The sequence below is a fragment of the Patella vulgata genome, chromosome 5, assembly GCF_932274485.2.
Source record: "Patella vulgata chromosome 5, xgPatVulg1.2, whole genome shotgun sequence".
NCBI lineage: Eukaryota > Metazoa > Mollusca > Gastropoda > Patellidae > Patella > Patella vulgata.
In genome coordinates this window covers 22018113-22162291 of record NC_065883.2, presented here as the reverse complement: position 1 = coordinate 22162291, position 144179 = coordinate 22018113, and the positions used below count along the sequence as shown (strand labels likewise).

The 144179-nt window shown below is 34.9% G+C and overlaps 3 protein-coding genes and 1 long non-coding RNA gene across 5 annotated transcripts; 2 read left to right on the top strand and 2 right to left on the bottom strand.

The window, feature by feature from the left end:
* Positions 1-25326: 25326 nt before the first annotated feature.
* Positions 25327-34675, top strand: LOC126820955 (uncharacterized). Its single transcript, XR_007680207.2, has 4 exons — positions 25327-25570; positions 26750-26917; positions 28113-28257; positions 34349-34675. It is a non-coding gene; the product is annotated as an uncharacterized LOC126820955 (long non-coding RNA).
* Positions 34676-62020: 27345 nt separating this feature from the next.
* Positions 62021-72275, top strand: LOC126820350 (3-hydroxybutyryl-CoA dehydrogenase). The gene is made up of 9 exons (XM_050548246.2): positions 62021-62149; positions 63085-63306; positions 64187-64323; positions 65065-65170; positions 66583-66677; positions 67023-67119; positions 68322-68420; positions 68596-68703; positions 69572-72275. The coding sequence occupies exons 2-9, from the start codon at positions 63255-63257 to the stop codon at positions 69757-69759; spliced, it is 882 nt and encodes a 293-aa protein (XP_050404203.1). The 5' UTR covers positions 62021-62149; positions 63085-63254; the 3' UTR covers positions 69760-72275.
* A 901-nt stretch (positions 72276-73176) lies between these two features.
* Positions 73177-122312, bottom strand: LOC126820349 (uncharacterized). 2 transcript variants are annotated; one of them, XM_050548244.2, is made up of 7 exons: positions 121361-122312; positions 99444-99599; positions 85666-85700; positions 84843-84962; positions 83528-83548; positions 80095-80239; positions 73177-79177 (listed from the first exon to the last, which is right to left on the bottom strand). In XM_050548244.2, exons 1-7 carry the CDS (start codon positions 121518-121520, stop codon positions 76986-76988), a joined length of 2829 nt encoding a protein of 942 aa, XP_050404201.1. In that variant the 5' UTR covers positions 121521-122312; the 3' UTR covers positions 73177-76985. The 2 variants fall into 2 exon arrangements, with proteins under 2 accessions (XP_050404201.1, XP_050404202.1); XM_050548245.2 differs by lacking the exon at positions 83528-83548.
* A 5539-nt stretch (positions 122313-127851) lies between these two features.
* LOC130012882 (myb-like protein X) lies at positions 127852-136621 on the bottom strand. Its single transcript, XM_056100950.1, has 6 exons — positions 135860-136621; positions 135718-135766; positions 135027-135317; positions 131177-131880; positions 128276-128332; positions 127852-128004 (listed from the first exon to the last, which is right to left on the bottom strand). The coding sequence occupies exons 1-6, from the start codon at positions 136619-136621 to the stop codon at positions 127852-127854; spliced, it is 2016 nt and encodes a 671-aa protein (XP_055956925.1).
* Positions 136622-144179: the final 7558 nt, after the last annotated feature.

Here is a 144179-nt window from a genome sequence, read left to right as displayed (position 1 = left end):
TAACGTCAACCTGTCTGTCTGATGGAACTTGGTCTATACCTGTTGTAACATGTAGATGTGAGTAGGACTAATAAATATGATTGTAGATCAATGATAGATTAATTCATTACCGTGGGTTAAATTTAGACCATTGCTTGAATTCAACTCATTTCGGTCGAATTGTTCGTGGTTGGTGGTTTTTCGGGTAAGAGGGCTCGGGCGTAGCGGGCTAAGTGGGATTATTAGATATACCGTTGTTAAAAAAAAATTGTGGTATATAAGCACTGGTGGTAGGTATTTAGTGTTCCCCCTTATTTTTCGAAAAAAAGCAGTAAACTATTGAAACTGGTATATCCGTTCGTCTGTATATTTATTTTGCGATTGAACCGACGACACGAGCCTTATTCCATCTAACCGCTTATCTAATTACAGATGTAGAAAACTGTGTGGATATCAAGAAATGTAACTCTAGTTTTTCAACAGATGGAGAGTATTGGGTGTATCCTTCGGCAGTTGACAATAAACCAGTTAAAGTTTATTGTCATGGAATGTCCACTACAACTCCCACGGAATTCATCACACTGGTTTATGAGAATAAAGCAGTTTATGCGGATAAGGAACAGCTAAACGGCCTCGAAGGAAAGTGTACCGTTTTCCTACCAAGAACAGAATATTCGGGAATTAGCACATATCAAAAGATTAAAATTAGAACTTTGGTATGTAAATATGATTTCTTTAATAAAGTTTTGATTATACGATCTCAAACTGGTCGAATTGACCTAGTCCTGGTTATAAACTAAACAGGCCATTTTGTTGACTCGAAATGCACGTATTCAGATGTGACCTGGAATGTAGAGACTATAGCAACTTCGGAGGCTAAACTCCGAACTTCGACAGCAAAACTGACACAGTTATATGGGACAACAATCACTGGTTTATTATACACAAGCACGACGTTTCGATAAGTGTTCTCTTATCGTTATCAAGCACAATGACATTTAGTAAACTTGAGGGTCTATATATACTGAGCGCCATGGAAAACGCATCACTTTTTTCCCCCAAATATTTTATTACTAGGTGGTTTTATATGTATAATATTATGCAATACTATGAACTGTTGTTTCACACAATGCTCCCAAACTCAAAAAATATCGGCCCGTGTGCACAAAAAAAAATTGCACGAGATCCACACGAAAAACCCAATATTCACGTGCAGCATTGTGTTTGAGCCCTTTAAAAGCATGTTTTCAACTTAATGTGCAGTACATGAACTGTGAAACGTCAATCTGTCGTAATTTGTTGTTGGACGTGTGAAGGAATCGAGCTAGAGATGTCGAGACTTACTGAAAATCAACGGAATGAAGCCTTGGGAATGTCCAGGGCTGGCATGTCTACACATGCTATTGCCAGACACTTCAATTGTCATAAGTCCACTATTGTAAGGTTAGTGGAACATGTTCGAGTTACTGGATCAACACGTGCCCGTCAACGTCCTGGTCCACAACGCGTTACAACCCAGACTCAAGACCGCTACATCCGGGTCACTCATCTGCGTGACAGATTCCGCCCAGCGACTCGAACAGGTGCAGCAGTCGTCGGAAGACAAGGACCAGTGCCAACACCGTAAGACGTCGTCTAAGAGAAGTAGGACTCCGTGCACGACGACCTTATGTTAGAGCTATCCCCAGGGATCATCACCGTCAGCGGCGTTTGATATGGGCTCAAGGACACCAGACATGGAGAAGAGTAGACTGGCAAAGTGTGCTCTTCAGTGATAAGAGTCGCTTTCATCTTTATCACGCTGATGGCCGTCAACGTGTGTGGAGACGTCTTGGGAACGTCTTGCAGACTGCTGCGTCTTCGAAACGAATCGATGGGGTGGGGGAAGTGTAATGGTGTGGGGAGGCTTCACATTTCATCACCGCACCGCCCTACACATTTGCAGGGGTCGCGTTAATGCTGTAGCCTACCGTGATGATGGCCCATGGAGGACACACGCGCTACTGACATCTGTGTCGTACTTTTGGTTTTGACCCCTCTGACTTTGTACCCTTGATTACAGATTAAACATCCATAAGTGTACAAATGTGTTGTTATTGATGTGTTCCCATTTGAATATTGTTCACAATAAGAAGCAAAATAAATAAGATATGTTTACAGGATCATTTTGTTATACGAAAAACTAAGTGATGCGTTTTCCATGGCGCTCAGTCCATTCTTATTACTAATGATTAGAAGAGTTCAAACAATTAATGATTAGACAAACTATATTTAACAGATATGAGCTTATAAACACAAGGTGTTGTAAATGAAAATAAAACCACATTCACAAAATGTTATGAAAACAAAGCATAATAGCACTAAGATAACACAATAAACTGATCCAAGGGTTTGAAAGGTCAAATAAAGGCTAATAATAATAATTGTACGAAGTAATAGTAATCACGATTCAAGGTGTTGTAAGTTCAGAGAATATATGTTATTAAAAGTTAATAACTGGGGGGAATCAAAAATATATATTATTAGAAGTTAATAACTGGGGGGAATCATACATTAGATACTATTGTTAAATGCAACTAAAGGAGTACGACAGCAAGCCAAAATGAGAGGTCGCTAATATTGCAGTGTGTAAATTTTATAATTTCTACTTTTCGAGCTGCAGTTTTGCTTGGTGTATGTGTTGGCGACTTCTTACTGACATGGATAAATAAGAAAATACCCAAAAATATAACCAAGCAAAAATGCAACTCGAAAAGTAGAAAAACAAGGGGCTCAAAAATAGCCAGTTTTCGAGTCGACCTTTGCTTTGTTGTGACTTAATACTTTTCGACTTCATTGAAATTACTTTATTTTGGGCTGTTTGAAGTTTTGACAAGATGTGGCAAATATTACCGAAGCAACGTTACTTGTTAACCGAGACATTATAAATTAAATCATTAAATATTGTTTATTACCGTAGCAACGTTACTTGTTAATCGAGACTTGTGAATAACATTTGAAGCTAAAATAAAAACCTGCAATAGGCATATTTAGCTCTTGAATAATGCATCTTTAACCAAAGCTGTATATTATTAGAATAAAATACGTATTTGTGACAATCTGGACTAAAATAGCCCTAGCTGTTCGAAAGCGCGCGGTACTTCGGTAAAAACGATGACATACTACTGCAGTATAACGTTATCAAAACAAACACTTGTTTTTTCGGTAGTCTGGGGGTCGGGTGTTCGATCCCTGCATTAGCCGAGAAAGTTCATCCAGATTTTCCGGCGTGGTTTCCCCTTGTCAGTGATGCAGGACGGAGGGCCTGACAAGGACAGCTGTCTAATCGTTCGAATGAGACGAAAAACCAAGGTCCCGTGTACATATTGGTGTGCACGTAAAAGATCCCTTGACAGTTGGAATTCGATATAAGAGTAGAGCCAGTGTCCGGGCAAAATTTCCCTCATAGCCAGCTAATGGCGTCGGCTCTCCTTCAATAGACGTTTGATACATAACCTTAAAGGAGCTAAATCGCTAACATTTGGGACCTAGAAATTGACAAAAGTGGGTCGCAACGCATATAATACTGTAATATGAATGTATATAAACTGATTTACATTCAATGGTTTCCGTTTTTACTCCAATTTGAAATCAGTTTTGTTCGGCGAAATAAGCCAGCAGTCTCAAACGAGTCTGGTTATTCCAGTCTACATACGCCGTTTGATTTGGTGCAATGTGTCTAGCCTCGTTCCTCGAGTCTCTTGATACCAATTCGTGTACCAATGGTAAATGTTTATTTTGTCTTAAATATTGGATATCATAAGCCCATCTTTTTCCGGTAAGAACACAACATGAATGTTGATTTAATTTGACAAATAAAACGAAACGAAATAAATTTTAATATCCCACTTTTCTGCTCTGACTGAGCTAATGAAGACTGGCACACGGCATGCAGTGTGCTATGAGGTAAATTTTGTCCGGACAGCGGCGCTACGACCTAATCTTATATCAAAAACTAAGAGCCAAGACTTATTTAACGTGCACGCCAATGTGTACACGGGACATCGGGTTTTCCTCCTATCCGAACGACTATACAATACCGTCTTAAACCAGTAACAATCGGAAACCACACAGAAAAATCCTGATGAACTTTCTCGGCCAACGTAGGGATCGAACACGGGACCTTTAGGTTAGCGAGCCACCATGGCTCCACTGGGTTGATATGGCCAATTGACAAATTCAATTGAAAACGAACCTGGTTTGTTATTGTAGAATATGGAAGTCATAAGTAATGATTTTACTTTCTCATCCACGACTAATGTCAACAATCATTTTGTTAAATATGGTAATGCTCATTCATGCAGTCTTAAGGTGCACGAATGTGAACCACTCGGAACCATGCTTCTTGACATCACCAATACTGGATTAATTTTCAACAATAAGGTTAGTACACCATAAGAGAGAGAGATATGGGGTTTAACGTCCACTCGACACAAACTAGGTCATTTCGGGACTAACATATGGTTTAATTTTATTTACATAATTCGCTTGCGCGTAGGGGTCTTTAGCAGTGGGAGGAAACCGGAGGACCCGGAGTAAACCCACGAGGTTGGACAGGCGACCCTACTCCTTGCCACGTACAACCGGGGATTCGAAACCACGCCAGTCGACTCAATGACAGACTTAATGATACAGCGCGCGCACGCTAACCATTCAGCCATCCAACCCCCCTAGTACACCATAAAACTATGCTATTGATACAATTTTGGATATTTCGAGAAACTAATATTAATAACAAGCCCAAGAACAAAAGTTTAAAACCATCAACCATTGCTTCTGAAGCGTATTTGAAACAGATCCGCGCGTGCTTAGTCATTGTTGAAATAAAGATATGGTCTATTTGTGTTAAAAAAGAATGTCTCTATCTCGATGTCGTTTTGTTATTTCAGACTACATGGGTACCTTACGATTATTTAGGTAAAATTGGCCACGTTACTTTTGAAAACAACACTGTGATTAGTGCTCTTTGTGATGGGCATTGTGGTGGATGTAAACCAAGCACACCTATAAAGTTGGAAATCGATCAGTCTTATAGTAAGAAATCAGTACAAAGATCCATTTTATAGTACATAGTAATATAGATCAATCGTACAGTGACTAATTACATATATCAATATAACAATGACTAATGTTATAGATCAATCGTACGGTGACTAATGATATATACTATTCAAAAAAAGTAGGGGATATTTGATTTTTAAGTGTTATTAAAGTCACCTAATGAAACTGACGAAGAAACAAATGACAAAATGGAATGAAGTTCACATTCATCGATTTATTCCAAATGATCGTTAGACTAAGTAAGGCACAGACTGACCATTATAAGGGTAAAATGATACCCGGGGTCAAACAGAAAAGTTACCACAGCATCACAACCAAGTCAGTAACGGGTAAATCCTCCTCTGTTTGCCAAACAAGCATTGATCCGACGTGGCATACTCCTAATGAGACGTCTAAGGTCATTTTGGTCCAGATTGTCCCATTCCTGTTGCAACGCAGCAGCAAGTTCTTGGACATTGGCAGGACGTTGTTGACGTTGACGTAACCTCTGTCCAAGCATGTCCCAGACATGCTCGATGGGGGAGAGGTCGGGACTCAGTGCTGGCCAAGGTAATGTGGTGATGTTCTGTTGTTGGAGGTAACCTGTAACGATCCTGGCCCTGTGATATCTTGCGTTGTCATCCTGGAAGATGAAACGGCGGCCATGACGTCGTGCGAACGGCACAACATGGACTGCCAAGATGTTGTCCCGGTAGTACTGGCCTGTAACACGCCCTGCAACAACATGTAAAGCCGTTCTTCCAGCAACAGTGATGCCTCCCCACACCATAACAGAACCACCCCCAAATCGATCATGTCTGATGACGTTAACGTCTTGGAAGCGCTCGTTTCGACGACGCCACACCCTCCTACGTCTGTCCAAAAAATCAACAGTGAACCTTGACTCATCTGAAAACATCACATTGCTCCAGCGTCGATTATCCCAGTGTTGACGATCCCTACACCAACGACGTCTTGTCTGAATGTGATGATCTCTCAAACAAGGGATCACGCGAGGACGTCGGGCGCGAAGGTGACCCCTATGCAGTCGATTCCGAATCGTCTGGCCACTCACTCTCACACCAGTGTCTGTTTGAAGACGAGCGCTGATCTGATTTGCTGTGATGACACGATTTCTCAAGGCCAAGGTACGGATAAATCGAGCGTGGTCTGTCCTGTACAGATTGTCTATCACGGTATCTGGACCATAGCCTGCTTATGACAGACTGAGAAACATTCATCGTCCGCGCCACAACCGCCTGTGTTGTGCCGATCTGTAGCATGCCAAGGGCACGTAACCTTTCATTTTGGGTAAGCCGACGCATATCAAAATTTGTTTTCTGGTCACTAAAACAATTAAACTGATGTTTCCACTCTGGAATTCAATGCCACAATGACTGTAACATTCAAAGTCAGAGTCGTGCAAATCTTGGGTTGGACCCCCATGATGATCCCAAGCATCACCTGCATTCCATGCGGTAGCTATTGGTGCGTTTGGGCGTCACATGTGACTGGAAATGTTTCTTCTGTTAGGTTCTATAGTGACTTTTTTCGTAGTCATTTGCATATTTTAGTATTATGCCCCCAAAATCAAATATCCCCTACTTTTTTTGAATAGTATATATCAATATTACAGTGACTGATAATATAGATCAATCGTACGGTGACTAATAATATAGATCAATCTTACAGTGACTGATAATATTGATAAATATTACAGTGACTAATACAATAGCTCAATCGAACAGTAATTATAATATAGATCAATCACAGTATAACAGAAATCAATCTTACAGTAATAATAGAGATCAAGCAAATACTCCAACATGTCCTATCTTACCAATTTTCAACCCATTAAAACGAAAGCCCGGAAGGCTCATTCCAAATTCATGTCTACCAATAAAATAGCAAATTGGCAGCCCCACTCAATTAAACAAATTAGAATTTAAATAAATTAGTGCTAGTTTACCTATCCGATGCCTGGGCCGGATAAACACCCGTTCCAAATTACTAGATTCGAAATTCCAAACAACTAGATTCGAAATTCCAAATGATCACGTGACATTACAATCATCATGGCTGCTGCAGAGAAGATAAGTGTCGCCGATGCGGCGGATTTGACCTATACATTCAATATGCGTGGAACTTTTATACTGGAGGAACTGAGTTAGTGATAAGTACTACTACTGATATGCAACCGATCACCAAACTGTTCACATCTGCCGAAGCAATTCTCGGATCAGATTTGGAATTTCGCATTTGGAATTCGGAATGAGCCTTCTGGGCTTTCGTACATTAAGCGTAAATAATTTAATTAAATCCACCGGTCCATAATATATTTAATGTAATGGACGTTAAATATTTAATAAACAACAACGTATTGTCTGTACTGTACTGTTATTGTTCTTTCAGCACCTCCCTCGGGTTCTGCCACAATGGTAAACTGTAATTTGGTTTAAAAGATGTAGATGTCTTTACTGGTGAAGATTGAACAAACCATGTAAAACTCGACCTTTCACTGAGGATTACAAAAGAAATTCCTTGTAATTGTTCAAAGTTAATGTTGTATGCATTTGTAATGATTTTAACCATGGGCTTCAAATCTGCAGAAGTCATCTTATACTTCTTTTACAGATAGTAGTTAAATCAAATTAAAATTAAATGACCTCTTTTCTTTAGGTCAAATATAACTATTATAAGTGTGGTTTGTTCAGTCTGATTTCTAATTAAATCAGATGTCAATTATGTTTCGTTTTACTTCCTGTTGTGTTTTCAATAACTAGAATCTTATAACTTGATACATAATATTATACATTTGTACATGCATAATCTGCACTAGTTGGAACATTATGCGAAAGCCCAAGCTCAAATCTGTAGACCAGCAGGTGCCTTATACTTATAGATAATACTTAAAGTTAACATCTTTCTCCCAACCCGTCCGTACTCGCCAGAGCGAATATACTGATAGAACTTACTACATCTTCTCTCCAAGAATATAACGGTTGTCTGTCGAACGGCCAGAGCTCTGATGTTTGCAAACCCTTGGGTTTCGGCTTTAAATTAACTAATTGGTCAAATGTGACGCAATTGGTTGCTAAGTCAAATGATGCAATAGTAATTTTCCTACATTAGTAATGAACGTGATATTATGGTTTCACTTAGAATCGGCTATGTTTGGTTTTATAAATCTTTTTATGTGTCAACTACTCACTCGTTTCATTTACGTGCGTGAGATATGACTTCTCTACCAAAATGAACCCCAATAAATAGTTAACGATATACTCAGCCAAATTAAAAACTTGACACTCGGGATATTGGGGACTAGATTTTTGTCCCCCGCCTTTCGAAGAAAGCAGGGGACTATTAAAATGGGTTCGTCCGTCTGTCTGTCCGTCACACTTTTTGGGACACAATAACTCTCTTCCTAATTGAGCTAGAATGTTCAAACTTGGTGTATGTGTTTATTAGGTCAATGCCTTGATGGAGTTCGAAGATGAGCATTTTCCGCTTAGGGTAAGCAGAGATAAGCAATTTGATTGGTTGATGCTTTGGGACACGATAACTCTCTTCCTAATTGGGCTAGAATGTTCAAACTTGGTGTATGTGTTGATTAGGTCAATGCCTTGATGGAGTTCGAAGATGAGCATTTTCCGCTTAGGGTAAGCAGAGATAAGCAATTTGATTGGTTGATGCTTTGGGACACGATAACTTTTAATTGAGCTAGAATGTTCAAACTTGGTGTATGTGTTTATTAGGTCAATGCCTTGATGGAGTTCGAAGATGAGCATTTTCCGCTTAGGGTAAGCAGAGATAAGCAATTTGATTGGTTGATACTTTGGGGCACGATAACTCTCTTCCTAATTGAGCTAGAATGTTCAAACTTGGTGTATGTGTTGATTAGGTCAATGCCTTGATGGAGTTCGACGATGAGCATTTTCCGCTTTGGGTAAGCAGAGATAAGCAATTTGATTGGTTGATGCTTTGGGACACGATAACTTTAGTTCTAATTAAGTGAGATTGATGAAACTTGGTGTATAGATTTATTATATGAATACCTTAACTAAGTTCGATAATGAACATTTTTTGCTGAGGGTAAGCAGAGTGATAAGCAATTTGATTGGTAGAAACTTTGGAACACAATAACTCTCCTTCTAATTGAGGTAGAATGTTCAAACTTGGCATAGGTGTCTATTAGGTGAATGTTTAAACTTGATGTATATGTAGATGTTCATTAGGTGAATGTCTTGACTGAGTTCAATAATTAACATTTCGAGCTGAAGCTAAGCAGAGCTAATCGATTTCATTTGTCGATGGTTTGGGACAAGATAATCTTGATTCTATCTGATAGAGAGTGATGAAACTTAGTGAAAAAAATAAATGTGCGATTAATTAATATGTGTCATCTATTTATTTTGCAATTTCGGCGGGGGACATCAGCCTCACTGTTGGCTTGTTAATATTTGGTTTAAGGCAACTATTTTAGTGTTATGTTTTGCACAGACGACCTTGACATCAACAGAAAGCAAGAATACGTCTCGCCGAAAGTCCTTGACATTGATAACGTTCATGATGTCAAAGTACCCCCCCCCCCCCAAATGAAATTCACAGACTTGGAGAACAATCGGAATAAAGTGTTTAGTAACGGTTGTGGCCTCCTCTAGCGTCTCGTACTGCCACACAACGTCTTCTCATGGATCTCAGAACATTAGTAAACACTACCCGAGGAAGACGTCGCCACTGCTCAGCAAGAGCATGTTGAAGAGGTCCTGCAACGTCAGTGGTGGATTCACTTGCTGAGGAACACGTGGACCCAGTTCGTCCCAGATGTGTTCAATAGGATTAAGGTCGGGGCTAAGCGACGGCCAATCCAGGACTTGGACACCGGCATTTCTTAAAAAATTCTGGGTAGCAATTGAGGTATGGGGTCGAGCATTGTCTTGTTGAAACGTTAGTCTAGGCCCATGTGTCTGCATAAACGGAAGAAGAACAGGTTGCAAAATCTGATCCCTGTACTGGACAGCATTTAAGTTCCCTTGGACAACAACAAGAGGAGAACGTCCATGTGCACAAAAAGAACCCCAAACCATGACGCTGCCGCCACCAAATCGGTCAACTTCTCTGACGCATACTTGAGCGTAACGTTCACCTCGTCTGCGGTACACTCGGGCCCTGCCATCGGCAAATCTCAAAGTGAATCGAGATTCGTCACTAAAGACAACCGAATTCCACTGTCTTTGAGTAAATCTTATGTGTCTTGTGGCCCACACAAGTCGGTTACGGCGATGAAGAGGTGTCAATATTGGTCCATTATAGGGCCTCCGAGCTCAAAGACCAGCAGCCTACAAGCGATTTCGAACAGTTTGTGCAGTTACCCTTCCACCAAACATCTCTCTACTTGTGGAGGTTGCAGTGACAAATCTTCTAAGATGACGTAATCGTATTGCTTGATCTTCCTGGAGTGACGTCACGCGTGGCGCTCCCGCCCTTGGGCGGTCGGCAATAGTTCCAGTTTGAAGCACTCTCATTCTAAGATTAATTATTGTCTGGCGTGAACAATTAAAGGCTCTTGCAACAGTGACCACAGACTGACCAGCATAGATCCTACCTACAGTATAGCACGTAGACGTTCTACATTTGAAAGCGCGGCATGTTCTAACAAAGATGAAAATAACAATTTTAATTTGTTTTTCCAGTTCATGTTACATGTTCAGTTTAAGCAAACTTGCATCGATTGACCTCACGAGTTTGTGTTTGCACGTGTTTTTCAGGTTTTTCATCTTTATGTGCTCAAAAGTCACGTGATCCATGTGACTTTACAATTTTATGAAATTAAAGGCTTCTTACTACTTACTATCGTTAGAAACACTTTAAAATTTATTTCACTTACCAGAGAAACAGAAAATTGTTGAAATTCATCAGTGTCAAGTTTTTAATTTGGCTGAGTATAATATAATGCTATTATTAACTTAAAGAGCAAAAATTATATCAATAGTCTTAGACGTATCCAATATGGCATTTTATTACATGTACGTCTTTATGTCTACACTGGATAATCTATAATCCAACTATTGGGTACTATTGGTCGAAAACCCTCTATTTTTGTTTACTTACTTAGTAATTTAATTGTGTTTGCCTTTTCTAAGTATTGTTCTTAGTATTTCGTTAAAATGTCGCGAAACTACGCATTGTTTCAGGTAACATAACATTTACTTCAAAGAACGCGATTCCATACTTTTGTGCCTTCTAGAAAGATATTTCAAAATAATACTCTTGGCACAATTTTGACGTTCGTTGATATATTTTAGTAATTTGCGATGTTAGACATGGCAAGGTTAGAGGCGTTTTGAAAAGTTGGACATATATAAAACATTTTTATCTATTTTTCTGGAATATTAACAGTTTATCCTTGTAAGATGTGACCTTTGGTGTTTTTGTACGAAAGGGGTTGCACATGATATCCGACTGAAAATATATCTTATTTTTTCAAAATAACTTCTTCCCAGTCCCCTGATCACTATGTGTGGTACCACATTCCACAAGACTGTTGAATAAGTTTTAGTTGATAGTGTTTTTATTTTTACCACAACTCGTTGTCAAGCGTGAAAAACATAAATAGATGAAATAATATGTATATACAAAGGTCAATTTAATATATCGAGAGATATTTTAAAACAGAGAACTTGATCAATTCGATCAAGCTGTTATTGTTGGTTTAAACAATATTTTTATTTCAAGTACAACAATTGCATCTCGCGAAAATACCCACATTCCTGGTTTTACGACTTTTCGTGTCAGCACAAAAGTGTGCTTTTTTGTGTTCACAAGCCAATTGTTGACGGATGGACGGACTGGGGAAAGAAAGGTGAAACGGTTCATCTATGAATGTATCGTGTTCACTGGTATCATTAACTTCAATTAAACTTTAATATAATCAGTGGACCAACCCCGTATTGTACTGTTGTTACTCTTTCAGTGCCTCCATTGAGTTCTGCCATATTAGTCAATGTAACGTGGTTTTCAAAGGCGTAAGATAACTATAGGTGGTGGAGACTGGGTTGTAGATTTGCCCGAGAAACTTTTCACAGACGAATACAAAGGTTAAAATAGATATGGATTGACTAATTCACTGATCCGTCTTTATTAGCCCAGTCGGAGCAGAACAGTAGGATGTTTTCCTCATTTCATTTCTATCTGGTTGAAATGATGAAACTGGTATCTATTTTTACGGTCTAATACATTTATAGCATATTTGTTTTGTTTTTGTTTTCCTGCTGGTAATAAATGCATATTAAGTGTTAACTAACCTTCCCTTATTCTTAGTGTGGGGATTCGTGATGAGAATCATCCGTTGGGGCTAATTCCTGACCCATGTCTTTAGAAGTGGGGGTTGGGTTGGGTGCGAAAAGGGTGTGTGGTGATAAGTATATCTCAGATTCTTGATAGGTCTAATATCAATCACTGGTGACCTCGACTTCTTGTACCCCAAACCCTATTCCTGGATATTAGCAGACGCTACAAAATTAAAACGGCAGGTAAGCCCGTTATCATAGGCAATGGGTGCTTGATCAGTATAGATCACCACCGTTTATTTCAAAGTATATCGATGTCATTTTATAGATCTATTTGTTTGGTAGAATAGAGGGTTACTTTTTGAAACATGTAATAATATCATACACCACTGGACAGTGGAAGCGCACGGCTATTCTTTTAGCAGGTGCCCTCAAAGGAAATGCTCAGTAAATGTGGGAATTTAATTATGGTAAGTTTTTAATTGCTTTAGAGAGGAGGTTCTTTCAAAGAAATCGAACAGTTACACAGAGCAGTGTTATGTCATTAGGAACTAGTCTCGCATAGAGCTTGGCCAAATGCAAAACATGACCCAATGGATTTACAGGTAAGAAAACAATCACTAGTCGCTAAATATGAATTTGATCAAGGCAGACTGAATATTCATCAACGTGTAATTAAGGTTGGAAAAGCTGCGCTTCTCACACATAAAGCTCGAATATTCTAAAGAATAAAGTCGATGAAGTCTTGGAAAATATGCCTCATCAGAAGTCCATGGACATCACCAGCAGGATAAGTACTTTTCAGAGTCAATGAAACCACTTATGCAAAGACACGAGTTAATTCTTCTCCGACTTATCATTTCTAAGGAAAACGAATCAGTGTTTGTTTTAAAGGGAATTTTATAACCATATTTTTACAAAATCGCTGATTTGTTGTGAGCGTGCTCGTAATTTCCCGACTGGTAAATTAAATTTTACTAGTAGGCTACTTAAAGCCGGCTCGCCACTAATACTACGCTCAACAAGTTGCAACTAACAACCTAAATTTGGCTTCGGTTCATTTTGGAAACCGTGTATATCAATTAAGATAAAGTATCAAAATTATTCATCTTAGCTTTCTTTTTTGGCCAGATTTATCACAGGGAAAACATCTTCCTGGCTTGCAACTGTAAAAACATACTTTATTTATAACTCCAAAACGCCTATCACCAGCCTGTAGTGTTCGAAGAAGGCCGGCAATGGGTTATTGGCTGCACTATCAAGCCAAGCACATTAAAGGACAATATTGGTGCCAGTCATTATCACATATGTGATAGAGCTGGTTAAACACATTCCAAATATACTTTTAACACAGAGATCATTGCTACGATAGCTGAGTAATACGGGTTTCCTGAATCGGAAGTGACGAACACTAAAGGAGAACACGAGTCATCTCTCTATATAACTGACTGGTGTGACGAGTGATAACAGATACACGGCCGAATTTCTGCTCACTAATAATTCCTTCGAAGACCAAAAGTTGTTATATGGGACTGTAAGAGGATACCCGACAATTCAATGTCGTTAGATAAGAGAGCTTGAAAAAATAGTCCGTACATTCCCTTGTTTATATTCATTCTATACCTTATAAAAACATGATAATGCACGGAATTTTTCTGTTTTTCTTTCGTGTTCACTTATCTAGTGGCAGTCAATTCTTTTTATGAATTGTCAGATATCCTCTCACAATCTAACACAACAACTTTTGGTCATCGAAGGAATTATTAGTGAGCAGAAATTCGCTCGTATATCCGTTATCACTCGTAGGGACTTTGCTAATGTGTTTGCTGTCTGATACCATATTGCGTATGCCAGAGTATTTTCTCTTTTAGCATCGGCATGTTACAAATACCAAAAATTAAATGCTGAATTCCCAATATTCAGTGGTTATTGTACCAAGCGTGAATTGCCATTTAACCTCTTTATATCACATAGTACACAAAGCAGCAAGTTGGTGAGAATTATAAAATCTTTTCCATATGTCACTAAAAAATTTTGGGATAATAATTTAGTTGTTTTTCAGATGTCTAATATGAATGCAAATAAAAACCAAACCGCTGCATTTTAATTCAAATATATCTGTACATAAAAACTTGAATTGTAACTGGGGTCCATATGGACCCCATGATACCTGCTATGTGATTCTCACAATCTCACAACGTACACCCACAAGGGTTAAAACTTCTTGCAATAAAAGTTCAATGATGGATTTATGTATAATTCTGGTCGGATTTAAACAAAATGTGAAATTCGCTTGTTTTCGGTTACTACAAATCAGACAAATGTATTTGTATACAAAAGTAAAACAAATACTGGCTAGGAATGTCAACTCCTAACATAGGAAGTTGTATGGGGTGGTTTTGAAAGAACAAGCGGCCTACTGTTCTGCTCGGACTGGGCTAATGAAGACGGACATGCGCCATACAGTTTACTATGAGATGAATTTTGCCCGGGCAGCAGCACTCTCACCTGCTCATATCTCGAATTTCAACCGCACGTCTAACGACAGCTGGCCCTGTCTCCATCCTGCACCACTTGCATTGGGAAACCACGTCGGAAAATTCCGATGAACTTTCTCGGCCAACACCGGGATTGAACCCGTGACTTCCAGGCTAGCGAGCCAGTGTCTTACCCACCGTGGCTTCCCAGACCACTACTTATAATCAGGCGTTAATTCTATAAGCCGGCATATCAAAATTTCTCTGAAATAACACACCCACGAAAAAAAATTACAAAGTGGCATAAGATGTGCAAATCAGACCTGAAATTCTATCTGGATAGGCTACAAGTTTGCAATTATCTTTGTTGTTGGTGGCAAATGGAATAAAGATCGCGTTCATAGTCGAACACAGAATTACTAACTGTAATCAACGTGGTGAAGCTAGTAGAATTATTATAATTCACACGAACTTGTAATAATATACCGTTATGTGCATGCTTGTCTCGGGTTTTAAACATGTATTAATATATGTCTCTATAGTAGCGCATTTTTCATCAGGAAGTCAAACATTACTGAACAATTAGTAGGCCTAAACTGTTTCCTCTCTGGACTAGTTCGTCGTGTTGCGATTTGTAATCTATGTGGCGAAGACAGTCGTACCATTTAAGTAAACAATAATAACAGTGCCAGTCAATTCTTTTTATGAATTGTTAGTTTCGAATAAATATCCCCTCACAGTCTAATATTACATCTTTGCGTCTGTTAGTGCTCTTACAATTACTGCTTACTACTAAGCGACGTTTCGACTAGGCTTCTCTAGTTATTATCCATCGCTCAGTAATAAGCAGTAAATGTTTACCATAAAATTGTGACCTGTATAGTCCAGTTCAGTTACTAAATGCCATTGAAATATATCGATGGCTCCCCTAGCCGCTCGACTACCAACGCCTCCTTACATCAAAAGATTTTGAAAATAAAGCCAGTCAAGTCATTGTTAATCGTACCTATGGGATTAATTCATTATTTTGAAGAACAAATGAAATTACAAATCTAGACCAAAGTTCCATTAATGACTAATGAAACACAAATCGACACTAACAGTTGATCGTCAAGATGTAGAAAGATACAATAATAACATTAATCAATTATTTATCATTGACAAAGACGTCACCAAATGAATGTATTGTACATATAAGGGAGACATATCTAGCTTCTTGAATAACTGCAGCGATACCGGTTTAGTAACAACGTGATAAATAGTATGGTTATTATTTTGAGTGTAGTGTTCTATCTGGATAATAATAACCATTGTATATAACATACAAACAGTAAACGACCACAGATCTTACTAGAAGGATCAAACTATGTATATTCCACTACAGATTATTCTCTGGGTTTTGTATCTTGTGACTTTTTCTGGTGCTAATGATCCTGTAGGTGTACTAGAAGTGGAATTATTAAATAACATAAAGTTCCAACACAGCATGTCTTTGCCTGATAAAGTTTTTAAAAGAATTTCCCCTAGCTCTGTGTTGGTCTGTGTTAAATCATGTCTACTTAATTCTCAGTGTTTATCTATAAATTTTGATAGAAAATTTCTGGTGTGTGAATTAAACGCGGGAGAGGGTGACACAGCAACCATTATAACCACCCCCGGAGTTATGCACAGCAAGAGGTCCAGCTGGAACGCAAATGTTGTAAGTACATCAGGAGATATATTATCAGCTAAGCAGTTTAGAAGTGGGCATATTGTAAGATATAGCAAACAGATTCTGGCATCCAAATTACCATCCTCGGCATCCCCAGTGTACTCATTTCGTTCTACCCTGGGTTAATCCATAGGGTTTTCACGATTTCAAATTATCTACCCTGGCCTTGATTGTAGCTAGAGGCTACGAACCAATCAAAACAGTTTACATACCAGTCGTTTCGCGTTCGTTTTTATAAGGGTAAATAACCATATTCATGTCCATTTACTGAATGATTTATGTAAATAATGTATATATTTCTAATTCATTGTTATTTAATTGTATTATCAAAATCTGTAGTATGTTTCGCTGATTTCAAATATTTATAACATCTATATGTTTGACCTTTGAAATTATTATTACTATTATTACTATTACTATCGGGTGAGCGTGACTGGCTGCTCCTCAAGAGCTCAGTACTTTTTTGTATATTTTATGAGTAATTAGCTTTAAATGAAGTTGTATCTTTGCATAAAGAAAGATCTATATACAGAGATTATACAGAGATAAGTATTATTGAGAAAAGTGATTTTGATTTTATAAACTTTTAAATGACATTTCTGCTGGGAAATAATAGTAATCAATGAAGCATGACAGTTCTAGTTTCTATAATTATCAGTGTAATAGTAGTTTTGTACACTTGTATAATGAGCTCACTTGCAAGTATAGTAGATGTCAACTTCTACAACTCAAAGATACAGTCTCTCTTAATGACAGTAATAAGATTTATCATGACATTAAATTATCAGTTCAAACTATCTTGCAACACAAACCAACCAGAAGAAAACCAAAGACTAAGCGTAATAATTATAATCCGACATAATCAAAACCTCGAAAATCAAATCCATCGAATCTTGTTAAAATAAAGACCGTTGATGGTGACAGTGTGACCGGTGAAGATATAAAATCATGTTTCTGTTTATTAAATTGTAGATCTGTAAGAAACAAAACACTTGAGATTCATACTTTTATATGTGACAATAATTTAGATGTGTTGGCCCTAACTGATAACTCTGATTCAGCAACATTATGTGAACTTGTACCACCAGGTTATTCATTCAATCATGTAACGAGAGGAAAGAGGGGCGGGGGAGTCGCTATCATTTATAAATCAAGCATTGTTGTTTCTAAACGACCCTGTGAAAAGTTTAACAGTTTTGAATATTTAGATGTCAACTTATTCTACTCAAGTAAAACAATTCGCTGTTTGATTATTTATCGGTCACCCTCTAAATCTGATCAACAGTTTTTCGAGGAATTTGCAACCTTTCTTCATCAAGTTACCTTAACAAATAACAACCTTTTGATATTGGGAGATTTTAATTTTCATATAGATCAAAAGTCTAATTTATCTGCTTTTCTATTTAGAGACCTACTAGATAGACATTCGCTTAAACAACACATCAACACACCTACCCACAATCGAGGTCATATACTGGATTTGGTGATCACACGAGAGGATGCCACGATCTTATTGGATAATTTTAAAATTGAAGATGAAATCATTTCAGATCATTTTCCTATTAAATTTCAATTATCTATCCCGAAACCAGAATGTGCAACAAAATCTATAACTTTTAGAAAATTGAAAAGTCTACACGAGGACGTTTTCATAAAGGAACTTGATACGACAAAGTTTTCAGATATTAATCTCCTTCTTGATGTTAATGCAAAATCAAAACAATATTTTTCAATTCTATATAAAACTCTAGATAAATTAGTCCCTGAAAAAACTAAGATCTTTAAATTAAGATCGAACTCTGTCTGGTTTAACAATGATATTCTAGAAGCAAAGAGGGCACGTAATAAAGCTAAACGTGTATGGCGTAAAACAAAACTTACAGTACATAAACAAATCTATAAAAATCAGAAAATAATAATCTCATTTATGAAGCTAAAAGGGCATTTTATTCAAATAAAATTGATAATAGTCAAAATAAGCAAAAGGAACTGTTCCAGATTACAAAATCCCTATTAGATCCTGATCATAATGTTATTAAATACCCAACAATGTACCTGCAGAACAACTGCCTGAACGTTTTTCACTATATTTCACAAAGAAAATTGCCAAGATTAGAGATGATCTCGTTGCAAACAGTGACAAGGAAGCCTTTGGCATGTACATGCATCCTTCCCTACCACCAACACTCTGTAATTTTTCTTGTGTTTCAGAATCGGAATTATCGAAAATTATAATCCGAGCAGCTTCAAAATCGTGTTTTCTGGATCCTATTCCAACATCATTCTTGAAAAAGTGTCTTCCAGGCATCTTGCCTGTAATGACAAATATCATCAATAGTGCCTTTACTGAAAATACTGTTCCAGATGCATTTAAATCGGCTATTGTATTTCCGTTAATAAAAAAAATCGAATCTAGACCCCAACCTTGAGAAAAACTATCGCCCAGTATCTAACTTGAGCTTCCTTTCGAAAACATTGGAACGGGTAATCGCTAGTCAAATTATAAATCATATCTGTGATAATAATCTTATGGAGCAACTACAAAGTGCCTATCGTAGGTTCCACAGCACAGAAACTGCTCTAGTTCGTGTTCATAATGACATCAACCTCAGTCTGGACAATCGTGATTGTGTTTTATTAGTACTTCTGGATCTGTCTGCCGCATTTGACACGGTGGATCATGATATACTGCTGCACAGACTTGAATCAGTATTTGGAATTTCAGGAAACGCACTAAAGCTTTTGGAATCATATACCAAAGGAAGGTCACAACGTGTTGTTGTGAATGGTATGTCTTCTGCTCCTCGGACCTTGACATCTGGGGTACCCCAAGGCTCCGTCCTTGGTCCCATTCTTTTCAGCCTATATACTAAACCGCTTGGGAATATTGTTAGAAAACATGGTTTATCTTTTCATTTATATGCTGATGACACCCAACTTTACATATCTTTTAAACCGTCTCAAAGTAATTTTGACATTTCTAAACTTAATATGCAAAATTGTATATCAGATATTAAATTGTGGATGTCCAACAACTTTTTAAAGCTCAATGATGATAAAACCGAGTATTTAATTATTGGATCTAACACAAATTTAAATAAATTAAGTGATACTCCTGTGCAAGTTGGTCATAATTATATATCTCCTTCTAAATCAGACAGAAATATTGGCGTAATTTTTGATTGTCAGATGTCCATGGAATCACACATTAACAGTATTTGTAAAACTGGTTATTTTAATCTCCGTAAGATCAGTAAGATTAAAAAATATATTTCAATCGATGCAATGAAAACCTTAATTAACTCCCTTGTTACTTCTCGAATTGATAATTCTAACTCACTCTTATACGGCACTCCTGCTAAACATCTTGATAAGTTACAAAAACTACAGAATTCTGCAGCCCGTCTTATTTCAGGATCATCTTATCGAGATCATATTACACCTGTACTTTATGAGTTGCATTGGTTACCAATTGTTTTTCGAATAGAATATAAGATTTTACTTTTAACCTATAAGTGTTTAAATAATTTGATCCCTTCCTATTTATCAGATCTTATATACTTATATAAACCTAGTCGTCAATTAAGATCTTCTGAAGATTGTTACCTCCTTGTTGAGAAAAAAGCAAATCTTGTGTATTTTGGTGATAAAGCCTTTTCAGTTGCCTCACCTAAACTGTGGAATAAACTTCCTTATATTATTCGCAGCAGTGTGTCTTTACCCGTTTTTAAGAGTCAATTTAAAACTTTTTTGTTTAAGAAAGCTTTTAACTAGCTACTGATACTGTCTGTTGTTATATATATTTTAGATGAAATGCATTTTATATTTTATATTTAACAGATTTTTAACTTTTGTCATTGCTATATTTTGTTCAAATTTATTTTATATTTTATATTTAACAGATTTTAACTTTTGTTATTTCTAAGTTTTGAATTTTATCTCATCTTTGTATGTATCATATTGTAAAGCGCTTCTGAACACGGTTGTGGAAGTAGCGCTATAGAAATGTATGTATAATAATAATAATATAATAATTGTCTGAAATTTTTCATTCTGTTATGTTTAATATTATTGAACTTCTACTTGGTAATTTGATTCCTAATTAAACTCCCAAACCTACATAATATATCGGAATACCTGTCCGAAATAATACAAAGTAATTGTAATTTGTTTTTACCAAGCTAATTCCTAACCTTGTCTCTTGAGAGGGGTGGGCTTTGCGCTTTGCTTACTTTACCAACTTCCTTTTTAATTAACGATGTACGGGATTGGTCGATAAAAATAGCACATTAGCACAATCATCAAGGGCGGATAACTTGCAAACGTGTCCCCCCCCCCCTTAGATTAACCCAGGGCTTAGTGGATAGGAATGAGACCACTGGCGATACCGAGGATGCCCAATTACGCGACCTGGTTATAGTGGACATAGATTGACTTTAATTACAAACTACCACCACATCAAAGTATCAAAACGCTGGAAACAAAGTGTCATAAAGATATCCCGAATGGCACCGAGATGTGCTGCAGAATTATAATTGCGTACCATACTATGTTAAATAATTTAAGGCTGAATTATTTTGATACCAGCTATGAGGCTTTCTTTTCAAATTTAGGTTCAACGAAAAAGAAAAATCACATATAATCTGAATATAATCAGAAACCATATTCGCTAAAGAAACTCAACCTAACAGCAGTTCACTCGTTTAGTTTATTGCACTGCAGATAACAAAGGCTCTCTGCTTTATTAAGCTTTCATATTGTTATTATTATTTGTGTGTGTGTGTATTTCCTGCAAACCTGATTTCTTTCTCAAAATCTAACCTTGGGATATTTCTGAAACTTTGACCTACCACCTGAAAAATTGGTGGTGAGTTTTTTAAATAAATTTTAAAAACGTTTTACGAATCCGAAATCACCGAATTTTACGAACGAATAAATTGACCTACGTTTCCCTTTATCCGTGAAATAAATTAATGGTTATGTGACCATAGAAAAGTTTCGAGGATGCAGCTCGCAGTCATATTAATTTATTTATAATTTTAGGCTTCAGATTTTGGTGAATGTGCGACAATGAATTGTTCAAATGGTACAACCTGTCTAAAACTATCTGGTATTGTAAAGTGTGTAGGAAAAGGTAAGACCTTGTTGGTGTAATACAAATGGATGTCTAAAATAATGTATTGTCTGATCTCCTCGGAATCTGCTATATAAACAATTTGTAATAAAAGATAAACTGAAAATTTAGAAGTTCGTTACGGTCGTCTTTTTATTTAAAAAAAAACTATATACCTACACTCTGTGCTAGTTCTCTCTGTAAAATAGTATGCTCCCAACATACAACACCCAGCCTTTCATTCGTGATCACAGACTGCTTTATTTTTTTATGAGAGCAAGGTGGAAGTGGAGGCACTTATCCAGGGCCCCGGAGCCTAGCGAGGCCCGGAGCTATGCCGAGAAATGTCTCATACTGTTACTTGATCGTAACGTAGACGAAAACCGGTGACTTTTCTGAATGTATGTACTTATAGTGGTCTGGGTAGGATTAGAATCCAAAGTGAAAACTTGTTAATTAGTCACTATCATAAACTCGCCAAAGTGAAAACATTTTCTAGCGCCAAGAGCATTCACTATTGGATAGTTTGTCCAATACAAATAGCATTATTATTATTATTATCATCTTAAATAAATCAAGGCAAATTACTTTCTAATGAAGAGATTTCTTAAAAACTTCAATTAGTGTGAATGCGTCTGGCCATGTAATACCCTAGCCTACATTTTATAAAACCAGTGGCTGCCAGGCAGGATACGCCCACATTTTTGAGAGATGGATAGAGAACAAGCTAAAAAGAAAGGATTTTCCTACAATCAAGGGCCATAATTCAGGAAGTTACAATTCGATATGCGCAAATATCGAAAGGAACCAAGATCTTTGGGTTATCAACATGCATTTCAAGTTTCATCAAAATCGGAATATAATTTTAACCTCTACAGGGTCCACAACCTCGATATACCATATTTTTACACCTTTCGCGTACAAGCGGCGGCCATTTTGTCCGGCATTTTTTGTTTGATTTTCAGGAAATTTGAACTCAACCTTTATTATTTTTCGTATAATCAGGGGCCATAATTCAGGAAGTTATGGTCCGATATGCGACAATATCGAAAGGAACCAAGATCTTTAGGTTATAAACATGCATTTCACGTTTCATCAAAATCGAATTAAAATTGCGACCTCTACAGGGTCCACAACCGTGATATACCATATTTTTACACTATTCGCGCACAAGCGGCGGCCATTTTGTCCGGCAATTCTGGTCCGATTTTCACGAAATTCGAACTCAACCTTCATTGCAGTGTAACGGTGATATAATCAAACGATTTTTTTAAATCAGATAATAATTGTGACCTCCAAAGGAACCATGATCTTTAGGTTATAAACATGCATTTCAAGTTTCATCAAAATCGAATTAAAATTGTGACCTACATGTATACAGATTCCACAACCTTGATTTACCATATTTTTACACTATTCGCGTACAAACGGCGGCCATTTTGTCCGGCAATTTTGGTCCGATTGTCACGAAATTCTAACTCAACCTTCCTTAGGGTGTCACGGTGATATAATAATACGTTTTTTTTTAAATCTGATAAAAATTATGACCTCTATAGGGTCCACAAGCTAAAAACGCGATTTTTCGTATAATCAGGGGCCATAATTCAGGAAGTTACGGTCCGATATGCGCGAATATCGAAAGGAACATTTCAAGTTTCAACAAAATCGGATAAAAATTGTGACCTCTATAGGGTCCAGAAGCTAAAAACGTGATTTGTTGTACAAACAGAGGCCATAATCCATGAAGTTTCGATCCGATACATGCCAATATCGAGAGCAGCCGAGATCTTTTGGGGATAAACCTATATTTCGTCAAAATCGGATAAGAATTGTGACCTGTAGAGAGTACACAAACAAATAGTGGACGTCCGGACGGACAGGAGCGACGTAAATATACGTCCACATGAAAATGTGGGCGTATAAAAACAGATCTTTATTGCGTTTGGATTTAAATCTTTTGGTATGTAACGCATTAAGATCTAACCAATTCTTTGTCATACATCCGTTTGGAGCCTGTTTTGAAGGGTCGTTCAAGCCGACTAAAAAACCCGAGTCCGTTCCAATAAAGTCACATCTTTTAAATCTGATTTATGCCGCTGTGATTTGCCAAAGATGAAGTATTGACTAATTGATGGGAGGCCCGTTTGGAGAGAGTTGAATTTCATTCCATCAAAGGGGTTGTATCATCCGTTAATTCTGTTATTTCACAACTATGTATTGATTATCATTTTACATTCGTATCCCTTTAATGGTTTTATTTTAACCTAAATGATGAAAATAGTCTTTTCTGAGATCCAACCATTATATTATAACGCTTGTGTCGGTATCTTGATATGTTTCCACTCAATGGATAAATCATCGATTAAATCCTAAACGTTTAAAGGGACCATCCCGATTTTAACAGTCTTAGAAATGAAAGTACGTGTAAGTATGACATTTAAGCGCCAAAATATGGTGTCAAAACCGCTTATCCGGACATGTAACCCTTTTAAGATTTTATGTCACTTTTTTCTTTCGTTGGGTGACCTTTAGGGGTTCCTTTAGGGGTCTACACAGTGCATGACCCACGTGCTGTACTTGATAACGAAAGGTAAATTTCACCTACACGTTATAAAATAAAAGTCTGGTTTAATCCAGACACTGTATAATACAGCTTGAGACACCGGTCACAATTTCCAAAATATAATCGAGATTGGCCCTTTAAAAGTTTCTAGCTTTTCAAGGACGTCAAATGCTTTCAAGAAATTGATACAAATGATACTTTTTTCAACTTGATTATTATAAGCATAATTGATTATATCTTGAATTTGTCTTGATTAAAGCCAATCAATCGGTCTTTGATCTAGCCTGTTTAGTCCCCGTTTATCTTCACCTATCGCGAAGTGGTGCGTTACTGGTAATGGTGTTATTTAGCAACTAGAAAACAGCTTTAGCAACAAGTAAATAGCCTTAGCAACAAATATAGCTTTGGCAGAAGGTCAAACATTAAGATATATATTTAAGAAATTTTTGATTATTTGATTCCAGTACCTTATTGTGGAGAACCTGTAAGAATTGAGAATAGTATTTTAAGTTTACCCGACAGTGGACAATTAGGAGCTGTGAGAAGTTATACATGCAGTGGCAGAAACATCGGTGATTCACCTATGACGTCAACCTGTCTGTCTGATGGAGCTTGGTCTATACCTGTTGTAACATGTAGATGTGAGTAGGACTAATATATATGATTATAGATCAATTATAGATTAATTCATTACCATGGGTTAAATTTAGACCATTGCTTGATTTCAACTCATTTCTTAGTCCCGAAATGACATAGTCTGTGTCGAGTGGACGTTAAACCCCATTTATCTCTCTGTCTCAACTCATTTCGGTCGAATTGTTGGTCGGTTGGTGGTTTTTCGGGTAAGAGGGCTGGGACGTAGCGGGCTAAGTGGAATAATTAGATATACGGTTGTTAAAAAAAATTGTGGTATATAAGCACTGGTGGTAGGTGTTATGTGTCCCCCCCCCCCCCCGCATTTTTCGAAAGAAGCAGTGAACTATGGAAATTGGTTTGTCCGTTCGTCTGTATATTTATTTTGCGTTTGAACCGAAGACACGACCCTTATTCTATCTAACCGCTTATCTAATTGCAGATGTAGAAAGCTGTGTGGATATCAAGAAATGTGACTCAAGTTATTCAACAGATGGAGAGTATTGGGTGTATCCTTCGGCAGTTGACAATAAACGTGTTAAAGTTTATTGTCATGGAATGTCCACTACAACGCCAACGGAATTCCTCACACTGGTGTATGAGAATAAGGCATTTTATGCGTTTAAGCAACAGAAAAATGGTGTTTCTCGTTGCAGCACAGTAGTAACAAAAACGTGGCCAGCGTCGGGCACTACCACATATCAAAAAGTCAGAATTAACACCAAAGTATGTAAATATGATTTCTTTCTTTGATTTAAAGCAACTATAAATTCTTGAATTTGGATCAGCAAATGTGTGATTAGGCAAGCCAGGTGATTGTCTAATTTGAAAAATAGTTAAATTTAATCAACAATCGGAAAAAAGGAAAAGGCTGCTCTAGTCATTAATGGTAAGCAAAAGCGAGCCAATATCACTGATAGAGATGACATCGGGGCGAGTTAATTAGCTCTCAATATTAAGTTTTTCATCTTCTGCAAATTAATATCAAAAACAGTTTTTATTATTTAAACATACATTATGCAAGAGCTCAATCTGCCTACTGCAGGTCTTTCTTTAGACCTGAAATGTTTTCTAAATTATTAATTAGACATTAATTAACTTATCCAGGCCATAATCAACTCTCGATGGCATCGGATTTCTCTGATATTAAATAGATTAGAACAGTTCGGCCATATTTTGATTTAAGCTAAAATTGGAGGAGCGAACAACCAGTGCGATGGTTGAAATTATTGCACACGTCTTGTCAAACCTTCAAAGGTTAATATCTTCGCTCGCAATCGGGTAATTTGAATGAAATTTTCAAATTATACATTTTACATCATCTATTTTCGAACTATTATAGCAAGAATGTCTAGCTCTTTATTTATATCTTACATAATGTATCTTTAAATTACCAAGAAAAATAAGATGTTTTAAGTTTATTATTTTATCTGGATACAAATTATCTTCTTGTTAGTGTAAATGGATACATAAAATTGTACACGAAGGCGTAAAATGAGTGTAACAACGCACGTATTATCGACTCCATATGGTGCTATGTATACCTATAGTACACACGACCTTAAAGGTCGGTCATCTTGTACACGCGATTGTTGGCGAAACTGTAGTTTAGGGGTAGGGCAAGCCTTAGGGCTAGGTCCAGGGTTAGAGTTGGGATTAGCGCTAGCTCTGTTTACATCTCGTGACCGTTGACCAAACTTGAAGTTCACCTTTTCAAATAGCTCTAACCGTAAAACAAGGCTGTTGAAATACCTCAGTGCAACAGTTTGTGCTTATAGGGTAATCCGTCCCTGGTAATATGGTTATGTGACAAAATAAAACGAAACGAAGTATTAAAAATCTTATAGGGTCTGTATAGATTCAATATTCAAACCTATATGTATTTTAACTGATTTGTAATTGTAGAATATGGAAGTCATAGATAATGATTTTACTTTCACATCCACGACTAATGTCAACAATAAGTTTGTTAAATATGGCTATGCCGTATCGTGCAGTTTATACCACTCATGTGAACCACTTGGAACTATGAAACTTGACATCACTAATACTGGACTGATTTTCAATAATGAGGTTAGTAAACCACACGAAATATAAAATCGAACAATTCCAAATATTTCAAGATGATAAAAATGTATCTCAGGCAGAGCAAACTAGGTGTATGTGTATTTCATTTCAGTCATTCCATTGAGCACAGTGGTCTGAGGTCTCTATTCTTCAAATATGGACATGTTCTGAAAATCCATATGTGCGCATTCTGAAAATCCATGTGCGCATACTATTGAATTAAACATATAAATATAACGTGTAGTAGTGCCGAAATTTCATATTTGTGCAAGGTGGATTTCAAAGGGACTAAACCTCTAAATTGGTATTTTCCATAATATCTGGGTCCTGTTTCACGAAATTTTAACTAAGATAAAATCCAAGTTTTATTAATTTGATTGGATAATAGTGCTTAGCCAATCAAAATTTAAGTATCTACTAAAATTTAGATTTTATCTTTAGTTAAAATTTCGTGAAACAGGGCCCTGAAATTAAAAACAATAATTAGAATTCAATATTGGTCCATTTCAATCGATACAGATGCTTGTTATCTTGCTGCGAAAATCCGGGATCCTAATGAAGGAACAGGGTTCTATGGATTCAGGCGTCATTTGTAATGAACATAAAAAAACATATCCTACAAGACAATCCAGAAGTAATTAGCAATGACTGATTCTCAAAAAATGATAAAGAGAAAATGGAATGAAATAGGGTTTAACGTTCTACTGTTCTGCTCGAACTGGGCTAATGAGGACGGGCATACGCCATACAGTGTGCTATGTGGGCAATTTTTCCCGGACAGCGGCGCTACGGCCTACTCTAATACCGAATTCCAACTATCAAGGGATATTTTAAGTGCACGCCAATGTGTACGCGGGATCTCGGTTTTTCGGCCCGCCGAACGACTAGATAGCTGTCCTTGTCAGGCCCTAAGTCCTGCTACGCCGGAAAATCTCGATGAACTTTCTCAGCCAACATCGGGATCGAACTCGCGACCTCCAGGCTAGCCAGCCAGCTTCTTACTCACTTAGACACCGTGGCTCCCCTAATAACAAAAACTAAGCAGGCCTAAAAGACTCGTTCAATACACCGAACATAATTGATTAGAAATTACAACAAATGTTTAAAAAACGAATATAAATCATTCATATTACTTAGGCACATTTTCGTCAAGTTTACGGTTCTAAAGAATAGAGCCATGTGTCTTTTCTTTATATTGTAGACCACGTGGGAAGCTTACGGCTGGGCGGGAAAAATTGGTCACGTTACTTTTGAAAGCAACACATTGATCGATGGTCTGTGTGATGGGTACGCTGGTGGATGTAGACCAACCACCCCTCTAAATTTCAAAATAGACCAGTCTTATAGTAAGTAATAAAGTAGACCCATTGGGCTTATAGCAATTCAATTGATCTTAACTGATATTGAGGTGTCATAATCACATTGCCATTGACAGTCTGATAGTAAGTAATGAATTATACAATCTTTGTCTAAAATAACAATACTCCCACGTAGTAAGATGTTTTTGTAACAAGAGATGAGCAACTAGCCATACTAGGTTACGTATATGTAGTGTTTAAAATCGGTATGGATGTATCTTTATGTCGATGATCATTTGTAGTTAGTTCGGGGGGGGGGGGGGGCGAATGGTTAGCGCGTGTGTGTTGTATCATCAGATCTGTCAATGAGCCAACTGGCGTGGTTTCGATTCCCCGGGTGTACGTGAAAAATAGGGTCGCCTGTCGAACTTCATGGGTCTTCTCGGGGTCCTCCGATTTCCTCTCACTGCTAAAGACCCCAACTCGCAAGTGAATTATTGAAATAGAATTTAACAGAAAACGTTTTGTCCAGTCAACCCCTCTGAGATATGTGCCAAACGCACCAAATTATGACCGTTTCTAAAAAGTTTCTCGCGAGGGGGGGGGGGGCTGAATCAACTATTGTAACCTAGTTGAGCTTCATTAAAAGAGGCCCTGTGACAGTACGGTATATATACACGAAAACCCACACCTGTCTTACGGGATCATAAATGATATCTGAGCATATGTTCACACCTACATATGTTTAAACCCGGGAACGGCCCTGGGGATTATAAGAATCAGACACTGGCCCCAGATAAGATAGACTCTTTCTCCTTTTTAAACAAATAGTTGTAGGACCTTTGCTACTTTGAGGTTTCCATAAATATAGCTTCAACCTATAGCCCCCGTTCACCGTTTAAAGGTAGTCAGTTTCAAAAGCAGACAGTCTGTCATAACAGTGGTATAAACAAACCCCGACACTAGTCATAACAAATTATACACGTACAGTAAACTTGATAGTAGCACAACATGCCCCGTCACTTAAGGATGCAGTTAATAGAATAACTATAATGTTATTACAAGAACCTTTCAGAATGACATTTCAAAATATGTCATTCCGTGTCGTCAACAGGATTTAAATCATTACCAGTAATAAGTTCCTTGTCAAAATCCCGCTGACGGAACCAAAACGATGACTGTGACCTTGCAGATAGCAAAGCAATACAGTAAGATACCCATAACCATCATGTATGGTTTTGTTTTGAAAACTAACAATGTTTAAATGGTGTCTTCATATACAATACGTATATGGCGGGGTATCAGGTTCAAAATGCGATCTGCAGTAGAAAGTAGATAATATAAAGCAAAAGAGAAAATTCTTATCCAAATTGGACATTATCGTGTGGGAAACATATACCACCCGTGCTTTTCAACCTAATATACGTCCACCTTTTCAACTTTAAGTCGTAAATATTCTACCTTCAACAACAGAATTTCTACTTTTAATAATCAACTTTTGACATTCGACTTTCAACTTCAGATTTTCTACTCGAGATTTTCTGCTCTAGATTTTCTCCATGCATATTACGGAAATAAATTTGATCACGTGACTATTTCTGCATGTCATTAAAATACGTTATTTTTCCAGAAAAGTAAACGATCCCAGGGAAAGATAACTCTAGTTGTAAGACTAAGATAAGATGGAGTCCGACTAGCAATTATTTTCCCCTTGTAATCAGTTTGGGTTCCAGCCCCGAGGACCTCTGTAAACTTTGCTGTTTGGCGATGTCTTCATTTCCGAGCTTGAAAATGACGCCCTTGTGTTTATCATAAACTCTCACATTTGAAGAGGGGGGTTGGATGGCTGAATGGTTAGCGCGCGCTGTATCATAAAGTCTGTCATTGAGTCGACTGGCGTGGTTTCGAATCCTCGGTTGTACGTGACAAGGAGTAGGATCGCCTGTCCAACCTCGTGGGTTTTCTCCGGGTCCTCCGGTTTCCTCCCACTGCTAAAGACCCCTATGCGCAAGCGAATTATTGAAATAAAATTAAACCATATGTTAGTTCCGAAATGACCTAGTTTGTGTTACATAATCAGATTATTTCAACTTACTTATCCTGTGGAAATACAGCTATATAGGAGATATTCTGAAATTCATGGGCACTGCATGTTTCAACATTTTAGATTTGGCCACAATTTGGCACTTGAATCTATGTTAAAAGGGAAAAACTGTGTGGTTTTCGATGAAAGTGTTAAAAGTCTAATATTGCATCATGATTACTGTTTTAAAGTATTTTCGTGTTTGATTTATAATGAATTCATCTCATCTTTTTGAAGAATGCATTTATGTTCAAAAATAAAAATGTTATGTGGAATTCAAAATTCGTGTGCTTTTAAATTATCAGATTCCAAACTTGGGGGTGGGGAGGAAAAAGCTGTTGTAGTGTTACATAATCAGATTATTTCAACATACTTATCATATGGAAATACAGCTATATAGGAGATATTTTAAAATTGATAGGCACTGCATGTTTCAACATCTTAGATTTGACCACAATTTGGCACTTGAAACTACGTTAACAGAGAAAAACTGTGTGGTTTTCAATGAAAGTGTTAAAAAGTCTAATATCGCATCATGATTATTGTTTTAAAGTATTTTCGTGTTTGATTTATATTGAATTCATCTCATCATTTTGAAGAATGCATTTATGTTCAAAAATAAAAATGTTCTGTTTAATTCAAAATTCATGTGCTTTTAAATTTCTGTCTGAAATTCCGCAGTTTTCTGATGTATTATAGTCTTTGCAGAATGCCGCACAGCTCATCTGAAAATGCATAGATTTTCATAATCTATTGCCAGAGCATTGCATATATGTTTGTTTATTAGATAACAACAGATTTGTTTAAACTGCTAGTTATAAATAGACAATTTTTCCCTTAATTTTTTTCTCCTCTCTTCCTGCATTTTTGGGTTGACTTTTTGGTCTAGAATTGGAGAAAAGGGATCAAATTTGCAATTTCATAACAGTTTTGGGTAATACTGACGATATCACAGCGGAGGGATAGGGGATGTAAAGTGTCTTTCTGCAGAGCAATCATTGTGTCGGAAGTGAGATTTTCAACGCAGTCAACTTCAAATCCTCGTAGCAAAAAATCTAAACGGTCAACCCCCTACAAATTTATGATGAGAATATTGCCAAATGTGGTTCCCATTGTGCCTATAAAGATTGGAGCCAACCGAATGTTGAGCAAACAGCTACAGCCTGTGATGTTACAGCCATTTAACATTGAAGTCAATGGGCAAATAATTGCTAGTCTGAGACCATCTTATCTTAGTCTTACAACTAGAGTTATCTTTCCCTGGGATCGTTTATTTTTAAATACCATATTTTAATGATATATAGAAATAGTCACGTGATCAAATTTAGTTCCGTAATATGCATGGAGAAAATCTCGAGCAGAAAATCTCGAGTAGAAAATCTGAAGTTGAAAGTCGAATGTCAAAAGTTGATTATTGAAAGTAGAAATTCTGTTGTTGAAAGTAGAATATTTACGATTTAAAGTTGAAAAGGTGGACGTATTAGGCTGAAAAGCACGAGCGGTAGGCCTATATGTTTCCCACACGAAAATGTCCATTTTGGATAAGAATTTTCTCTTTTGCTTTTTATTTTCTACTTTCTTCTGCAGATCGCATTTTGAACCTGATACCCCGCCATATACGTAAAGTGTCATCTATAGTTACACGAAACGAACATGCACCGGTATTTAAACAAGGTGAAGCCCCAAGAATTGGATGATTCACAACTGTTTTTATTTATTCTTACTCCACGTCTACGTAATGGTCTATCGCTGTTTAACGTTTCTTTTGACACAAGCACAAATTCTCTCTTCGATGTAGCTCCATGTAGCCGTTCAGAAAATTTTAAAGTTGTAATCGATTTTGTTTTCAAAAGTCAACGGTTTATGTACAAATTGAAAGGCCGAGTAGGTGCTATAAAACTATAGTATGTAAATCAAAAGTTTGTGTTTTTCTAAATAAAATACGCTAAAATTAAATTACAGTATCTTGACGTTCTGTCCAAATGCAAATATAATCGTACAAAGAGTGACTTCTTTTTATTTGGTGAAGTCTCGATTTCTTTTTAACATATTACATGATTATGTTATGATAATTGATTATTTATAATGTGGAACAAAGAGGCGGCTGGGTTTTATTTAGACTTTTTCTGTTCATTGAACAGGTTTAATTCAGGACAATATTTTCGGATCACAGAGAATCATTAGCATCATGTTTAGAGTAACAAAGAAAAAATCTTATCGGTGTTCTTGGTTAACTTAATGATCTAGAAAGGAACAGAACCTGGTGAATTGGAACTGTTTAGATAAAAGACATATTAATTAGTGAACTAATGTATATACACCCCACTGGGCCCTTTCACTTTGGAATTTAAAGCAAAACTGTTAGACAATAGACCATATAAAATTTTAAAATGTAATTTGAAGCGGCTTCAGGTGAGATTAGCTAACCTAGATTAGTGAACTTTGACCCCAATTATTTAATTCCAACCGTTTCTCACCTTAGTATTATTATATAGACTGAAAGAGAATCGGATTCAGACGAGTTATTTGCCCTTGAATTAGAAATCGTATTCACACCACGTGGTCGAAACAGACTTCATTCATTACACGTATTCGTATAGCTAAGGCCTAATGTTACAGGCGCCTGTGGTTAGACCATAACACGATAGAATTTTAAATCTGATATACCGCCATAGTTAGACACCCTTATATTGTTGTCCAAGAGCGTTTTTCAGGGAATCCAGTATCTTTCGATAGTCTGTGCTTTACATATATACCAACTATATATACATATAACTACCATATAATACTTTCGTGGGGATGTATCTTTAATATATTTATATAAATGCAATACAATAGCTAGTATACAATTATAGAATAAAGATACTTTAGTATTCACCCCTCTAACAACCACTGCTTACATAAAACTACCCGGTCGCGTTTCTATGCAAATGAGATGACAATGAGTGTAGCTACTTTTTAACTAGATAATTTATTTAGGTCCATGACCGTATTTTAGACAGTTTGCTCCATATCTTTGGTTTGGACGCTTATTCAAAGTATGACGTAGTTTTCCCGATATTTTGTCGAGGCTCAAGCAGACGACCTCGCTTGAGTTTGAATTTAAAAGGTCTTGTCAAGTCGGCCACCGGCCACCGGGTTTACAAATTACATGAAAACAAACTACTTACATGGTGATTATGGCTTGCGGCTTCGGTTATTAACGTGTTTTCATTAAGAGCCCATGTCAGGCGCGGACCCAGGGGGCGGGGGCGCCCCATATATTCTCGCGGGAAAGGAGAACAGAAACACTTTAAAATGGTAGTGATCCCCGTCGTAATTAACTCCAAAACGAGCCGGGGGCAACACGCCCCCACCCCTTTCTGAAAATCCTGGATCCACCCCTGCATGTCAAGAAATGAAGATTGAATTTATATGTAGAATTGGCATTGTTTGTAAGCCTTTGTATCGCCTGATCTGTTGCAATGTTGGTGAATTTGTATTGGTAATCAATCCAGTGTGACTTGTGACACTCCCCGTGGCACATTTATGAAGGTGGCCATATCGATGATACAAAAATGCAAATATTGTCTAGTAACTAGTGTGGAAGCAGAGGTTAACCCACCAGCTACTACTAGGTCTATTAAAGCTAGTACTAATGTCAATGCCATAATGCTGCCTCGTCGACATTTGTCATGATGGCAAAACACTTAAAATGATCAGCATGCCAATATCTAAATATATGCCACAGTTTATGCTAGTTGAAAACACACAAACACCCCACGCGGACACTTCGACCTTTTATTGTCACATGTCTGGCGTCATGTGATGGAAATGTTTTATAGGGTATTCTCCAAATGGACGTTTGTTGATTTTCTGATACAAAATCTGACAGAAAAACAAAGTACAAACTCCTGTTCATTTTTTTAAAAAAAAAACAACCTAAAGTCTAAATGGGAATAGAAAATGGATAGAACGAAGGGGAAAGAATTTATCGATATTCCTATCATGAATTTCAATTAAAATTAAATTAGGTTAGTCGACCCACTATGTATTGCACTGTTATTATTTTTTCAGCACCTCCCATGAGTTCTGCCACGGTAGTCAACTGTATCGCCTAGATGTCTATCAGAGATGAAGAATGTGCGATAAAAGGCAAAGGGCACTTTTATTTTCACCGAAAAATGCAAAAGAAGTTCCATTGTAATTGACCAAAGTTAGTGGTGTATGCAATTAAAATTATTATTATAGCGCGTATACAAATACGTGAACTTATTGAACTATCCAATTGGCCTTATTTTTTTGCGGGGCTTTATTTTATTTTGTGGTGCATTATGGGGATTTTAAAGTCCAATTGTATGGAGTGATTCTGATTGGTTCAGCGAATATACTATTGACCTATCCAATTGCCCTTATTTGTTTGCGGGGCTTCATTTTATTTTGTGGTGCATTATGGGGATTTTAAAGTCCAATTGTATGGAGTGATTCTGATTGGTTCAGCGAATATACTATTGGCTTGTAATTTAAAAAATAGAACTCTGACTGGTAGTACACGATGTTATAAAGTCTCGATTAGATTACCATGTAAAATTCAGAAAATTATAAACAAAACGAAATTGTATCTAATTGCTGTTACATTATGCTTCATATGTTAAGTTCATATTAAGATACAACCGATTTTGTGATCAGAAAGTGTTGTTAACATAAATGGGTCAATTCAAGTCCACGGTTAAGGTTGTGTTGTAGTGGTGTATAACTGGTGTTCTTTTTCATGCCTTAATCTGGGCTTTAAATTTAACACTAGTTAAATAAAAGAAAAAATACTATAACACTAGTGTCAGTTTTAAATATTCCACCTTTTGTCTCCTGTCCTAACGCATTCTATTCTTTTCTGATCACTATATCATGTTGCAGATGCGGACAATGGAAGCTTTACAAGATTATTATTTGCATACAGACTTTAACCATCAAGGTTGATGCATATAAATTTGCCATAAAGTCATGTTTATATACTTTAAGAACTGAGTTGACCACTCTGCTGCAGTTTTGTCATGTGCAGTACCGAGGCTACCACTTGAGATGTCTCAACACTCCCCTGCCCACAACATCTTGAACATTCAGGGCATTACACGATTTACCAAAAAAAGAGAGTATCTCCAGCATAAGATGGTTGTTTCATTTTAACAATTATACTATCAATGTATACAACACTGAAAACATATTTCTGCCCTCTGCCAAATGGAATGGATCTCTAAGGTCGGCAAATTCAATTTGTTGAGTAATTTTATGAATATGTCCGGAATATCAAACAAGAAATCAGGAATTTCATGGGTACATAAATGACAAGTACTCCTTGCAATCCCAAATGCATGGGTTGGCTGACTATAATAACCACTTCTAACCGTTTTCGGGATCTATGTTGAATGTCTGTTGTCTCTATAGTCTATGTATTATATTCAATAGACAGGTCTACTACATGGCGGTCTGACCGGTTGTAGTGGAAGTTCGCGTCAGAGGTCATACGAGCGGCTTTTGGCCTATGACGTCAGACATTTAATTAACCAATCAACGTTGATTTTTCTAGAGGATTACCTACAGTTCCGTACACCTCACGCCAAAAACACGCTGTAACAGACCGTTTCATTGGCTAATCCCTGACATCATCCAGAACGCGGGTTATATAACAGTTCTCCCAGATCCTAGTGTAGTAATGACAAGTAAAACGAAATTTTGAACTACAAAAAATGAAACGAAATAGTGTTTTTATCAGATTGTGCTTATTCTAACTACTAAATGTGTTAGTGTCTTACTTTCAGTGTAAATCCTCCATTAAATTCTATTTTATTTATCCTGGGTGATCAAAAATATTTTTCAAATCAAAGTACAGTACCTGTTATAATTGTTTCAAGAAATTCTGTTTGTAATTCCCGACAATTAAAAAAAAAGAATGGTTTGGGATCTTGCTGATGATATTCGAAATCACAGCCCAACAAATGACAGATGCTGATGTTGGGTGCATGAACATCCATAGTGACTGGGTGCATGACAAAACCACACTAAGACAGCTTCTCGATACAGCCCACAAGAAGCCCAGCTTGGACTTCTGCCTGTAAGCCTTTACTTAAATAATAGGCTACAGGAGCTTTCCATTTGGATTTGATTCCAACTAACATAAAAACTAGAGCCTCTTTGGCTTCATCTGTTTCCTTGATCTCAGTCCCCAAGTCAACAAACCCTACTAGCTTACCAGAGTGGTTCTTATAGGTGACCTGTTTCCGAATAGCCATTGCATCTAGCATTAAGCTGCAACTGAAATAAAGTATAAGTACTTTGAATTAGTTAACCTATTATGTTAAAGGAGCTAAATCGCTAATATTTTGGACCTGGAAATTGACACAAATGGGTCGCAACGCATGTAATAATGTAATATGAATGTTTATAAATGTATAAACGTTTATGTTTTTACTATAATTTCTATTAAGTTATGTTCGACGAAACACGCCAGAAGTCTCAATCGCATGGCAATCTCTAGCGTCAGATTATTCCAGTCTATACTGATAGTACTTATTGCGCATGCTCTCTAGATAAGAATATAACTTGTGGAATATGTCTAGCCATGTTCTTCGAGTCCCTTGTTACAAATGGCGTTGAAACGCATTATGGTACACGATTCGTGTACCAATGGTAAAATGTTTATTTTGTCTTAAATATTTGATATTAGACGGCCATATTTTCCAGGTAAGATCACAACATCAATGTTGATTTAAATTGACAAATAATTCGTGTTTTCAATGTCGAAGATTTCGGATGATATTGATTTAGAGACTTAGCTACTTTAAAGTAAAAGTACATGGAATTAAACTTTTAATCTAAAAAGTGGACATCCAAAACACACACATAAAAGTAAAATTATCCGTTAAAATCTTGACGAATTTAACACTTATGGCTGAATATGAAATAAAAGATAAATGGTTGATTATGATGAAAATTGGTCCCTGGCTGGTTTAGAACCTGCATCTTCCTATAACAGTGTTTAAGGATGTACTGCTATTATACTACAGACTTTGCAAATAACAATCAAAATCATCCCTTCGAATTGACATTTCATCCCTGTAGCCACCAGGTTACATGCAAAACCTTCATTAAATAATTGTTGCAAATGACTGTTGTTGTTGTTTATTACAGATTTAACGTCCAATACAATAAATATGATATTATGGACAGGTTGATTTAATTAAATTATTTATACTTAAAAGGTTTAAAACTGGTAAAAACACAAAATGGAAAATAGTCCTTGTATATATAAAAAGGTTACCTTAAAACACAGGGTGGGTCATCTTCTCCCTTTGTCATAATAAAACAGGAGGTCCAGCTCACTGATTTTTGGCGTCATCAGTGCGGATAGAAAAAAATCCGCTTATTTTATATGGAAAAGCGAAGTGCTCGCGGTAAAAACCACATGACTTATAATCCCAGCTCTTTGTAGGTCTTACCCTATGTATGCCATCTTAAAACCAGCTTTGTTAATATGACTGATGTTTTGATAAGAATGAAGTATGTATGAGATATACTTGCCACTGAGACATGCAACAATTCTAATGAATGATAAATGTAAGCTTACGTGAGAAGTCATTAATGGTTTATGATACAATTTTAAAGCTATAATAATTATATGAAATTGTTTGACATGAAGATTGACAATCTGTTTCACAGAGTATTACGAGTCTTCTCTAATATCTCTGTAAAAGATGACTGCCTTTAACACGTGCCGTCACAGCACGCGGCGTCAAGCATTGGCTGAATGGCGCGTGCATTGTTTACATAAGACGTTACTGCTTCGGGCAGAATGCTGCCTTTTAGTCATTTTAATACTCATTTTACACTAAATAGGAAATAATTTTTACCTACAAATACGCCGAACGTCTTTATTTATTTTTCTAATACATCCAAAAAAAAATGTTTTAGAATTGAATTTGTCTGTGGAAAAAAGTTAATATTTGTGACTCATTAAGTCGCATTGATGTCATCCTTATCAGTGATTGTAGCGGCCTAGCGAATATTCACTGCGGATCAGTGTGGAAGATTGATACACACTAAGAAATGTATACGCCTACTCATATATGGTAATATTACTGTTTTTGTGCAATGGAAACAAACAGTTTAGCAATTTTTTGTTTGCTAACTGTTATCTACTATATTATGAGTTAACAAAAGTTTACAATATGCATATTGTTTACCTGTAAGTGTCCTGGCAAATCAAAATTTGTCGGTACTGCATCACTCTTTAGTTTTAGTCTGAACGGCCGAATGGTTAGCAAGTGCGCGCTGTATCATGAGGTTTGTTATTGAGTCAACTGGCGTGGTTTCGATTCCCCGGTTGTTATACGTAACAAGGTGTAGGGTCGCCTGTGCAACGTCGTGGGTTTTATCCCGGTCCTGCGGTTCCTCCAACTGCTAAAAAACACTACGTGCAAGCGAATTATTGAAATAAAATATAAATCATATTATGTTAATCCCGAAATGACCTAGCTTGTGTCGAGTGGACGTTAAACTCCATTTCTTTTTCTCTCTCTATCTCTCTCTCTCTATCTCTCTCTCATTGCCCAATTCTATCCATATAGTCATTGTTAAAATGAATACTGCATAGTAGAGATCGAATTGTTGGGTTTTTTTTCGTCTCGTCTTCTTTAGTTTCCCTCCCACATTAAAAAATCTATTCATCTCCTTAAGTTTACTGGGAAATCTAATAGAGCGAAACAAAATTGGTCATATTTTTACAGCCTATTGTCTATATTGTTAATTTGAATTACGCCAAACTCTTTCACTTCATTTCATTTAGTTTAATTCAAATTGCTATAATATGCCCCATTTGGTTGGATAATAAAAAGTTCATTCTGGTACCATAATACGCCATTAACATCCAATAAGCTGGCCTCCATCTATAACTTATAAGATAGCAGTCTAATACTAATGATAGGTTAAATATACAAAGACTAAATGGACAAAAGCCATCATTCAGTAACAAGCTAACATTCCTCCTGCAGTTCGGCAAAGAAGCTTTTTTTTGTACAATTAAAAGTTATTCTGGTACAAAAATAAGTAAGTACAACTTCCATGGGCAAATCTCTAAGGCGAGGATATGTTTAGTAAGCCGTAGGCTAGGTCAACATGCATTAGTGGGCCTAGTACGAAAACTCAGGACGCTGGTCGCTTGAACATTCCGGGTTCATAAATATAATCACTATTGAATTTCGTACCTGTGGAAGGCCATTCCATTTAATTTTGATGTGGGGTTTTGATATTTTTTACAGTTAATAGCAAAACATGCTGTCCCTTTGCTGGATACCGAAAACGTAAAAGTGTTGTTTTCGTTTGCATAACCAGACGATGTCATTTTGTTACACAGGATCACACTGTTAGAAATAAATGTTAATTTACCGTAAGAATGTGGTAAAATATTTACGTAGTTGTATGTTATTTTACAAATGTATGTTTTATTACACCAAACAGGAGTGATAGTACAAATAGTCGTAAAAATAACATATTATACAGGTGATTTTGCCGTGAAATAATTTATTTTTACATACGTAACGTCAAAATACAGTAATGTTCAGTGTATTCAAACTATAGGAACATGTACCGTAGCCCAAATTGGTTGTCGTAAAATGTTAAAATCACAGAAATGTTTTATTCAATAGTAATGAAAGCAAACCTTGAAATATTTTTGTTAACATTTCTCAACACACAACCAATTAACAGTGACCGTTGAAGTCCACAACCAAATAGCAAATGATGTTACGACAACCACCAGGTAAACTGTCAGAAATGTATGTAAAATTACAGTAGTACAAGGGTTTTTTGTACCTCAATTATCGGTATATTTTACAACATATACTACTTTTACCAAGTCTAATGTATTTTTACCGAATTTCAAGTATGTTTATCGAGTTTCATGTCTTTTTGACAATAAGTGGCGATGGAATCAAAGACATATTCAAAATCCTGTAAAAATACATATAATGTAATAAAATTGAACTGAAAGTAACGCACCAAGCGTGTTACTTTACAGATTTTACGTTTGTTCACATTATTATGTAATTTACTTTTAGGTAAGAAATATAAGTAAAATTACAGCAGTTAAAGCATTTGTTTTTACCTTAAAATATTGAACGGAAAATAACATAGCCAGCATGTCATTTTACAGACTTGCGTTTATTCACGTTATTTTGTAAATTTACTTATTCAGTAAATTTACTATCTCTTATTGTATTTTAGTATTCCATAGAAACGGAACATTCCTAATAATTATCTTCTTATGGTATTCATTTCAATTTATTAACCATAATATGGACAATCACATCTTGTAAATTTAGTATATTGCATGTCATGTATATCTAGTTTCCATTATTTATAAGATCTATAAAGTTTATTGATATTTAGCGTACGTTAATCAGTTTGTAAGTATTTTCTTAAATGCATAAAAAAAAAATGTTTTGACTTTCTGGCCGTAGGTTGTATTATCTCGTTTTCAAGTTCACTCGAAGAAGGTAAATTAAACCGATTGGCCAGTGTTAGTTGGGCCGGACTGTCTGTAAAGCAGGGTTATAATGCCTGCAAATAGATAGTACCGCGAGCTTACATCTGAAAGCCTGGAACCATGCTCTCGTCTACCAAAAAGGATTATCGATATTCAATATATATAGAAGGGATATTAATACGAAATATTTTACACCAGGGCTATTGCTCGAATCTTGCATGTAAAATTACCAATATTAGTATTTTTAACAAAAGTGTAAATTAACAGTGTGATGTATTTTTACAAGAAATGTAAATTAACATTGTGATGTATTTTTACAAGAAATGTAAATTAACAGATATGTCCTTCTACAGTAAATTGTTAAATAACTAATGGTGTAGTTTTACCTATGATTTAGGGGCAACTTTTGCTGCCCGTAATTTTAGGGTAAAATAACCAAAATAATTTTAACAGTGCAATGTACCAATATGGCCGACATCAGCGCATGTCGCGACAGCGGCCTTTGATTGGCCGTGGCCATTCTAGTCTATTTATATAATTATGTTAGTCCCAAAATGACAGAGCATGTGTTAAAATGACGTTAGTCACCTATCTCTCTCTCTCTGCCTAATTTTACTCAATCCTCAAAGTATCAACGCCCCTTACATCACAAGATTTTGAAAATAAAGCCAGTCAATAAACCAGTGTAATTCATGGTTATTCTTGCCTAATAGCCACAACAAACAGCGTGCCTACAGAATTAATTTAAAGGGGCGGAGTCTTTAACTCAATATTTTCCATAATATTCGAAATCAAAAACACGAATCAGAATTCAATATTGATCAATTTCAATCAATATTGATGCTGTCATCTTGCTGTGAAACTATAGGATCCTAATATCCAATATTTAAGACACAGTTAACATTTTATAATCAGTACACGAGTGTACCCTATGGTTTCGGGTGCCATTTTGTATAAAAATAAAAACATATCCTACAACACAATGTGGAAGTAATTAGTAAAGGCTGATTCACAAACTGCAAAATAATAAATTAAAAGATATGTAGAATGCACCAAGCAAGCGTAAACGACTGTCGTTCAATTTGAACAGTTTACGTATTTCAGTGAACATAATTGATTAGAAATTGCAATATTTTTTTTCTCAAAAATTTGAATATAAATCACTTTACATACATTCATATTACATTAATATGTGCTTTTAGAACCATTATTGTTTATTTCAAGGTTCCAAAAAATAGAGCCATACGCCCTTTAATATTGAAGAACAAAAAAAAAATCTACCAATATAAATTATTAAAGTTCCATTAATGATTGAATAAAGATAAATATTCAAATCAACAGTAAAAGTTAATCGTCAAGAAGTGGAAACATACAATAATCAATAATTTATCAGTGGAAAAACGTTGCACATATAAGGGAAATATATTTAGCTCCTTTAATAACTGCAGCGATACCGGTTTAGTAACAACATGATAAATAGTATGGTTACTATTGGGAGAACAGCATAATAGTCAATTAATATAGTGTTTTATTTTGATAATAATAACCATTGTATATAACATACAAACAGTAAACGACCACAGATCTTACTAAAAGGATCAAACTATGTATACTACACTACAGATTATTCTCTGGATTTTGTATCTTGTGACTTTTTCTGGTGCTAATGATCCTGTAGGTGTACTAGAAGTGGAATTATTAAATAACATAAAGTTCCAACACAGCATGTCTTTGCCTGATAAAGTTTTAACAAGAATTTCCCCTAGCTCTGTGTTGGTCTGTGTTAAGTCATGTCTACTAAATTCTCGGTGTTTATCTGTAAATTTTGATAGAAAATTTCTGGTGTGTGAATTAAACGCGGGAGAGGGTGACACAAAAACCCTTGTAGCCACAACTGGAGTTATGCACAGCAAGAGGTCCAGCTGGAATGCAAATGTAAGTACACGAGGAAATATATTATTAGCTAAGCAATTGGGCTTCCCATTCCAGGGTCGTTTCAATGAAAAGCAAGAAGCACCAGTCAAAAACGTCCGGTGCCATTGAACATATTTTTGAACGGAATAGGATATACACTCTATGTGTGGATGGAACTAAACCACCAAATGTTAGCAGAGGATATATTGAAAGATAAGGCAAATAGATTCTGGCATCCCAATTAGGCTATCTGGTTCTAGTGGACATAATTACGTTTGATTACAAACTAACAGTGGATATATTGAAAGATTTAACACATATGCTACCTGATTATAGTGGACATAAATTGGGTTTAATTACAAACTACCACCACATCAAAGTATCAAAACGCTGAATACAGTTCTAGGTGCATGAAGGATGTAAATTTGAAACAAAAATTTCATAAAGTGCCGTAAAGATATCCCGAATGGTACCGAGATGTGCTGCGGAATTATAATTGCGTACCATACTATGTAAAATAATTTAAGGTTGATTTATTTTGATACCAGCTATGTGGCTTTCTTTTCCAATTTATGTTCAACGAAAAGGAAAAATGACATGTTATATTTTGTCAAAAAATGAAAAAAATAAACATTAGAGATCAATTTTGAATATAATGAAAAGTCATATTCGCGAGAGAAACTCAACCCAGCAGCAGTCCACTCCTCAAGTTTAATGCATTAAAGATATTTTAGCGAAATGATTATATACTAGTGTTTCTCTTTGTCCGTGAAATAAATTTATGTTTACATGACCATAGAAAAACACACAGGCGGGCAGCCCGCGGTCATATTAATTTATTAATATATTTTAGGCTTCAGATTTTGGCGAATGTGCGACAATAAACTGTTCAAATGGTACAACATGTCTAAAAATATCTGGTATTGTGAAGTGTATAGTCAAAGGTAAGAAGGAGTTGGTGTAATATAATGAATGTCTAAAATAATGTTTTGCCTCTCCACTGAACCGCAATAAATCATTTGTGAAGACTAATTTGATTGTATAAAGATAAACTGAAAATTAAGAACTTCGCTATTCTGTCAGCATTTTATTAACAAACTACAAACATATTTGTGTTAGTTCTCTCTGTAAAGTAATCATGCTCCCGACACGCAACACCTGGCCCTTCATCGGTCTCTAACTCAACATCATCCACAGTATTTGTCGATTTAAATCAACATTTATGTTGTTATCTTACCGGGAAAGATGGGCTTCTGATATCCAATAATTTTAAGACAAATTGAAAATTTTAAAATTGGAACACGAATCGCGTGCTAGAATGCTTTCGAGAGCCATTTATAATGAAGCGACTCGATGTATGAATGCTACCACAGGAGATTACTACCGGTGTAGACTGGAATAGCCAGACGTAAAGACTGCCGTTGAATTTGGATTCTTCGCGTATTTCGCGAAATAACAGTAAAACAGAAACGATTGGTTTGAAAGAATAGAGATTTAGCTCTTTTAAGAGTTTCTAGCATAAATGGCTTTCCAAGGACGTCAAATGATTTCAAGAATTTGATACAAATTATAGTTCCTTCAACTTGATTATTGTCAGCATAATCGATTATATCTTGAATTTGTCTTAATTAAAGACAATCAAGCGTTCTTTGAACTAGCCTGTTTAGTCCCAGTTTATCTTCACCTATCGCGAAGTGGCGCGTTACTGGTAATGTAGTTCCTTTAGGAACTCTCTGATCGGACGATGTCCGCTGACAGTTCCTATCCGTCCCTATATAGCTGCAATACTATTCTTCCCCACCTCTGTTTTCAGGCTATTTTGGAACCCTTACCGTCTATTTGTTACCATGATTCTCTATTTTGTTGCTAAAAGGAATCATTTCTCACCATATCTGAAACAAATTTATAATTATTCAACACTATTTTTAATTAGAATTTGGTCTGCGCATGTTCTAGTCTGGTAATGGCTGATCAGCTCAAACGTATTTTGTCCATGTTTTTAATCGCGAAATTCTACTTGAAAATAGTGTTGAATTATTTTAAATGTGTGTCGGCGGTGGCAAAAACTGATTCCTTTGGCGAACAAAGAAGAAGCACGGTAAAATATAGTCGGTAAAGATTCCAAAATATCCTTAGAACAGAGGTGGAGAAGAGTGTTATTTTCATATTGCATCAATATAGGAATGGATAGGAACTATCAGCGGACATCGTCCGATCAGAGACAGTTCCTAAAGAAACGACTGGTAATGGTGTTATTTAGCAACAAGTAAATATCTTTAGCAAAAAATATAGCTTTGCCAGTGTTTGTAAATAGAAGGTCAATTATCTAAGCAATTATTGATTATTTGATTACAGTACCTTATTGTGGAGAACCTGTTAGAATTGAGAATAGTATTATAAGTTTACCCGACAGTGGACAATTAGGAGCTGTGAGAAGTTATACATGTAGTGACAGAACCATCAGTGATTCACCTATAACGTCAACCTGCCTGTCTGATGGAACTTGGTCTATACCCGTCGTAACATGTAGATGTGAGTAAGGTTATAAGAAATATAATTATCGAGCAATCATGGGGAGGAGGGTACATATGCTAAGCCTGTTCCCAAATGTCATTCAAATATCCTGAATAAAACTGTTGTTTAAAAAACAAGAAAAGGGGTCACGTTTAGACATTTTTCTACTTTCATTGTGTCCTAATTGTGTTAATTGGTTTCAAATTCCATGGATTCCAACCGTATTTGGTAGCCATGTTGCCCGGGTCGTGAATTTCAGGATTTTTACAAATGAAGTTGTTCACAGTCACATAGGTAGCCTACTGCTCTATGAATGTTGGCTTTTGAAATGAAAAAAAAATATTGGGTTATCGCCCTACTTTTCTGCACCAACCAATCTGATTAAAACATAGATCCTATTTCGTTTTGTTTTTTATAGTTCAAAATTTCGTTTTACTTGTCTTCACAACACTAAGATCTGGAAGAGTTGTTATATAACAGGCGTTTTAGTTATGTGAGGAATTAGCCAATGAAACGGTCTGTTACGACAAGTTCTTGGCGTGCTCTGCATGGAACTGTGGGTAAACCCCTAGAAACGTCAACGCTGATTGATTAATCAATGTCTGGCGTCATATGGTCGAAAGAAGCTCATATGGTCCTGACACGACCTCCCAGTACAACGGGTCAGATCTTCATGTAGTGGAGGCCATCGAAAGTATAAAAAAACCAAACGAAATGTAGATCTGTATTTTAATCAGATTGGTGCACCAACCGGGATAATGAATACCTGGATATTCTTTGCCAAGGGGACACCACGCCGGAAAATCAATCCAACTCGACCAACACCGGGAACGAATCACGAACCTCCTGATTAAAGGACAATATTGGTGTCAGTCATTATCACATATGTGATAGAACTAATTAAACACGTTCCAAATATAATTTTAACACAGAGATCATTGCTACGATAGCTGAGTAATACAAGTTTCCTGAATCGGAAGTGACGAACGCCAAAGGAAAACACGAGTCATACCTCTATATAACTGACTGATGTGACCACGACACACGGCCGAATCTTGCCTACTAATAATTCCTTCCAAGACCAAAAGTTGTTGTGTGAGACCGTGAGAGGATATCTGACAATTCATAAAAAGAATTGACTGCCACTAGATAAGAGAACACGAAAGAAAAACAGAAAAAGTCCGTGCATTACCATGTTTTTATAAGGTATAGAATGAATATAAACAAGGGAATGTACGGACTATTTCTATTTTTCTCGTATTCTCTTATCTAATGACCTTCAATTACTTTATTGAATTGTCAGGTATCCTCTTACAGTCCCATATAACAACTTTTGGTCTTCGAAGGAATTATTAGTGAGCAGAAATTCGGCCGTGTATCTGTTATCACTCGTCACATCAGTCAGTTAGAGGTATGACTCGTGTTTTCCTTTGGCGTTCGTCACTTCCGATTCAGGAAACCTGTATTACGCAGCTATACTAGCAATGATCTCTGTGTTAAAATTATATTTGGAATGTGTTTAACCAGCTCTATCACATATATGATAATGACTGGCACCAATATTGTCCTTTAAGTAGTCACTTCCTTCTGCTAGCTATTCACAGATCATTAGTGTTAGATCAATAATTAATATAATGGTAGTCAACCAAACTCGGCTTTTATTTTGGGTGTAACACCAATTTATATAACATTTTATCTTATTTCTAATTTTCTTAATAATAGATATAGAAAGCTGTATGGATATCAAGAAATGTAGTTCAACAGATGGAGAGTATTGGTTGTATCCTTCGGCAGTTGAAAATAAACCAGTTAAAGTTTATTGTCATGGAATGTCCACTACAATGCCAACGGAATTCCTCACACTGGTTTATGAGAATAAGGCAGTTTATTCGCCTAAGCAACAGAAAAATAGAGGTTCTTCTATTTGCAGCAGAGTAGAACAAGGATATTGGTCAGCGGCGGGCACTACCACTTATCAAAAAGTCAGAATTAACACCAAAGTATGTAATTGTGAGTTCTTTCTTTGATTTAAAGCAATTATAAATTACTGAATTGAGATCAGCAATGTGTGATAAGGCAAGCCAGGCGATTGTCTAATTTGAAAAATAGTTAAATTTAATCAACAATCGGAAAAAAGGAAAAGGCTATTCTAGTCATTAATGGTAAGCGAAAACGAGCCAATATCATGGATATGGATGACATTGGGGCGGGTTAATTAGTTCCTAAATTATCAAGAAAAAAATATACAGATATTTGAAGTATATTATTTTATCTGGATACAAATCATTTTGTTATTTGTGTAAATGGGTGCATAAAATAGTACGCGAAGGCTTAAAATGAATGAAAGGCGTCAATTCTGCTCAGACCAGTTTGTATTACTCATTACGATGTAAACGACGCACGTATGGTCGACTCCATATACGCGACGTCACGCATACCTATATTACACACGACCTTAAAGGACGATCATCTTGTACAGTGTTAAAAGAAGGCAGTGAAACAGTTTGTGCTTCTAGGGTAATCCACACCTGGTATTATGGTTATGCGACAAATTAAAACGAAACGAAGTATTAAACACCTTATAGGGTCTGTATAGATTCAATATTCAAACCTATAAGTATTTTAACTGATTTATTATTGTAGAATATGGAAGTCATAGATAGTGATTTTACTTTCTCATCAACGACTAATGACAAGAATGAGATTGTTAAATATGGTAATGCTGTGTCACACAGTTTATACAACCCATGTGAACCCATTGGAACTATGAAACTTGACATCACTAATACTGGATTGATTTTCAATAATGAGGTTAGTAAACCACACGAAATATACAATCGAACATTTCCATATATTTCAAGATGATAAAAATGTATCTCAGAGAGAGCAGAGAGAGAGAGAAATAGGGTTTAACGTCCACTCGACACAAACTAGGTCATTTCGGGACTAACATATGGTTTAATTTTATTTACACAATTCGCTTGCGCGTAGGGGTCTTTAGCAGTGGGAGGAAACCGGAGGACCCGGAGAAAACCCACGAGGTCTCAGAGAGAGCAAACTAGGTTTATGTGTATTTCATTTCAGTCATTTCTTTGAGCATAGTGGTCTGGGGTCTCTACTCTTCAGAACTGGATGTATTTTGAAAATCCATGTGCGCATTCTAAAATTCCATTAGAAATGGTTCCACTTCTAATGTCCTCTGTCTGTGTGCATTCTGAAAATCCATGTGCGCATTCTGAAAATCCATGTGCGCATTCTGAAAATCCATGTGCGCATACTATTTTTGCAAGGTGGATTTCAAAGAAGCTAAATCTCTAACTCGGTATTTTCCATAATATTTGAAATTAAAAACAAGAATTAGAATTCAATATTGGTCCATTTCAATCATTATTGATGCTTGTTATCTTGCTGTGAAAACCTGGGATCCCAATAATCAATATTTAAGAATCCAAGGAGCAGGGTTCTATGGTTTCGTTGGTCATGTGTAATGAAGAAATAAAACGTATCCTACAAAACAATGCAGAGGTAATTAGCAATGGCTGATACACAAACGAAAAACTAATAACAAAAACTAAGTAGGCCTAAAAGACTGTCGTTCAATTTGGCCAGTTCACGAATTACACCGAACATAATTGATTAGAAATTACAACAAATGTTTTAAAAAACGAATATAAATCACAATATTTACTTGCTTTTAGACATATTTCCGTCAATTTTACGTTTCCAAAAAACAGAGCCATATATGTCTTTTTTATATTGTAGACCACGTGGGAAGTTTATGGCCGGGCGGGTAAGATGGGTCACGTTACTTTTGAAAGCAACACATTGATCGATGGTCTATGTGATGGGTTCCCTGGTGGATGTAGACCAACCACTCCTCTAAATTTCAAAATAGACCAGTCTTATAGTAAGTAATTAAGTAGACCCATTGGGGCTTATAGCAATTCAAATGATCTTAATTAATATTGAGATGCCATAATCACATTGCCATTGACAATCTGATAGTAAGTAATGAAATAACCAATCTTTGTGTAATAAATTAAAATAAAACAAAAAATCACCCATCCTATTGGTCTTTTCTACATTATGTGCTGTCACCTTAAATTTTGTCGAAACTTCTACTTTTCGACTTTTCGCCTTGGCGTTCAGAAGAGGCGAAATATAGATATTATGACTGGCAAAAATAGGCTTCCATACCCAGGACAGTAGTCATAACAAGCTATACACGTACACTAAACTTTACAGTATCACCCTTATCGTAAATAAAAATATTAACTGTAATATCATTATAAAAACACTTCAGAATGACATTTCAAATTATGCCATTCCGTGTGTCAACAAGGGTTAAATGATTACTAATAATAAGTTTCTAGTCGAAATCCCTGCCTTGGAGCCAGAGCGATGACTGTGACACTATCGCCTTGCCACAGAGAATTGGTCAGGATCATTAATGATAATTGGATAATTATTGGATTGTGGACAGTCAACAAGTTCAGGGGTTCACGCTCTGTTTAAATTCACGTTGTGTTTTATTACATAATCACGCTGGAATCCGTATATTTCTAATCTGTGTTAATGGCACCAGACCAGGAAAGCGACATAAGAAACCACGGTAGAGTACCATCTAGTCATTATATAAATTTTTACAAGTTAACCATATTTATTTACCCCCCCCCCCCAAAAAAAAACCCCTAATATCTACACACAAGAAACCACGGTAAAGTACCATCTAGCCATTATATAAATTATTACAAGTTTGTTTTTTTTTTTAAAAAAAACCACCTTATATCTACACACAATAAACCACGGTAAAGTACCATCTAGCCATTATATAAATTATTAAAAAAAATTTTTTTTTTTAAACCCTTATATCTACACACAAGACACCACGGTAAAGTACCATCTAGCCATTATATAAATTATTAAAAGTTAACCAAATTTGTTTTTTAAACCCTTATATCTACACACTACCTTTAAATGGTATCTTGATATGCAGTACACAAAATAGTTACAAAAAGCTAACAACACACATCGAAATTTAAACAGGGTAAAGTCCCCAAGAATTGGATGAATCAGAAACTAGATTTATGTTTAGGCCTACTCCACATCCACATATTGTCTGTCGCTGTTTATCGTTTTTTTAGATTCTCCCCTCGCTGTATAACTTCAATTATACGTCCTAAGAACTTGTTGTAGTCGATTTTGTTTTCAAAAGTCAACAGTTTATGTAAAAATTGAAAGTACGTAATTTTGTGAAGGTAGTCAGACTGTATTCTATATTAAATTAGAGTATGAAATTTAAATAAGAGTTTTTATTTCTCTCCAGAAGGCCCTAAAATTTATATTTCAATATATCGTTGAAGGTTTGTCTAAATACAAAGCGTGGCTGTTCTCTAAAACTATATTACACGATTATGTCATTACAATTGAGTATTTATAATGTTTATTCTGTGGAACAGATGAAGCACGGTTTTATGGAGAATTACCCTCATTGACATCTTGTTTACATGTAGAGCAACAATGATACAGTAAGAAAAACATGATATCGATATCCTCGGTTAAATTAATAATCAAGAATGGAATGGAACCCACTGAATTGGAAATATTTAGATAAAAAACATAGTAATTAGTGAGCTAATTTAAAACCCCTAAAAAATATAAACAAACACCATGTGGCCATGCTGTCTACCAAGACGCCATGCTGTCTACCAAGACACCGCGTGCAAAAGCATTATGGTTACGTTGCTGGCTGAGCGGGCGATAAATATTTGGTTTAGGCGATAATGTTTTTGGGTACCTACATGCGATTCACTCTGATAAGTGGCAGAAAAAAATTAACAAAATATTACTGACAGGCTAACTAGACACAATTTTATGGAACACGGTTACTTTTCACTTCACACATGTTTACAGGATGATTCTCTCTGTGTTTTATTTTAGCAATGTAAACCATATTGGGATATGTACAGGTTTTATACAGATATAATCTAAACTAATCCTAATAATTGTTGTAAATAAATAGGAGTTTGGGCCTACTATGTAAATTTTTTTTTTTTTTGGGGGGGGGGGGGTATATTCAGACCCCCCCCCCCCCCAGAAAAACAATTAGGGGGGTCAGACCCATGCGCGTGGTATAATAAGGTCTGTCATTGAGTCAGTTGGCGTGGTTTCGGCGCGAACCTGTGAGACAAAATTGTCGCTCCTCGAACGAAAGTTGTGTAAAAGTGTGGCATGCAAAGGTTGTGTACCCAGTAGAGGCAACAATTTTGAACGTAACGTCCGCATTTTTTTATAGCTTGTTCTCTCTCCATCTCTTGCAAAATGTGAACGTTTCTCGCCTGGCAACCGCTGGTATAGTGTATTCTCCAAATAGACGTGTATTGATTTTCTGATACAAAATCTGACAGTAAAACAAAACACAACCCCCTTTTCATTCTAGTTCAAAAACTGAAGACTAAATAGTAATAAAAAAGGAATAGAACGAAGGGGAAAAACTTTATCTATATTCCTGTCATGAACTTCAATTAAAATTAAATTAGGTTAGTGGACCCACTCTGTATTGTATTGTTATTATTCTTTCAGTACCTCCCTTGAGTTCTGCCAAGGTAGTCAACTGTAGTGATGAAGAATGGGTGATAGAATAAATAGAAAAAAAACCAAGTTGCTAAAGGCACTTTTATTTTCACAGAAAAATGCAAAAGAAGTTCCATTGTAATTGACCAAAGTTAGTGGTGTATGCAATTATAATTAATATTATGGCGTGTATACAAATACATGAACTTATTGACCAATCCAGTTCCCAGTATTTGGGGCTTTATTTTGTGGTGAATTATGGGAATTTTAAAGTCCATTTGTATAGAGTGATGCTGATTGGTTCAGCGAATATACTATTGTCAATTTCTTCTTTTTTTTTCTTTTTTTTAAAAGAACTCTAATTGTAGTACACGGTGGTGATAACGTCTCCATTAGATTACCATGTAAAAATTGGAAAATTGTAATCGAAACCGAAATGAAATGAAATGAAATGAAATGGAGTTTAACGTCCTACTGTTCTGCTCCTAACCTGGGCTAATGAAGACGGGCATACGCCATACAGTGTACTATGAGGGAAATTTTGCCCGGACAGCACTACGGCCTACTCTTATATCGAATTCCAACTGCCAAGGGATCTTTTACGTGCACGCCAATGTGTACACGGAACCTCGGTTTTTCGTCCCATCCGAACGACTAGACAGCTTTCCTTGTCAGCCCCTCCGTCCTGCATCACTGACAAGGGAGAACCACGCCGGAAAATCTGGATGAACTTTCTCGGCCAATGCAGGGATCGAACACCCGACCCCCAGGCTAGCGAGCTAGCGTCTTACCCACTTAGCCACGTGATCCCCGTAAACGAAACCAGAGAGAGAGAAATGGAGTTTAACGTCCACTCGACACAAACCAAGTCATTTCGGGACTAACATATGGTTTAATTTTATTTCTATAATTCGCTTGCGCATAGGGGTCTTTAGCAGTGGGAGGAAACCGGAGGACCCGGAGAAAACCCACGAGGTTGGACAGGCGACCCTACTCCTTGTCACGTACAACCGGGGGTTCGAAACCACGACAGTCGACTCAATGACAGACTTTATGATACAGCGCGCGCGCGCACGCTAACCATTCAGCCATCCAACCCCCCCGTAAACGAAACCAAATTGCATCTAATTTGAATCAGATTGCTGTTAAATTATGTTTCATATATTAAGATCATATTGAGACAATCTGATTAAAATACAGATCTATATTTCGTTTCGTTTTTTTGGTACTTTCAATGGTCCCTACTACATGAAGATCTAACCAGTTTTTGTGAGAGGTCGTGTCAGGGGTCAGACGAGCTGCTTTTGATATATAATGACGTCGGAAATTTGATTAACCAATCAGCGTTGATGTTTCCAGTAGGATGCCCACGGTTCTGTGCATTGCACGCTAGGAACTCCCTGCAACAGTCATTGGCGGCTAATCCCTCACATTAACTAGGAGACACAACTGATATTGTGATCAACAGTTGACCTAAATGAACTTAAAGTGTCGTTAACATATACATTGGACTTTAGTGTTCTGAGACAGAATATGATTTTATATGCGCACGTGTGGACAAAATATCAATTATTGCAATATATGGACTACTCTAAGCTAATATTTTACTCGGAAACCCTTAATGCAACCATAATATGGAATCGTGTCATTTGAATGAAAATATACTCTTCAAAAAAAGTAGGGGATATTGAAATGCAAATACCTATGCAGGTTGCGATATGATAAATAGTCATGGACATTTGACATGTTGCGAGAGTATGTTCACAGATGAAGAACTTATCGCCCTAACAAAACCACTGAGCTGCACATGCGACACACAATAGCGCCATGCACGTGGGAGGGATTCATTGTCAAATTTGACACTTCAAGGAAGGGTTGATGAAAACTGCCGCGTGCTGGTTAATCTATCCATGTTTGCTTTCCTATCGGTTCTTGCATAAGATTTACTGTTTAGCGTATCTTTGTTTTAGTGTGTTACGTTTAATTTGATCGGGAGACGTGTTCGTCGACGTCACCGTCAACCGACCACACTGCAAGAATTGACCGTGGCACTGCAAGAGGGGTGGTCAGATTGCCCCAAATCGTGATTGGACGATTGATAAGGAGCATGCCACGGCGAACTGCTGAATGTCTGAGGATTGGTGGAGCAATTACTTATTATTAAGACAAAAATCAAAAACGTCCATTTTCACTTTTGACGATGTATCTCTTTGCGAGTGAAATGGGGCCGTCAGATAAGCCGCCCATATGAAATGAAATGGAATGGAGTTTAACGTCCTACTCTTCTGCTCCTAACCTGGGCTAATGAAGACGGGCATACGCCATACAGTGTGCTATGAGGGAAATTTTGCCCGGACAGTGGCACTACGGCCTACTCTTATATCGAATTCCAACTGCCAAGGGATCTTTTACGTGCACGCCAATGTGTACACGGGACCTCGGTTTTTCGTCCCATCCGAACGACTAGACAGCTTTCCTTGTCAGCCCCTCCGTCTGCATCACTGACAAGGGAGAACCACGCCGGAAAATCTGGATGAACTTTCTCGGCCAATGAACTGTTTATGTTCATATATAGGCAATTAACATACACTGGTTACCTCTAATAAAAACAGCAGTGCATTTCCGCGGTTTTGTATTGTTTCTATATATTACTTTGTGTAAATGTACAAAAATCCTTCAAAACCATTAATTACTAAATATTAAAGAATATTACAAAATTGAAAAGGTTGTTTAGAAGAAAAATAAAGAAACGGACATATTCCATGGTTCCCTTTAACTGTTATTTTAATTTAATATAGAGAGGTATCTTCAATTTATTAAATGCATAGTATTCAAACATGAACATTGTGATGTTTGTCCGTTTAGAATTATGGTGAACCAAAAAGGCTTCCTTTCAGCTGATATGTACACTCACTGAAATCTTACAATATCATAGAAACATGAAAATGTAACATTTTTGGGTAGTGTGAAGTTAGCTCGATTTTCGTTTTTCGATATTCGTGAATAACGAAAAACGAGCTACTCGTTTTTCGATATTGGCGAATAACGAAAAACAACTAGCTCGGTTTTCGATATTGGCGAATGTCGAAAAAAGAGTCACTCGTTTTTGGATATTCAAATTTGAATCTGAAAAAAGACGATTTGATGGATGTATATCTACAGAATGTCTCCAAAACACATTTGATTAAATACGTTTTCTAAAACGAACTAAAGATATCATAAATGATGATGCCTGAGCAGTGTATTCACATAAAACTGATATTTCTCCTTGTTTTTTGATATTGGCGAATCTCGAAAAACAAGCTACTCGTTTTTCGATATTCAAACTTGAATCTCAAAAAAGTAGATTTAATGGATGTACATCGAGAGAATGTCTCCAAAACACATTTGATTAAATCAGTTTTGTAAAACGAACTAAATATATCGTAATAGAGGATGCCTGAGCAGTGTATTCACATAAAAACTGCTTTTTCTCCTTGTTTTTTTTATATTGGCGAATCTCGAAAAACGAGCTACTCGTTTTTCGATATTCAAACTTAAATCTCAAAAAAGCAGATTTAATGGAATGACATCTACAAAATATCTCCAAAACACATTTGATTAAATCAGGTTTTTTTAAACGAACTAAAGATATCATTAATGAGGATGCCTGAGCAGTGGTTTCACATAAAAACTACTCTTTCTACTTGTTTTTTGATATTGGCGAATCTCGAAAAACGAGCTACTTGTTTTTCGATATGCGGGCTAGAATGTCAAAAATACAGATTTTACTCATAGCTCCTTTTTCGACACTCGCCAATATCAAAACACAAGGAGAAAGGGCAGTTTTTATGTGAATACACTGCTCAGGCATCCTCTATTTCGATATATTTAGTTTGTTTTACAAAACTGATTTAATCAAATGTGTTTTGGAGACATTCCCTCGATGTACATCCATTATTAAATCTATTTTTTTGAGATTCGAGTTTCAATATCGAGCTCGTTTTTCGAGATTCGCCAATATCAAAAGTAGAAAGTGTAGTTTTTATGTGAATCCATTGCGTAGGCATCCTCATTAATGATATCTTTAGTTCTTTTTACAAAACTGATTTAATCAAATGTGTTTTGGAGACATTCTCTCGATGTACATCCATTAAATCTACTTTTTTGAGATTCAAGTTTCAATATCGAGCTCGTTTTTCGAGATTCGCCAATATCAAAAAACAAGTAGAAAGAGTAGTTTTTATGTGAATTCACTGCTCAGGCATCCTCATTAATGATATCTTTAGTTCGTTTTACAAAACTGATTTAATCAAATGTGTTTTGAAGACATTCTGTCGATGTACATCCATTAAATCTACTTTTTTTGAGATTCAAGTTTGAATATCGAAATAAAGCTTATTCCACAATTTATACCCGAAAAGCCGACGGATGGGAATTATGTAACAAACCCAATCGGACTATCCTTATCACTTTCTGCTGATATGTCCCTTATATTCTGATGCACGAAATACAACCATAACAACATTACCAACAGAATACATCAACATAAAATTTCTATTGTATGGCTCTACGGATATTTCACTTGAACAAAATAAATTAATATTTTCTGAGGTGCAAAATTTTTTAAAATTGGGTAATAGATTTTAAGTACTGAAATTGTCATTTATCATTACCATCACTAGATTCTGTTTACATATTTGTACACTTTCAGGCCTTAAACCAAAATTAGTCATTATGTATTTCAAATAACTTTTTTATTTGAAAAAAAAAAACATTATTGTATACTTTCAGAATTTTATTAATTAACAACACAATATGAATAATTTCGACTATATACATGTATTTAAGTAAACTAATTGTAATTATATTGTTTTGTTGAAGGGAGAGGGGGGATATAGGCCTAGCCTGTTCCCTACTCATATTATTATTGAATAAAATACAGTTTTAAAAAAATAGCACTTTAAATTTTCGTTTGCAGCTGTAAATCTACCTGGTTTTCAAACAAAATATATAAATTATTAATTTGTACGACTGAACAGTTTGAAAGAGCATTTGTAATTATATATCATGATATTGAAAGACGAGTGTAAGTTACTGTCATATGGCTGCCAAATAATTATCCATGTACATTAATCTTAGATTTTATGATAACTGAATATAAAGGATGTTATACCAATTAAATTACCCTGGTTGAACACAATGTTATATAATATCAATAATACAACATAACCGTTACATTATGGTCTGTTATGCATCAATATATATATTTGAATTTTAATAATTCAGAGACCACAAAACGAAAGCAGATGTAATTGATACTTCGGATTAAATTAAGCATATAGAATACAGATCAAAATAAAAGATCAAGCCATTCGATACATCCGGCGCCTTCCAATAGTTTTTTTTGTGATAAAATAGAAATGTGTAGCGTTAGGTCAGCTAACGTTCTCTGTTTATTTGATTCACCATGTAAGAAATACCAAGTTTTATTCGCGTTTATTTTTCCTTGGGTACGGGGGGGGGGGGGATTATTAACACGGTCACTTAAGATCATAAGTTCTGTCATTGAGTCAAGTGGCATGGTTTCGATTCCCCGCATGATTATGACAAGGAATAGAGTCGCCTGTCTAACCCCATGGCTTTTCTTTGGGTCCTCTGCCCTCCACCCCCAAAGTTAAAGACCCTACGTGCAAGCGAATTATTGAAAAAAAAAATGAATCATGTTTGTGTCGAGTGGACGTAAACCCCCCTCTCTCTGCCCCCACCTCTCTCTCTCTCTCTCTCACTCTAAAAAATAGTTAGAGACTTCAGAAGATATTTTTTTTCCCTGAGAACGTAGATTTCTACTGGTACCATAGGGGCAGTGTGAAGTAAGCTCGATTTTCGTTTTTCGTTTTTCGATATTGGCGAAAAAGGAAAATCGAGCTTACTTCACACTGCCCCTATGGTACCAGTAGAAATCTACGTTCTCAGGGAAAAAAAGCATCCATTAAATTTACTTTTTTGAGATTCAAGTTTGAATATCGAAATACGAGTAGCTCGTTTTTCGAGATTCGCCAATATCAAAAAACAAGGAGTAATATAAGTTTTATGTGAATCCACTGCTCAGGCATCCTCATTTATGATATCTTTAGTTCGTTTTAGAAAACGTATTTAATCAAATGTGTTTTGGAGACATTCTGTAGATATACATCCATCAAATGTGCTTTTTTGAGATTCAAGCCTGAATATCGAAAAACAAGCTACACGTGTTTCGACATTCGCCAATATCAAAAAACAAGTAGAAAGAGTAATTTTTATGTGAATCCACTGCTCAGACATCCTCATTTATGATATCTTTAGTTCGTTTTGTTGAATCCGTTATAATAAGATTACTATTTAGACTAATTTAATTTTACCAACTACCCATATGTAAAATATACGTATAAATATACAGTTTTATTCACAATATGTGTAAGTTAAAATAAGTAAAACAAACTGTTCAAAATCATTAATTCGGTTGTTCACACATGCGTACCAATACAAGTAACAAATATGTATGGTTATTTACATTAATTGGGATATGTTTGCTTCAAACCTACTTTGAAATCATTCTTTTATTTATTATTTTTTTTGAAAGAATAATTCCTAAAACAATTTTAGAGATTTATCTTCAAATTAATATCGATGGTTCAATAATGAACATTTTAAAATAAGTACACTAGTCCAGTATTTCTGTGGTTTCGGTGCCATTTGTAATGAACAAATAAAAACATATCCTACAAGACAAAGCAGAAGTAATAAGTAATAGTTAAAAGACCTGTAGATTGGACTAAGCAAACGTAAACGACTGCCGTACAATTTGGACTGTTCACGTATTTCACCGAAAATAATTGATTAGAAATTATAATAATTATTTTTTAAAATTGAATATAAATCCCTTTACATACATTCATATTACATTAATTTGTGTTTTGGGGCTCATTTTCATCTATTTTAAACATACATTATGCAAGAGCTAAATCTGTCTATTGCAGGTCTTTCTTTAGGCCTGAAATGTTATCTAAATTATTAATTAGACATTAATTAACTTATCCAGACCATAATCAACTCTCGATGTCAATGCTAGCCTACGATATTTACTGGAATACGATCAGATTTGCTGCTCAACTTTCATTCATGATTTAATCATGACATGGATAATAGAGACTGTTTTTCATCTTACCGACTGTAGTAATGAAGATCGAGGCTAGGCCGAAAATTCAATCGCTTAAATTTTGGTTCAGAGTGGATCAAATTCCCTTTACATTATCTAGTTTTTAACTATTATAATGATAACTGTCAGCTCTTTATCTAATCTGCCATAATGTATCTTTAAGGTTCCAAAGAATACAACGCTTTAAGCAGTCTATCCAGGAATGACTAAAGAAATAAATATGCTCCTAAATGAGTGGAAGCCATGGTAACACAGTGGTAAGGACGTTGGCTCGCTAACCTTGAGGTCCTATGTTCGATCTCTGCGTTGGCCGAGAAAGTTCATCTGGATTTTCTGGCGCGTTTCCCCCCCCCCCCCCTTGTCAGTGGTGTAGAACTATCTAACAAACACAGGGAATAAGTCTGGTTAGATTGTCGTATTAAGTATATGCGAGTACTATCACAGAATTTAGAATATCGAAAGTGCAATAGTGATAGGCCTACTCAGCCTGGCTACTGACAGTGAGGATTAAGCCGACTAATAAGGGTACTCTAATGTAGCCAATGGTTCATGGTTTCGAATCCCCGGTTGTACGTGACAAGGACTAGGGTCGCCTGTCCAGCCTTGTGGGATTTCTCCGGGTCCTCCGGTTTTTCCCACTGCTAAAGACCCCTACGCGCAAGCGAATTATTGAAATAAAATTAAACCATGGCATATGTTAGGCCCGAAATCACCTAGTTTGCGTCGAGTGGACGTTACCCCCCCCCCCCCAAAAAAAATAACACCTTTGTTGATATTTCGTTTCATTTCAAAATTTCAACAAAATGTGGCTAAATAACAAATGTTTTTTTAAGCTGAGAACGATAAAAATAAACACAAAAGTTCTATAGATAAACAATTACTGTTTTTAATCAATGCTATTTTTCTACAATGATTCTCTTGTCGTTTTCATGCTCCGTAGGAGCAGAACAGTACTACGTTAAACCCCATTTCATTTCTTAAATGAGTGAGCACTTTTATGGTATGGATTTTAGTGACTTCATCGAATTGTTAACGCTTAATTACTTTGTAAAACAATGAATGTATTTTTGTTTTTATCGTTTGGTCTTTTGGGAAAACAGGTTAATAAATAAAAGTTGAACAACAACAACACATTAAAGAAGCTAATAACAGCAATGGATATTCAATGCGCAGAATTAAGCCAAAGAAACGTAAAGAAGCAAAAAGACGCCAATCGTCTTTGATCGCTACGCTTAAAATAAATTATATATCCATTATCTGTTCGGTCTTTGTCCTGTTGAGCTGTTACCAGACACCAGTAGTAGAATAATTCTGGCAAATTTGCTCAAGAATAAAATCTCAGAACAAGGATCCTTACCCCGCATAAAATTGACAGGCGAATCTGATTTTGGATAGAGTGCTCATTCGATTTTCCGATGAATCCCAGGAAGTTATGAATTAAAAGTCATCAAAACTGTGACTTATATACCGCGTTCCGTTCACTAAAATTAAGAGGGCTGGTTGAAAAGTTCTAAGCCTATTCAAAATCGATGGTTTCCATGTATTTGTCTACATAGCCTAGTCCCCTTCAAGGTGTACAGACTTTTGCCAAGGATGTAGACACAGTCTCCGCTTTAACGAATTATGCCCCTTCCTTTTCCACAGTAAAGACGTGGGCTGTGGAATTTAAGCGTGATAGAGAGCCTTGACGATGGCCTGCCTCTAGGAAGCTATTAACAGCAAACATTCTAGAAAAATATATTACCCCGGTGCATGGCATGGTGATGACTGGTCAACGATTGATCAGTGTTGTGGTTATCTCTCATGAGAGGGTTGAGCACATTATCGCCAACGAGTAAGGAATGACATAGTTTCTGCAAGATGGGTGCATAGCTCGTGACTGACGGCGGATCAGAAATATCTCAGATTCGTGACGTCCCAAGACAATCGAAGCAGATCCTAATAATTATTTGGCAAGATTAGTAACCATAGATGAGACACGTTTCCAAAACTGATGAAGGAACAAGCCGGCATTAATTTAATAGTAATGATGACGTCATGTTACCTGTGAACGGCCTTTTTTAGGGTGGCGGAAGAAAATTTCTTCCTGACTGGCATCCAGGCCTTGCAACATCGTTGGTAAAAATGCCAAAAATGTGTACACCTCGAAGGGGACTATGTAGAAAACTAATTGGAAACCATAGACTTTGTACAGGTCTTTCACAGATAGGCTTAAAATTTCAGTCAAATTGATCCACTCTGAACCGAGAATTTAGCGATTGAATTTTCGGCCTAGCCTCGAATCATCATTACTACAGTCGGTACGATAAAAATACATTGTCTCGATTATCTACTTCATGGTTTAATCATAAATGAAAGTTGGACAACAAATCGGATCCTAATCCAGTAAATATCGCAGGTTAGCGATGACATCGAGGGTTGATTATGATCTGGATAAGTTAATTAATAATTTAAATAACATGTCAGGCCTAAAGAAAGACCTGCAAGTGCAATAGGCAGATTTAGCTCTTGCATAATAATGTATGTTTAAGTTAAGAATTTACTCAACTTTCAATCACTGTTTATGACACTCCGATTCGATATGAATCTGTTTTAAAACATCCATTTTACTGGATGTTGATGACTTATTTATCAAACAAATTATTTGTTAATTAGTTTATTTTTACCCGTTTGTATATAACCTTCTGTAACATGTTGATTGTGTCATTGCTTGATAACGGCGAGAGTATCTACAATGAAACATTGCAGTTAATAAACCTAGTGATTGTTATCCATAAAGCAGTTTGTTATTATTATCACTTTCAATATATACCCTTTAAAGATAGTAGCCTACAAGCAATTGACAGGTTTCTACGCCAAAACTATGCTAATTCTGAAAAAATAAGTTAGTGTAATAAAACCTGATGAAGAAGAAAAAAACTACCAAAAGAAAATTATATTGGCCGAGTTGACATACACTCAATGGCCGGTTTAGTTTAAAAAGCGATACCTAAATGTCCAATATAACTCGACAGAATCGGTGAATCAAGTACAACATGTATTTACAAAGCGTTGAAATATTGACAGCGAAGCTAATAACAACATAGAATATGTGACACTTTCGTCTAAATAATTTGGACTTTTGTGTTTGAAAAAAGAAAAGATGTTTATAATCTCATATTTGGTAAGTATTTACAACATCACTACAGGAAAACTTGTATGTGTCATGACTATTTGGAGTGAAATCCGAAATTCAAAACACAAGACGCAAAATAACAATAATAATAACAATCTCGTTCATTTTGTCTTAGAGCTGCGTATCTTTCTCGGTTTACTTTAAAAAATATTTGTTATTTGGCTATATTTTGTCGAAATTTTGAAATGAAACGAAATATCAACAAGCGTGTTATGTTGGGGAATGATATTTATTATTAAATAGGTGACATGTACCTAGTACCTTTAGGAAGTAAGGAACTGTCTTGGGCAAGTCTTGGATCCGACGATATACGAACTAGCATGTAGTACATGATGTATCTAACTAAAATTAGAGTAAGCCTACATAACTACATGTAGCCTACTACATGATGTAGGTCCAAAAGACCTACTGTTAGTCCTCGGTAGCCAGGCAAAGTTATAGCTCTATTGCACTTTCGACATTCTTCAACTTTCCATGCTCGTACTCGCAGAGACTTAATATGACAGTCTATAACCTTCCTTTATTCCCCGTGTTTGTTAGATATAGTTAACAGTACAGAAATCTGTCAACCCATCATTCCAATTGTCCCTTAATATAACAGTCCATTATTCCAATGCCTTGATCTCCTGTACATGTAAGTGTAAGGTGTAGTTAACGCCTGTAGGCTACATTCTGACAGTCTGTTTTCCAAGCTTCCATCATAGCAATATATATATTTTGATAGACTGTAAATCTATTAGCTTCTTGTTCTAATTGTTCTTTAGCCAATCTGATAGTCAAATGTTTTCTTATTCATTTTTTTTGATATACAGTTAATCAAAAATCTGATAATCTAACAACCTGTTCTAATAATAGTGATAATCCCAGATAAAGACATTATGTAATATTTAGGCTTTGATATACATGTTTATTATTATTTATAGATATCTATTTATTGAAACTTGAGTCAACCAAGCAATGGTTGGATTTAATAAGAATCAAGGTTTGGAATATGGAGATTGAGAGATAAAGTCGTAATTGTTAAGTTTGTTATCAAATGATGTTATTATAAACCAACAAGAATAGTTGTTTTAAAGCCATCTATATCAACAAAATGGTGAAGGTAGCAGTTGTTGGCTGTGGATTACTAGGAACAAAAATAGCAGGTATGATAGATTGGAAATAAATCATTTGAACCAGATCTACATACATGTATCTTCGATTTTTTACCATGGTTTCACATTGTCAGTGGTGCTGGACAGAGGTTCTAGGTAGGAATAGTGTCTTAATCGCTTGCATGGGATGAAAAAAGGAAGTTCAATGCAAATGATTGCATGCATGTAAAAGAACCATTATTATTAATCAGAATTTGACAGTGTCTAGTTGTTAGGATGGAACAAAAAATGAGGTCCTGTATTATACATTGATGTCCATACGTAAAAGAACCCTTAACAGTCAAGATGAAAATTACAGGCAAAATTTCCTTCCTCACACTCTGCATGGCATACATGTATACCCCTCTTCATTAGCCCGGGTGGAGCCATGGTTGCTCAGTGGATACCACATTGGCTCACTAACCTGGAAGTCCTGCGTTGGCCAAGAAAGTTCATCAGGATTTTCCAGCGTGGTTCCTCCTTGTCAGTGGTGCAGAACCGGGGCCGTGGCAAGGAACTGTGTATAGTCATTTGGATGGGACAAATAACAGAGATCCTCTGTACACATTGGCATACACGTTAAACATTCCTTGGCAGTTGGCCGTTGGAATTAGATATAAGAGTAGGGCATAGTGCTGTTGTCCGGACAAAATTTCCCTCATAGCCCACTGACTGGCGTGTGCCCATTTTTATTAGCCCAGTAGGACGTTAAATGCTGTTTCATTTTATTTCATTGGCTCGTTTGCTACAGAACAGTTTTATCTTACATGTATATCTTTGATAAATTCCACTTAGTAGTTGTATATTGTCATCACCCCGTTCTGCCCCTCTTTGTCAACAAGCAAGCCAATAACCTATTTTTTATTGCCTATTTTCTGCTTTCTATTTACAGGTGAACTTGCATATCATGGACATAAAGTGAAAGTAACAGACAGTAAGGTAGAGAATTTAAACAAAGTTTACGAGAAATTACAAGAAGATAAAAAGATGTTAAAAGATGATGGAATATTGACCCATGATAATTTTATTGTACGTAAAATATTCAAATTATTTATTTTTATTTTCCCTATGCACAAACTTTGCTGGATTTGTCGCTATGTAATCTATCTTTGTTTGTTTCAGTATCTTTCAGTCATTTTTTATATGCTTACGTTTTAATGTGGTTGTCAATCTGTTTAAAACACAGATCCTATTTTGTTTCGTTTTATAGTTCAAAATTTCGTTTTACTTGTCTTTACTACACTAGAATCTGGAAGAGTTGTTATATAACCGGCATTCTGATTGAAGTGAGGGATTAGCCAATGAAAGGGTCTGTTACGGCGAGTACTTGGCGTTTGATGCACGGAACTGTGGGTAAACCACTAGAAACATCAATGCGGATTGATTAAAACCGCTTGTACTACCCCTGACGCGACCTTCCATTACAATCAATCAGGTCTTCATGTAGTGTAGGTCATCGAAAGTATAAAAAAATGAAACAAAATAAAGATCTGTATTTTAATCAGATTGTGTGGTTGTATGCTGCCGTCACCCGTCTGTCCATCTGTCGTACATGTTTCTTGTTAGCATAATAGAGGCTACAATGTCGCATTGAAATTGAACTTCCATAGCTATGCCTCATTGTTGTGATAGCTCTGATTGTTGGGCTTTCTTGTTGCTACACATAAGACTACAATATTATATATGCTATAACTTGGAATTATTTAGATAAAAAATTAATATGATTTGAAACCAGTGAACTTTATTTTATATATATTTATTTTTTGACAGGGTCAAGTATTATGTATGAGTAGATTAGAAGAAACTGTAAAAGATGTGGACTTTGTTTTTGAATGTATTATTGATGATCTGGAAATCAAAAAAGATTTATTTCAACGTAAGTATTAACAAGAGTCGGTTGAATCTGTCTTATTGAAAATACATTATTTGTGGTTATATCAAATGGAAGTGTTGAATCATACCTTAATGCTAACAAAAATTTGTCTTCAAATGCATATTTTCTAATGACAGTAGGGGTCGAATCTGTTCGTAAATAGAATTGTATGGTTGTATGATCGGGAAAAGCACACTACCATCAATGATGAGGCTGTGATATCAGTGATTTCAAATAAAGCGAAATAGCAATACATCAACTTTAAGACTAGACGCTAGTAAGTTATAAATGTAACAGGCCTGAACACCCTGTGTGTCTATTGCTGTTTAGTTTAATAAGTCAAACATTACTATTCACATTGGAAAGCTGTGTTGGTTTCTTTGATGATGGTAATCTCAATTCATCCATTTAAATGTGACTATTGTTGTTTAATCTTTTCTTTCAAACCGGGGCTAAGTGGGTAAGACACTGGCTTGCTATCCTGGAGGTCGGGTGTTCGACCCCTGCATTAGCCGAGAAAGTTCATCCTGATTTTCCGGTGTGATTCCTCCCTTGTCAGTGATGCAGGACGGAGGGCCTGACAAGGACACCTGTCTAGTCATTAAGGATGGGACGAAAAACCGAGGGCCTGTGTACACATTGGCGTGCACGTAAAAGATCCCTTGACAGTTGGAATATGATATAAGAGTAGGCCGTAGTGCCGCTGTCTGGGCAAAATTTCTCTCGTAGCACACGGTATGGCGTATGCCTGTCTTCATTAGCCCAGTTCGGAGCAGAACAGTAGGACGTTAAACCCCATTTCCTTTCCTTTCAAACTGGATGCTGTGACTAGCTAATCTAGAGCTCCCATGCTCAATCCCTTAGTTGGCCGAGAAAATTCATCATGATCTTTTGGCTTGGTTCTACCTTGTTAGTGGTGCAGGACATAGAACCTGGCAAGGGACAACATATAGTTATTCGGATGGGACAAAAAAACAAGGTCCCATGTACACATTGGCGTGCATGTTAAAGATCCTTCGGCAGTTGGTATTCAATATACGAGTAGACTGTAACGCATGGGCCGGGCAATAGTTTCCTCATAGCACACTGTATGGCATATGCCTATCTTCATTAGCCCAGTCGGAGCAGAACCATAGGATGTTAAACCCAATTTCATTTCATTTTGTTATGCAAGTCTTTGTGAAATGGGAATGGAAAATGGTTTAATGTTTCGTCAACACATTTGTCAAATGAGACCGAGGGTTGTGGAATATGAATTTTTCATCTGGACATTTCGATGTTCTACAGAATTTGTCGCCCACTTGTATTTTCTAAATATGGAAATGTATTAAAAGTTTCCAAGAACTGATTAAAATAAATATCAGTTTAGTTTTTAAATATAATGATTATTTAGTGGCAATATATTCTAATTACAGGAATATCCCATTTGTGTCGACCAGATACTGTGATAGCCACAAATACTCTCAGATTAGATGTATCGGAGATATCATCAAGAACATATTTACCTGAGGTATATTAAAGGAACTATAGGTGTATTGAATTATGAGTTAAATAAAGAGTACCTGTAGTATCTAATGTATATAGCAAGTGGAAATAGAAGAACCCACATGAATTTATTCAGTTGAACTCTGTTACTTAATATCTGAATTTCTCCAAAGCATTTGTACAGATATTGAGGCTTGAAATGTTTTTGTATTTACTCTAAAAATTGTAGACATTGGTGCTTTTTAGCCAATCAGTAGCTTTTTTATTTTAAACTTCTTATTAGATTTCATAAATATCAATGTGTATTGTGTCTTGTCAATCATCAAGTGTTGAGATGCAATCGAGATTAAATTTTTTTTTTTTCTTTTAGAGAACAATTGGTCTACGTTTTTTATTTCCTGTTTATTATATACCAGAAGTTGAAGTTCGATCAGGCAAAGATACCTCACACCACACCATCGAAAAAAGTTAGTTTATATTATATTGTGTTGAATAGACAATTGCGTTTTATTTGGATTTCAACACAGCAGGGCATATGATACCTTGCTTGAAGCTCACAGAATTCTAACTGTCAGAATAATTTATCTTTTTCGAAGTTTTATTTTATGAATAATTATTGAAATTAAATGCAGGGTACATGGATTTATAATTATTTTCCGAATTATGTGTTTTAATGATATGGAATGGATGAACGAGCTATAATTCAGTGATCTATGGCCGTAGCTTACTTTTGTAATTAATGTAATGTGCAGTTCATGTCTTTATTATTTGATGAACATGTCTGCTTGAAAACTAAGTTGTGTCTTCTAGTAAATTATTATTTTTGAGTCTGAGTACATTGGGTATTAGTCATTGATTCTTGCACAGATTTACTCAATTCTTTTGGGTCCTACTTTTTAGGATTTTCTTGTGTGGTTTCCCCTTGTCAGTGGTGCAGGACAGAGGGCCTGACAAGGACAGCTCTCTAGTTGTTTGGATGGTACGAAAAACCGAGGTCCCATGTACACATTGGCTGGCACGTAGAAGATCCCTTGGCAGTTGGAATTTGATGTATGAGTAGGCCATAGTGCTGCTGCTCAGGCAAAATTTCCCTCATTGCACACTTTATGGCTTATGCCTGTCTTCATTAGCCCAGTCGGAGCAGAACATTTCATTTCCTACTTTTTGTTAACATCAGTCGAGTCCTGCATAAATCCAGAGCTAGCATAGATACATTCATTGTGGTTAAACATACATTATGCAGCAAGAGCTAAATCTGCCTATTGCAGGTCCTTCTTTAGGCCCTTAAATGTTATATAAACTATTAATTAGACATTTATTAACATGACAAGACCATAATCAATTCAATGCCATCAGATGGGTCCGATTTTAAGCAGATTAGAACAGTTCAGCCGTTTAATGATTTACAGTAAAAATGGTGAAGCGAGGCTCAGTCTCGAACAACCAGTGCACACATCTTGTCAATCCTTCAAAGGCTAATATCTTTGTTCAGAATAAATAAATTTGAATAAAATTTTCGATATATTCATTTTGCATTATCTATTTTTGAACTATTATAGCAAGAATAAACCAGCTCTTTATCTAAATCTTACATAATGCATCTTTAATTAGGAAGGTAAATTTGTTTGTTCTTGAACTACTAACTAAAAATGATTGATTTAAATTTTAGCCCGTAAATTTTTGGAGAAGATGGGAAAGACATTATTTTTTCGATCTGGAATTCATCCACTCATCTTAACAGAGGAACAGAGAGAAGAACGTAAAAAGAGTAAGTCAAAGAAAACTTGGGTTTTGGGTGATACTAACTGTAGTTATCTCCCTTTATGTAACGAAAACGTAAATCTAATTTTTCAAATTAGCCAAATAAATAGTATTTACAAGATATCTATTTGTTGTCATTAAGTGTATGTATATATGATAGATTATCTGGTTATTATTTTTAGATCGTATAGCTCAGATTAAAGAAATGAATAATAGTGGTCATCAATGTGTTTTACTTCCTCTTCTATCACATAGTGGTAATATTAAACCTAAACAAGATGATGAAGACAGTAAGTTTATCTTTATTTCTATATACACTAATAAAATAACATGGTTAACATGGTAGTAGGGAAATTAATATTTACAGTAGCTTAAAGAATCTAAATCTCTTTGATTTCGGTTAAAATAAAGTATGATTGGTATTGAATTTGGTTATAATCTGAAGTGTTATTTCGATTACAAGAGAGTGAGAGAAATGTTGTTTAACATCTACTTGACACAAGCTAGATCATTTCGGGATTAAAATATGGTTCAATTTTATTTCAATAATTCGCTTGCGCGTAGTGATCTTTAGCAGTGGGAGAAAACTGGAGGACCTGGAGAAAACCCACGAGGTCGGACAGGCGACCCTAGTCCTTGTCACATACATCCGGTGAAATGAAACCACACCAGTTGAGTCAATGACACCTTATGATACAGCGCGCATGTGCTACCAATTCGGCAATCAAACCCCCTTTTTCGATTTCGAATGGGGCAACTCTTTACAATCAAATTTTTGTTTTGACTATGGGATAATACAGAACTATTGGTTTTTGTATAGACATGAAGTTTTTAATGAAGACAGGTTCTTAATCCACATAATAGATCAACAAATAAAATCAAAGAAATTGGCCCAAATCAAAGTGGTCTAGCCATATGGTGGCCCTATTTCATTTCAAATTTGACGAAAATGAGGTGGAAACGCTGCTGTCCGAGCCGAATTCTTCCCCTCACATTGTATACATAACCAACAAAATGAAAATTGCCATGTTAGTCTCAAAATCACCAAAGTATTGTATTGACAAGATGGTAAACCCAATTCCATTGAAAACTCTTGATGATGGGAGTAATTATATTTATATGGCTAAAAATATAAAACCATTGTGTATTTATCTTCAGGTATTGTACCTAGTGATATGGATCGTGATTGTGCTATCTGTATGGATCGTATAAGAGACTGTGTATTGAGACCATGTAATCATATGGTGACGTGTAGTCAGTGTGCCAAGATGTTATTTAATCGTCGAGATGGGTGTCCGATTTGCCGTAAAGATATTACAGACACCATATCAGTGTATCATTCGTAAAGAAGGATAATAAAAATTCAACTTAATATCTGTGATTTTTACTAAGGATGTTCTGTCTAAATTGATTAACTGTGACATTATGAACAGTTGTAACTGAGATTTTGCACTACCGAATTCCACTTAATATCTGTGATTTTTTACTAAGGATATTCTGTTTAAATTAATTAACTGTGACATTGTGAACAGTTGTTACTAAGATTTTCTCCTGTAAGACATTTAAATAGTGGAAATAATTTATCAGTGGACTCGATTATGTGTAATATATATTTCTGTGATTAGACTGAGAACATCAAAAAATGATTTCTTATATTATATGCTGTGATTTAAGAGGCATGTCCAATAATTCATGACCATATTGCATTTACATTTAATCATTGTTAAAGCTTGTTATTTTAAAGGTTTAGTGGTGATGATTATTCATTTCATAAAATAGTGGTGATAATTATTCATTTCATAAAATAGTGGTGATAATTATTCATTTCATAAAATAGTGGTGATGATTATTCATTTCATAAAATAGGAATTCTTAGATGAAACTTTCTATTTTTTCCATTCTCTATAGTATAATCATAGCCCATTGTACAATACAAACTACATATAAATATTGAACATGACACTGAAACATGTACAAGTTTTATAATAAAAGGCTTGTTTCAGCTTCTGAGCAGTGACATATTTAATTTATCTCTCAGTGTAGTGTGCCATGTTCAACCTAATTTGACCATGATCTATAAATATGTTACTGATCAGAATGAGGTGACAGGTTCAATTCAAAAAACGTAAATCTGGCATTGAGGAGAGTGATATCATAATTTTTTACTTATCAAGAATCTATGTTTTGTGGGGAGAGTGGGGGCAATTTGTAGAATTAAATCCTCAGTAGAAAGTGTATTTTATGATCATATGTATAGGTTTTTGACAGATATTGTCTTTTCAGCGAATTTCTATTTCAGATTGTACATTTGTTTTCAAATGTCAGATTCTGCTTTTTTAATGCGATCGCGGAATATCATCACCCTTAGAAGTTAGAATTGGAAAGAAATATCTAACCCGTTGGAAATTTATCTATAGATGAATATATTAAATGAGATAGAATTAGCTATAGAAAAGATTTGTAGTTTCTGGAACTTGGTTAACTATTGACTACCTGAAGAAGGAATATTTATGACCACACTTGGAAATAAGGCACCTAATGTTAGACAAAATTTCAGGCTTTGTCGGACACAGCCCTTCTGCCGCCATACAATTATGTACTCCACAGATTTGTCTTTTTTCTTTGTTTTATTGATATTTTTAATACCAAATTCCAAATTGTCAGGTAGTGGTTGAATGGTGCCAGACATTATATCACGTGCCTCTAAAATCGTTACATCCAGGTTTCATACGACGTCATTTCTGGAAATTGATCCAAGGTCGAAAGATTTGCTTTTATTATTAAATCTTAGTGTTATTATTAAAAGGTGTAGTGTTAATTTTACTCCAGAAGAAATTATCTCTGTCTGTTTTACAATGAATGTGAGTCTAGACAAATAAATCACCATTTTTGTCTATAATATATGGTAATGGACTGTCTTACCGTTCTCTGATCTTTGACAGTATACAAATTTTATTCTATTTTTTCCAGTCTATTATTCGTTGTAGTGAAGATGGGAACAATTTATATTATTGAGATTATATGATTTGATTTAATTTCATAGGATGTGAAATTAAGCTAGAAAAATAAACTGGGTACTTAATATCAGATTTATTAAATCCTAGTTTTATAACAACCATTGACTGTATGGTCATTCTTGCCAAAAATATTAATACAGCTATGGAGCATTGAGATTTTACCGTCCAATTTCTGTTGATTTTTTGTCAGTGAATAGAATCTTTACAGTGAATATACTTTATTTATTTTTATTTATTGTTTTATATTTTATGTTTTATCCATCCCAAAATAAAACATATACTAGTATTATACAATGTTTGGTTGTGATATATATAGAGCTGTAATTAAAAAGCAGTTATGTGAGAGCAAAATCTGGTTACAAATGTTACATATAAATTATTATCTAGATATTTATTCACATGACAAGCCTATAACTCTCTAGACTATCAGATGTCCGAGATATTGAGTGGAATGTTGAAATATACATGCATCTGAATTTGTTTTCAATAAACCCAAAAACGAAAGTAAAATTTTAAAGGTAAACAAACCGACTTTGCTTAAACTATTTGAACAAAAATTTTGTTATACAGAGATTGTCCGATAACTATTAAAATAATAAACCTGAGATTTTATCTTGTCTTGATAAAATCTAAGAGATTTAGTTCCTTTAATTTAATGTCTTCTATTTGTTTTGGTTTTCTTTGATACATGTATCAGTGTTATCCGGCCTTAAATGAAATATAATATATTTGGTTGTGTGTGTGTGATAAATATATGTGTGTCTGTTATATCTGTTATTATATTATATATTCAGTATTGTCAGAAGATATTAAACTAAAATAAAAGTATACTTGTGTTTTTAGTTTAAATCTCATGGAAAGCATCATCAGCCACTTGCTTGATTTCTTGGGGTACTGTGTAGTAATGTACATGAAATTGTAAACTTGACTCAGATTGGGTAATGGCAAGCCCAATTATAGCCAATCAGAACAATATTAAAGTACATGTACTAGGTATATTACAAGTTGATCTAGGGGAAACAGCTGCAGTTAAAGGGTATATGCTGTAATTTTTGGTGTATATCCAGATAGGATCAGTGTCCCCCATTGTGTAGTATTGTCGCACCTGGCAGGATCAACTTGTTATTCATGCATTGACAGCTACGGTGGCTTAGTGAATGCGACATTGGCTCGCTAACCTGGAGGTCCTGTGTTCGATAGGGATTTTCGGGCATGGTTCCTCCTTGTCAGCTGTGCAGGGCAGAGGGCCTGGTAAGGGACAATATATAGACGTTTGTGTGGGATGAAAAACGGAGGTCCTGTGTACACATAGGCGTGCACGTAAAAGAACCCTAAACAATTGAAATTCGATATGAAAGTAGGCCATAGCGCCGCTGTCCGGGGGCAAAATTTCCTCATAGCACACTGTATGGCATATGCCCGTCTTCATTAGCCCAGTCCGAGCAGAACAGTAGGACGTTACTCATGCACACCAAGAGAATTTCCGCCATTGAGGAGAATAATTGTCACACCTGTCAGGATCAGCTTGTTACTCATGCACACCAAGAGAATTTCCCTCATTGAAGAGAATTGTCACACCTGGCAGGATCCATTTCTTACTCATGCACACCAAGAGAATTCCCCCACCCCATACAGGAGAGCTGTTGCAAAACAGTTTACAAATAAATTTAAACCTGTTTATATAATCATCTTTCAAATGAAACAACAGAAATGTTAATACTGTAATATTAATTAAATGTTTTACTTTATTTAATAATAATTTTTGTATATTATATAAGTATATAAAGGTCTGTGATATAAAAATAGTTATTATATATATAATATATATAGAGAGAGTATATATTGCTGTATTTATTTACAATATAAAATAAGACTTATTAAAAAACATTTACTAACAACATTAAGACCTGAAATTTCTGACTATTTTTAAGGAAGTATGTTCATTTTCTAGTTTATTTGGTGGACAAAGACAATAAATTTCCCAGCGCACCAATTTTTCACATTTTTTGTTAATCTTTGATATATGACAATTTCCAGTATTGTGCCAAATTGGGACTCCCAATTTAAAAATTTATCAATTTCAGTCCCTGACAGTCAATGACCGACAAATATCACTAAAGTGAGAGCCCGAAAATAATTATCTTCATCCATTTTAGTGAATTCATACTTCAATGATCAGAAATTTCGGGTTCCATTCCTAACACAGAACAATACATAAAAGATGCAGTAAATCAAGTTTTTGTTTTTGGTCAGCAGAGTTTGGTTTTAGACATAGATAGCTTTTCTTCATTAATACCGAATTTATTAATCCAGACAATTGTCTAAAAATATAAACGATAACACATACTTATGGAAGAACAATTACTAATTTGTTTGGGCGGCAAGTGTTACTGTACTTGCTTGAAAATGGTGGGAGAAAACTTTTCAAAACATCGCCCAAATAACTTTGAAAATTAAAACTTCCTGCTGACCCAAAACTAATATCTAAACATTGTTCTAAACTATAATATTATTAATAATAATAATGAGATATGTATATTTTTGGTTATAATAAAAGAAACAGAGTACATAAATAATGCCTTATATATATATATATAAAAACTAAAAATTATCTTGGAAATGATACTGTTTTGGAAATTATATTTTGATGATGCCAGAAAACCTTAGTACTATACTATTTATTTTGATATTTTAACTAAATAAATTATCAGCCCACATATATGGTAGTCAGGGATCAAAGGAATGTAAAAGTTGCAGGGAAACTTGCATGATTTTAGGATGCTATACTGGATACTAAACCAACCCTTACAAAATAAATATATTTTGGCCATGGTAAATATGTGACACAGTGTCACAGATTTAACTCTGTTAAAATCAAATTTCCTGTCCACTCAACCAAACCATTCAGCCATTGGAAGAAATATTTGGATATATTTAAAATATATTTCAAAATATTTTAATTTTTCTTTGTTTATTTTTTGTATATCTGAAAGGAAATCCTATGTTTATTATTAGGGGAAAAGTAGGGGAGATAACTTTGTAATCCCTTCATCACCTTTATTAATTATGGACTTATGCTATAGGTGAAGTTCCCCATCATTAGTTAACAAATAAACAAAATACATTGCACATAATTTACTCACATGTAAAAATCATGTATAACAAAAATGTTAACAATTGTGTAAAAGGAATGTATACAAATCTAGATTCTTACTTGTGTGTGGGTTATGCTGAGAATCTTATTATGTATGTAGAATAGATCTATTAATTGTCAAATCAAATTAATGATAAATACATATCATCTGTGTACACAGGACCTCGATTTTTTTTGTCCCAACTGAACAACTAGAACCTGTTCTCTGTCAGGCCCTCTGCCTTGCAACACTGACAAAGGGAAGCCATGCTGGAAATTCCTGGGGAACTTTCTCGACCTATGCAGGATCGATCCCAGCACATCATGGTTAGTGAACCAGTCACTTACTCACAAATCCGAGTTAAGACTCAAGATAAAACGGAAATATGAAACTGTGTCTCATTTTACCAGATTTATAACTTTTATTGCCAGGGGTTGATCATCGGGAGGGATTTTGGAGTAATAATTCCATTGTTATTTTCAGAATATAAATACCGGTATATAAGATGTATAGGAAGGTGCCCTAACAGGAATCCAAGCCTTCATACAACTGAAGAGACACATTGCTATCTCATCAACTAAAGTTTCTAAATAGGGAATAGGGTGGGACCCATTAGCACATATCTATTATATTTTGATTTAAGAAGATAACATGACTATATTATATCTATATTATATATACATATTAACATCTGTACAATTAATCATCCTTTTTGTTTACATAAATCTAATATTAGAACTGACCTCTGTATCCAAGAAACTAAACATAGGTTATAATAGACTTTAATACATGTATGTATATTTCTTTGCTCAATAAAGTGCATTTCGATGCATTTACCCAATAAAGGCCTTAGAAGGCAGATTATATTCAACATGCATGCAAATGGCTTTTCAGGCCTTCACATTGGAGATAAATCATGAAAAGCCACCAAGGTTCAATTCCTAGTGAGCTTTTAAATAGCTCACCTGAAACATGAAAAGATCTGTGTAAATCCACAAATACAATCAAAAGAACATACTTCAACGATTTTCACTTGAGAGAGAGATGGAATTTAACGTCCAATCGACACAAACCAGGTCATTTCAGGACTAACATATGGTTCAATTTTATTTCAATAATTCGCTTGCGCATAGGGGTCTTTAGCAGTGGGAGAAAGCCGCAGAAAACCCTACTCCTTGTCATGTACAGACAGGGAATCCAAACCATGTCAGTTGACTCAATGACAGACCTTATGATACAACGCGCACACACTTACCATTCGGCCATACTCCCCCCCCCCCCCTGATGATTTTCACTTAAGCTTATTCATTTTAAATTTCATCAGAAGGAGAAGGAATTGATATCAACAATAGAACTTTAAACTAGAAATGCCCTCTAATTAAGTGTGCTTTTTTTATTCGAGAAATTCTGATACAAGAGGAGTTTTCCTTAGCTCTACTTATCTCTTTTGGAATTCACCAATGTGAAGGCCTGGCTTTTTGTTGTTTGCTCAATCCAGAGTTACCTACCTTAATATATACCTCTAAGGCTACATACTCTCAGATGGTAGCTATAATATAATATAATCTGACCCGAATAATCTTATATTTTTATCGTGTCAATCGAATAATCTCATCTTTTATATTTACAAATAGCTATATTAAAATAAAACAAATTTAACATATTACATGTATACCATATATATATACTAATCATTTATTAATCGTATTTCCTCCACAATATTCAACAGAATGATGGGTATCATAATTAGCAGGGTTAAAAATAACAGATGGTCACCGGATAATGCACCATGACCATTGTTATTTTATCGTCCTGCTAGACTGTATTTTGTCTTTCACACACCTGTATCATCAAAGTAACTATCATTGGTTTAGAGTTAACTTAATGTTCATTGGAGAGAATTCTCTATATTTTAGTCGAGATGTCCAATGTAAGTACCTGTGGTCATATTCATGGCATTAAATAGCTAGTTCATATAAAGCAAAGTTTAATTACTTAACCCTCAATTCACTATCTCTTATTAAACATTACCAGAAATGTTTTCTTTTTCTACAGTTAGCTTTGTTTTATTTAGGTCAGCACACCCGTGTCAACTAGCACGGGTTCTACAAGAGCAGACACAGTTACACAGAGACACCTAGCGAACTTTGCATCCCATATCTTGATGTTTAATCCTAATATCTGAACTTTTCTCTTATCTGCCCATTCTCTTGTCTAACCAAACAAATCTTATTATTGCTTTGATAACACACCGCAAGTCTTCAAATGATGCGGTCTTTATCCTACTTTATGAGTAAGTAGTTATCTCCCATTAATGCACTAGTGATTTTAAGAAGTTTTATTCAAGAAGCATTTTCATTGCTGCCTTATCTAATTATTAGGTAATCACTTGTCAAAAACAAAACACTTTTTCACACACAGTTAACACTCAGCATCATCATCATCATCATCATCGTCTTTATTCAAATTAAACGAATAACTCCCCGTACGACTTGATGAACTGTAACTCTCAGAGGAAGCAAAGTCTAAAGCTTTTTTAAGTGCAAGGGGAGATAATTCAGGAGGTCCGTTAGGTGTATAAGGTGAAACACTACGAGTGGATGAAGGTGACTGCGAACTTGATATATCAGACATATTCGTCAAATCTAAACTTTCTTTGATAAACACTTCTGCTTTGGCCTTGATATCCTCTTCGGTTGCTAATACACCCATTTTGTGGTTATCTGGGATCACGACAGTAATGTCCTCACTGCTTACTTTGTTTTGATCAGTCCAGTCTTTCACTGAATTGTCCTGAGGTATTTCAGAAAATGATCCAGAACGTATCAGACGCTTGCCTGACCAATCGAAATCATTTTCAATATGATGTTTGTCATCTTTTAAAGACCCAGCCCGTAAAATATGAATGTCCTCCTGATCGTTGTTTTTAGATATTGCAGCTTCGGAGGCCGTCCGTGTAACATAGCTTTTATTGATTTCCAGATTGACCATTTTACCATTAAGATCCTCCCTTATCTCAAAAGCTTTTCCCCCTGTAGGTGATTTTGGTGCATCTTTACCCATTTCCGAACGTAGCTCATTTTCAATCTTATCCAGGTCAGCCACCTGAATATCGTAGGAGACTCCACCCATATTTTCTTTTGTGTTTCTACCTGGAAGTCCAGCTTGTTCAATTGGCCTAGAATTCATGGCAATGATTTCATCGATGAGTTCATCATCAATATCATGAAGATTGTTATTAACACCGACCTTTTTACTGGATTTTACTTCCTGATTTGAATTTGGGGCTTTAGGCAAGGGTGGAGCACAATCCTCGCGACTAACTCGTACTGCCTGAATCATTTCTTCTTCAACTGGATCCCCTTCAGGTTCAGGTTTTTTCTTGATTTGGTAGTTATCTATGCCGTCAAGTAAAATTTTTCTAAGGAGGGTTGGGGAAGGTAATTCTTCTTTTTCTGAATCTTTTTCTTTTTCTGTTAACTCTAATTTATCGGCTAGACTGCTAACATCCCCCTTGATCAACTTTTCTGCAATCATTGATTCTTCTTCAATGGCTTCACAATCAGCATAAGATCTAGGAGCAGCAGACACATCCTTTACCTTGACAATTGTCATTACCTCTTCCACTACAGGCTTTCTTGAAGTGAGTAGTCCCACATCCTCTAGTTTTATATCTGACTGACTAAGGCTTAGTTCATCTGATGAATTACTAGCTGTACTAGGTCGTTTTTTCTTCCTTGTAGGTTTGGTGGGTGGACTGAATTGATTTTCGGATGACAAAGATGCAGAAAAGGAGTCTTCAGCTACTGGACCATTGCTTATATTTTTAACTTCCATGGTTTCAAATGGTTCATCCGAGGACTGATTCATGTCCAACATTTTATCCATTAAACTAGCAAATTCGACAGCTGTGCTACTTTTGCGATCTTTAACACCTTGCACAGTTGAATCAACCTCTAGTGTCATCTGGTGATCATCAACCTGAGTGGCCAAATTATCAGATGCAGTTTTGCTAAATACATCAACTTCATTGGAAACTTTCCCAGACATATCATCAGCCAAAGCACTGGTCTTATCTTTAGCCTTTCCTGTTAAATCTTTAGCATAGTCATCTACTCGACCAGATGCATGACTCACATCTAACCCATTTTTAGTGTCCCCACCGCTAGATAAATCAATGTTAACGAATCCAGCATCATCAGCTTTATGTACCAAAATATCGGATGTGATCTTAGCATGTGTTGATCCACGATTATCTCCACCACCATTTTCAAACATTTCTGGCACCATTCCTGAAAGTTGCTTTCTCACTGAGTTATCCTTCCTTGTCTCTGGTTTCATTTCACTATATGTTCTTTTGGGTTTGAAAGAATCCTTTCGTGAACGATTCAAAGCATCAAGGCCAGCACGATTCAAGGCATCAAGAGACTGACTTCTATATAAGGGATGGCTTAAAGCATTATTTGATTCAGTCAATCTTTTTTCATTGACAAGCTGCTTTTCCTTCTGTAGCATAACATTCACGGGATATGGTGAAGCATAGCTTAAAATCGTAAGTGCGTCTTCGTAAACGATATTCTCAAACGATATGGTTACATTCAAGATCTTGTCACCTGCAAAGAGAAACATTATGATGTTTTATCAGGGTTTGATCATCAAATTTTGCGGATTTCTCAAACTTTAAAACAATACTCTATTTGAGAACATATCTTGACTAGGATCCAGGCTTGAAAAATCCTGAGGTTATTCTCAACCCACACCACGATTGATACCCAGGTGAATTCAAGTTGATGCAGTTCCTTAACCGATTAATACTGTTGCCTCCATCACAATTTGGAAATCAGTTTTTTTAAATGCACAGAGCCTACTAATGCTTATGAAAATGACATATAACTCTTAGGATAATACAGCATTCACTTTACAACATTAGATATTAACAAACTAACATTATCAGTAGTGAATGGGGACCTTTTGTGATTTGAGGGTTCCAAATCTTTGTCTAAAGTTCTAGATACAGACAGCCCTACAGTCAATAGTAATGCTGCCTGAAAAAATTTTATTTTGTTGTCCAGAGTACTTGCTTTGGGGGCACACTGATCAGCAGTGAATATTCGCTAGGCCGCGACAATCACTGATAAGGATGACATCGATGCGACTTAATGAGTCAAAATATTAACTTTTTTCCTCCAATAAATTAAATTCTAAAACATTTTTTTTAAGTATTAGAAAAATAAATAAAGACGTTTGAAGTATACTATCTATAGTATAGGTAAAAATTATTTCCTATTTTAGTGTAGATGGGTATTAAAATGAGTAAAAGGCACCATTCTGCTCAAATCAGTCACGTCTTATGCACGCGCCATTGAGCCAATGATTGATGCTGTGTGATATGACATCAAGTGTTGAAGGCAGTCATCTTTTACAGAGATATTAGAAGACTTTCGTAATACTCTGAGAAACAGATTGATTTGGGGCTGTTGGTCTCCGATAAATACATTTATGAATCTGTTTTTAATGTACTGGTGCTTACCAACTTTAACTTTATTAGATTCAATAGCAGGTCCACGGTTGTGAACATGGCTGACGAAAATTCCATCCCTCATATTACCAGAAATATTAAAACCTAAACCAATGAAATCTTGACTCTGTAACCAAACGCTCATCACTTCAGGTTCCTGAAAAATACCGGGAAATAATATGTAATGATAAAAATAAAAAGGGTTAAACATTTTGTCAACTCCCAAGTTATAGGATGTTTTAAAACTGTAAAAAATGACTTTGTTACACATGTATTATATTTGTCAGAATTGTGGATGCAGACATAAGTCTCATTAATTTCATGTTACTCAATGTACAAAGTGTTAATGTTGCAGTGAATTCAAGATATTATTAGTATAGTCATAACTGTTAAACATGCTTTATAATACAATTGGGTTTAAAGTCTTGTCATACAATACTTCGATCATTTTTAGACTAACATGTTGTAATTTTTATTTCTATGGTCGTGTGTACAATTTGAAGGGAGCACGGATTACTTCTTTTAAGTGTATGCCAATGGTGCCATGGGTGAAACTCTGTTATCTGTCCCATCCAAACGACAAGGCAATATACTTTAATACTTGACCACCTCACATGCACTATCCCACTGTGAAGAGGGAACTGGATTTTTAAAGTCCTGAATATTTTTCTTGACCCACACTAGGATTTGAACCCAGGATATTCTGTTTGAAAGGCATATGCTTTGTGAAAGGAGTCTCCGTTTTTTACATTGCTTATATACATGGTCAATATAAGAGAGAATTTCACAAGGCAGTGGCAAACAAATTCAGCAGGACCTCATATTTCTTAATTCAATTTCCAATTTTATTTTGCCGTTGTATTATATTTAAACTTGGTGGTAGCAGTATTCTTAGTCCCCAATACTACATTATATCAGAGCATTGAAAGATAATAACTATAGAATTCAATTTTTTTTCATTAATTTTTAAAATCTACAATATCATACAACTGCCTGAATAAATCAAGTGTGACATAATTAATTTTAATGCATATTATACATCCCTAGATATATATAACATTATATACACCATTATGTAAACATGTCTTTTGTATTTCACCGAACATAATTGATTATAAATTACAATAAACGTGTTAAAAATTGAATATACATGTAAATCACTTTATATTCATATTACATGAATATGTAATATATATTCATTTTCGTCTATTTTAAGGTTCGAAGGAATAGAGTCAATACACCCATTAACAAAACTATATTTGAATCCAGTTCAATGGGAACACATCTAATGTCGATCTATATGTAGACTTTTATAAATCACATGTATGTTCACATTGTTATTCTTAAATGTTAGCTTACATATATTCTATTTACTTTCTTTATTCATTGCGTATCTCATTGACTATCTCAGGGTTTAAAATATCTATAAAAATGTCTATACATCTAAATTTATAATAGACGAAATATATAGGAATCTATGTTAAGAAAATGTCATTAAAGGTTATTGAAATATTTTTGTCGTTTTCCTTCGATCTAATCTAGTTTCATATTATCTAATGAAACTGCATAATGAAGACATGTACCGGTATTTCTAATACATAAATTTAATATGGCGGCAGATCTAATTGAACTGAGTAAAGATTAAATATTGAATTGATCGATCTATGATAGGCATACATCAAATGTGAGGTAAAGGACGTAGCTCTCTCAGGACACATCAAATGTGATGTAAGGGTGGAAACTCTCATGGCACATCAAATGTTATGTAAGGGTGGTAGCTCTTATGTCACATCAAATGTGATGTAAGGGTGGTAGCTCTCATGACACATCAAATGTTATGTAAGGGAGGTAACTCTCATGACACATCCAATGTGATGTAAGGGTTGTAGCTCTCATGACACATTAAATGTGATGTAAAGGAGGTAGCTCTCATGACACATCAAATGTGATGTTAGGGTGGTAGATATTATGACACATCAAATGTGATGTAAGGGTGGTAGCTCTCATGACACATCAAATGTGATGTAAAGGAGGTAGCTCTCATGACATGAAATGTGATGTAAGGGTGGTAGCTCTCATGACACATCAAATATGATGTAAGGGTGGTAGCTCTCATGACACATCCAATGTGACACAGGACACAAGAATAAAGTTTCTTCTATTAATATATCTTTCTCTTTCCCCTTTTGCATGGTCATTTTGGTCTAGAATCGAAAAGAAGAGGCTGAAGTTATATTTTCTGCTAGGTCTTAGTGACCTTTGCATGCATTTTAGATTATAAGGTCTGCAATTTAGTCAAGTGGCAAGGTTTCAATCCCACCACTGTACGTGACAAGGAGTAGGGTTGCCTGCCTAACCTAATGGCTTTTCTCCAAGTCATCTGGCTTCCTCCTACTGTCAAAGACCCTTCCATGCAAGCCAATTATTGAAATAAATTGTACCATGTTAGTCCTGAAATGACCCAGTCTGTGTTGATCATACCCCATTTCTCTCCCCCCCCCCTCCAACCCTCTCTCAAATTAACATTACAAAATTAAGGTCACACTACTTTGGTTTTCTACAGATAGAGGCCATGAGGGAAGATTTCTGCTCTAGCAGCAGAATTTTCATCCTGTATATCTTTCGAGACTGCATGTGTATAAGAACTGTTTACTTTCTTTGAACTTCTGAAAATATGTTTGCAGTGAAGTTTCCCATACATCAACTTGATGTAAAACCCAAGGAGCACTGATCTGCATAGGACGTAATGTCCTGTATTACTGTGGCTAATTCATTTTTTTAATGTCGATCAACATTATGGTTTATATTGAGCTAGAGGTTTAGGTCATTTAAGTCGCAATTGCCTGTCTAAAATATTTTTATCTACATCCTCTTTTAAAATAACTGGTATGTCCTGTTGTTTGAAACCAATCCCAAAGTAGGGATTCACTAAATCCACCACTGTATAACCTATTAAATTCTGCATGCTCAAATTACCCATCCAGGTTATTTTGGGTTAGAAATATACAAATTATAGTCTATAGAATCTGCAAGAAGAACAGTATACATTACTCTGTACAAGAGATGTATTTTTTGTCTTTTGTAACAATCATATGTGGGTTATAATTCAATAAGAGATATCTAATTTCTTGACAAAAGAACTGCAACCTATTCTTTTTATAACCAAAAAAAAGAAAAAAAATTGATTAGAAAGCAAAATGCATGAAGCTTATATTGTTAATGCTACCAGCAACTCTAGATCCATTTTAATACCATATTTATATTTAGTTTGTGTTAGAGGGATGATGGTGATGAAAGTGATCATGATAATGATGCAGGATATTTTCCCCTCTGATTTGTTAGTATTTTCAAAGGAATATCTCCAAAAATTATTCTCAATATCTAATTACAGCGAGAGAATTACCAGCCTATCTACAAGCTTATGAGAGAATAAATATACAAATACCGATTTATGAATATGATCATCCTGAAAGACCAGTAGAATATAATAAATAAATAATAAATAAATAATTTTGTCATGGACTTTTTTGATTCTGATACTTGAAATCATTAACTTATCACTCATTTTGACATTTAAAGGCAATAATTTTAGATGACGATTCTGAAATTTACCTTTTCCTACATTCAACCCACATCTGTTCTATGATAAACACTGTCAATGATTGGACAGAAATTAAGGCATGTAGCATATGTTTTAACCAAAATCAATAATGTTTAATCAAGTTTGAGCTAAACTTCAGAATCTGTCTGATTAGCTGATTAGAGAACATCAGGGTTAGACATCAGGTGTTACAGAGTTTTAGAAAGAAAAAACTAATTGACAAAATTGCTCCCAATTTTGATTCTAAATAATTTTTTTAAAGTTGATGTCAAAATATAAATGATCCATCATATGTTGTCAGTATCAGAATTTAAATCCTGCTAGAGATTAAATAAATTATTAACCAATATAAAAAAGAAGAAATAAAATGAAAGCTGTTGTTTAACAATTCAGGCATAAATAATCAGAAATATTAAAAATAGCATTATAAATATTGTATCATGCAAATAATATTAGATAGTGCTCAGTTAACTGGGTTGTTGAAAATATGAAGTAATGTCCTCAATATATGGTTCTTTTATAAACTGAACAAACCTGATGGAATCGAAAAAGAATTAAAGAGGATTCATGCGAGATTTCAAGAAAGAGCTGGCCGTCGTTGCAATAATGATCGTTGCAATAATGATGATTCAAAAATAGATAATGAAAAATGAATATATTCAAAAGTACTGTCAAATTACTTTATTCTGAGCTAAATCATGGATGGCTACCTTTATCGTGTTCCAGACAGAGGATGCATTTAAATTTTTATTACATCTGTATTACTTTTAATAAATTACTTTTATCAGCAGTCTCAGTGAGGGATGTCGTGCATTTTCGGAAATTTTGGCTTAGCATAGATACCCAAGCCATCCAATGATTATGAGCTTGTCACATTAATAAATGTCTAAATAATAATTTTCATAAAATTTGAAGCCAGAAAAAAGGCACATGTCCCTCTTCCTCCTTTCAAGCATCCATTTTGTTTTATCAAGTCTGTTTTTACCGTAGAACCATTATTAAGGACTAAACATATTAACAGTGCTGATATAAACCCAAAATAACCACAAATAAATCTTATTAAACCAAAATAATCAAATAACACACTTTTTATTTTATTATGTCCAAATTACTAAATGCCGTTCAAAGAATAAACCACAATTATCCCAGTACTACTTACAGTATGGAGATAGTTATCATCCAGGGATCCACATGAACCTTGTCTAGTAAATGGTGAGGAGAAATCATTTCTAGGTAATGATGACCAAGTTTTCTGATTTCCATTTTTACCAGGCGTTGACTGAAAATACAAACAGAACTATTAAAGTTTATCAGAAATTTACATTAGTTCTAACCTTGTATAGTAGTTTTGACTAAAGGATGTAATTGAATCATCGTTCCAACTCAACCAAATTCACCAAAATTGTTTTGGCACCCATCAGAAAATTTATATGCTGTAAAACTAGCATTATATTTGATCCCACTCCATTTTCAAAGATTGCTACCCTCTAAAAAATCTTTAAACTACAGATTAGTGCACTCTTAGAACCTGATAAGTACTATATAAATATATAGCCCCCAACACAGTTTTTTTGTTGATACTTAATGATAGGTTGTTGTATATTGATTTTATTTCTTATGCCAATACAGAAATTATATGTACCCCTTACTGACATAGTGGTATTGACACATGATACCATACCATAAATAAAAAAAGGTTTAAGGTTTCTGTGCATGATGAAAAATAACAGTAAAAATTTGAGAATTCAAAATATATCAAAAGCATGCTGTGAGTTTTATTTTTTTTTTATATACACTATTTCAATAAGCATCAAATTGATTTTTGTATGGGAGTCAGATAGCTGGATGCTTGAATGTACTTCTTTTCAGCTTATATACTATAGAATTTTATTATCATCTGATATTGATATTAAAATCAGACAGCCCTGAGAAACAATTCAGAAATTATGGAATTGAGAAGAAGAAAGAGAAGAAGTACATACCTTTTTACCATCAGGTGAGTCAAAACCAGATAATCCTAGAAAAAAAATATATTCCTTATTACACAAATATTTTAATTAATTAACATCTTTTTGATTAAAATAAATAGAAAGCCATGACAGATGATAAAGATGTTTTTTTGTGGAATGGTAGGATGATGTAGACACATGTACAGTGTGGGAGAACCATGTATGGAATGAGAGACAAATGTATGGTTTGGGAGACATGTGTGGTCTAGGAGATCCATGTATGGTCTGGGAGACAAATGTATGGGTTTGGGGAAACATGTATGGCCTAGGAAAACCATGTATGGTCTAGGAGACAAATGTATGGTTTGGGAGACATGTGTGGTCTAGGAGATCCATGTATGGTCTGGGAGACAAATGTATGGGTTTGGGGAAACATGTATGGTCTAGGAAAACCATGTATGGTCTAGGAGACACATGTGTGGTCTAGGAGAATCATGTATGGTATAGGAGACACGTGTGGTCTAGGAGAACCATATATGGTCTAGGAGAAACATGTATGGTCTAGGAGACACATGTGTGGTCTAGGAGAACCATGTATGGTATAGGAGACACATGTGTGGTCTAGGAGAAACATGTAGGGTCTAGGAGACACATGTGTGGTCTAGGAGAAGAGAACCGTGTATGGTCTAGCAGAAGAGAACCATTTATGGTCTGTGACTGATTAATATCTGATGTTAAGGATTACAATGCAAAAACTAGAAAAAATAAACTACAGTACATATTTTTGACGTTGTGCCTTTAAATCAAATGAATGATCCGACAGATGTGATCCAAATGAAATGATCAACTTATCTGAATGCAGAGTGCATTCACACCAGCTTTGATATAACAGGTTGTCATCTTGTATATTAAGAAAGGCTAAGTGCACAATCATAGAAACCACTTGAAAAGATTGAAAAAGTTTTATTATTATTTGAAAACAGCTGTTTTATTACCTCTCTATAATGGTAGACTGATATAACTTAATAAAGAAAATATATTGAAAAAAATAATAAAAATAGCCTGAATACCTTAAGGAGATGGGTCCAGGTAAGGAATTTGACCTTATATTTAAGAGTAGTTACATTGCTCAAATCAAGTTGACCTAGAATGCGATACTTTTAAAGGGCTAGGCATTCTTTTTTTGTGATAAACAAAGTATTAGTAAATGCCAAAATTGCATATGGTATACAGTAAGAAAACCATGAGAGAAAATGTTTATGACTTATAAATAGTAAGTTAAAAATGTCTGCATCAGTGTGCTGGATTAGCATACAGGCGTATGCTTTGATTAAACGATCTGTCATTGAGTCAAGTGTCGTGGTTTCAATCCAAGACTTGTACATAAAATAGGGTCGGCTGTCCGAAAGCACAGATTTTCTCTGGAACTCTGGGTCTGTATTTTATGTTACTATATATCTGAAATTTCATGGTCTGTCTGTCTCTCACTCAAATAAGGACAGGTGAAATTCTCCAAAACTGACCTATTATATTATTTCAAAAGACCTATGGTAGAAATGAAAACTAAACCTTAACAAGACTTAAAATCTGGAAAGCTAAAACCGTGAAACCACCCCTTTAAATAAATGTGTTCACCAATATATACATATACTTTTGACTATATAAACCTTGAGTAAGTATAAGAGATAAAATACCTATGATAAGTATGTATAGATAGATATTGACAAGAGCTCGTCTGTCAATATTACAGAGTAAAATGATCCCTACCGATTCAATGATAGTCAATAGGAAACATAGAATAAGTAAACTAATAGACAATCCTGGTATACATTATATCTACCTATGATTTACACAATACAACAATTATTCTTTTAACAAACAACCTTAAAAGTTGGCAATATAAATAGTTCTTTTTTTTTTGGACAATATCTTATTCTTCACTGCTGAATTTGTCTAAAAATGTACTTGAATTGCTTTTTAATATTTAACCAAGAAATGAAACAGGATTTATTAAAATGTCTTACTTTTCTGCTCCAACTGGGCTAATGAAGACAGACACAGCCATACAGGGAGCTATGAGGGAAATTTTGCCTGAACAGCGATGCTATGGCCTACTCTTATATCAAATTCCAACTGCCAAGGGATCTTTATGTGCATGCCAATGTGTACACAGGACCTTGGTTTTTCGTACCATCCAAACGACTATACATTGTTCGTTGCCAGGCCCTCAATCCTGCACCACTGACAATGAGGAACTACACTGGACAATCCTGATGAACTTTCTCGACCAACTAAATTTTGATTAAAATCTGTCAACATATATTAAAAGCGCAAAGAGCTCATTTTTTAAGAGTTTTTGCTGATCTAGCTGGCAAAGTTAAAATAAAAAACTTTTTGTATAGCAGCCTCAACCTTCAAAGCACTATATATTCTTTATACTCTTTGCTTTTATATTAATATTTCAAATTATTACTCCAACCGTTATCAATACAAGTACCTGTATTGTCAACAAAGGGATTTTAATATATCTATAAGTATGTGCCAGTTAGAAAACCATATTTATTTACTAGATTACAGTAAATACAGAACAAAGATAACCAATTGAGTTTTATTTCTCCTCAAGATGAGTCAATTTTATTTTATTTACCAGATTACAGTAATTACAGAACCAAGATAAAAAAAAATTGAGTTTTGGCATTGTTTTTTTTTTTTTTTTTTTACCAGATTACGGTAATTACAGAACCAAGATAACAAGTTGAGTTTTATTGCTCCTCAAGATGAGTCAATATATTTTTTTTTACCAGATTACGGTAATTACAGAACCAAGACAAGAGTTGAGTTTTATTGCTCCTGAAGTTGAGTCAATTAATTTTATTTACTAGATTACGGTAATTACAGGACCAAGATAACAAATTGAGTTTTATTGCTCCTGAAGACAAGTCAATTAAATTCATTTACACCATTTTGAGTACATGGACCTTCACTAAACGACATGGGTAATTACACAATGACAGTTAACTGACAAATTAAATAAGCATAAATTGGCTGTAAAATTACTCATCCAGAGAATTAGTTAATCTGTAACTCTAGACTAACATCTTTAGTATCTATTTATAAAGATCACAGTTTAAGATTAAAATATCAAGTTACCAAAATACTTGTCACCTCAAAATACTTTCATAATTTGGTTATTTCAAAACACATAGAATTGTACTGAACATGTTATTAAACCATGTTTTTACATATTAATGGAGTGCACTGAACAGAAAAATCTGAAGGTGCAGGGTGTGGGGGCTTAGTCTTCACTTGAACAATTGAATAAAATTTACAATTCGATTATTATGAATTAGACACTTTGTAACTGCCACACATGTCGAAACGGTTTATCATTTGATGTGCAGAGTGAATTTCACGTGTTGAATTTGGCTTTCATTTCAGGTATTTTTTGTACCTGCATGATTACCTTAATTTAGATCTAGTAGGTGTGGTATTTGTATTGTCAATGTAAGAATTTAACTTCTAGGTCTACCTGGTAAATATACATGTACATTCCTCAAATATTCAAATTCGAAAAGCATGGGTAACTATTTGTATGAGCAGTGCATAAAACTAAAGATTATTACTAGAAACTAAAAAGATTAGAATTTCAAGAAATGAAATGAAATTAGGTTTAACATCCTATTGTTCTGTTCCAAATGGGCAAATGAAGAAGGGCATACGTCATACAGTGTGCTATGAGGGAAACTTTGTCCAGACAGCGAGTTTACTCACTGAGTCACCACGACTCCCTCTAATTTGAAATCCGTGAAAGATAATACATGTAATAAATGTTCATTTATAACTAACAGAGTTGTCCCATTAGGTTTTTTTTTTACAAGATTTATGTGGTGCTGGTAATAAACAAACACGTCAAAATAAACACATAAACAAATACATAACCCTGATGTATAGTAAGGTGACTTCTCTTCTCTCCGTATGACCTAGATTTAAGTCAGAAGCCATTTAACCTTAACCAACTCGATCGCTATGCCATCTTATGGGTCGGATTTTCACTGGAATTGAATCCCATCTGCTGCTCAATGCTCATTGATGATTAAATCCAAAAATGGATAATCAAGACTATGTTTTTTATTGTACCGACTTTAGTAATGATGATCGAGGCTAGGCCTAAAATTCAATGGCTAATATCTCAATTCAGAGTGGGGCTATTTGACTGAAATTTTCAGCATATTCCCTCTACATTATCCAGTTTTTAACTATTATACTGAGCACTGCCAGCTCTTTATCTAATCTTCAATAAAGCCCCTTTAATAAATAGTAATAACTTTACCCAACCATCTCTTTCAATGTGCAAACGTTAACACATTGTTATCCTTGATTTATAAAAAAATAAATGAGAACTCCCAAGAGTGACAAACTTATGAAATTGAAAGTCATAAATCAGATTTATGGAATTAAATTCTAAATATGTAATCCAACATTCAAAACATGTTATAATTAATATCCTTGACATGCAAATTAATATTGTCATGACATGACATTTCACTTTTATTTAAAGACATTTTATTAAGTGAAAGAAAATGCAGAAAAAATGGCTAACAAGACAATACTATGAGAAACAATTAATCTCTAACAAAATGCTTTAAGACACAGAAACAATTAATCTCTAACAAAATGCCTTAAGACAAAGGGAAACAATTAATCTCTAACAAAATGCCTTAAAGTAGCTAAGTCTCTAACTCAATATCATCCAAAATCTTCAACATTGAAAACACGATTTATTTGTCAAATTAAATCAACATTCATGTTGTGATCTTACCGGGAAAAGATGGGCTTTTGATATCCAATATTTAAGACAAAATAAACATTTTACCATTGGTACACGAATCGTGTACCATAGTGCGCTTCAGCCCCAGTTGTATCAAGAGACTCAAGGGACAAGGCTAGACACATTGCACCAAATCAAACGGCGTATGTAGACTGGAATAACCAGACGCTAGAAATTTGCACTCGCTTGAGACTGCTGGCTTATTTTGCCAAACATAACTGATTTGAAATTTGAGTAAAAACGGAAACCATTGAATGTAAATCAGTTTATATACATTCATATTACAGTATTATATGTCAATTTCTAGGTCCCAAATGTTAGCGATTTAGCCCCTTTAAGACAAAGGGAAACAATTAATCTCTAATCTAAACACTCATAGCATCTTTTTTACCTTGTTATAATGTGGCAGCTTATAATTATAACAACATTATCAGCATCTAACAAAAGAAAAGGAAAAAAAAAAAAAAACGACCGTCCAAATGACATACCAAGTACTTCACATTATATATTGATGGGCCTCTTTACAAATAAACGCAGGCTTAATAAAGTCTTAAGGCTTTTCCTATTTACAGAAGACAATACTGTTATTCACTTATTGTTCAATGTGTAACAATCCTTTACCTATTTTTCCAACCTTGTCGTCCAAACGTGGGATTGTCCCGATCGACTTGAAGAATTATTATACAGTTTTTATAACAATAGGTGAAACTATTTCAACCTTGTTCCATAAAGTGAAGGGTTATTCATGCGTAGAATGAAATATTTTGAGTGGTTTTATTAACTGGCGATGTTTATACTGTGGATGTCAGATCTGATCATATGCTACGATTCACCCAAACAGCACGATCCCACAAACTAACAAATTATTCATTTAATGAATTCTTTCTAGATTTTATTATAAATTGAATCAACAAGCCCCTTAGGCCATGCACAAGTTAAAAACTCTCTTATTATTAAAGTTTAGAATGTACTGATCTCTAACGTCAGCAAGACACCTGTGATTAAACATGGAGTCAAAATGATAATCAACTCTCGGGGGAATTTCTTGGAAGTTTTCTTTTTTCAAGTGAAGTTACAACATCGTGTGATGGTGTTGTAAGATATAAAAAAACACAGAGTCTGCTGTTAATTTGTATGAGAAACAATTTCTGTTCAGTTATGCAAAAATACTAAATGCTTAAATAAAGTGAAATGGGGTTTAAAGAAGCTAAACCTCTTAACTAAATATTTTTCATAATATTCAAAATTAAAAACATGAATGTGTGGGATCCTAATATCCAATATTTAAAACACAATGAACATTTTATAATCACAAATAACAAAATATTAATAAAAAAAAAAACGTGTAGAATGGACTCAGCAGGCGTAAATAACTGTCTTTCAATTTGTATTGTTAACGTATTTCGCCGAAAATAACTGATTAGAAGTTAAAATAATTTTTTTAAAAATTAAATATAAATCACTTTATGTATGTTTGAATTTTGAATTACATGTGCTTTTAGACCTAAAGAATAGAGCCAAATGTCCTTTAAAGTTTTACTTTTCCTTTCCCGCATCAATCAGGCCTAATGAAGACAGGCATCTGCTACTAGTGTGCTGTGTTTGAAAATATGCCCTGACAGCGGTGTTACGGCCTATTCTTATATCAGGGGATCTTTAATGTGCTCCCATCCAAACAAATAGACACTTATCCTTGCAAGGACATCCATCCTGCACCACTGACAATCAGTGGCGGATTAAGCTCCACCAAGGCCTGAGGCGGCAGTTGCTTGATGACCTATTTAGTTTTTAAATAGGGCCTATTTAAAATGGCGTGGGCCTAATTAATTTCGGGTCAGGGCTTATGTTGATTCCCGTTGGGCCTAAACCCACCCCCCTAACATTCATTGTCTATGTGTTTTTAATCGTATCAGACAAGTCTAAAAAAAGATTTTTTACAAAATCTTTGGGCCTGAGGCTGCAGCCTCATCAGCCTCACTGATAATCCGCTACTGCTGACAATAAGAAACCGGACTGGAAAATTCGGAGGAACTTTCTCAGACACCACTAGATTAAACCTTGGACCTCCAGGTTAGCAGAGGCATAGGAGCTAGGGTGACTGGGAGGATCTGAAGCTCCCCCAGATTCGGTGAACCATCCATGTTTCAAGCAATGTATTTACGTTTTTCGGGCACAAACATCAGAGAATGAGACCATACATGTATATCATTGAAATATAATTGTAAAATAAAATCGCTTGCGGTTTGCTGTTTGAATACTATAATACTTAAGACCTCTCGTAATAACATTTGTGGAAAACTTGTTTTAGTTAATGAAGAAAATATTCGGACAAATAGCCTCAGCTCATTCCAGCTGAGATTGGCCTCCTACGTCTGTGCAGGTTAGTGAGTCAAAGTTCCAGCTGTGAAGGATACTTTTATGTGCATGCCAACGTATACAACAGGACCTCTGTTGTTGTTTTTTTTATCCAGTCTGAATGACTAGACACTTACTGAGTCATCATGGCTTCTATAACAAAATAACTCCACAAAATTAACAAACTATTAATCTAAATAGAATAAATATTGTTTTCCATTGTTAGCAAGCAAGACTTTAATAAATATATGCAATTTCAAACAATAAATATTTTGGTATGTAGATGTAATATGTCAGCCTCTAAAAGACTCCTAATGGAAATATGACAGACACTTTTATTCACTATTTTGATGTGATGTATAAATGTTGTTGATATTTTTTTACCTGTCAAGGAATCCAAAACCATATGTATAACCTATATAACCTCCTGTACTCTAATTGTTTTGTCACGCAGGCCAATGATATTTTAGTTATTTCATGGCGATTATTAAATCTATTTTTAGTATCGTCTTTTGAAACCAACCCTGATGATTTCAAAAGAATTAAAATACTTACTTATAAAATCTCATCTTTATAAATCCTGTTAAAGAATTTCAATAGTAAATCATTTCACATGTCAGCACTAGGCATTTCAAGCATGTAGTATAAGTTTTCTTTTATCACGTTGTAAATATGAATACTGAGCATAAATAGAAGTGGGATAGAATGCATATATCTATTAAAGCAGCATTAGGAAAGATTAGATAAAGAGCTGACAGTTCTCGCTATGTTAGTTCAAAACTAGATAGTGAAAAGAGAATGTGCTGAAAATTTCAGTTAAATTACATCAATCTGGGCCTAGATATTAGCGACAGAATTATAGGCTAGCCTCGATCGTCATTACTACCACTGTTACGATAATAAACAAAAGTCTCAATTATCCATTTTTACGGTAATCGCATCCATCAGAAAATGTATTTGAATCCACTTAATATCTCAGGCATCGAGAGTTATTTATGGTCTTGGTAATTTAATTAATGTCTAATTAATAATTAAATAACATTTAAGGCCTAAAGAAATTTAATTAATGTCTAATTAATAATTAAATAACATTTAAGGCCTAAAGAAAAAACCTGCAATAGGCAGATTTAATTCTTGCATACTGCATGTTAATTGGACATTTATTCACACGACATAATCAACTCTCTAGAATATTGGATGGTCATGATTTTTAATGGATTGAAACATGATCACTATTTAGTTTAAAATGAATAATCAAGACTTTGTTTATTTACGTAGCAATGAAAATTGAGACTACACTAATTTTATCAAAACTTCAAACACTTATAACTTCGCTCAGAATAACGGTTTTTAATATATTCCTTTTTTATATATTCTCTTAAAGTTGAATATCTAAATGAACTTTCCTCTTAAAGCTGAATATCTAAATGAGCTCTTCTCATAAAGCTGAATATCTAAATGAACTTCTCTCTTAAAGCTGAATATCTTAATGAACTTGTCTCATAAAGCTGAATATGTAAATAAACCTTTTTCTTAAGCTAAATATCTGAATAAACTCTTCCCTTAAAGCTGAATATCTGAATGAACCCTTCTCTTGAAGCTGATATCTGAATGAACCCTTCTCTTGAAGCTGAATATCTAAATGCACTTTTCCCTTAAAGCTGTATATCTTAATGAACCCTTCTCTTCAAGCTGAATATCTAAATGAACCCTTCTCAACATCAAATTAAAAGTCATCTATTACGGTATTCACATTTTTGTATCACAATCCAAAAAAAATAATTTATTCTCATCTAACAAATTATTTTTATTCAGTAAGAATTTGTTTAATCTCAAGAATAAACATTAAAAGTGTGTGTACCCAATTTTCTAAATCCATACATACTAATTACCTCAACAGTTTTGAGGTGAATTTATACATCTCCTGACCGAATTCATGAAATGGTCCAGTAAGTAATTTATTCTTAACAAAGATTTCACAAATTCCTCGCAGGTGTTCAACATTATCCAAGTTTATAGTACATGTATGTCATTTGTAGAAAAACTTCCTCTTATATAAATATATAATTGTACTGTCAAATCTATGATAAGTTAGTCTCGAACCACAGTTTTTAAAAGATGTATTCCCTTTAGTATATTTAGGTAATCTGTCTGACACTATAATCTTATTTTTTGCTTCAACATTTTGCCAGCAGATTAAAGATGCATTATATATGTAAGCGCTAAATCTACCTATTGCAGGCTTTTCTCTTGGTTTCAAACGTTACATAAATTATTATTTAGAATTCACATGGCAAGCCTATAATCAACACTCTTGACCATCAAATGGCAAAGATTTAAATGGATTAAAAACTTAACGATAAAATGGATAATCGAGATTTAGTCCCATTTGTCAAGTACCATTGCTATGATAATAAACAAACTACGCTACATCTTCAAGAATCAAACAGTCATAACCTCGCCCACAATTAAGTAATATGAATTAAATTTTCAATATATTCATTTTTCATTATCTATATTTTAACTATTATAGCAAGAACAGATACCGTTTTGAACATATTTTATTTTAATATGAACATTTTAGCATTATCTCAATATCTAAAATTTTTTAAGTAATCTTAAACATGAAAACTATAAATTTGACATTGAAAACACGAATTATTTGTCAATTTAAATCAACATTGATGTTTTGATCTTAATGGGAAAAGATGGGCTTCTGATATCCAATATTTAAGACAAAATAAACACTTACCACTGGTACACGAATTGTGTACCATAATGCGTTTCAGTGCCATTTGTAACAAGGGACACGAAGATCGAGGCTAGACATACTCCACAAGTCATGTCAAACGGTGTCGCCATATTCTTATCTGGAGAGCATGCACCATAAATACTATTGGTAATCGGTATAGACTGGAATAACCAGACACTAGAGATTGCCATCCGATTTAGTCTTATGGCATATATCACCGAACATAACTGATTTGAAATTAAGAGTAGAAATGAAAACGATTGAATGTAAATCGGTTTATATACATTTATATTACATCATTATACGCCTTGCGACCCATTTATGTCAATTTCTAGGTCTAAAATATTAGCTATTTAGCTCCTTTAAGGTTGAATTCTTTAAAATTGTAATTTCATGGCATGTCAGTTTCTGACAGGTATGATCTGTAGCCAATCAATTTTACTGCTAGTGAGTCAATTAAGACTGGAAAAAATGACGAAAATGAAAGCCCACTGACAGATAAGCAATACACTGAAATTAATGTATGGAGTTTTTTATATGTTGAAATGATGTATGGATACATTAAAATTGATTGTAATTCAAAAATTTGAAGAGTTGTGCTCAAATTTCAATCGTATTAACTGCTTCCATAAGAAAATATTATCCTATTATTAGAAATGTAATTATAAGATTTAAATATGACAGAAGATTTATCATTATATCAATAACATGAAACTCTACTCTAATTTGTTGCATAAAAATAAAAACATAGCTTGAAAAAATCTTAAAAATTTATATTTTAAAGCATTTTATTTTTTTTACCTTTTATTTTCTTTTTTTTTTTTAATAGAGATAATGGACATGGCTTGAAAAAGCTAAGCTTTGAAATTTATATTACAAATCATATTTTCATCATTTTATATTTACTTGTAAATTACTTTGATTATGGACATGTACTGGTGTTGAAGTTTGGCTCGGTACTTTATTATTTTTAGCTACATGTACAGTACAACAAAAGTGACCTTAGTCTTTATTTTTGTAAAGCAAGATGATACGCATACATTATATACAATACAAGTACTCAAAAACCCTAACTTGTATTTTGATGGGTGATTTAAAGTGCAGTAGGGATGTAACCCACCAGTTGTATTTTGATGGGTGATTTAAAGTGTAGTAGGGATGTAAATATACACCCACCAGTTGTATTTTGATGGGTGATTTAAAGTGTAGTAGGGATGTAAATATACACCCACCAGTTGTATTTTGACGGGTGATTTAAAGTGCATTAGGGATGTAAATACATGTATAAGGGGAAATAAAATGAAAGGAAATGGGGTTTAATGTCCTACTGCTCTACTCCAACTGGGCTAAAGAAGATGGGCTTACACCATACAGTGTGTTATGTGGGAAATTTTGCCCAAACAGCGGCATTACAGCCTGTTCTTATTTCGAATTCCAACTGCCAAGGGATCTTTTACATGCCATCCTTACAGCAATGACTAGACAGCTGTCCTTGTCAGTCCCTCCGTCCTGCACCACTGACAAGGAGAAACCACACTGGAAAATCCTTATGAACTTTCGCGACCAACACCGCGACCTCCAGACTAGCGAGCCAGCTCCAAATATAAGGGGTATAATACACTGTGTGATTGTTCTGTCTCCCGAGATTAAATATACTGCCTACTGGCTTGGTCGTGAGGAATCCCATTTGGCTCACTGACTAATTTAAAGGTGTATGAAATCCATGCCTGGAGTTTGATCCCCAACAGCGATATCCTGTCACATAAGCTTACCTGGGCAATAAATATGCATCAAAATGAATAATCCTTCAGATATTATGTAACAATAAAAATGGCAAAACCCATAGAAAGCAATATTAACTTTAGATGGCCATAATTTATATTATATTAGGAATGATCAATTTTAATAATATTTAGACCAATATGGTGTTTGTTACGACTACTTTTTGAACCAGTATGTTTTTTTATGCTACTTACTTTTTATTGTGTCTGGCCCGAAAGTCTATAAATTACATGATAAAAGGGTTGGGAGTTTTAGAGTCTACGAAATAAGCATTTTAATAATGGCAATTCTTTAGCCATCTCTCTGTTCACCAATAACGGAAGCAGTTGCTCCGGTGATACAGAACTGCGCCAGTCCACCCGAGACTCAGTTTGTGCTCTGGTCACAGACGACTATATAAAGGGAACAGCCTCACAATCTCACTTAAGTATAATGAGTTCAAACAGAACGAAACTATTCACTTTATGAGAGAAGTCTGGGAGGGTTACCCACCACCTATTGATTTCTAGTTCAATATATGTTATCTGAGACAGAAAAAACAATGTAACTTTGTTGTTATCATTCCAGTTGTTGCAATTTTGCATCTTGTGGACAGTTTCCTCGATACTCAAACTCACTGGAAGCCTACAAAAAGCTTCTTTATCATGAATAGCTTCTTAATTCTGATTGACATATAGCAAGACCTTGAACTTTGATAACAATTAAAATTCCAGCTTAGTCTCCTTTACCTCATTACTATTCAAAAAATTCACCTGACTTGACCTAACTGACCTTACATTAAATGGATCTACCTTTAACAGGTAGTAAAAGTGATGGTGTCTAATTTTAGACTAATTGTAAACAATATCTTGTAGTTTAAACTGGTCAAAGTTAAATGTATCCTGTTTCTCCAAATCTACTTAATTTATCAAGTCTACAAATCCTTCCAGATCATGTTTTAGATTTACGTCAATCAGTGATATATATAACATTACATTTATTCACCGACTTTTTATTTTCTAATTGCAAACTAAATACACCTTTAAATTATGGCTGAAGTGAAATGGGGTTTAACATCCTACTGTTCTGCTCCAACAGGGCTAAAAAAGATGAGCATACCCAATACAGTGTGCTATGAGGGAAATTTTGCCCAGACAGTGGCACCTACTCTTATATTGAATTCAAACTGCCAAGGGATCTTTTATGTGAACGCAAATGTGTAGGGCTTACACAGGACCTCAGTTTTTTGTTCATTCTGGGCGACTAGACAGCTGTCCTTGTTAGGCCCTCCAAAATTATGGCTGAATATTTTTTACAAGAAGATCTTTATTTAAATGTACTTTTAAGGCTAAATTCCTTCAAATTATAATTTTATGGCATGAAAATTGACAGGCAGATAAATTCTCCAAGAGAGAGGAGGGTTTAATGTACAATGAACACAAACTAGGTTATTTTGGGACTAACACAATTTTGTTTCAATTAGTCGTTTGACAGTAGGAGAAAACCAGAGGACCGGAAATAACCTGGTGTGGGATTGAAACCATGTCACTTTACTCATGACAGACCTTATCATCTAAAGCACACACCTTAGACCATTCAACCATTCCCCCCTTACCACTTGTAACAGAACTTATATAATACAGGGGGGGGGGGCTGAATGGTTAGCACGTGCGCGCTGTACCATAAAGTCTGTCATTGAGTCAACTCCTGGGTTTCGAATCCCCGGTTGTACGTGGCAAGGAGTAGGGTCGCCTGTCCAACCTCGTGGGTTTTCTCCGGGTCCTCTGGTTTCCTCACACTGCTAAAGACCCCTACGCACAAGCGAATTATTGAAATAAAATTAAACCATGTGTTAGTCCCGAAATGACCTTGTTTGTGTCGAGTGGACGTTAAACCCCATTTCTCTCTCTCTGTCTCTCTATATATAATAAAGTCATCATTCTGGTGGAACTCCTTGACTTTAATGACATCTGGTGTGGTCTCCTACTTAAAATGCAACATAATGGTCAATTGATGACCAGTTTTATTTTGTTTTAGGCAGGTTTAGGATATTTCAGATAAAATACTGATATGAAATAAACTGATAGCCTACAATAAATACAAATGGTTTCTTACCTTCTTCCATGGTAGATAAATCTGCTGAAGTATCATTAAAAGCAGGATTAACATGGCCATCTCTTGTTGGTGATGATAAACTGTCATTGAGCAATGTTCCATCACCTTTTTTATTTCCATTTTTATTGGTGGCATTTGCTTTTGGTGACAAAAATGCTGAAATAGAGAAGAATCCCTTTATTCTTTATTCAAAATTTGAGCTCTTAATACAAAGTATTTATTCAAATTTTTAATCCAAAAATGTCCATGGGTCTATACAAGCCCAAAAGTGTCCATAAACTTGTCCATGTGTGCATACAAACCAAAAATGTCCATGTGTCTTTACAAAAAAAATATGTCCATGTTTCTATGCAAATAAAATGTGTTTATACAAAACCAAACTTGTTGATTTGTTTATACTAAGTACCATAGACTATATAGGATAAACATGTATGAAAACATGAATTATGATACAGTATATATATTGATTCTATTGTCTCACTCAAACTATGTACTGGTGTTCTAGGTCTGTGTACTAAATATAAATGGCTTATCTCATCCACTAATTGGTGATCTTTTCTCATCCAACCCCTGCACTAACTGGTGATCCTGTCTCACCCAACCCACTGACTGATGATCTGGTCACACCCAACTCTACTGACTGATGATCTTGTCTCACCCAACCCCCTGACTGATGAACTTGTCTCAACCAACCGACTGATGAACTTGTCTCAACCAACCGACTGACTGATGATCTTGTCTCACCCAACTCTACTGATTGTGCTCATAAGTCATTTATAATCCTAACTAATTATTGATTGTACCAAGAATAGTTCCATTAGTTATATGTCCATGCATAGTTTATAATTCAGTATTAGAAATATGTTTTGAAGCTCTTGATTATGAGTTTTGAAAATCATTTTTTTTTTACATTGGATTACGGTATTAATCTATTTTTCAAACATGTCTGAGGAACGATCTTCAAATTTCTTGCGATATTTGGCATTATATTAATATATCTTGTAGCATATTTTTATTACCAATAATTCAACCGGTTATGGCTTGGGAAAGAATGTAAAAAGGCTGACAATGAATAATTACTAGTCAATATAAAAAGATCAATGCCGATATTCTATATCAAAAAGTAAACATATATGCATCATAAATCACATGGTGGAATCTAAAAGATCTAAAGGATTGGATATTTAATAAAGATTATGTTTGGATTGCTTGTATTACTGACATGCTGGATTAATCATTTAGAGTATGATTTTTATTTTGTTTAAAGGTACAAGCCTGATTGTTCACATACGATTGGACAGACAACCCTTTTCCTTGTCACGTACAAGTGGGGAATTGAAACCATGCCACTTGACTCAATAACAGACCTTATGAACAAAAGCACACATTTTAAACTATTCAGCCATCCAACATGCCAATATGAAATCAATAGAAACCAATAAAGGAAACTTCAAATGACCATAACATAGGTTGGATTTAATCAATTTGCATTATCCCGGGACCAAAACATTCTGTTTTTTTCAATATTATTAGATTTGATTGTGTATGTTATTAAACTCTATATATAACCATTACTCAGGAGCTTTAAATAATCACAATTTATTTTTACAGAAACATCAATGTAATTATATAGTTTTAAATATCATTGGCTTAAATTTGTTAACACTTGGTCTTATAGAAAGCAGAAAGTGCTTTTGGATCTCTTAATCTAGCTTCCTTAAACACAGGCGTTCGATATAGTGAAAAAGAAAACAAAAATATACGTGCCATTTGGTTGGGACTTCACACAGCTGATTTAATTGGATTAACAAGAGGCTAATAAATGGATTTCACCCAGGTGGTGCTGGGTTTATTTATGTCATATACAGAGGACGACGAAATGCCCCCCCCCCTCATTATCTCCAGTGTATATACCAACCAAAGTCATTTGAATTATTTTTAACCATCCATAATAATACAACTTTATGAATTAACTACTTCTTGGTTTATTACATGCAACGTTTCAATACTCTTACAGGTATCTTTATCAAATCATGATCAATGATGAATCCAACCATACATACTGTATATTATATAGTTCTGCTATCTATTTGTAGAATCTATACAACAATATTAAATAATGACTATAGAAATCATACAATAAATCACAACAACTGAATCTATAATAATATACACATCAAAGATAATAAACTAATTGGAGGGGGTGTAGCCTGAAGTCATATGTTTCAGATCTTATCACAAAGGTTTTTGGGTACATAAGTAAATTGCATCTTACCACAAACAAATTTTTTAAATAATATTTAAATTTTAAATTTCTTTATAAAATGAACAAGGATATGAATTCAGCAAATTTGTTTAACTGGGGGTATCAGCCTAAATGCACTAGGCGGCTAATAGTCAAATAAGAGCTGAAAGGTATTTTTTAGATCGTAATCTTGATAATTAAATTAAATCTAAGTTAGATCATTTGATATCATCTTGTTCATTGATTGAAAGCAGTTATTCTGAAGTAGCTGACTGACATTCTAAGAGCAAAAATGATGATGTCGTGAAATCATTAGAAATGTGTTTGGTAATCGTAATCTAGAGTCTAGACAAGTAAATTAAATCCAAAAACCTAGGTTAGATGTAATCTTGCTCATGGATAGAAATCAGTTACTCTTCAGGAGCTGACTGACATTCAAAGGTAAAAATTGATGATGTCATGAAATCATTAGAAGGTGACATGAATTTAAGGTGGTCGTACTATATGCTAGGATTGATCGATTTACATAATAGTTGATGCTTTTTGCTAAGACTATACATTTTAATCTCTATGGACTGAAGGAGCCGCGGTGATTCTGTGAGTAAGATGTTGGCTTACGTTTTAAATGAATGTGGTCCAAAACTTTGTTTTGGCCTTAACTGTTGGTTGAACATTTACAATCAGATGGAAGTCAGTCATCTTTAATCTTTTTGAACATTTGAAATGATGCAAACAATTTCACAGATTGATTTAGAAGCTATCAAAATTTATTGTCTAAATGGCTAAAAGCTTTTAGCCATTCAAATGATACTAAAACCAATGCGCCATATAAAACGTACTCATAAAACATCTTAATTAGCCCTTCCAGGTACCCCCGTAGAATTAACAACTTCATGGGTTTAACGTCCTACTGTCTGCTCCAAACTGGGCTAATGAAGACAGGCATACACCATACAGTGTGCTATGAGGGAAATTTTGCCCAGACCGCAGCACTATGGCTTACTCTTATATCGTTTTCCAACTGTCAAAGGGTCTTTTATGTGCACGCCAATCTGTACACGGGACCTTGGTTTTTTGTCCCATTTGAATGACTAGACAGCTGTTCTTGTAAGGCCCTTCTCCGTCCTGCATCACTTAGCCACCGTGACCCCCAACTTTATAACAACAATAAATATGAGTAAATTATCACTTATACCATATATTGTATTAGAATTCTTCAACAGAATGAAGGTCTGTCTTCATTGGCCCTGTCAGAGCAGAACAGTAGGATGTTACATCCCATTTCATTTCAACAGATTAACAGAGAATTTTCATATGTTTCTTCCCACTGCTAAAGACACCCCTACGGGTTGCTGATTTGTTGAAATAAAATTGTACCATGTGTTAGTCCTGAAACAACCTAGTTTGTGTTAAGTGGGCGTTACTTCCCTGAGGAGAGGGGTGATATAGGCCTGTTCCCTGATCATATTTCATCCATTTTATATAAAATGTTGTTTATATTAAAAAATCTGATTGTTTCTGTATTGTAGCAAATGAATACTATAGGTACGCAGACAGCTATGCGAATCAATCTTTTAGAAAAAATTTTGGTGCTCAATTTCTCACAATAATAATGATAGCTACTTGTATCAGTATTTAGAAAAATTTGAGTTGCACCTGTCCAAGAGCTATCCTCAATTCCTTGTAATTCCTTATGTCAATTTAGAGGCACAAAGTCACCCCTATCACCTGACAGAGTATTTCTCATATATTTGATAGAATCTATAAATCATACTTACAGGTAACATATACCATATATAACCTAATAAATGAAATGAAATGAAATAGGTTTTAACATCCTACTGTTCTGCTCCGACTAGGCCAATGAAGACGAATAAATGCCAAACAGTGCAGTGCTATGAGGGAAATTTGCATAGACGGCGGCAATATGGCCTACTCTTATATCGAATTCCAACTGCCAAGGGATCTTTTACATGTATGCCTATGTGTACATAGGACCTTAGTTTTTCATCCCATTCTAGCAACTAGACAACTGTCCTTGTTAGGCCCTCCATCCTGCCCCACCAACAGGGAAAAATCCCGGAGAGCTGACTCGGCCAACACCGGGAGCAAACCCGTGACTTCGAGGCTAAAGAGCCACTGTCTTACTCAGTTAACCACCGTGGTTCCCTAATCTAATAAAACAAATCAAAGAGAATGGATTGAAACAAATGAACCTCCAACATTTCTGCACCAGCCGGGCTAATGAAGACGGGCATATACACCATGCAGTGTGTTATGAGTGAAATCTAGCACGGACAGCAGCGTTTCCATCTACTGTGATCAACGTGTACATACATAGGACTTCAGTTTTTCATTCCATCCGAATGATTAGACACTGTTCTTTGTTGAAGAAGTTTATTTGACTATTAGTTAGGATCTGTCCACTGCTTACATTAATCTTATTGTACATGTAATGAAATGAAATGGAATTTACCTCCTACTATTCTGCTCCAACTGGGCTAATAAAGATGTGCATACACCGTACAGTGTGCTATGAGGGAAATTTTTGCCCGGACAACAGCACTATGGATGTGTATTGAATAAAGGCTAAAGTTCAGGTAAAACATTGATTTACAAATTCCTTGTGGATAAATCGCATAGGTGCTCTATCCTATAGACTAAAGATTGTAGAAATATTTGTCAAATGTTTAGCCTCTGTTTATTATGATAAATATGGTTTTACGCTTACCAACATAAGTATTATAATATAATCATGAATAACATAGCGTTCCGCATCCCTGATTATAACAATGTTTAGAATACCCAGGATAAAAAATTAACCTTCATCCATGTGTAACATTCTCATCTGTAAATCTTTTCTTATATTTAATTTATATGGAATGGAAGGAAATGGCCAGGTTTAATGTCTCGTTAACACGATACTTTGACCATTTTGCGACAAACATTGGGTAAAAATATTATTTCTATGGTAACATGTGTAAAGGGCGATAGGAGAGAGAGAGAGAGAAATGGAGTTTAACGTCCACTTGACACAAACTAGGTCATTTCGGGACTAACACATGGTTCAATTTTATTTCAATAATTCGCTTGCGCGTAGGGGTCTTTAGCAGTGGGAGGAAACCGGAGGACACAGAGAAAACCCACGAGGTTGGACAGGTGACCCTACTCCTTGTCACGTACAACTGGGGAATCAAAACCCCGCCAGTTGACTCAATGACAGACTGTATGATACAGCGCGCGTGCTAAACATTCGGCCATCCAACCCCCCCCCCCCCCAAGGGCGATAGGAGAATTTTGCCAGGGCAGTAATGTTTTTGCCTATTTTTTTACAAATTCTGACTGCTATGGATTCTTTTATGAGTGTGCCAATGTGTACGCTACAAAGGTGGATCTTGGTTTCTCATCCCCTCCAAACTACTAGAAACACTTTCCATGTCAGCTCAGCAGACACCACGTCCGACAAGTCAAGGCCTGGTGTGAAAAATACTGACATTTATGTCGGGCAGGATGAAAAAAATAAAAATGATATTTTTTCAAAAATTGTAAATGATTCGCTTGTAAATAATTGGGCTAACACTATTCATTCCTTAAGCCCACATTCTCCGGTCTTGGCCTAAATACTTCATTTTGTTATGCTACAAGGCATCGGAATGGTAACATCAAATTGAACGATTCTCTACTGGAAATTATGTTATAAGTACAGAAATGCTACAGCTTGCACAAACACTCTGCCCTGGAAAGTGGTAATTTAGTATTTTATTTGTGGTTTTTAAAAATGGGAGAAAATTGATTTACCTGGAGATAACCAAAGAGGTTAGGCAGTCAACTCTACTTCTTGTCTTGTACAAGCCCGGGAACAAACCCATGACTTGCATAGATAGCAGTACTTATGATCTACCCATAGATAACCAAAGAGGTTGGGCAGTCAACTCTACTTCTTGTGTACAAATCTGGGAATAAACCCATGACTTGCATAGATAGCAGTACTTATGATCTATAAGCACACATGATACCATTTGGCCACCCCCCAAATTGATGTAAGATGTTTCTTTAATTATTAACATCATTAATCATTTGTATTTATAATAGTAGAAGATATTTTTGTACTAAGTGACGTACATGAATGATCATCATCGTTGATTTATTACCAATATGATGAATGACAATATTCAATCATATGTTGAAGTATTGGAGTATATCGCAGTACTACCTACTTTAACACAGGGGATAATATATAGACCATGTTCTCCTTACCACTAGCTATGTTTTGGGTCATAATAAAATCCGATCTAATAGAAAATACAGGAAACGGTGGAATATGGAATGCCGTCTCCTACAAAATGTTTTTGAGAAGTTCAATATAGAGAAGAAACAATTAATTATGTGCTAAAGAATGTTATTTTATTAAGTCATTCATTGGCGGTGTCCGTTAAATAAAAATGTAAAAATAATATGTAAACACAGCTGTGTTATTATATTGCACTGCACTTTTGTAATACATAACATTACTTATACAACTTGAAATAAAGTGATCAAACAGCTAGGTGCTCTTGTAGCATGGAATCAAATAATTTAAATAAATGGAGTTCAGTTGGTGCTTTAATAATCAAGTCATTGCAGGACTAACATAGGTCTATCTTTATTTCAATCATATTTTAGAAGTGAGAGAAAACTGAACCTTATATTTGTCACATACAAACCTTGGATAAAATCCATGACTTGCATAGATAACAGGTTTAACTTTTGATCTACACTGCATGAATTAGACCAATCAGCCCGCGCAAATCCCCATGGGTACATATATCTGACCTTAAAGCTGCATATTCAATCCCTGCGATGGCTAAGAAAGTTCATCAGTATTTTCTGGTCTGGTTCCTCCTTGTCAGTGGTGCAGGACTAAGCGCCTAGCAAGGGACAACATATAGTCGTTCGGATGGGTCGAAAAACCAAAGTCCCATGTACAAATTGGCATGCACATTAAAGATCCCTTGGCAGTTGGAATTTGATATAAGAGTAGGCCATAGCGCCGCTGTCCGGGCAAAATTTCCATCATAGCACACTGTATGGCAAATGCCTGTCTTCATTAGCCCGGTCAGAGCAGAACAGTAGGACGTTAAACCCCATTTCATTTCATTTGTTTTAAGCTGCTGATCATCACTTGAGAGATTTTGAATCCCTTGCAATCTAAAATATTGTTAAAATTTGGTCTAAAATGGATATCAGTCCATTTACAAAGATATGATGAATTAAAAATTTCCCAACATTTGGTATCCTCTGTAGATGATATAAACAGACCAGCATCACCTATAATTGTTGGGTAAAATCTTTTGATGGGCCTCTTTTTAATCCCATTGAATCCAAACCGGGAGATTATCTACCAATGACATTTGGTCTTGCCTTTTTAATTAAATTAATTCAATTGCCTTCATTATCCCAGTTGGAGCAGAACAGTAAGACATTAAAACCCTATTCATTTTCATTTAATTTCTTAATCAAATCAATGGGAGTAAATTTGAGTGTAGATGAAGCTGTGAAAAATTAGATATATGAAAAATATATTATAGGGATCCATGAATTTAAAATAATTTAAAGGTGTAAAGATAAAGATATATATTAATTTAAATGGACAAAGATTCTTTATTTCCTTTGTAATGACTTCTCTATATCAGTATATCAGACCAATATTAAATTATTAAGGTCACTGAAATATGTATTATTTTTTTATTCATACCTTGTAGACAAAATGGAGCCTGATTTAATTAGCCTAACAGCAGTGACAAAGACTGTCCATCTCTTTTTTCTAATATCCAAACATAATAAACTGGATGATGGGAACTATGAAAAAGTGACATTCATTCATAATGAATCGATCAATCAGTCGAAGTATTCTCATTGTTGCGTTACTAGATCAATGGCTAACCTATACATGTACAGTATCAGATGTTAAAAAGGGTATATTTACCCAGAGGACATACAAAATGAACAATTCTGACCTACTGTACCCAAAAAAATACATCAGTTATCAATCAGGAGCTAATAGTTCAAGACGAAAATAAAAGAAAGAATGATTGAAAAACTAGAATAGGGAGCTGTTTGTTATTCTATCCTTGAGTCTCATTATTATCTGATAAAAATACAATGTGTATTAATTTTTAATAGAAAAACTTTCTCAAAACCCAAGAGAAAAAGGCTGTCTGATCAAACAAATTGCGTCCATTCCGTTATATGTGAATATTTCCCTGCCACAGATGAATGTGACATTGAAAATGTAAAAAAAAAAGAAAGAAATATAACAGATTAACATCATATAACCATCAACTTCCAGATACAGAGGTTTTTAACCCTAATAAGGATAGAATGTTGTTTAGGGGGATGGGTTGGCCTAGTGGTCTAGAGTGTTGCGCTTTGACCTCTGGCTGGCCATTCACCTCTGCAGTTGTTGTTTCGACCCCTAGAGTGACTGTATGTGGCTTGGAGATAGGGACACCTTCTCAACCTTGTGGGTTTCCTCCAGATCCCCCCTACAGGAAACACTCCTGCGTGTGTGCTAAGATAATAAAAATAAAGACAACTTGTCGGTGATATCACTTTCGGTGGAAACAGATGTTAAAAATTAAGAACAACAACTGAATAATGTTGCCAAAGATAAAGTTTACTCAAAATGAATGGAGCCAAACACTTTCAAAAGAGAGAGAGAAATGGGGCTTAACGTCCACTCGACACAAACTAGGTCATTTCGGGACTAACACGTGGTCTTTAGCAGTGGGAGGAAACCGGAGGACTGGAGTAATCCAACGAGGTTGGACAGGCAACCCTACCCCTTGTCTTGTACAACCGGGGATTCGAAACCACGCCAGTTGACTCAATGACAGACCTTATGATACAGCACGCACGTGCTAACCATTCGCTCATCCACCCCCCAAACACTTTCAAACACTTGTGGAGTTTCTAAAGTACAAAGTCACTACTAGTGTAATAGGACTCAAATCCTTCCAGTATGAATCCAACTCATCACTGCAGCATACATATTTTCTTTTTTACTACAAGAAAGTTTTTTCATTCATTCTATTTTCTTAATGTCAGATGAACACCCTTCAACCAGTAATTAGAATATTTCACAGTTCAACACCATTTCTTTGAGACAAAAAAACAGAGTTAGAGGAAAAAAACCAAAATGCCACTGCTTCAAAGACGATGTGATAAATATACTAGTAATTACACGTGCCTTTAGAAGGTCATTTTGTAGTTGACATTATCAATAAGCAAATGTTTTTGTTTTCAGATGTGAAAAATGTTTTTAACAAAAGATTTAGCTAATTTTAGTGTGAACAAAGCTAAATTAAGTGGGGAGTGATTTTGGAATCTGTGTACAGATATAACTTACCAAGACCAGAACCCTTGTTTCCTTCATGTGCAATAATCACCGCCCGAACTCTTCATGGGCAATAATCAGCGCTTGGATTAATTTGTTAGATGTCAATTTATCAATCAACTAAATAATTAATTTGTATTACACACTGACCCGATCCGGATCATCAGCTAGTTGATCATTTTATAGTATGCCGTCACGTGATTTTGATTGACACACAACATAATGGTAAATCTGTGATATTTACCATTAGAATTCTAAGATTTTATTCCTACACTTCTCAAAAAGAATCAACATTATCGTAAGAATTATTGCCAAAATCTAATTTTAATAGCCCCTTTCATTTTTTTTAATTGCAAATTGCAACTTTGGCGATTGACAGCATCAGCCCTGCCAATACTAGTATGTAAGTGGTGGACAGACTCTGGTAAATATTTCAGAATGATAGCCGATACTAAAGAAGTTAATTGTCGAAAGCGATCGAGACATTAAATTAAGTAATACTGATACTGTACAATCAATGTATTACATAATGTGTTGCTCAAGAGAATTAAACAACTTAAAATACAGATACCATATCCAGCGATCTGATTTAAATACAGGTTCTATTTCGTTTCGTTTTTTATAGTTCAAAATTTCGTTTTACTTGTAGGACCTGAAAGAGTTTTTTTATAACCCGCGTTCTGGATGATGTGAAGGATTAACCAATGATAGGCCTACGGTCTGTTACGGCGAGTTTTTGGCATGAGGTGCAGGGAACTGTGAGTAACCCACTAGAAACATCAATGCTGGTTGGTTAATCAAATGTCTTATGTCACAGGTTCAAAAGACGCTCATTTGAACTCTGACACGACTTTCCACTACATCCAGTCAGATCTTCATGTAGCGTAGGCCATTGAAAGTATTAAAAAAAACAAGACGAAATATAGATCTGTATTTTAATCAGATTTCCTATCCAGCACATGCACTTTAATGAAATCGTCATCAAAGTCTCATGGGCAGAATTCAATATTCTCCATAAGCACCACACTATTTTGGGTTACCGAGGAAGATGCTCGTGTCCCATAATCAGGGCTATACTGCGTCATGTGTCAGTGGTTGCAGTCTAACATTAAATCCAGGTATATACAGTGTAATTCTGCACCAAATATGTTCACTTGTAATGTCATAATATGGGTAGGCAGTTTTGTCACATCAAATTAACATCGTCTATGAATAATGGATGTGTAGCAGTTAGTACTCAGATAATTATGCATGTTTTATTTCCTTTTCGACCCACCCATCACAGGAGATAATATTTGGGTATCATAACCATGTCAAAGGTTGTTTCACATGTCAATCAATGTATATATGATATATCATATTTAACATGTAATATACATCCATATCTTACATATTACATGTAACTAATTATATCATATGATAAATAGAACTTTGTAATGGCCTGTCAACATTTTTCTTTTATTTATCTTGTGATTTATAATATACATCAAAATGTTGAGACCTGTTTAACATCCACCATTTTACAACTTGCCAGAAACAGTACTAGTGCGTTAGTGGAGTAATTATTTGTATCTTGAATAAAAGATGTAATTGATGATCCCTTTCTTCACAGTCGACCCCTCCCTCTGAACACAGGGACTTGTGGAAACAGGTTTTACAAGTCTTGTTAGGATATCCTTGCTCTAATTTTAGTGAAGGATCATCCATCATGGTGATTTCCCACTGCATCTAAATGAATAATGATATGTCATGTACAACATTTTAAATATTTTATTGTTTGTATTTAAATATAGACTTTTTGTTTATATTTCAATCTTGACTTTTTCTTGTATTTCAACATAAACTCTTTGTTTGTATTTTAACATAAACTTTTTGGTTGTATTTCAACATAAACTTTTTGGTTGTATTTTAACATAGATTTTTTGTTTGTATTTAAATATAGACTTTTGATGTTGTTTTTTTTTGTAAATGTTTATACTCAACATTAACTAGGTCATTTCGTGACTAACATATGGTTTAATTTTATTTCATTAATTTGCTTGCACGTAGGGGTCTTTAACAGTGGACCCGGAGAAAATCCATGAGGTTGGACAGGCGACCTTACTCCGGCAAATCAAAACCATGCCAGTTGGCTCAATGACAGACGTACTTACGATACAAGGCGCACACAATAACAATTCGGGCATCCAACCCCCATGTTCATAAATAAAAGAAATATTTATTTCAGTACCCATCTTCATTAGCCTGTTGTAGGACGTTAAACCCAATTTCATTCAATCATTCTAAGTACAGGGAGATTATCTATTTCTACTTTCATGTGAAGAATACCTTGCAGACAAATAGTGCGATGGAAAATACCACACAACCCTTTAACAAGTCAATTTAATTAGAGAGATTAAAGGTGCCGTTGTCCTGTGTTCGTCCGGTTCAATTTAACTAGATGAAAATCAAACAGTATTTGATCATGTTCAATTTGTCCTAAAAGTCCACCAACTAGTCGCTTTAAATAAACACGAAAACTCGGTAAGCGTGTAGCCGAACCAACAAGTAAATAAAGCTGATACACAATCAGTTGTAAAGGAAAATAAACAGCGAAAAAGTAAACAAGTAATCATGAAGAAATTTGAGTGTCAATGCGTCGGGTCGGAGTCGATGGTATGAGAGACCATGATTTGACATTGTTCACACGTAATGAGGGGTCAGAAACATTGACAATCTTTTCTACAATTTTTATGGACCACGGTTGTTAAAATTAAATTTACGGTACACTTAGAAGTTTCTTGTGAGAAGAACAAATTTCTGCTCACATGTAATTCTGAACAACGATTTAAAGTATTAATCAAGTTTAAAAACAAACACTGACAGATCCATAGTAGCGGGTTCGCAAATAGTTGATAATCAATTTACTAAATATAGTTCAGTAGTTGTAGCAAGAAATATGATGTCATAGAAATAATCAATTTACTAAATATAGTTCAGTTTTGGTTAGAAATATAATGCCAACTATCTTATGATGTCATGATTTCACATAGATGTTATACAATTACATGTTAATTTTTGTGTTAATTTCATTAATATTGGATGATAGGCCTAATAAAACAGAAATTTAGTATGCTCTGTGATGGCTACGCACTATCTACGTGTACTTCATTCAGTTATCGGTTGTAAGTCTCCAAAATTAATTAAAAATAAATATTATTTTTTGCAATTTCTAAGAGTTTTCTGCAATTAATGACATCATTAAATAGTTGATGTCAAATTTCTTACAACTCATTTGTCGCTTTCTTTGTCTGTTATTGCACCCCTCCTTTTATCAATTTTCATTCACCTTAAACCCCCTACTACCCACTTTCAAAATGTCTGTTGATCAGTACTGGAATAGCACAAACCTTCTTAAGAGAAGTGTAGCTACAATTTAACCACCTAGATTTAAGTGTTTTAACTTTTAATCACATGTATAACTGTTTGTACTCTTTTCTTTTATTTGTTTTTGCTCTTTCAAACCACTTTTTTTTAAAAAGTTACACGTTATTATATAATTTTGCACCAGCTTTCAAACAATATTACAATATGTGTCAAAACATGTCAAACTAATAATTTAACAAGTCTGCGGTTAAAAAAAAACAACAAAAAACCCGCGCATAACAATCCTATTATCCATGAAAAGTTGACGGAAGGACATCGCCAATTAATACATCTGCCTTTTATGTGTGGTGTTAAATACCAGTTGAATAGCAGTGTATAACTTTGTGTTTGACTTATCTTTTTAGAGAGTTATGTCATAAAATATTTCAAAAGTTTTAAAATGATGTTTCCGTGTTTAGATGGTATAAGTAATTATTTGCATTGTACAAATGGTACGTGATGCTATCTAAAAATGTTAACCTGAAAATTTCTGAATGAATAATGAATATCTTTAAGTGAAATCATGTTTTTGTTCACTATTTAAAAAGGCATTATATCTTAATTTAAAAGGCATAATATTGTAATTTAAATAGGCGTAATATATTAATTTTAAGAGGCATAATATCTTAATTTTAAGAGGCAGAATATATTAATTTTAAGAGGCAGAATATATTAATTTTAAAGTTCCAACATGTGAGAACTATTATCGTAACAACAGTAGCAATGACAATCGAGGCTACAGTGTTATTGTAACGAGGATATCTCGGCTCAGAGTGCAGTAATTTGAGTGAATTTTCAACATATTCCTTTTACATTATCAATTTTTTATCTATTATAGCGAGAACTGCCAGCTCTTCCATAATGCCACTTTAAGTTTAGGCAATTTTTTGAGTTCATACCATCATCTTTGCATGTCTCAGTTAAGTAAAATATCAATAATTAACCTATCCTTTTTGTAAAGGCCAGTCCCTTCTTCATGTAGGTTTAAATAATATGTGCTGTATGAGTAATTAAAATTACATAACAACAAAAATTCTTATAGGCCTACATTTGTATAAAAATGTAGATATTTTGTATTTTTGAGATATATGTAGACGATCTGGTGTATTGTGACTTCAATCTGCTAAGAAGACTATATTTAAAAGAATCAAATAACTAAGTTATTTCAATAGTTACAGAACAAATGTATTTTCATACAATGGTTCCCCCATAATTATGTCACATCATTTAAAAGTGTCAGGCAGTTAACCTTGTCAATGAAAATTTTGAAACACTATATATATATATATGCCTGAGCATTACGTTATTCCCCTTTGAAGTTAGTACTTCATGCATGAATATATACGTCATATGCTTTTGAAGTTAGTAACTCTATTAACTCACAACGCCCATTCTGACGAAAAATATAAAAAAAACCTAGTTCTTTGTTGATTCATCCAATATTTTATTAGCTGCATAAACAAATAATTTTTATGTTTATTAAGATAAAACCTCATCATATTACTCTGATCTCCTTTTATGCTGCTTTTACAATAATATAGTCGTTCGGATGGGACAAAAAAATCGAGGTCCTGTGTACACATTGGCGTGCACGTAAAAGATCCCTTGGCAGTTGGATTTCGATATAAGAGTAGGCCGTAGCGCCGCTGTCCGGGCAAAATTTCCCTCATAGCACAATGTATGGCGTATGCCCGTCTTCATTAGCCCAGGTTAGTAGCAGAACAGTAGGACGTTAAACCCCATTTCATTTCATTTCTTCTGACTCATAGAAAATGTCTTCTGACTCATGACTCATAGAAACTGTCTTCTGACTAATAGAAACTGTCTTCTGACTAAAAGCATTCTTCCGACTTAAAAACAGTCTATTTACTTAAAGTCTTGATATGGGTCATTTTAGCTCTACAGGAATAACTTGCAAACTACAACATTGTGAAAGATGAATCTCTAACAGGAATATCAGTCTAAAAACAGTTCAATTCTGTTGTTGTCTTCGAATATTTATTGATGGGCCTGTTTTAAATCCACTTGAATCCAAGCCATGAAATTATCTGGAGTTGGTATTTTAATTAATTGTTAAATAATCAATCTGAGTACATACTTAGTATGTATTAAGACGTGAGAAATTAGATATTTTAGTGAAAAATGCAAATGACGCAATGTCACTTTAAAGGAGACCTCCCAGATATATTTAACGGAATAAAAGTGGTTAATAATGTGTCAAAATCTAATAGAAACATTTGTCCTAATCCTTTGCAACTATCTGAAGATCGGTAATACTTTAAAGAAATACCAGAATTTATTTTCAATGTGCTGTTTGACATAATTTAGCTAATTCTGCACTATATGTGTCTTGATAACAAATCTCCAGCAAGCAAGTGTTGCTGATGCTATAGTAATATGAACCCGTAATCATTGACTGTGATTAACAAGTCATTCATACAAATGAACAAAAAAATTCATTCAGTCAGTTACATAACCTGGTTTTGAATATCTTGTTATCAAACCCACATGATTCAATATTTGAATTTGTAAGTTTCAAACACTGTAAATAGCCGATTTCCTTGTTTGATTTGCATTCTTAACCCCACTAGTGAAATGTGGTTTAACGTCCTACTTTTCTGCACTGTCTGCACTAATGAAGACAAGCATACGTCATACAGTGTGTTATGAGGGAAATTTTGCCCAGACAGCAAATTCCAATGATGTACACAGGACCTTGGTTTTTCGTCCCATCCGAACCATTAGACACCATCCTTGTCAGGTTCTTTATCCTGCACCACTTGACATGTAAAACGGCGCCAAAAGATCCTGAGGAACTTTCTCAGTTGGAAGCAAACCCAAGACAGTATTACTCACTGAGCCACTAAATGTTTACCAGTAGAAATAAAAATCATATGTACAATACATCGTATTGTTTTTAAGATGTTAAAACATGCTTTACAGATATAACTTGGATTACGCAAGGAATTCCTGAACAAAAAATGTGATGTTGCATTGATTATTTCAAATTCAAGTGAAGGTTGACCAAACTATTTCCAAATTATATTATATTAGCGTTAAAACAGATTGTTTTAGAATAAGAAGTTGTGAGGTTGTCTACATACTACAGATTTATTTCACTCACATGTTTGTGTGTTTTCTAAATATGACAAATAGACAATGAATTCTCCCTTGGTTCGCCTGTCAACATGCCGACAAATTTGGAGTGTCTACAACAAATTTTAATCTTATTCGACATTTAACTGGATTTAATTCTACAATTTTGAACTTTTTTTTTATCTTTATTTTTCACTGGTAAAATTCATTATCTGATAAAGAATTGACAAAACCTTTGATTAAAAAAACACAGATCCTACTTCATTTCGTTTTTTTATAGTTTAAAATTAGTATTTGTCTTTACTACACTAGGATCTGAAAGCGGTGTTCTCATTGACGTGGTCTGGAAGATGTGAGGGATTAGCCAATGAAACGGTCCGTTACCGCGAGCTTTTGGTGTGTGGTGCACGGAACTCTGGGAAATCCACGAGGAACATTAATGCTGATTGGTAAATCAAATGTATGATGTCATAGGGTCAAAAGTCTCTCATATGACGTCTGACGCGACCTCCCAAAACAACTGGTCAGATCTTCGTGTAGTGTAGGCCATCAAATGTATAAAAAAAACAAAATGAAATATACATCTGTGTTTTAATCAGATTGAGCTTAAAGTGGCAATAACTTTATGCCAGTTGGAATAACTTGCTGTCAGTAAGTGGCCATAAAATGCACAGACAGGGCATGATTTGGGTTGTATGGATTAATAAGAGTACTGCTACTTTAAAGCAGGGTGATTGGGTCATTTTGTGTCCAATGACACTGTATGTTTTTTCAGAATAATTTGAGCAATAGGTTTACCGAAAATCCATGATGGCAGTACGTATCTATCTCTCCATTTCTTGAATTTCACATCATACTGGATACATCCCCAAGAATTGTCCCAAACCGTTGCTATGTACATGTTCTATGTCTTTAAAAACAGAGATATAAATAGGTAATTGTTGTTGTTGTTTTTCTTGTGTTTTTCTGTTTTAATTATGTTTTTTTTTCTCTAAACAATGTATTTGCATGTTGCCGTGATATTTGAAATATTATATTGCGCTATGACTATACATCATAATATTTTTAAAAATATACATATGTAGTGTTAATTAATGGGAAACTAGCCTATTATTTAGTGTCATTACATTAGACAATTACATAGTAGTTAAAGGTACATTATGTAAGAGCTAAATCTGCCAATCGCAGATCTTTCTTTTGGCCTCAAATACATGTGTCATATAAACTATCAATTAGACATTTATTCACATGACTAGCCTATAATCAACTCTCTAGACCATCGAATGGTTGTGTTTTTGAATGGCTTGAGCCTTGAAACACTATCGCCATTTAATAATTTAATTTTAAAATGAATAATTGAGACTTTAGTATTATCGTAACAACGGTAGCAATGAAAATAATTTGACTGAAATTTTCAATATACATGTATCTTTATCTATCTTTAAACTATTATAGTTAGAACTGTCAGCTCTTTATCTAAATCTTAAATAATGCATCTTTAAACCGATTTAAAGACACATTAGAACAAGGAAATAAATAATTACTGAAAATCCAAAAATCTTGACTACTTTATAATTATATAAACAAAATTGTTCACGGATGTTCTCTGACCTTTTGAGGGCTCACACATGTATGGGATCTTAAAATTATTATATCTTTGAGATGAACAGGCAAATCTGTCTCAAATTGTCCATACAATCTAATTTAAACACCCTTGATATAACTGGGAGCTGCATTGGCTCAGTGAGTAAGATGTTGTCTTGCTAACCTGGAATTCCTGAGTCGATCCAAGTGTTGGCCGAGAAAGTTCATCAAGATTTTCTGCCGCTATTTCTCCTTGTCAGTGGTGCAGGACAGAGGGCCTGGCAGAAGGCAACGTATAGTCATTCGGATGGCGTGCATGTAGAAAAGAATCCTCATCGCATACTTCTATGGTGTATGCCCATCTTCATAAGCCCAGTTGGAGCAAAACAGTAGGACATTAAACCCCATATCATTTCATTCATTTTATATAACTGTATATATAGTCATTATTTTTCTACCAGCCGAAAAAGATCTCTGAAGTTTTAATGTCCCTTGAACAGAATACCAATTGTTGATGGGTATCTATCTATATAATTCATGTTTCCTTTATGTATAAATAAACAGTATTGCACGTTTAGGTAGCAGTTATGAAACTTTTGACTATTAATATATTCCATAATAAAAGAAGACCTTTATAAAACTTTTACTACATAATGAATGAAATTTATTGACACATAAACTTCTATGTAAGTTATATACTTCTCTTCGCTGAGTTATTTTGATCGTATAAAGGTCAATGACATATTTTGCCTAGTCACCATACATAAACCTGTCATTTCAGGTAACTGAAGTAAACTTTCCAGGTACAATATTACGAAGAATTAAAGTTCAAGTACCATATTAAAATATAAGGAATTACATGAATGGAATTTAAAGTTCAAAATTAATGTCAACACTGAAATGGTAATTTTGAGACAAATGTAATTTCTTGAAATAGTACCCCTTGGATAGGAATGATACTACACATATTTTTCAGTAGTTTAGTGTTTTTGAAGTTAATATACCCTTGAAATTTATGATCTTAAATGTTACCCTGACAAGCCAATATATACCTGTACATGTTTTAAATAAATAAATAAATTAGTTGTTGACAGCTGTAACTATATTACCATATTTAGTATGTATTAATCCCATAGATATAAATACTTTATTTACATACATAATTATTAATATTGAATATGTTATTAAATAAATATATTACTTTATTTTAACATGACCTGATTCAAGTCATGTATTGATTGAACTATTTCACTGTCACTTCTAGTTTCATGTGTGTCATAAACATATATTGTAGGAGTGGCTGAGTTTCTATCCATATTTTATTGTTTACTGGTCTGAATCCTGACTAGTTTGGAGGTTAGTCATTTATTTCGTTACAGACTGCCAATAAGTATTCCTGTACAATGTGACATTTCCATTGACATTTCTAAATAAAAGAACATTTTGTCGACACACGCCCACCATCCACTCCCAACCAATCCCATTTATACAGAGGTCTGTGCAGGGGCGGATCCAGAGTGGGGGTTTGGGGGTCCCCCCCCCCCCCCCCGCTCAGCTACATAAAAGAAAATTTATAAAACAACACTTTATGAGAAAAGTATAATGAAATGGGGTTTAACATCCTACCGTTCAGCTCCGACTGGGCTAATGAAGAAGAAAAGTGTCACAGTCTTGTACTTTATCCTTTACCATCAGATGGTGGGATGGGACGTGTGAGGTAATGATATAGATTATGTGATATCACAATTAATGCTTTGCATCAAAGAAATTGATTCAAAATGTCATCCTATTAATTCATAATAAAAATTGAGGTTAAGCGGAGTGTTGGATTACTCTCTTTAAAAAGCTCAGTGTGTATGTATGCTTACATAATTTGGAAACGATGATGGTATCATGCATTTTCAACTGTTAAATTGAGCCTGGCAAACACCCTCCTGCAAATTTTCCTGGATCCACCCCTGCTGTGTTTCATGGGAGCCCCCATACATGCTTAAGAGTCACACATTTTCAGACCTTTTACTGTAGCTCTAATCTTTTCTTGCATTTCTTGCAATTAATACTGTCATATTTCAAAAAACAAATATCCACTAATAAAATGATATTTTAGTCTCTACAAAAAAATAAATCAAACTCCTGTAAGTTTCCATACTTCTTAAATTCACCCATGAATTCGTATTGTCGTCCCCGCATAAATAAGCATAAATGTATAATTAAACAAACTATTAATATACAGTGGCAGACATAGATATCTTCATTTAGTCCAAAATTTAAAATATTTACCTTCGAGGCAGACATAAAATACACTACATATCTACTACGCTAGAAGAGATTTTAATTAACATGCAACTCTATATTTGACCTAAACATCTAATTCATGTCTATTTTTAATTTGAGTTGACCGAATTATATCAACTAAAAAAAAACTTGCCCTACCAGAATTTTTAACTCAATCAATATATACCGAGTCTTTATTTCGGTCAGGTATGTTTACATGATGCTATCTAAGGTATGGTATGGTTGTCCCTTGAGTTCATGCAATCAGTTTATATACAAGACATACCTAACCACATAATATACAAATATTTACATAAATCAGCAGAAAAAAATGACGAGGGCTTCCTCTTTTTATTTTCAAGTTCATTTAGATGTATTTTGCAAATACAGCTTTGTTAAGCAAGTAGCCTTCATTCAACATTTATAAAATATTTGCCTAGACTACATTCTATTCAAAACTATATAAAACTGAAGTTGTAGTTAAGATTAAAGGAGCTAAATCACTATTCTTTGGCACCTAGAAATGGACACAAATGGATTGCAATGCACATAATAATGTAATATGAATGTATATAAACTGATTTATGTTCAATCGTTCCTGTTTTTACTGTAATTGTTAATCAGTTATGTTCGGCGAAATATGCAGAATTGTGTTTGCAGTGTTGAAGACTGTGGATGATACTGATTTACAGCTACTTTAAAATAGGTTTTAGGATGGTAGAAAATTAGGAAATAACTTTATATTGAGAGAACAAAAATTACAGAAGCAGATTAGTTTAGAATAGTTTATAATTCCAGGAAACATCTATTTGGATGTTCAGTTTATTATTCTTTGTTTAATAACTTTGTTATATGTACCATATACTGCCCAGTCTAATTTGGCAGGGCAGTTAGGAGCAACACCAACAGTAGCTTAGTGAGTATGATACTTTTCACTAACCTGGTCATGCCAGGTTCGATCCCAACAGTAGCTTAGTGAGTACGATGCTTTTCACTAACCTGGTCATGCCAGGTTCGATCCCGGTGTTGGTCGAAAAAGTTCCTTAATTAAGATTTTTCAAGTAGGACGTTAAACTTCCTTTTTTTTCGTTTCATTTCCAGGTTATTACAACTAAATTAAGATCCTTTTAATTAGCATTATCAAAACTGTTAAAACATCCTGATTAATCCAAACCAAAACAATAGATACTCTACATTAATTGATTCTATGATGTGAACCAAGAATCGGCTGTTGTCATCATAAAACAGTTTAAAAACTGTGTAATCTGTAGTACCCTTGAGTATATACTTCCATATACTATTAAATATTGATTTATTTTCATATTACATTCATATACGGTATTTACAATACTATAATACTAATAACAGGTTCAGTTATCAAAGCAATAAAACAGCATATTTTAATAAATAATATATCATTTCAATGGTTTAAAAAGTATGGTATATCAATCCATAGTTTATTTACCCGAAAACCCAATATAAAATAATTCTGTATTTAGCTGCTATATTAGTTATAATATAGGCGACAAAATGTATCTATAAACACTGACAGGATCTATGTTTTAATTTCTCAAAGGAATAACATGGGTTCTCTGCATTTCATTTTACATCTTTAAAAAACACAATGTTTATTTACTGTGTGCTTTGTACTAGTCTGATAATGTGTATTAAATATATACAAAATGTTTATTTTGGCTCAATGTGTATTATACCATGTGTATTCTTTTTAATTATGTATTGTGTATTGGAAAATCACTGTCGACCCAAGTTTACTTTTTACTTGTTAATAATAAATAACACATTATAAAAATCGTGTTTAACCGTTAAATGTATAGAAGCTCTCCTGTTAAAACTGTAAAGCTTGTATACATTTCGGAAAACTAGACATTTTTTTTCTCTGAGATGATTGGTTTAATTGTGGGCATTAATTAAACTTACCTTGACGTTTCTTCCACAACAAAAATCCCAATACTCCAAGAATTAGGAGCACCACTGCTAAAGTTCCAAAAACACTGGCAACAGCAACGACAGCGACATTACATTCCTGGGCATAACACACCCCAAACAACAAACACAAACTTATAATATGTAGATACATTTTGAATTTCAGGTAGATCGTAGTCACAGAATGAGTAATTAAAATCTAGCGGCCACCGCCCCGCTATAATCAACCAACTTCTGAATCATTAGTCCTTGTGGCCAAGAATCTCGTACGGGTATTCTAGGCCAACCTTTTAATCCTTTGCTATTAGCCTTACACCTGTGAATCTTGATCCCACGTAACCACAATAGACCAATCAGTTAGATCCTGTATATAAGTAATATGTCATAACTTGTAATCACTATTTGAATGTCAGGATATGTGGACTGTATAACTGCCCACGTTTTATAACAGTAAACTGATCTTCTCAACTGCTAAAACCCTCGTACGACTAACTGTAGCATTGTGAATACCTCTCACCACAGCCGACAGGTAAAACGAGAACTCTCGTTGTGCTTGATTGCAAACGGGACATGTCCCTTCATTCATATGATAACAAACGATGGAATGTCGGCCTTTCACGTCACTAGCTAATGTTCTCTTCTCTGTTAAAGCGACATAGATTTATAGTTACCTGTCCGCAAATGACCATTAGAGAATTTAACGATGGGCTTGCTCGTTTATTGGTTTTATTACTGGACTCGGAGAGCCGCACTGCCCTGTCGTGTCAGCTTGAACCACAATTGATAGACAATCTCTCAATCGTGTGCACTTATTGATTGCTTTAATTATTTCAACCAGCGAGAAAAGTTTGTGCGTCAACACAGGTGTGTTAAATAGACGGTCGGCTTCTGTTTAAATAGTTTTACACCTTGGTGATTACATACAATCTTAGTAATATATATATACACTCCAATACACACGTTTATATACTACACCGTTGTCCTTTGTCAAGTGAGATTTTTAATGTCTTCTGTAATATAGAAATGAATCTAAGCGAGTTATTTGATGTATCGATATTTTTACATCCGTCTATATGTTATCTAACGTTATATTTAAAGTGGGGATATCCGAAATACCTTTTCTATATTGTTGCTCATCACTGGAAAAACTTTCTACAATCTCAGATAAAAATGAGAAACAATGATTTTAATTTCTTCTACAACATCACAACCGCTTCCCACTAGTCACAATCGGGTTGCCCAATCGTTCGGATGGCACAAAAACCCATGGTCCACCCGTGTTCACGTATAGTGGGCGTAAAAGAGCCTTTGGCAGGTGTAATTCGACGAAACATTTCACACAGAAAACGATCGAATGTATGTCAGTTTCAAAATGATCGGAGTATTATGGCGACAAGATGTTAAACTCCATTCCTTCCGTTTTCATCTACAAGTACAACCTTTTGTTATATTATTTATAAAATAAATCATATTTGTGAATATAAAATGAATACAATAAGCGTTCAGGTATATTACATTGGTATTTCAAAAATAGTATCTTAAAGGGACAATAACACTCTTGCTGGCTTGAAAGCTCCAGAAAATAAATAATATCTCTATCTAAGTACTAGATGTTTAAGTGTCCTACCTGTTGTGTAAATTATCCATTACATCCTATTTTACTTGTCCAGAGGGTTCGAAAATATTTTTAAATCGAAGTTTCATTTGAAAAGGTTTACGTTAGACGTTTCAAACCATTATTTTGAATTTTTCAAAATTTTTAAATAAGGTGTGTTAAGATGAAATTTGTATCATCAATTAATTGAAATATTCTAAAATAGTACAATTTGTTGACCAGAATAAAGATTGGGACATATTATTCAGTTACAACAAAAGTGGTATTGAGCCTTTAATGACATAATAAACATTAGATTGTACATATAAACATTGATTCTTTCAATGTCATTTAGTAATTGAACTGAGAATATATGCATGGTACAAATCAGTGGAATACAATTAATGTTTATTGCTGACTAGACAATCCTAGCTGGAGCGTCGCCCCGAAATAAATGAAATGAATTTGGCTTTAACGTCCTACTGTTCTGCTACGACTGGGCTAATGAAGACGGGCATACGCCATGCAGTGTGCTATGAGGGAAATTTTCCCCGGACAGCAGCGCCAAGACCTACCCTTATATCGAATTCCAACTGTCCAGGGAAATTTTACGTGCACGCCAATTTGTACACGCGAGCTCGGTTTTCATCCTGTCCGAGCGACCATACGTTGTCACTTGTCAGGCCCTCTGTCCTGCATCACTGACATGGTTAGCGAGCCGATGTCTTACTCACTTTACCGGTAACTATGTCCTGTGTATAAACCTTAGATATTGGAACCTTTTAAAAGATGTTTTCAAAGGATTTCTTTAAATTAAGGAAACAGCGAGTCGTTCAAAATTTGTATAATACCAATATCCTATTTCTCACATTACAAAATATTGCATCGTCATACCCCCTCTTTATACGGATCACGGATATATTTCGGTAACTATGTCCTGTGTATAAACCTTAGATATTGGAACCTTTTAAAAGATGTTTTCAAAGGATTTCTTTAAATTAAGGAAACAGCGAGTCGTGCAAAATTTGTATAATACCAATATCCTATTTCTCACATTACAAAATATTGCATCGTCATACCCCCTCTTTATACGGATCACGGATATATTTCTTAAAACTATTCACCCATAAAGACTGTTTTGGTTGATTCTCTCAGAATAATTGTTGAGATCTCAGATAATAATATAATAAAGTAAGCCTATAGTATGTGGCATTTTGGGGACAGTATGCTTCTCTCTCAAGTTTACCTTGACTTATATATGTGATTTATGTCACCTGCACTAGAAATGTAGGGAAAAGTTTCTTATACTGGTAAATCCATCACTTTCGTTAGTATCATTGCAAAATGACGGTCAGGACGAATTGCCCAATACTACCAAATACCACCACATAATACTACCCCATTATTGTTAAAAACGGGCATAATATTAACGTGAAATTCTACGATATGAAATATGTTTAGTTTGATTTTTTAAATCTGTAATTGAGATAGCATAGTGTCGCCTCTGACATAGCGTCGACTCTGACAGTGTTGCCTCTTCTGTACAGAAAAAGTCAATGCTTTATAAACCAGGGTCCAGGGCCCTGTTTAATGAAATCTTATTTAAAGCTAAAATCAAAATTTTAGTTGATACTTCAATTTTGATTGGCTAAGGACTAAAATCAATCTAATATTATCCAATCAAATTACTAAAATTTGGATTTTATCCTTAGTTAAAATTTTGTGAAACAGGCCCCTGTTTCACGAAATTTTAACTAAAGATAAAATCCAAATTTTAGTAGATACTTCAATTTTGATTGGCTAAGCACTACAATCCGCCTAATATTATCCAATCAAATGACTAAAATTTGGATTTTATCTTAGTTAAAATTTCGTGAAACAGGCCCCTGTATTATATAAACATCTAATTACCAGATAATTACTATGTAACTCTCTGAAAGGAATGTTTTTTGTATTCAGGTGTACGTGGTTAGCGGGAGACATGTATGTGACCCGGTTTTTTGTTCTATCCGAACGACTAGACGCTGTTCCTTGCCAGCCCTCCAGGGGAAACCGCGCCGACCAACGTCAGGAGCGAACCAAAGACCCTCTGGCTGGTTAGCGAGCCCATATCAAATGAAACAAAACTACATTTTTTTGATATAGCTATATAGAAGTATGACATTGTATTTATTTTGATATTTCAAACCTGTTCTGAAAATTGTCACATTCCGTGAACCCTATATCAGAACCTGTCAAAACCTGAGTTGTTCTATGATAAATACTTTATACGTACGATGAATGAATGTACTTATATTAAATAGATCAGGAACAGCGTATATTTTATATATGTTAATCTATAATTCAAGAGATACTATCCTAATGAGATATTGTGTACAGGTAAGACACAGCATTAGATTAGGAGCAACAATGGTATATGATATAATATATGATCGGTATATTGTAATCCGTGAGATAATCATTTGATCTATTCAACTGGCGTTTTAAAGCTGGGATAATAGGACAATTATAATGTTGTATTGTGCAGGTCAGGTGCAGTCGATTTAAGTGAGTTGCCCCTCGTTAGTCTACAGCTCAGAAAATCAAGTCGTTAATTTGACTTTTAGATTCTGTAACGGTGGGTGGTACGCCGTCATCAATAGAACTTAACGAAAGGTTATAGACCCAAAGTTATATTTCCGCATACAAATCCACATGCTGTATTCACGCCTGGTAAGAAACCGGGGGGGGGGTAATTTAAGCATAGCAGGCCCATATAACTTAGTGCGAGTCCACGGACCTTCTCATTGTCAAGTTTTTCCAGATGAATATTGTGAAGATTTATCAGCATATCTGACCCTCGGTTTATGTTTGATACTGGTTAAGCATTATAATTATGATTACAATGTTGAAAACCAACCGCATTAAAACAGCGCATTTTTTGCCATTTGCGAGGGGGCGCAAAAACTCAAGGGTATCAAATGCAAATTTGAGATACCAGGGTATCAAGTGTAGTATTTTTAGGTAGATGTATATTTGTAATTGTAACTGGACATGTATTTACCTGTATTTACTATGCGTGTTTAGTATACGATGAATGTGAATGAGGTTATAAAGTAATCTATATTGATTAAACAGAAACTATTTGTACGGTTGGGTAATCAAGCGATAACACTAAGTCTTGTCTTAAAATTCCTCGTGTTAAATTGACCAATACAGATTTAATATCTAGTTAACATATAACCTGAGCATTCATCCAATCAACGCGTCTTGTTATTCCAGTCTATCAGGTGATTTAATGTTCTCTTCCCTCCATTAATATTCAAAAGTGTATGTAACAGTAAGCCTTTAATGTGATGGGAGGGGATATATTCCGTTTGTTTCACGAACACTTCCTAAAATACGCTCTGTCCTTAGGCTTCATAATCGTATACCTTATATATACCATGGGCTTAGAAATAGGGTTATGTATATATAGGTACAAAGCATTGTCCAATAACCGTGCCTTGGGATCAAAACCGTAGGCCGAGAAAATAAATGAAATGGGATTTAGTGTCCCACGGTTCTGTTACGACTCGGCTAATGAAGACGGGCATACACTATACAGTGTGCTATGAGGGAAATTTTGCCCGGATAGCGGCGGTACGGCCTACTCTTGCATCGAATTCTAACTACCAAGGGATGTTTTACGTGTACGCCAATGGGTACACGGGAGCCACTCTTTTGTCCCATCCGAACGACTATACGTTGTCCCTTGCCAGGCCTTCGGTCCTATACTACTCACAAGGAGGAACCACGTCTGAAAATCCTGATGAACTTTCGGCGCCGATGGAGGGATCGAATACGGTAACCCCAGGATAGCGAGCCACCGTCTTACTCAGTGCCCCCCCCCCACGTCCCACAACCCCGCCCAGCCACCCAACCCGAGAAAATAACTTCGGGTAACACTTGTCAGGTAAAACGCATGTGGGGCTGACAGGAATAGGCCTAGTTACAAGGTTCAAAATGATATATATAACGAAAGATCCCGCCACTGTTCCACCTCCACCCCTTCAATTCCACCGCACACCCTCTGCAAGCCCACTACACTATACACCCCTTATTGCACATATAAATACATACCATTTACACCCCATATACATATAAATACATACCAGTAGGTCTGAATATAACAAAATAGAACACCTTTCATTCCATTTGCGATCGGAAGCGGATAGGTGCCGTGGTCTTTCCTGCAATCTTTACCATAAGTAGTATTTCTTCCATAGTATGGTATCACAGCTAGGAATTAAACCATATAATTGGTGTTGCTGGCATCACAAGATGCATTGTTGGAAAAACGTATAAACAAATTAGCATGGTGCTGCGCTTTAAACTAATTTATATAATATGATTACTGATAACGTGAATAATTTATCGGGTTTTTTTTTCTGTGATTCGATGAAACGGATACGTTTGACCCGATCGCTAATCAATCAGCGATTTGATCAAGAATCAAAGACATTTCCTTATTAGGATTACAGTTCAATTGTAGCAGTGCCCGCATTTTTGAATTAGTTAACTATAGAACTGGGGGCTTAATTTCAATTGGACAGAAGATTTTCATTATTTTATGATTGTTAGATATGGGCTACAGTTTGGTATGTTCTTACTTCTATAGATGAAACCTGATCTACAGAAGAGATTGGTATTAGTTACTTGTAAATAGCCCCCGCTTAATGTCTAAATTTTTAGTTATCTAGAAATATATCTCTGATTGACTGACCACAAAACAACCGTGGGTACAAATAATATCCACGACACATAGATCACACAAGTAGAATATTTATAATTTATTTATAGAACGTTAATGTATTTATTACAAAAAATAAATGTTTATGTACATTCAAAGTTAAAATACTGCACCTTCTTTTCATGTTTCTCTAATTCCTGTTTCTCTAATTCCCGTTTGTTTTCTTTCGTTTTTCTTCTGGTTCTTTATCTGCTGCTTCTGTATCTCTATCGCCCGTTCCTTTGGTTCTCTATCTTCTGCTTCTGTATCTCTATCACCCGTTCCTCTGGTTCTCTATCTGTAGAATATTTATAATTTATTTATAGAACATTAATGTACTGCATCTTCTTTTCCCGTTTCTCAAACTCCTGTTCCTCTAATGCCCGTTTGTTTCTCTTCCGTTTTTCTTCTACTGCTTCTGTATCTCTATCACCCGTTCCTTTGGTTGTCTATCTGCTGCTTCTGTATCTCTATCACCCGTTCCGCTGGTTCTCTATCTGCTGCTTCTGTATCTCTATCATCTGTTTTCCTGGTTCTCTATCTGCTGCTTCTGTATTTCTATCACCTGTTCCTCTGCTTCTCTATCTTCTGGTTGGTTGTTTATCCATTGTTTCTCCATCTTCTCAGCATTCGGTGTATGTTAATTCTGCTTTGCTTTCCATTTCTTGTGCAGGTACAATCTTTACGTTCGAATGGGGTCCAAATATATTTGTACAAGGTATGTTTGTATTGTTATTCTCCCTGTTCAGTGTAACTAATAAACAGGCCTGTCTCTTCCATAAGTTCGAACATTAACGATATCTGCATGTATATTTTAATTTTTCTATTGTAATCTGGTGAGCCGATCATTTGCTGACTATTTATGCATATAGCTCACATAATCCAGTCTAGTAAAATGAACATTTGGGACACTAACTCAGTTTCCAACTAACTGAACATCAATGTTATCTTCCCAAATGTATTACCATCATTCAACCAGATTGACACATTTTAAGGTGTGTATATATGTTGCGTTCACTGCACCCACCGCAAAGGGTATGGGAGGGGAGGTTCTAGGCGCATTCGCTTGGTTTTTTTTCTATTGTTGTTGTTGTTTGCTTATTCTTATCTTGGTATTAGTGCTGGACCCAATTCCTTGAAAAAGGGGTGGGCAGGGGATAGAGAAATGGGGTTTGATATCCACTCGACGTAAACTATGTCATATCTGGACTATCAAATGGTTTGATTTTATTTCAATAATTCACTTGCGCATAGGGGTCTTTAGCAGTGGGAGGAAACCGAGGGCCCCGGCTTAAACCCACGAGGTTCGAAAGGCGACCCTACCCCTTGTCACTTTCAAGCGGAGAATCGAAACCACGCCACCTTGACTCAATGACAGACCTTGTGATTTCAATACCCAAAGCCCCCTAAAAAGGGAAAAGATTATCGTTTGATCAATCTAGAAAGTATGTATATATATACACGTATATAGCTTTCTCTTTCTTGCCAGTTAAACGCTTTACACCCAATACTAGTATGTACACTGTAACCCAAGTATAATTTATATTCATGTAAATTACGCATTTTACAACACACTAAAAAAATTCGATTTTAGGATCAATATGCTGACGTTATTTCCTTATTTCCGTCTTTCTAGAAATTATGTTTAATATTGCTCTCTCTTTTTTTCTTCTTGCGAGTTAAACTCTTTACACCTGAAATGCTAGTATGTACTAAATTATATTCACGTAAATTACATATTTTACGTTAAAACAAACAATAAAATATTGATATTAGGATCAATATAATGACTTATTTCCTTATTTCCGTCTTTCTTTTCTTTTAATAGCTAAACTAGATCACGATTTTCTTCATTTCATGCTATTTGTTGGAGTTTTTTTTTTTACATATATCAATTACTTTATGATAATATAACATTTTATTTTCAATGTATTATTTTACATAGATCACATATACTATTTTTAACGTTTTACAGTTATAATATTATAATATATCATAATGTCATAATGAAATAGCGTCTAATGTCCTATTGTTCTGATCTGACAGGGCTAATGAAGACGGTGTCACACTAGTAGTTTTCTGGTAATTAATTGTACCTATCCAAGAAGTAAAACGTATATTATTTTGACACTAACCACTTTAGACCTCTGCAAGTTTTTATTTTCGAAACTAATCAAAACGGGGCGGTATGATAGATATTACGAGATGGCGAAAATTCTAAGCATATTTTAATGACATAATAGGTTATTAGCAGTGGGAGGAAACCGGAGGACCCGGAGAAAACCCACGAGGTTGAACAGGCGATCATACTCATTGTCACGTACAACCGGGGAATCGAAACCACGCCAGATAACTCAATGACAGACCTTATGATACAGCGCGCACATTCGGTCATCCAACCCCGCGGAGGACCCGGAGAAAACCCACCAGGTTGGACAAGCGACCTTACTCCTTGTCACGTTAAACCGGGGAATCGAAACCATGCCAGTTGACTCAATGAAAGACCTTATGATTCAACGCGCACACGCTAACCATTCGGCCATCCAACCATACATCTAGTTGAAACTTGATCTATAGGGGCGGAACTTTAGTAAATTAGTGATTCTTCTGGTGCACTACCTCCCCAGCATACCGCATTATACCATCATCGTCTCCAAATTACGTAGGCATACATACACGCTGAGCTTTTTAAAGCGAGAAATCCAACACCCCGTTTGACGTCAATTTTATCATGATTAATAGATTAATAGGGTCACATTGTAATTCAATTTCATTGATACAAAGCATTAATTGTGATATCACACTTGTCTATATCGCTATCTTGCGCTTTGAATGCTCATCCCACCCCACCATCTGATAATAAAGGATAAAACACACGACGGTGACACTTTTCTCATAAAAGTGTTGTTTTACAATTTTGTAATGTAGCTGAGTAAGCGTACAAAAGTCAGCGACTTGGGACTCGACCCCGACTCCAGGTGCGGCGACTTAGGACTCGACTCCGACTCGTTGTCTATGGTTGAAGCCCGATCTGCGGGATTGTTAATAATAAGTTACTCGTAAATATCCCCTGTTAATAAGTGAAATTATATTTTAAAAATATACCCTTATTGACTGACCATAAAATCTATGACAAATATATCAACACAAATAGAATATTTATAATTTATTTAAAAAACAGTAATAAATACATATATTTACAAATTTGTTTTATGTACATTTAGAGTCAATACTCTATTCAGTCTCTTTCTACAGCTTCCTCTGTATCTTTATCTTTAAAAAAATTAATTTTTTCTTTACTTTTCCCCCCTGCCCCCTTCCCCCTTTTAACACAGCCACAAGTACACAATTTTCTAAACCGTTTTCCCACTCTAATGAAAAATTTACTGAACTTGCTTTTGTTTTTCTCTTTTTTCCCTTCTACTGTTTTTGCTCCATAATTCCTTCCTTCCTCTAATTCCATTACTATTTCCGTTCCTTCTGTATCCCTCTTATCTATTCCCCTATCTTCCATTTCTTTGGTTTGTGTTTTTATTTCCATCACATCTCTTTCTCCTGCAACAGTAATCACCTTTTCTCTAAGTTCATTTATTTGTGTTTCTTGATGTTTCGTTTCACTGTTGTTGTCTCCTTTATATTCCGTTTCTATATCTTTTACTTCATTATATTCCGTTTCTACATCTTTTTCTTCTTTATACTCTGTTTCTATATCTTTTAATTCATTATACCCTGTTTCTACATCTTTTTCTTCTGTATATTCTGTTTCTACATCAGCTACTTCTTTATACTCTGTTTCTACATCATCTACTTCTTGACATTCTGTTTCTACATCTTTAACTTCTTTATACACTGTCTCTATGTGATCTACTTCTTGACATTTTGTTTCTACATCTTTTACTTCTTGACATTCTGTTTCTACATCTTTTACTTCTTGACATTCTGTTTCTACATCTTTTACTTCTTGACATTCTGTTTCTACATCTTTTACTTCTGTATTTTCTGTTTCTACATATATTACGTCTTTATACTCTGTTTCTGTATTTTCTGTTTTCATACATTTCAATTCTGTATTTTCTGTTTCTGTATCTTTTACTTCTGTATTGTTTGTATCTATGTATTTTACTTCTGTATTTTCTGTATCTATATATTTAACTCCTGCATTTTCTGTATCTATGTATTTTACTTCTGTATTTTCTGTGTCTATATATTTAACTCCTGTATTTTCTGTATCTATATATTTAACTTCTGTATTTTCTGTGTCTATATATTTAACTTCTGTATTTTCTGTATCTATATATTTAACTTCTGTATTTTCTGTATCTATATATTTAACTTCTGTATTTTCTGGAACTATGTATTTTACTTCTGTATTTTCTGTATCTATATATTTAACTCCTGTATTTTCTGTATCTATGTATTTTACTTCTGTATTTTCTGTGTCTATATATTTAACTCCTGTATTTTCTGTATCTATATATTTAACTTCTGTATTTTCTGTGTCTATATATTTAACTTCTGTATTTTCTGTATCTATATATTTAACTTCTGTATTTTCTGTATCTATGTATTTAACTTCTGTATTTTCTATATCTATATATTTAACTTCTGTATTTTCTGTATCTATATATTTAACTTCTGTATTTTCTGTATCTATGTATTTAACTTCTGTATTTTCTATATCTATATATTTAACTTCTGTATTTTCTGTATCTATATATTTAACTTCTGTATTTTCTGAATCTATATATTTAACTTCTGTATTTTCTGTATCTATGTATTTGACTTCTGTATTTTCTGTATCTATATATTTGACTTCTGTATTTTCTGTATCTACATATTTAACTTCTGTAGTTTCTGTGTCTATATATTTAACTTCTGTAGTTTCTGTATCTATGTATTTTACTTCTGTATTTTCTGTTTCTATACATTTTACTTCTGTACTTTCTGTATCTATATATTTAACTTCTGTATTTTCTGTTTCTAAATATTTAACTTCTGTGTTTTCAATGTCTATATATTTAACTTCTGTATTTTCTGTATCTACACATTTTACTTCTGTATTTTCTGTGTCTATATATTTAACTTCTGTATTTTCTGTATCTATATATTTAACTTCTGTATTTTCTGTATCTATGTATTTAACTTCTGTATTTTCTGTGTCTATATATTTAACTTCTGTATTTTCTGTATCTATATATTTTACTTCTGTATTTTCTGTATCTATATATTTAACTTCTGTATTTTCTGTGTCTATATATTTAACTTCTGTATTTTCTGTGTCTATATATTTAACTTCTGTATTTTCTGTATCTATATATTTTACTTCTGTATTTTCTGTATCTATATATTTAACTTCTGTATTTTCTGTGTCTATATATTTAACTTCTGTATTTTCTGTATCTATACATTTAACTTCTGTATTTTCTGTTTCTATATTTTTTTCTTCTTTATACTTTGGTGCAGGTACATTTTTTATTTTCGGATGTGGTCCAAACATATTTGTACGAACTGTGTCAGTGTGTATCTTTATTCTGACCTCTGGTCTTACCAACAAATAGGGTTTGATATTCTCTGGTGGCAAAGTTCTATACAGTTCCATCAGAACATATGGGTTGACTGTAAAATTAGAATAAAGATAAGGGATAAAATAGGTATGCAGATCAAAACAGGTGGTTAAAAATCAAATTCTATATATAGTTGGAATTGAGTATGGAAAGTCAATTAATGAATATTTTAGTGTATTAAAGTCATAGACTGTAGGTTTCGTTGCTGCAAGTACATGTACAACAACTTCCATAATCTATAAGTTTAAACTATTCCCCCTTTAAAATGGTGAATTAATCGAATGAATGGTGTGGGGTTCAACGTCTTACTTTTCTGGACCAACCGGACTAATGAAGACGGGCCTCCCCCATACAGCGCGCTGTGAGGGATATTTGCAAGAACTGTAACTGGATTATTTTAGTGCCCGCAAACGTGTACACAGGAACTCGGCTTTTGGACCTAGACGGAGTTTCATGCCAGGTTCCCTGCACCACAGACAAGGAAAAACAACACCGGGAAGTCCAGGAAATCTTCCTCGGCCAACACCGGACCACATGGTTATTTAGCCAATGCCTTACTCACTGAACCACCGTACGAAGATCATGACAATTGGTTCGATCTTGAGTGTCATTTGGCAATTGAACAAATAAAAAAAAAGAAATGGTACATTAAACACACGGAGCACCGTTTTGACACGTTCTCTCTTATCATTTTTAACTAAATAATGATAGTAAACAAAAAGGTAATACTAATATGTTTATACTATATAAAGGCAGTGCTTCTACTATCTGTCTGCAAAGTGGGTGTCAATTGGTACACGTAAGTATGTTTACATATCGAAGGGGATACTAATTACATAAATATATCCAATAGGACTAATATATATCAAATATATATATAAAGCAGTGCTGCTAGAATCTTTCTACAAGGTGAGTGTCCATTTGGTACAGACCACCGGCCCTTGGAATATACCCACTCTGACCCCTCCGCCGTACATGATACCCGTATCTACGTATGGTTACTTACTTTTCTTTTGATTTTTTTTTGTTGATTTGCAGCCGCCAGGAATGACACCTAATAATACAAATTTTCTGTTTGTCTGGTTTCGTGCGCTTTTCCTGTGTACTTCAAATATCTTGCCATGTTTCAGGCAAAATGCTCTCCCTCCTCTTTTAAAGTATCCTGGCTCCAATCCATTCTCGAGGTCTTCGGGACATGTTGCTGTTTCGACGTCTGAAATAATAATAAAACCATGACATGTAATAATTTCTCTTTGGATTATTATTATTAGTTAGTATTCAAACAAAAACATGGTGGGACCGTTCTATATGGAATAGTATGGGATTCTCTCATACTTAGCCTTTATATTAAGAATTTCTTGATTATGTAAGATTAAGGAGTTTTTCCGAGGTGATGCATAGTCGCGCAGATAAGGCAAAAAGTAACCACATAAAAATAAAATTAACAGTATGTCAGTCTCCTTATGATCCAGATAAAGTGTTGACGAGACATGAAAACCGATTTCATTTATTTAGACATTAAAATGCGTTTTAATCTTTTTGTTATATAGGTGTGACTGGATCAAAGTACAGTTCATATTTGTGTGAAACTAATATAGATAGTCTAGTCATCTGGTATTTTCAATTATTACATTGGTGAATCTCGGAAGGGCAGCGATATCTCTTCAGATTTTATTGTAAGGTCAATAACTTCTCATTAAAAACATTGAACAAATAGTTCAGGCGAGAAGAATTAATGCCTTGTTTTCTTACCTTCTTTATCTTCTGTTTTTATATCTTCGGTTTTTATATCTTGAGATTTTATTTCTTCTGTTTCTGTTTTTATATCTTCGGTTTTTATATCTTGAGATTTTATTTCTTCTGTTTCTGTTTTTATATGTGTGTCTTCTGTTTCTGATTTTATATCTTCTGTTTTTATATCTTGAGTTTTTATATCATTTCTTTTCGTTTCTATGTCTTCAGTTTTTATATCTTCTGTTTCTGATTTTAAATCTTCTGCAGTTTTAGTATCTCCTGCAGTTTTTATATCTTCGGTTTTTATATCTTCTGATTCGGTTTTTATATCTCCTTCTGTTTCTGTTTTTAAATATTCTGTTTTTATATCCTCTGTTTTTATATCATCAGTTTTTATATCTTCGGTTTCTGTTTTTATATTTTCTGTTTCTGTTTTTACATCTTCTGTTTTTGTTTTTAAATCTTCTGTTTTTATATCTTCTGTTACTGTTTTGATATCTTCTGTTACTGTTTTTATATCTGTTTTGATATCTTCTGTTTCTGTTTTTATATCTGTTTTGATATCTTCTGTTTCTGTTTTTACATCTTCTGTTTCTGTTTTTAAATCTTCTGTTTTTGTGTCTTCTTCGGTTTTTATATCTTCTGTTTCTTCATCTTTTGATTCATTATCTACTGCGTCAGTTTTTATATCTTCGGTTTCTGTTTTCACATCTTCTGTTTTCTTCAGTTTTTATATCTTCTCTTACTGTTTTTATATCCTCTGCAGCTTTTATATCTTCTGTTTTCGTTTCTATGTCTTCTGTTTTTATATCTTCTGTTTCTGTTTTTATATCTTCTATTTTTGTTTTTACATCTTCTGTTTTTATGTCTTCTGTTTTTGTTTTTATATCTTCTGTTTTTGTTTTTACATCTTCTGTTTTTGTGTCTTCTTCGGTTTTTATATCTTCTGTTTCTGTTTTCATGTCTTCTTTTTTTAGATCTTCTTCAGTTTTTGTATCTTCTGTTACTGTTTTTATATCTTCTGTTACTGTTTTTATATCTTCTGTAGCTTTTATATTTTCTCTTTTTGTTTCTTTGTCTTCAGTTTGAATATCTTCTGTTTCTGTTTTTAAATCGTTTGTTTTTATATCTCCTGCAGTTTTTATATCTTCGGTTTTTATATCTTCTGATTCGGTTTTTATTTCTCCTGTTTCTGCATTTAATTCTTCGGATTTTATATCTTCAGTTTTTATATCTTCTGCAGTTTTTATATCTTGTGTTTCTGTTTTCATATCTTCTTCTGTTTCGGTTTTTATATCTTGGGTTTTTATATCCCCTGTTTCCGTTTTTATATTTCCTGTTTCTGCTTTTAAATCTTCTGTCTTTATTTCTTCTGTAGTTTTTACATCTTCTGCAGTTTTTATATCTTCTGTTTCTTCATCTTTTAATTCATTATCTCCTGTGTTTATATCTTCTGTACCTTCTCTATCTCGATCTTGTATTTCTGTACCTTCTACATCTAGGTCTTCTATTTCTCTGTCTTCTCTATCTCGATCTTCTATTTCTCTGTCTTCACTTTGTTTACTTTCTGTTGGCGAGTCCCCAAAGGACAAAGGCGTTTCCCCGAACTTCATTATAACTGCAAATGAAAGTCATATTTACATATTAAAGTCGTCCAACCTCGTGGGTTTTCTCCGGGTCCTCCGGTTATCTCCCACTGCTAAAAACCCCTACGCGCAAGCGAATTATTGAAATAAAAATTAAACCATATGTTAGTCCCGAATGACCTAGTTTGTGTCGAGTGGACGTTAAACCCCATTTCTCTCTCTCTCTCACATATTAAAGTCACTGATCGTCAATATTGAATTTTTTGTCGTCTTACCCGCGCTAAAATGGATTTTTTTTTAAACATTTAACTAAGAAAACAAATTCGAAATTAAAACATCAACGGTAGATAATCTTGCGGAATGGATTTACTAGGATTTTAAAGAGGCTCATCAAAAGATTTCAGTGAAAATCATAGGTAACCATGCCTTTTATATATGCAGTGGATGCCGAATGTAATTTTAAACATGTACAGAAATTGATCAGACTAAAGGGATAATCTGTCTGTTGCCCTTAGTGTGTTGTAAAACATTTATTTGGACTTACTGGGATATAAAGTAAATATAATAGAGATTTTCACCTATCTCCGAACGTTTTAATCTAACTTTTTAGTCATATTGTGCCCAGTGCCGATGAAGGGAAGACCTACAGTATTTCATTTATTTGAGGTTCCTCACAAGCCGAGGATGATGCCGGATATTTAAGACAGAAAGGCGTTTGATAGTTAGTGTCAAATATACATCTTGACCGAGTGCTTACATAATATTGAGAACATATTATAGACTTCAGCTGCCACTGAATATTCCCACTGAATGTTCAGTGCCACATTATGAAAATTTTTGAGAAACACATGGTCTGTAGCGTCATATTGGTGTGCATCTGGGTTAACAAGAGATCATTTTGACAAAACACAAAAACTGTGATTTTATATACATAAAAACATACTATCATATGTTTCAATTTTGTTTAAATAATTTGCTTGCGCGTAGGGTCTTTAGCAGTCGGAGGGAACAGAGCGGCCTGAAGAAATCCCACGAGGCGGGACAGGCGACCTTACTCCTTGTCACTGGATCCGCTATCCTTTTTGTAAAGACCTACATCTTAATTTGTTAAATCCAGTGGCTCATTATAAAGTGAAAGTGTCAAGTTATTTCATTTCATATTCCCTTACATTTGTCTTTGTGTTTCATGTTTTTGAATTACTCCGCCATATTTTCGCGTTGGATTTGAAAACGCAAATAAAAGACGAAGATAAGAAAGCGCGATAATCCACACATTCTGCACTGAAAAGTGTTGTATTGTCGCTTTTGAAAAAGCTAAGACGATATTAAGAAAATCTTTGGCCACGGAACAATTAGCGCCATGACAACGACCGGCTTTCATTTTCTTTGCATTATTAACTTTCTTTTACCGTATAATAAATGATACAGTTTTGTAGAAAACTTAACTATAGTTTATATTACTTACCTGATGTCCAGGCTCGGTATTTTAAATATTTTCGATGTTTTTTTCTCTAAAATAAATCTGTTTTAAGTGATAATATCGTAATAATATAGATTATACTGGTTCCATATTGGACGAGACAATAAGTTGTGACGTCATACTAATTGTGACGTCACAATGAATATAACGCTATCGAATGTCGATTTTCATTGGCCATTATCATTATAAAATTTGGGACCCTTTTCTAATTTCGATTTTCATTGGTCATTATCTTTGTAAACTTGTAGAGTTGTCGATTGCGTGACTTACGTAGAAGGAAATGAAATGAAACGAAATGGGGTTTAACGTCCTACTGTTCTGCCCCGACTGGGCTAATGAAGACGGGCATACGCCATACAGTGTGCTATGGGGGGAATTTTGCCCGTACAGCAGCACTACGGCCTACTCTTATATCGAATTCCAACTGCCAAGGGATCTTTTACGAGCACGCCCATATGTACACGGGACCTTGGTTTTTCGTCCCATCCGAATTACGTTGAAGGAAAATGCTAGGGTGCTGGAGAGGGATATTCATATATCAAAAGCCAATGTAGAAACACGCCTCAGATGTCTTATAGTAATATACTAAACTTGTTAAGTAAATGAACAATACACAGCCAAAAGTACTTAAACTTGTATTGCTGCTGTATGACAGATTTTCCCTATAAAACAAGAAGAGATAAGAAACATTAATTGAAAAATGAAATTAATGTTACATTTATTTAATTCTAGAATTTTGATTCCAATTTGCAAGGGACACCCTTGGATATTCTTCATTCAAAATAAAACTGTCCAATTCTATAAGAAATACTCTTAGAAAGCGTCATCATGGTAGTGTAAAGGCAGTGGCGTGTATGTTTAGAGAGTTGGGGCAGAGGGAGCGACTGCCATGTGCATCCATTTCAGGAGTAAAATTAAATTAAATATTTTGAAATTTGAAAATATCGCTGTTAACTGTATTGTGCAAGCAACCCTACTTTATTTGAATACATTTTTATTTTTTCTGTTTTTGACATATTTAAAATGCCTTCCTTTTCTCACACTTCTAAGTACTAGGCATTTTACTTGATACTTGGGGGCATACAATCAATAAGTTTGCCCCGGGCATCACTAACCCTCTGCACGCCACGGTGCACAAGTGACTGAAGCTACGTTCAGAAGATAACATGTGTAGCAGCAAATCAGCGGATCACATAAAAACTCCTGGGAAGAAAACCAACCAAATCAAAATATTTGGATAATATAAGAGTTCATCTTAGTACATGGTATCAATTCTTGAAGTATTATTATTGCCTATTAAGCAGAAGTAGACCTAGCTCATCCAATAAACAAATAAAGCCGGTGGTACAGACACTTCAAATAAATTGGTTATTGATCATATCCACAGGTAGCCATTATACTAAACATCTTCTCCTGAAGTGTGACAATAGATCGCCGTTTGGAACTACATCCATTTAATTGTATTCATAAGGTCTTAATTTTCAATGAAACTTCGCCGATGGAATGCTTTTATATTAAAATGTGTCGACACCTCCGCCGTTCCTCCGTGCATAAATTCCTTGTGAACACTCTGTAGATTTTTTTTCAAATTTGCACTTTTGTTCTATTGTGCATTATAATGAACCCTTTCTGAATTCAGGAAAAAATTCTTGATAGAATTTTGTAAAGCTTGGTGGAATTGTCCTTTCTGGTAAAAGGACGAATTGTCAAACTTTCTAGTCATATTCTGACCTTCGAAGCTTGTGAACGAAATACAGGAAAATCTTCTAACTTCTTGTTAGAATTGTTTGCTCATTTGGAAGAATCCTGTCGAAATTCAGAATTTTTCGACCGCCAAAAGCAGAGTTCTCCACGAGTTTGGTTCATATTCATAAAATCATGCTCCAATATAGATAAAGCGGGAAAAAAGAGCATAACCCGTCTCGTTAACTAAATCCTCGGCAAAAACGAGATTTTCTCCGTTAAAACTTTGGTTAAAATTCGTCTTGAATTCGGGGAAAATGAAATTACAACAGCCAGATTATAAACATGCAAGATGTTTTGTTCTGGACCGTATCTCCGGTAACAACTGGCTGGAAACCAGAGATTGTCGTGTATCGTACCTTTAAAATATCCTGTAATGGATATAATATAAATCAATGTTCCTGTTTTGTTTCTAAACATGGCTTCACGTGTCTTCAAAGCCAACAATCTGTAGTTTCTGAGGTCGATGGTTTCTATTTTCGAGACAAAAATCTATTGATACGTGGCAATAAATGACTAATCAAGCTGAATCGATAATAGGTGCAAACCAATTTATTATTTAGAAATATAACCCACACGTGAATATTTTGTTATTATATATTATTAAAGGCCCATATTGTTTCAGATCTTCTTTTAGAACTAAAGTCACAGATGGACATGATGTTTAAATGTTGGCACAATCTAAAAAAGAAATATCTGTAATTATATTATAAAGATAGAGATAGAGCATCGTGTTCTAGTTTTATTGGGTGCATGTCACTGTAAAGCAACCAGCACCAACATTGACCCGGCTCTACATAACGTTAATTTCGTTTTAGCACATTTTGTCTTCCCTTCCCGCATAATTTTGGGTAGTCTAAATAAGATTATACCATTGCATTATTCCATTTTACTTTTCGGTTGTTTACCCCATTTCATCATGGCTTAAAGAGAGCTTTTAGTAATTTGCAGAGTATGATTGGTCGACTCCAGATCAACCCACCAATTAAAACCTGCGATACAGAAAATTCCGCGAAATCTTTTGAAGTACGTTGATTATCGAGACACTGTATACGGGTATTCTTATTGTCGTCACAGTCTTAAAATGCGTTTTTCATGAACCTATATTACGACCAACCGATTAAACGGAACAAAAATAACATCTTATTTTAAGTAGATTTGTTGCTATATATAGAGTTACCCTGGGGATATACATGTAAATATAATCGCTTCTTTGATTCGGCCAGGAGGTGAGCATCATAAGAGACAATTAAAATCATATGAAAGCGTGAAGAGATTTATTTCAGGGTAAAGTTTTACTTGGGCGTGATATTCATTATTTCCCATAGTGAACAAAGCGTCTTTATAGATCAATGGCTGAGCACTGTCCGAATATATCACACACTTCTTTTTTGTGGTCGAGTTGACATTGAAATGACCCTTACGGCGACTGTGAATTTATAACGGCCTAAATATTGATCAATAATAATATATGATAATAAAGCATAGCAAAATATTTTAAAGGGCAGGTCACAGTCTGGGGTCAATTTTGACATCGTATTGAATTGGTGAAGAACATTCCAATTCAAGCAGATTTTTATTAAGGATTTGAATATTTGAATGACATTTTGCAAATTTGTGAAAAAAATCCAAACAATCCTCCCATTTTTGATGTTTTGATTAAACAATATTTCATTTCAATAGGATTAAGGAACAGCCTGGGTTGACCTCTCTCCATGTCTTGATATTCAATAATTACGAATATTGTGATTTATTAATTCACATCCATTGATTTCAAGCAAGTCCGATTTTGAATGCCCGACTATTTTTTAAAAATAAAAACTGAATAAACAACAGGTTAATTATTTAACATTACATGTTCACAACAGAACATGCCACTGGCCTCATCACACACTCGACAAATATACCAACCTAATGATAAAAATGTAGGCAATTTTAATGATAACAGTAAAGGGATGAAACGAGATAAAGTGCAGAATCGGGAGATTTTAATTGAAAAGTTTAAAGTTCAAATTCTTTCACAAGCAAAACAAATAAAGGTTAACTATATATACAGTTTAAGACAATACACAATCATACATAATCAAACTATCTTTTGGTCCAAGAATGATTCAGATCGATTGACTTTAACTTAAAGATACATTATGTAAGAGTTAGATAAAGAGCTGACCATTCTTGCTATAATAGCTCAAAAATAGATATTCAAACAGGTATTTCATTCAAATTACTTCATTCTGAGCCAATTTATCACTGTTTGTAGTTTTAACAAGATGTGTGCACTGTGGTAACCAGTGCTTTCCCATTTTTAAATTAAATTTTTAAATGGCGAACCGATCTAATCTAGTTAAAAATCGTGAGTATCGATGCCATCGAGAATTGATTATGGTCTTGTTTTGTTAATTAATGTCTAATTAATAGTTTAGATTGCTAGCTCATTTGATAGATTGTTAATCTACTGCAAACTACAATATTGTTAAAGTTAAATCTTTAGAAGGAATATCAGTCCAAAAATGACTCAGTTCCATTTACTACGGCATCTACAAAGATGTGATGAATTAAAAATTCGTTACCATTCTTCACCCCCTATAAATTTCACTGTATAATTCGATTGAATACAAGCCGGGGAATTATCTATCGTTCAAATTTTGATTTTTTTTAAATTAAATTTTAAACAATCAGTTTAAGTCCGCATTTTAGCGTGGATAAGTCGTGGAAATTTGATATGTTTTGAAAAATGAAAACGACGCACAGGGACCTGTGTAAAATGGCTTCTCGCAGCATTATCTCACAGTACTATCTTTTTCGGGAAAGTCAGCCGATTCCTCGTGAAGGTTTCTTTACCCTTGGATGTACTGAAATACATACACATAGTAATAACAGCCTTTACATCAAAATAGTACATACAGTATTTTCATTTTGAACTTTTGAGATAGGTTTGAACAATCTGGCTTGCTGTGTCTTTTAATGTTAAATGGTAACTAGACTTTTTATTCTATCCAGCATCTACAGCATAACTGACGCAATTATTGAAATCTCCAAGAAAATCCCTCGTTGATGTTGACGTACGAATTGTTGTCGTGATTGGAATCTGAAATTGGTTTAGATATAAAGACACAGCTTTACCACAGTATGGCCAACTTTAACAAACGAGTAAGCGGGGAATGGTGTGAAACCAACTGACTTCAGAAGTTTAATCTTTGTTAAATCCCGAAGAACGTCTGTCATGGGTGGGGGCTTTATGGGCGTCTGGGAGTCCGACACATGGTAGGTGGATGTCTGCAATCTTAATACATCAGAGATCGGTTAACTTTTCGACAGAAAATCAATGTTTCAGAAAGGACAGACAATGTTGTGTATTTATCTCACAGAATATTAAAGATACATTATAGGAGATTAGATAAAGAGCTGGCAGTTCTCACTATAATAGATAAGAACTAGATAATGTAAAGGGAAATTGCTGGAAATTTCCGCCATATTGATCCACTCTGAACCGAGAATTTAGCGATCATCATTACTAAAGTCGGTACGATAAAAAACATAGTCTCGATTGTCCATTTTTGATTTAATCATCAATGCGCGTTAAGCAGCAAATGGGATTCTAATCCAGTAAATATCGCAGTCATCGAGAGTTGATTATGGTCTGGATAAGCTAATTAATGTCTATTTAATAATTTAGATAACATTTCAGGCCTAAAGAAAGACCGGCACTAGGCAGATGTATGTTTAATAAACTAAACAAAAAAAGATCAAAAAAAGAACAATATTGTATTTTAGTGATCTATTTCTATTTTTCACATGTGCTCCGTACTCTGGTTCTTTATTTTCCGTCCATAATGGAGAATGGACCCTAATACTTCCTGGCACCTTCAAATTTCATTCATTGTACCACAGTGAGATTATAGCTGATGAAATTGGATGTTATATTCCGGTACAGATATGTGTCACAAATCACCATTGACAACATAGAGGAGGGCCTGTATGGCAAATATTCCAGGTGGGCTACAAGTTTCTTTGCAATAAAATGTATAGCTTTTCATTAATCCCAGGACCCAATATGTCTATCTCTATTTAACGGTAATGACATTCGTAACATCGAATGCGTATACCGTAATGAAGAAGTGAATCTAAGTGAAGGTAAATACATAAACATGTACCGTAACAATAAATCAGGCTTTTTGATGTCTTTAAATGAAGCAAACTCAAACGAGTACTTTATACTTGATGTGGTCAGGTCGAGTCTTTTGTCTCCTTTAAGCTTCAAACGATCTTTTATTTCGGCTTGGGGGAACATCTTTAATCTGTTTGTTCATTATACAACGACCTCGTTCTACATTTACATTCAAGTCACGTGCTCCATTCAGT

What these genes read in the sequence shown, in the direction of transcription:
- LOC126820350 (XM_050548246.2), top strand. Translation starts at nt 63,255, where the DNA reads ATGGTGAAGGTAGCAGTTGTTGGCTGTGGATTACTAGGAACAAAAATA. An exon ending in CAAAAAAGATTTATTTCAAC is followed by an intron (nt 65,171 to 66,582) that starts GTAAGTATTAAC and finishes TTCTAATTACAG; the next exon opens with GAATATCCCATTTGTGTCGA. An exon ending in CAAGAACATATTTACCTGAG is followed by an intron (nt 66,678 to 67,022) that starts GTATATTAAAGG and finishes TTTTTCTTTTAG; the next exon opens with AGAACAATTGGTCTACGTTT.
- LOC130012882 (XM_056100950.1), bottom strand. Translation starts at nt 136,621, where the DNA reads ATGAAGTTCGGGGAAACGCCTTTGTCCTTTGGGGACTCGCCAACAGAA. An exon ending in AAGACATAAAAACAGAAGAT is followed by an intron (nt 135,767 to 135,859) that starts GTAAAAACAAAA and finishes AAAGCTGCAGAG; the next exon opens with GATATAAAAACAGTAAGAGA. An exon ending in ATACAGAAGGAACGGAAATA is followed by an intron (nt 128,333 to 131,176) that starts GTAATGGAATTA and finishes CCGAATGCTGAG; the next exon opens with AAGATGGAGAAACAATGGAT.
- LOC126820349 (XM_050548244.2), bottom strand. Translation starts at nt 121,520, where the DNA reads ATGTATCTACATATTATAAGTTTGTGTTTGTTGTTTGGGGTGTGTTAT. An exon ending in ACTCACCTGATGGTAAAAAG is followed by an intron (nt 84,963 to 85,665) that starts GTATGTACTTCT and finishes TTGTATTTTCAG; the next exon opens with TCAACGCCTGGTAAAAATGG. An exon ending in ATCTAATAAAGTTAAAGTTG is followed by an intron (nt 79,178 to 80,094) that starts GTAAGCACCAGT and finishes TTCTCTTTGCAG; the next exon opens with GTGACAAGATCTTGAATGTA.